Raw genomic sequence first — 141,083 nt, 5'->3', positions numbered from 1 at the left:
GGAAATGTGTAGATATGGATCCCTAAGGTGCAGACTTAGGGTGGAAGGAAGGAATATAAAGTCAGATTAGGCTACATTTATGTATTAATGTAGAAATTTCTGATTCAATGTGTTAGCTTGAGTGGTTCCAACCATTTGCTCAGTTGGCTGATTGAAATCTGGAAGCTAGAATGTCAAAACTTCTTTGGTATACAGTAGAAGAAAGTATTCAAAGGCTAAGGAAGATTGGAATGCTACAGTAGATTTATCATATAAGACCTATTTACCTACCTCCTAAAAAATGTGCTCAGGAAAGTCCAGAGGACACTCCTTTCCCCAAGCCTGTGAGAAGCACATTCGCAAGGAGAGCCCTGATATCCTTGAAGAGCTCTATGGTGGCTATTCTATGTAGGCCAAAAATAATGGTAGGAATTTACACTATTGAATCTGGCTCCCCAAATTCAATGGGGATGATGAAATCCCAGGTTAGCAGGGACCAAGTAATGGTACTTAGTCACCAAAGACAAAGTAGGTAGAGTTATTATTAATGGACTCATGAAAAATGTGGCCATGGTGGGAGGGATAAAGGTCATGCATGGGCTTAGTAACATGGATTCTCACTCACCAAGGCCAGTCTGGCTACAGCCACTGCTGAGTGCCCAACCTGCCAACAGTAGAAGCCAACACTGAGTTCCCAATTTGGAAATCAATCAGCCACATGGTGGCAGGTTGTTTACAAAGGAAGGAGCAGGGCTTTGTTCTCAATGGAATATCCAGAAACTGTGACATGGATTTGCCTTCCCTGCCCACAGTGCTTCTGCCAAAATCACCATCTGTGAACATACAGGATGCCTTATCTGTATGTCATGGCATTCCACATAGCATTGCTTTTGACCAAAGAATTTCTTTTACAGCAAATGAAGAGAAACAATGGGCTCAGGCTCATGGTCTTCACTGGTCTTACCATGTTCCCCATCACTCTAAAGTAGCTGGCCTGAGAGAACAGTAGAATGGTCTTTTGAAGACTCAGTTATGGTTCCAGTTGGGTGGCAACACCTTGAGGGCTTGGGTAATGCCCTTCAGGATGCAGGATGTGCTCTAAATGAGCAACTGACATAGGGTGCTGTTTCTCCCAAAGCAAGGATTCGTGAGTCAGGAAACAGAGTATAAATGAGATAGCACACAGTACTTCTCTAACAGAATTGTTGCTTTCTGTCTCTGAAACTTTGGGCTATGTTAATCTAGAGTATTAGTTCCCCAAAGAGAAATATTTGACAGGAAACATAGCAGTGGTTCCATTGAACTGTAAATTGAGACTGGCCCTGGCTACTTTGGGCTTCTCTTACCAGTGAATCAACAGGCAAAGAAGGTTATTGTACTGCCTGGGGTGGTTGGTCCTGACAATCAAGGGGGGAATGGGGAGTCTCTTTACCAAGTATTCTCACCTCCTGTGATTAAAATTGACAGCAAAACTACTACAGACTAATGCAGGAAGGAGTGCTATTGGCAGAAACAAGGGTCACCCCATCAGGCAGGGAATATGAAATGGGGAGTGGAAGCGTATTTTTAAATATCAGCTAACACAACACAACCAGTTGCAGGAATGAGGACGAAACTTTTCTTCTTATTTCAATGTAAATATTTTTGTGTTTTAACCAAAATTTCCCTTCGCCTTCCCATCCCCCTACTGTCTAAATAGGTTTTTAACATTATTCATCAGTAATTGTTACAGGATATCACAGGGGCAGTGTGACATAGCTAGAAGAGAGGTGAACATCACCAAACTATGAAAACTATGAACTTACAGACTTTGTATCTTCTTTTGGCAGGGGAGGGTTAGAAATGAACTTTTTCTTTTTCCACATGGATAACCAATTGCTCCGACATATTTTCATCGTACGGGGGTAGGTATATCATGTTAAGCGGAAACAGAATTTCGCTGTAGTTTGCTTTCAACTTTATTTGAAAGTTACGTCTGGTGAAAACAGGTATTTATGGATGCCAAGTTGACAAAGGGTGGACCGTGATGGCTTTGGACTGTATCACCTTAACTAAGCTGGAATCATACTTCCTAGAATTCCCTTTCCTCTATGGTTCTGGGCTAGGGTTGGCCACAGGAGAAATTTCCATGATATTTGAAAGGTAGAAGTGAAGCAGCTATGTTTATACTTGGAAGGTCGCTGTAGGGTCAGGTGTTATTGCAGTTCAAGCACAGTGTTGTGGACCTGTTGGTTCACTTTACTGGCGTGAGGCAAGAGCCAAGTCTGCAGCTCTTTCAGCTCTCATTGGATCTCCTCCTTCAGCTTCTTCAACTCCTGGGCTAGGTGCATTTTTAGCTCTGGGATGAAAGACACCAGATTCTTCTACTGATCTCCTGCATCATGGAAGTTGGAGGCTTGGAGGGAGTGAAAGAAAGAAGTGAGTTCCAGTTTCTTCTTGAGAGCTTCAGCTCTTCCTCGAAGGTTCCAGCTATCCCGATCCTCCCCACTTCATGTTCACTTTTCATTCCTCACTGCCTACCCTGCCTAGTTGAGCCCTCAGTACTAGATGCAGAAGCAATAGCTGTATGTGAACTGTTTAACTAGTTCCCATAATTATATAAGATCAAATTTCCATAATAAATGCCTTATGGCATGTCACCCCTAGTGGTTTGGATTTTCTGATTGAACCCTGTCAGCTCTGGGGGTTGTACATATATTCTCTCAGTTTGTGACTTGGCTTTTATCTTTGTTTATGGTGTCTTTTATTGTACAGAAGTGTTAAGTTTGAATGTATCAAAATTTATTGTGTTCCTTGTATTTAAGTAAGTCTTCCTTATCCTGAGGTCATAAAACTATGCCCTTTTGAAAAAAGAAATCTCCTTTTTTCTTTATACATATTCATAACCAAATAATCTGTCTACATTTTTACTATAGCTTTATAAGAAGTGTTGCTATTGGGTAAGGTAAGTTCCTTTACCTTATTCACTTTTTTCAAATTGTCTTAGATACTCTTGGTGTTTTGTTCTACAGTTTTTGAATCAGTATGTCAAGCTCTATAATTGGGATTTTTTTAAATTCTAATTGCATTTAATTTTTGGATAATTTTGGGAATAGTTGTCATCTTTTGACCTTGAGTCTTCCCGTTCATTTATTAAGGTCTTATTTTATGTCCTTCAATACTGTTTTCTACTTTTCTCTTTAAATATTTCACACATCTCCTAAGTTCATTCCTATGTACCTTATAGTTTATGTTGCAGTTATGAATGAGATATATTTTTCTATTACATTTGCTAATAATATTTACATTTACCAATTTTTATATATTGATCATACACCCAGCAACTTTACTAAATTTTCTGATTAGTTTTAATAGTTTCTCTGTGAATTTACTTGAATTTTCTCTGTAGATAGTCATATTGTCTACAAATAAGAGTAATTTTATCTATTCCTTTCCAATTCTTACATCTTTCTTTTTGTGTCTTATGGCATTGTATCTCCAGTACAATGATAAATAGACACTACAATACTGGATATACATCTTATTCCTGACTTTAATTAGGGCTACTTCTGAAGTCTCATTTTGAAATATAATTCTTCCTGTAGGTTTTTTTGTTTGTTTTTTTTGTTTTTTGGCTGCGTTGGGTCTTCGTTGCTGTGTGGGATTTCTCTAGTTGTGGTGAGTGGGGGCTACTCTTTGTCGTGGTGCGTGGGCTTATCGCAGTGGCTTCTCTACACCAAGACATGCTGTAATTAAAATGGCAAAAATTAAAACTATTTAATTATATTTAGATATAAAATAATTGGCATAAATATAAAGATATTTAAAAGCAGCAAGAGAAAAGCATTAGTTATACACAAGGGAACTCCCATAAGACACTCACAACAAAGGAAAGGAATCCAAACATAATGCTAAAGATAGTCATCAAATCAAAAGGGAAGAGAGCAAAAGGAGAAAGAAACAAAAAAGAACTACAAAACAACCATAAAACAATTAAAAAGGCAATAAGTGCACACCTATCAATAATTACTTTAGGGAATTCCCTGGTGGTCCAGTGGTTAGGACTCCACGCTTCCACTACAGGGGGCATGGGTTCAATCTCTGGTTGGGGAACTAAGATCCTGCAAGTCACACGGCATGACCAAAAAAAATTATTTTAAATATAAGTGGATTACATGCTCCAATCAAAAGACATAGAGTGGGGCTTCCCTGGTGGCGCAGTGGTTGAGAATCTGCCTGCCAATGCAGGGGACACGGGTTCGAGCCCTGGTCTGGGAAGATCCCACAGGCCACGGAGCAACTGGGCCCGTGAGCCACAATTACTGAGCCTGCGCGTCTGGAGCCTGTGCTCCACAACAAGAAAGGCCGCGATAGTGAGAGGCCCGCGCACCGCGATGAAGAGTGGCCCCCGCTTGCCACAACTAGAGAAAGCCCTCGCACAGAAACGAAGACCCAACACAGCCATAAATAAATAAATAAATAAATAAAAGAAAGGCAAGTAACTTAAAAAAAAAAAAAAAGACATAGAGTGGCTGAATGGATACAAAAACAAGACCTATATATATGCTGCCTATAAGAGACTCACTTCAGATCTAAAGACAACACACAGACTGAAAGTGAGGAAATGGAAAAAGTATTCCATCCAAATGAAAATGAAAAGAAAGCTAGGTTAGCAATACTTATATCAGACAAAATAGACTTTAAAACAAAGACTGTAACAAGAGACAAAGAAGGACATTACATAATGATCAAGGGAACAATCCAACAAGAAGATATAACAGTTGTAAGTTATATGCACCGAACATAGGAGCACCTAAATATATAAAGCAAATATTAACAAAACATAAAGGGAGAAATTAACAAAAATATAATACTAGTTTGGGACTTTTACGCCCCACTTACACCAATGGACAGATGATCTAGACAGAAAATCAATAAGGAAACAATGGCCTTAAATGACACGTTAGACCACATTGACTTAATAAATATATATAGAACATTCCATCCAAAAGCAGTAGAATATACATTCTTTTCAAGCACACATGGAACATTCTCCAGGATAGATCAAATTCTAGGCCACAGAACAAGTCTCAATAAATTTAAGAAGCTTGAAATCATATCAAGCATCTTTTCTGACTACAACAGTATGAGACTAGAAATCAACTACAGTTTTTAAAACTGCAAAAAATGCAAACACATGGATGCTAAACAAAGTACTACTAAACAACCAATGGGTCACTGAAGAGATCAAAGAGGAAATTTTTTAAATACCTGAAGACAAATGAAATTGGAAACACAATGATCCAAAATCTATGGTATACTAAAAAAGCTGTTCTAAGAGAGAAGTTTATAGTGATACAAGCCTACCTCAGAAAACAAGAAAAATCTCAAATAAACAATTTAACCTTACACCTAAAGGAACTAGAAAAAGAAGGACAAAAAAAACCCAGATGTTAATAAAAGGAAAGAAATAGTAAAGGTCAGAGTAGAAATAAATAAAAAGAAACTAAAAGAACAATGGAAAAAATCACTGAAACTAAGAGCTGATTCTTTGAAAAGCTAAATAAATAGATAAACCTTTAGCCAGATTCATCAAGAAAGAAAGAGAACAGTCCCAATAAATAAAATCAGAAATAAAAGTTACAACTGACACTACAGATATACAAAGGATCATAAGAGATTATGATGAACAATTATATGCCAATAAAATGGACAACCTAGAAGAAATGGGTAATTTCCTAGAAATGTACAACCTCACAAGACTGAATCAGGAATAAATAGAAAATATGAACAAACCAATTACCAGTAATGAAATTGAATCATCAATCAAGAAACTCCCAATGAACAAAAGTCCAGGACCAGATGGTTTCTCAGGTGAATTCTACCAAACACTTAAAGAAGAATTAACACATATTCTTCTCAAACTACTCCAAAAAATTCAAAAGGGAGGAATGTTTCCGAACTCATTCTACAAGGCCAGCATCACCCTGATACCAAAACCGGCAAAGACACCACAAAAAAATAAAATTACAGTCCAATATCTCTGATGAACATAGATGCAAAAATCCTCAATGAAATACTAGCAAATCAAATTCAATAATACATTAAAAGAATCATATACCATGATAAAGTGAAATTTATTCCACAATGCAAGGATGGTTCAATATCTGCAAATCAATCAATGTGATACACCATATTAACAATTTGAAAATAAAAATCATATGATTATCTGATGCAGAAAAACTCTTGACAAAATTCAACATCCAAAAAAAAAAAAATTCAACATCCATTTATAATAAAAATTCTCAACAAAGTGGGTATAGAGGGAGCATACCCCAACCTAATAAAGGCCATATATGATGAACCTATAGTCAATATCATATTCAATGGTCAAAAGCTGAAAGCATTTCCTCTAAGATCAGAGACAAGACAAGGATGCCCACTCTTGCCACTTTTATTCAACACAGTATTGGAAGTCCTAGCCACAGGAATCAAACAATAAAAAGAAATAAAAGTAATCTAAATTGGAAAGGAAAAAGTAAAACTGTCACTATTTGCTGATGACATGATACCACATATAGAAAATCCTAAAGACGCCACCAGAAAACTACTAGAGCTCATCAATGCATTTGGCAAAGTTTCAGGATACAAAATTAATATACAGAAATCTGTTGATTTCTGTACACTAACAAAGAAGTATCCAAAAGACAAATACAGAAAACAATCCCTTTTACAATTGCATAAAAAAGAATAAAATACCTAGGAATAAGTCTAACTAAGGAGGTTAAAGACCTGTACTCAGAAAACTGAGACATCAATGAAAAAAACTGAAAATAACACAAACGAATGGAAAGATATACTGTGTTTATGGATTGGAAGAATTAGTATTGTTAAAATGACATACTACCCAAGGCAATCTACAGATTCAGTGCAATTCCTATCAAAATGCCAACAACATTTTTCACAGACTAGAACAAATAATTCTAAAGTTTTTGTAGTAACACAAAAGACCCTGAATGGCCAAAACAATCTGAGAATGAAGAACAAAGCTAGAAGTATTATACTCCCTGATTTCAAGTTATACTACAAAACTACAGTAATCGAAACAGTATAGTACTGGCACAAAAAGAGACACATAGATCAGTGGAACAGGATAGAGAGCCTAGAAATAAGCCCATACACTTACAGTCAATTAATCTATGACAAAGGCAGCAAAAATACACAATGGAGAACGACAGCCTCTTCAATAAATCGTGCTGGGAAAACTGGACAGCTAGATGCAAAAGAATCAAACTGGACTACTTGCTCATACCATATACAAATATAAACTCAAAATGGATTAAAGAATTAAAAGTAACACCTGCAACCATAAAACTCCTAGAAGAAAACATAGGCAGTATGCTCTTTGACATAGCAATATTTGGGGGGATATGTCTCCTCATGAAAGGGAAACAAAAGTAAAAATAAACAAATGGGACTACATAAGGCTAAAAAGTTTTTGAACAGTGAAGGAAACTATCAACAAAACGAAAATGTAACCTACTGAGTGGGAGAAGATATTTGCAAATGACATATGCAAGAAAGGGTTAATATCCAAAATATACAAAGAACTCATACAACTAAATAGCAAAAAAACAAACAACCCAATTAAAAAATGATGAGAGGACCTGAATAGACATTTTCCCAAAAAGACATAACAGATGGCCAACGGACACATGGAAAGATGCTCAACATCACTAATCATCAGCAAAATTCAAATCAAAACCATAATGAAATATCATCTCACACTTAGCAGAATGGCTATTATCAAAAAGACAACAAAAACAAATGTTGGTGAGGATGTGGAGAATAGGGAACCCTCATGTGCTTTGGTAGGAATGAAATTGGTACAGGTACTATGGAAAACAGTATGGTGATTCCTCACAAAATTTAAATAGAACTACCATACAATCCAGCAATTCCACTTCTGGGTATTTTTCTGAAGTAAACAAAAACACTAATTTAAAAGCATATATGCACATCTATGTTCATTGCATCATTATTTACAACAGCAAGATATGGAAGCAACCTAAGTGTCTATCCATAGATGAATGGATAAAGAAGATGTGGTATATATACATATACAATGGAATATTACTCAGCCATAAAAAAGAATGAAGTCTTGCCATTTGCAACAACATGGATGGATTTAGAGGGTATTATGCTATGTGAAGCAAGTCAGTCAGATAAAGACAAGTACCATATGATTTCACTTATATGTAAAATCTAAAAAACAAAACAAATGAATAAACTTAAAACAGAAACAGACTCAGAGATACAGAGAATTAACTGGTGGTTTCCAGAGTGGAGGGAGGGAGATGAGTGAAAGAGATTAAGAAGTAAAAACTTCCAGGGACTTCCCTGGTGGTCCAGTGGTATAGAATCCGCCTTCCAATGCAGGGGACATGGGTTCGATCCCTGGTTGGAGAACTAAGATCCCACATGCCGCAGGGCAACTAAGACCACGCGCCACAGCTACTGAGCTCCCACACCTCAACTAGAGAGGCTGCGTGCAGCAAACTACAGAGCCCACATGCCCTGGAGCCCACACGCCACAACTAGAGGGAGAAAACCCACATGCCACAACTAGAGAGAAACCCACACGCTGCAACACAGAGCCCACGCACCACAACAAAAAGATCCCGCGTGCCACAACAAAGACCTAATACAGCCAAAAATATAAATAAATAAATAAATAAATAAATAAATAAATAAATAAATAAATAGAAGTACAAACTTCCAGTTATAAAATAGGTTAGTCACAGCCCTAAACTTTGGGGTGCCTGTGTCTTGTTGATTTTTAGTTTTCCCAATTTATATGCCCATGAGTGGAAGTGCCCTATGCTCTCTAGCTGTGTTTTTTAGATGTTTCAGGACACACCGTACACTTCTCCAGAGTGGCCGTTGGCAATTTACATCCCGCCCATCAGTGTAACAAGGCTCCCTTTTCTCCCTGGCCTGTCCTGCATTTCTGGTTTTTACACTTTTTTAGGATGGCCCTTTTGCCCGATGGGAAGTGAGACTTCTTTGTAGTGCTGATTTGCATTTCCGGCTTGCTTGGTTGGCCAAAAAGGGCGTATGCGTTTTTTCCTGAATATATTCAGGAAATATATTTATATATAGGGAATATATATATATATATATATATATATATATATATATATATATATATATATATATGGAATATAGTCAATAATATTGTAATTACTCTGTATGGTGACAGATGGTAACTAGATTTATTGTGGTGATCATTTTCAATTATACTTCAGTAAAAAAAGAAAAAAAGAAAAAAGATTCCGTTGTATGTATAAACCACGGTTTGCTTACCCATTCTTCCATCAATGGACACTTGGGTTTCTTCTATGTTTTAGCTATTGTGAATAATGCTGCTATGAACATGGGTGTATAAGTATTTCTTCGAGACCCTGCTTTCAATTCTTTTGGGTATAGACTCAGAAGTGGAATGGCTGGATCATATGGTAATTCTATTTTTAATTTTTGAGGAACTGCCATACTGTTTTCCACTGTGGCTATACCATTTTACATTCCCACCAACAGTGCATAATGGTACCAATTTCTCCACATCCTTGCCAGCACTTGTTATTTTCTGTTTTGTTTTGTTTTCTTTCGATAACAATGGGTATGAGGTGGTACTTCACTGTAGTTTTGACTTGCATTTCCCTAATGATTAGTGATGTTGAGCATTTTTTCATGTGCTTATTGTTCTTTCATATATATTCTTTGGAGAAATGTCTATTCAAGTCTTTTGCCCATTTTTGAATCAGGTTGTTTGCTATTTTGTTGTTGAGTTTAGGAATTCTCTATATATTCTGGATATTAATCCCTTATCAGATATACAATTGCAAATATCTTCTCCCATCCTGTGTGGCCTTTCTACTCTGTTTATAGAATATTTTGATGCACAAAATTTTTTAATTTTTTGTTGTTGTTAGGTAGAGTGTTCTGTATATGTCTGTTACATCTAGTTGGTTTATTGTGTTGTTTAAGTCTTCTATTTCCTTACTTATCTTCTCTCCGTTTGTTCTATCCATTATTGTAAGTAGGATATTAAAGTTTCCAACTATTATTGTTGAACTATTTCTCCCTTCAATTCTGTCAATTTTTGCTTTGTATATTTTGATGGTCTGTCATTAGGTACATAAATGTTTATAATTATTACACTTCTTCCTGTATTGAATTGAATATTTTATTAATATATAATGTCCTTCTTTGTCTCTTGTAACCTTTTTTTTTTTTTTGGTTTAAAGTCTATTTTGTCTGATATTAGTATAGCTACTCCTATTCTCTTGTGGTTACTATTTTCATGGAATATCTTTTTCCATCCTTTCACTTTCAACCAGTTTATGTCTTTGCTTGTCAAGTGAGTCTCTTGTATAGAGCATATAGTTGGTTCATGTGTTTTTATCCATTCTGCCAATCTCTGTCTTTTGACTGGAGAGTTCAATCTATTTAAAGTAACTTAAAGTAATTGATTATTACTTTATTGATAAGGAGTGGCTTACCTCTGTCATCGTGCTGTTTTCTGTATGTCTCATAGCTTTTTTTGTCCCTCATTTCTTACAGTAGTGTCTTCTTTTGTGTTTAGTCAATTTTTTGTAGTGAAATGTTTAAATTCCTTTCTCATCTTCTTTTATGTATATTCTATAGCTATTTTCTTTGTGGTTACCATGGGCATTACATTTAACTTACATCCTAAGTTATAACACTCTAATTTGAATTTATACCAGCTTAATTTTGATAACATACAAAAACTCTGCTTCTTCACAGCTCCATCCCTACCCTCTTTAAGTTGCTGATGTAACAAAATTACATCTTTATATGGTGTGTGCCCCAAAACATAAGCTAATACTTTATTTAAATGCATTAATCTCAAATTATGTAGAAAACAAGATTTGGAATTACAAATCAAAATTACAGTAATACTAGCTTTTACACTAATAATTTTTTCTTTAAATGTGTTAGTCTCAAATCATTTAGAAAACAAAGTACAGTTACAAACCATTATTATAATTAATTTTTAAATTTTTGTGTATTTGAATCAATCAATATTTTCCTTTATTGCTTCAGATTTTGACTCATCCTTCAAAAGTCTTTTTTCTAACACCTCCACAAAAATCAATTCCAGACCTAAACATAAAAGGCAAAACAACAAAGAATTTTAAAAATAACAGAAGAATATCTTCATGACTTTGGATAGGCAAAGGTTTCTTTTAAAGGACACAAAAGCAGATGATTAAGCTTTACTAAAATCAGTAACTTTGTTCACCAAAAGAAAACTTTAAAAGAACGAAAAGGCAGGCTGCAGAGTGGAAGAAGATACTTGCTTCTATATATATTGTAACAAAAGACTTGATTCCAAAATATCTATCTCTATCTATACATAAATATTCTTACAAATTAATACGAAAAAGATAGTAACCCAATGGAAAAATAAGGAAACCACTGGAACAGGCGCTTCACACAAAAGGGGATATCCAAATGGCTGATAAGCTTAAGAAGAGATGCTCAACTTGAACAGTCTTCAGGGAAATAAATGTAAATTAAAACACATTTTGCTAAAGGTCAAATAGCTAGGGGATTTGAACCTAGGCAGTCTGTTAACCTCTCTTGCTCTATTTACTTATATGTAAATTGAGGATATTAATGTCTATATCCTCAGGAGCTTACAGTTTGAGGAGAAATAAGTGAAACAACAGAATATAGATAACTATGTACTGAAATACAGTGAATTATGTATGGAAAATCCAGACCTAGAGACACAGTGACCATATTTTTTACCTAAAAATCAGCACAAACATACTTAACAAAATGTTCATACACCTTCCATCTTACAAGCTTTTTCTTGTTCTTTGTCAACTTCCCCTGATTCCAGGGTGCATGCTGTTATTGTAAATAGCCTCTCTCTTCCCCAAAATAGCTAGCATGTAGCTAAAAATTCAATCTCATTCAACTCTTGTAAGAATCCCATTAGGTATTATTTTCTCACTTAAGAGACCATTCCCATTTTATAAGAAATTGAGGCTTAGAGTGAATAGGCCACTTATCTGAAGTCACAGAAAAGTTCAGTGACAAAGTTGGGATTTGAAGCCAGGTTTGTCCAACTCCAAAATCCACATTTTCCATCATCTTGCTCCACTGTTCCCTGACTGCATAAGCTGCTGTCTTTGTGGGCCCGAAAAAGTGGGTGTGTGTATCCAGGCTCACAAGGCCTGCTTCTGGTGCCTTGGCACTGCAGTCTGGGTGGGTTCTGGGTGGGTCCTGGGTGGGGTGGGGGTGTAACACAGCCCCTCCTTCTTGGAGGAAAAGCTCCTCAAAAAGAAACACGTTGAGAAATGGAATGGTGTGGGTAAGATTTGGGAGTTATGGGGGGGGGGGCCGGGGAGCATCTAGAACTTTCCAAATCCCAGTGGGTCTGACCTCACGTAAGAGAGAGAGAGTCCTTCCCACCCATGCCCCATCCCTAGGGCTCTCATTCCTGTATCCTCATCTCTGACCCTGCGTACTCTGGTCAGAACACAGTAAGCCTAGACCTGGGATCAGACTGGACGCTTGCACATCATTTTGCCCACAATCTCACATTCCAGGCTGCCTGGGGGGTTGCTCAGAAGGCAGGGCCGGTAGTTGCTGAAGTGGGAAGTGGGGGAGGGCAGGAACCCAGCAAGGTTCCTCCAGCCCTTACTTTGCAGAGCAGACAGGGCATGTTGGTGTTCCAAACAGCTGACACCTATGGACAATGCCACTGAACTGCACCTCGACCTGGTAGAGTGGTTTCAATGTTAGGCATTGATTTGGGGAGGCAGAATGCTATGGGAGGCTGGAAGGCAGGAATCCCTCAGAACTCTGCAATCACAGCATAGTGCTCACCGGCCAATTCTAAATGATTTACATGCATTAACTCATGTAATCACACAGCAACTCCATGAGGTACCTACCATCGTTATCCATTTTACAGGTGAAGAAATTCAAACAGTCACTTGTAACTTGCCCAAGGACATGGGTAAATACTGATTATCCAACTGTAAAACGGGATACAAATGCCTGCCTTACACCTACATAATTCAGGTTTTGTAGGACGTCAACTCTCATGCATTTGCAATAAATTAGTATTTCTTAATCTGGAACCATTAATGTTTTTACCCTTCTACTTTTTTGTATACAGGAAAGATTTTTCCAGTGGGGCCTAAGTAATGTGGGTGCAGAAAGTTCCTGGAAACACCCAAAAGAAATTGGTAACTACAGCAATGTCTCCAGTCAGGGAAAGGTGGGAAATTAACACTTCACAGTGGTTAAACAAGATATTTAAATTAAATTTTTTTTAAAATTTAAGGGCTTGCGCAGTCACAGGTGAGTGTGGCCAGGGCTTCTGCTTCACAGACAGTGAGAGGATGAGCCAAAGCTTGAAGGCAAAGCTTAACATCCATCTACACTGGCAGGGTGGCTCGCCCGGGATCACCAGCAAGTCACAGCGAGCTTAGGGCCCTTTACCCGACAGCACGGGCCGGGGTTAGGGGTGGGATTTTTTTAATGCATAAGGAGGGAGGGCGCTGGGGCACACCGAACTTTGGAACTTCGCGGGGTCGGCTGCGCCCGGGAGGCGGCGCCTGGGCTGCGGGAAGAAAAGGCCCGGCCAGTCCGGCCCCGCCCTGTCCAATTTAAGAGCCCTCGCCGGCAGCTGCGGCCGTTCCTGGACAGCAAGGCTCGCTCCCTTATTTAAAGCAGGTGTCGTCACTCGCTTCTCGCGCTGCCCACACAGCCCAGAGGCCCCCGGCTCCCCTTTCTGCGCCCGTCCGGGCAAGGGCCGCGCCATGCCCAGCCCCGGGCAGCGAGGCTGCCGGCCGCCCGCTACCTCGGGCGCCCGGGTCCAGCGCCCGCGCTCCAGCTGCTCTCCCGCGCCCGCGTCCCCCGCGCCCGCGTCCCCCGCGCTGCCGCGCCGCTCGGCAGGCCCAGGCCCACCCCGTGCAACCGGACGCCTCGAGTCCTCCTTCTCCGTCGAGGCCATCCTGGCCAGACCCGACCACCGTGCGCCCGCCGTCTCCCCTCTGTCTGTCTCCGCCGGCGCCGCCGGGGGCCTCTGGACCGCGCCCTCCCGGCCTCCCGCTCCGGTTCTGCCCGGCGCGTGCCCGGCGACGTGGCTGCCCGCCTACCTGAGCGCTGGGCTCGACCAGCCGTGCCCCCAGCTCCCGGTGCTGCGGCTGCGCGCCGCCCACTTCTGCGGCCTCCAGGGCCTCGGCGTCCCAGGTACGAGGTGGCGGACGGCCGCGACGGTGGGCACAGGGTAGAGGAGAAGTCCCCGAGTTTGAGAGCCACACACGGTTAGAGTGGGTGGAAACGCTATGACCCTTGAGCCTGCCGTTGATACTGGGCGGAGAGAGGGACCGGGTGGGAGGCTGCCCGGCCCGCCGCTGAGGTGGGAGAAGGTGTGTGTGGTGAGGCGGGTGCGGAGCGGGAGGTGAGGGCGGGCCAGAGGGGGCTCGGCAGACAACCAGGGCCAGCGCAGGGCTGCAGGGGGCCCAGCCCCGCGTCCCTGGACGAGGGATTGGTAGAGGCCCTTGCTGTCTCCCACACCCGCTTTGGATAACGCTTGGTGGCGGAGGCTCTTGCCCAAAGCGGCTCTCGTCGCGAACCCAGGGCCCGGTCTTAGACGGGAGAAGCGGATGCTGCCGCTGGTACCCTACAGCGAGGAGCCGCAGGGAGTTAGCCGACCCGCTTACGGCCTCTGCTGCTCACCTCTGGGGGAGCTTAGGTTCCGCACTTCACTGCTCTGCGCCTGCTTGCTTATAGCTCCTAGAGTGGTACCTTGGGGCTCTGGGCCCTGGAGCGCAGTCACTTAAATCCCAGCGAGACTTTAACCATTGAGGTAACTTTCTCCTCTAGCATTAACATCCATCTACACGAGTTTCTGCCGTTTTTGGCTATCTGGTTCATGTATCCGCGTGGTTCCCATGAAGGAAAACAGAAGCGAAGTTAGTGCAAGCCTGATTGACCCGTACCAAGATCCTTGTAAGACAATCTTACCTGGTTCCTACTTCCTGGGTTCCCCCCATCCTGCATCTCCTCAACTCCCTTCGGCTGGCATTTCTCCTAACCATGTGGGAGAGAAACACTGGTCTCCCAACCCCATCCAGATTCGTGCCGCTGAATGAGAGCCACAGCCCTCACTCCAAGCCACCTTTTTCTAACATCCCCACACACCTGAGGTTTGAATTGCAGTTTACTACTTTGTATATGGTTGTCTCATTTTCAAGTTAGTTTTTGCATGGGTGTTACATCCACACAGTTCAAACTTCAAAATGTTAACTAAGATATTGTATGGAGGAGAGTTTCCTCTACCACTCCTGTCCCCCAGCCACCTGGTTCTCCCCACCCCACAGGCAGCCAGACACCAGTTTCTTTATCCTTCCAGTGGTATTTTATACATATTTAATACCTGCACACACGTATATATGTGTGAAAATAAATACATATATACATACATACACACACACACATTCTTCTAACCCCCATACTAGACACACTGCTCTGCACCTTACTCTTTTCACTTGACCATGTATCAGAGATTTTTCCTTGTAAGTCCATGCAGAGCTTCTTTGCCACAGAATGGTCCATTGTAAGGCTGTACCATATTTTAAATCTGGCCCCATTGATTATTTTTCATAGTTTGCTATTAATGCTTATGTTTATGGTAAGCCAGGTGAGCCCAGTGGTTTGGGTCTTGGGCAGGCAGGCCTCACTCCCTTCACTGGGGCAGTTTCGTTTGCCAGCCCTGGAGCCTCCCCAAGGCTAGTGGGAGCTGAGCAGTCTTAGCACTGCGCTTGCCAGGCCTCTGTCTGGAACACTTCCCTCCAAGCTAGCCCAAGGGCTCACTTCCTCACTCCTTTGGAGTTATGACTCAGGTACTGCCCCTTGGCAGACCAGTCTCCATCTCTGCTGGCCCACAGCTCTATGAGCTGAAAAGCACCCTTGTGTGCATTAGAAAAGGTCACCCCCTAACTTCAAGCTGGCACAACACCTTATCAGGCAGGAAGAATTGGCCTGTGGAGAGTGGGCAGAATTTCAGACTCCACTTACCCTCTCAGCTGGGTACCTGTGTGCAGGGCATAAGCTATACATAGTGGCCCTGTTCAAGTGTCAACTTAGTGAGGTGCCTACCTTTCTAAAGATACAAACTATCCCCCCTCCCCCTCCCCCACACTTAACCCTGTCCTTCCCTGCTTTATTCTTCTCACTGGCGCTAATCCCTTTCTGACATACTCAATATTTTACTTATTTGCCTTTTTTACTGTTAGGGATTTTCTGTTTTGTCCTGGAACCATGCCTGAAACATAGTAGACATTCAAAAAGTTGAGTGAACGAAAAGGATGAACCCTCACTCTTTGTTGAGAAGCAGGTCTCTTCTCTGCTCATCCCATAGGGTTTTCCTGAAGTAGCCAAGGAAAGGAAAGGAGAGATGGAGGTTTGGCATCTCCTCTTAGGGCCAAAGATTATGCCACTCACTTGAAGAATAATGGAGGCCGAAGCGGTCTCACAACACTGTCCCATCTTTCTCATTTGTTTTACTTCTGCGCAGTCTCTTCCCACCCTGCCTTCTTGCTGTGTTACCTGGCCAAGGGTGAGACAGGGCAGTGGAGCTGTGAGCTTGTCCTCTCTCCTCTAAGATGAGAAGCTAGGGGGTTACTGGCTAACCTCTCCTCCTGCTAATTGCTCTTCAGGCTTGGAGCTGGCTCACTGCCTAGGCCTCTGGGGTCCTCGAGACTGGGCCCAAACTCAGGACCTTCAGGACACTGAGAGATCCCAAAAGAGGGTTCGAACCATGTTTAACTTGGAGCAGTTGGAAGAGTTGGAGAAAGTGTTCGCAAAACAGCACAACCTAGTGGGGAAGAAGAGAGCCCAGCTGGCAGCCCAGCTCAACCTTACAGAGAACCAGGTGAGAGCAGGGACTCCTGTGGGGCCCGGGCTGCACCTAGGGACAGATACTACTCTCTCAAAGACCCTGAGTGGGGGCTGGGAGGAATTTATGGGCCTTCATCCTCTGTGCCAGGCCGATGGGGGAGACAGGCCCTAACCACTGGCACACTCCCTTCCCTGTATGATGAGAAAAATAGTCCTATTTGAAATCACATTATGGAAACAACACATGGTGTTAATCTAGAACTTTATAACGTAATGTTTCCATGCTAAATAAGGAGCTGACAGTGAAATTAGGTAGGTATTCAAGGGACTAAATATTAAAAATAATAAACATTCCCTTGACCCCATATTCCCCTCTGGCTACTGCATCATCTCTCTGCTCTTTTCAGAGGCAAACCTATCAAGAACTGGCTATGTTCTCTCTATGTCCTCACCTCCCATCTACTCCTTAACTCATTGCAATGTGAATTCTTTCCCTACCATTTCATTGAACCTTCTCATCAAGGTCTCTAATGTCCTCCATGTTGCCAAAGTCAACAGATGCTTTCCTTTCCTCATCTTACCCCACCACTCAGTACAGTCAACCACTCCTTCTCTTATGAAATACACTCTTCTCTTGGCTTCCACACCAAGACACCACACTCTCTTGGTTTTTCTTCTGGCTTTTTGGTCCTTTCTTCTTGGTTGCCTTTGTAGGCAACTCTTCTCTAAGTGACCTCAAATTTTCCTCCCTAGCTGATTTAATCTATCCCCATGGGTTTTAAATACTATCTGTAAGCCAATGACTCCCTAATTTTTATCTTCAGCCCACCTCTCTTTCCTGACTTGTACATCTAACTACCTTCTTGAGGCCTCCACTTGGATGTCTTGTGGGTAGCCATTTTAAACTTCAGTCAGAACCTCAATTCTTGATTTTATTTTTCTCCCCAAATCTCTTCCTTTTCCCACACATGGCACCACTGTCCACCCAGTTGCTCAAAATACTTAGTCATCCTAGATTCCTCTTTCTCTCCCACTTCCAATCCATCAGCCAGCTTTTTCACTTCTACCTCCAAAATACAACTGGAATCATTTCATTTCTCTCCATTGCCCCCAGTTCCACATGGGACTGTTTTTCTCATCACACAGGGAAGGGAGCGTGCAGACCCAGCTCTCGCTGGATCCCTGCAATAGTCTCCCCAGCTGTCTCCCCAAATCTGTTTATATCCATTCTTCACACAACTGCCAGATGTGCAATTTACTTGACATGTAAATAGGACTGTGTTGCATCCCACTTAAAAGCTCGAAGTTGACACTTCTAACCCTTGGCCTTCACAGTTTCCCTTCCTTTGCTTTCCCCTCTCTCAGATGTGTCTGCCATGCTCTCCTCCTTTTTGGTCCTCAGACACTCCAAGCTTGGTTCCCCTGCCCTGGCTTACTTTTTTCTCTGTCCCCATCGGGCTGGCCTCTCATCCTCTGAGCCTCAGCTTAAGTGCTGGTTCTTCAGGGAGGCTCAAACCCCTGTTCATACCCCCATTTGTGTTTATACATTTGTTTCCATGTTTGTTATTAGTCTCCCTCCACTGGACTATGAGCTCCATGAGGGCAGAGACCATGCCTCTACTGCTCACTATTATCACCATCACCTAGGGTGATGCCTAGTTCATATCAGGAGCTCAATAAATATTTGTTGAGTGAATGAGTGGTGACTGGAATTAGAGGGAAGGGTGTGCTTCCCTTAGAATGAAGAGTAAATTTTGGCCAGAGAGGAGTGGGCACTGTGGGAATGGGGGAAGCAGTGGGAACTGCTGGTCACATTCTGATCTCTTCTCACTGCCTCAATTACAGGTGAGGGTCTGGTTCCAAAACCGCAGGGTTAAGTATCAGAAGCAGCAAAGGCTGAGACTGCCAGCTGCATCTGCCATGGCTGCCTCCCCGGACGAGCCCTCCAGCAGCTCCAACACCACCATCCAGAGAGAAGACGCAGAGTCAGGAGTGGACAGCTGAGGACTGGGACGGAGGCTCAACCCAAGCTGTTTGGGCTAGTTCTTCCTGAGGGCACCAACTGGACCTCCCTGTTCCAATTCTTAATGAAGAGCTTGTCAGGTCAAAGGGCATCAGGGGAATCTGAACTGTCAAGCAGGGGCCCCCCTTTTCTATATCTACCCCTGGGAGCTGTAATAATGCAAATGATCATGGGTACAGACTTTGGCCTTCAGCTATGTCCTTGGCTAAGTTACCGAACTTCTTAAGTTTTTTTTTCCCCACCTGTATAATGGGTATGTTGATAACGTAGACCTCCCAGGGCTGAGATGATGTCTGTAAAACACTTATAGTGTGCCAGGCTCAGTACTAAGTGTGCAGTAACTATTAAGGCTTATAGGTCCCCTTCACTTGTGGGAGTAATACCTCACCCCTGGCTTCTCCAGGGATTAATCTTTGCCTGGCCTGGCTGTAGACGAGAGAGGGCCTCCTTGAATCAGTATCTGGGCCTAGAAGACTCTTCCCCATTGGAGATGGTGGAGTTGAGAGCAAAGAAGGAAGGGCAGACCATTTAGCCCACTTCCTCTCGCAGAATTTCCCGAAGTTTTCTTATTTTGTCTGAACCGTTAACACTCTCAGAAGGAGCTCAGGCCCAGCTGCCTCCTTGGAGCAGACATGCTACCCTGAACACCATCTTTTTCCGTCTAGCTACTTGACTTGACCCCCTATCCATCTTCATACAGAGTAGAGAGATTTAACTCTGCCTTTGCCAAAACTGGCATTTTGTCATAAACTCTGCTGTATTATTATTCCCCTGCTTCACAACCAGTTATCATGGCTCCCATTCCTTCCCAGGAATCTACTCAGCTTCTTTCCAAGAAGCGTTGCTGATAGCCTACTCTTGTGAAACCTGCCACCAACATTTCCAGAGCTAATTTCTCTAGCACTCCACATTCCCTGGCGGGCTTCCGTTGAGGGTATTCATTTAAAACACATAATGACTTCTGGGTGTTGAGATGAACTGGTGGAAGGAGGACTGCCCTGCCACCTAGTGGTGAGAGAGGGCATGGTCCACACTGCTCTCCAGAGTTTTCTGAGGGAAGAAGGAAAGGCAGGGAGCAGGGGTGGCCTTGGAAAAACCACCTGCCGCCAAGGCAGTTGACCATCGTCTCCAGGACCAAGCTGCAGCTGGAGGGAGGCCAGGGTCCAGCTTCAAGAACCCTCCTGTTCCTGTCTTCCGGGAATTCCTTCCTAATGCTGGACCCAGTCAGCTCTATTAAAGGAACACAGCTACATCTGCCTCTTCCAGGAACCACTGGCTCACTTTTTTTTTTTTTTTTAAATCACCAGCAGGGACCTATTCAGCAGTTACTGGGCTCTATCAAATCCCTAAATGTCACCATGAGACCGCAGCAGATGCAGACACAGGTCCCTTTTCAAGTAGCACAGAATCAATTGGAGCACGAGGGAACAAACTGAGACATGGTGGTCAGGCTTGGCTGTGGGGACAAATGTTCAGGTCAGTCCTGAACAAGAGAATATGTCCCTCTCCGGTTGTCAGGACAATGTGCATCTGCGGACTCACTTCTGCATACAATTTCACGGGTCCTTAGACCCTCCAGCACCCCCAGGCTACAAGGTCCCTACGCCCTGAAGAGTCTGAGGAAGACACACGTCCAGCTTGATCTGTCGTAGGACAGTCTGCCCCGCTGCCAGACTGCCTAAGGAAATAGGAAATCTTGCGCCGCACTTTGTAGGATGGATAGGTGGAGTAAGCTAGTTCTTCCCTTCAGGTTGAGGGTCAGAGAGGATAGCAGTAAGTCAGCCCGTTGCTGTCCCACCCCATGACTGGGTCCAGAGAGCGCTTTACTCAAGACGGACCACTGGGTGGCAGAGACAACAGACACAAACGTGAACTCGGATACAGGTACACAGATCAAAACTACACGCACACACAAGCTCTGGTACTGGCCACGAAGATAGGGACAGAGGCAAAACTGCGCAAAGGCAGGCCCAGCTACACCCAGTAAACGAACTACTTAACCTACAGATACAGAAACCAAAAAGATCCAAATTAAGACCGGCTAGCGCGCAAACCCTCGCAGCCTCGGGGACACTCACGCTGGGGTCGAGGCCGGTGAGGGGCGGGGCCTCCCGGGTCGAGGCGGGGTCAAGGGTCAGCAGGCGGAGGTACGCCCAAGATGGCGGCCTCCATGTGCGACGTGTTCTCCTTCTGCGTGGGCGTGGCGGGCCGAGCCCGGGTAGCCGTGGAGGTGCGCTTCGTGAGCAGCGCCAAGGTGAGGCCGCGGCGGACCGTGCCGGGGTCCCCCACCCCGCCCGGCGTTGGAGACAGTCCCACCGGACCCCACGCCTGGAATCTAGAGGCTCCTCTGCCGCTCGGACGCTGCGGCCCGTTCCCGGCTCGGGGCCCGGGGCCTCCCTGTCCCCGCGCGCAGGGTTCCGGGGCGGTCATGCGGTGGGCCCGAGCCCGCTGAGTTTCCGTGCGCGTCCCCTGCCTCCGTGGAACCGGGCCTTTCCGCCAGTGGGGCCGGGGAGCGCCAGGCCGGGGGACATTACTTCTGGGTCCTGGGAGCTGTGGGCGGGACGTGCTGGGCAGGGGGAGCTGCAGTACAAAAACGCGTGGGTCCTCAGGGAACTTTCTGAGTGAGATTTGGGTGGGGGTTGAGGGAAAAGGCCAGGACACTTCACGAAGGGTCTTGGAGTGTTAAGGAGTTTGGACTGAAGCCCGTAGTAGCATTGAAGGGTTTAAATCAAGAGGGTGACATTTTGTTGTTTTGTTGTCGTGTTTTAGAAGTTCATTGTAGAAAAAAAAGCGCATGTAAGGAAAGAGAAGGTAAAACACTCAGAATCTTATATTTGTGCAAATATGTGCATATTAAAACGGTATCTCTAGAAACTGCTTTTTGATGCAGCAGTAAATATTTCAATATCAATAATGCTACGTATTAATTTTTAAGAGTTGAGTAATAGTCTGTTTTATGGGAGGACCACTGTTCGCTCAACAACTGCTCATTTATGGACGCTTATGTTGTATCTTTTTTTTCAATCCTGAGGTCAAAGATATTGGAGCTCAGTGTCTGTGCACACATCCTTTTGTTCTCACCAGCACTGAGTATTTTCTTTCTTGGTTATCTTTGCTGGTTGATATGTGCAAAATGATATCGCTTTGTTCTCATTTATATTTGTTTACTAACGAGGTTGAACAGTTTGTCATGTGTAGTGGCTGTGTGTATCCTTGGTCCTTGCCCTAGATGTCAGCCTTCTAGTCATCTGTCTCCTGCTCTCAACATCATCGTACTCAGCCAGTTCCCGAACCTAACCTTCCACTGTCCTCTTTTCACTCCAGCGGTACCTGGAGCATTCCTCTCTTTCCGTGATAAATCAGCTCCCATATCCTTGGCCTCCTCAGCTGCCCACAACTCCATCTCCACCCCGAGGCCTCCAGTGCTCGTCATTGGCTCACAGTTTGATGGTGTCTCAGTTCCATCGCTCCTAGCCTGCAGAGATATTCACCTTTACTTTCACTTCACCCCTATCTCTCAGGCCCCTCCTTTTTTTACTTCTTCCCTCTTAACTTCATCACTTCAGCCACTCTCCTTGCCCAGTTGTCCTGTCCTAGCCTTCTATCAAAACCCCAGCTCTGGAAGAATGAGCTGGCTTCCCTCTCCATGCCTACAACTGATCTGCTGCTGCAGAAGAATCACATACCCAGACCTGGTGACGAGATGGCTTATCCTGGGCTTTTTGCCTCTACATTCATCAAGTGAGATTAGTTTGTGATTTTTTTTTTTTCCTTTATGGTATCTTCCTTAGGTTACCACATCAAAATTATGCTTGTTTGTTTTTTGTTTTTGTTTTTGTTTTTTTAATAGAGAAGCTTTCCATTTTTTCTCTGTTATTGAATAGTTTAAATAGCACAAGAATTACTTATTTGGTTTGAGAGAGCTGGCTCATGAAACCATATAGGGGCATCACATGGGGTAGTTTTTGACCACTTTCTCTGTTGCCTCTATGGGTATTGGCAGGAATGATTTCCAAAATTTTACCAATTGCTATGCCAGGGACATGACCAGTCAGAACAGAAACCTGACCAAATATGGTAGATGTCAACCGGGATGCTGTACTAATGCACATCAGGCAGGTATTGGCATTGCAAGTCTGTCTTGGCTTTCTTCCTTTTGAATTCACCTTTGGCACTTAATATTTTTCTAGAAAATAATTTAATAAAGAATTAATTTACTACATAGTCTTAGATTTTTTGGTACAATCTTTTTTTTTTTTTTAAACTTAAACTTTTCAAATTGGAGATAACTTTGCATAGTTTGTACCCTTTCCATTCAGGTTCTGTTCTGTCCAATCTTCTTGGTAATATGAATTAGAGTTATTTTTCTTGAAATACTTTATATGTTTGGGGGATAAGTGGTTTCATAGAGGAACAGCTCTGATTCTTTCCTTTGCTTTACTAAGTATTTCCTACATTTGGTCCTCCAGAAAGAGGGAGAAAGAGATCAATATTTATTCAATATTGAGATTTGAGATTGTCAGAAGTAATGTGGATACCTGTCTATATCTTGTTGTCCCACAGAGGAAGGCCAGGTTTTCATTTTGCTGGGTGGGTCCCAGGGGCTACTAGGCATGGAGGTGGGCTTCTAGAAAGACAACCAGGCTGCATCCACGGCTTTGCCAGTGGTTTTGATCCAGCTGTCCCACTGTACCATATTAGAGCTCCCAGAGTTATTCACAGGATTGAGATTTGTGGCTCACGCGGTGCTCAGGGCCTGTCCAGGTCTATACATCCTGCTGCTCTGATTTTGGGAGGTGCCCCTGTCTATCCAGAGTGCCAGTGCAGAAGGAAACCGGGAGCTACCCAGGAGGCCACATGACAGGACACTTCACTGCTGTGTCAGTCATTTCCTTTCTCTCTCTTTTCATGACAGTTCACTGTTGGCAGGGGCACCACTCCTCTGTATAGTGGGAGAAAGTGCCCAGCTGGGCCAGTAACTGCCTAGGTTCTGAAGCTGTCTCCTGAGTCCCTTTGCACATGTGAGAGATGGCAATTCAACAGTTGTTTTCTCATCCTTCATCCCGTACATATCTACAGTGCTTTAGACCAGTACTTCTCATTTAATGTGCATATGAATCACCTGGGCATCTGCAGCTGATTTTCACAATGCAGATTCTGATTCAGCAGGTGTGGAGTGGGGCCTGAGATTCTGCATTTCTAACATCTCCCAGGCAATACCCATGCTGCCCAGTCCATCACTTCACTTTGAGTAGTAAGGAGCTAGAGTTCATGAAATTCCTTCAGCTGTGCTATATCATTGCATCCTGGAAACTACCTGGTAGGTATTATTATAATACCCACTTTTCACATGGTAAAAAAGTGAAGCAACTGGCTCAAAGTTTCACAGCAAGTTAGCATTAGGACTGGCGCTAGGATTAGTCATTCCTTTCAGTGTAACACCTGAGAACTTGTTGGGTACCAGGTACTATGTATGCTAGGTGCTGTGAGTACCCAGCTGACCAGGGAAGAAGGGCATATTCTTCCGCATAGGCCTCTCCCTCCCGTGGTGTAGGATTTCTCTGCAACCCTGAGGAGCAGCTTCACGACCAGGATCCTGGAGGGGCACGTGGGTGACTCAGAGAAGGCCGCCCTGTACCAGTTCCTGGTACTGGAGGCTCCAGCCTGCTGTGAACCTTGGCCCTGCTCTGGCCATCCTAAAAATTCTCCTCTCATTAGTCTGACACGGCTGATGTGGTGGCTCTCTTCCCATCCCAGGCCCTCTGCTCTGGACAGGCTGGTAGAAGTGCGACTGAAACTGGGCAGAGCTGCATTTCCAGAGGAGGCAGTCACGGAGGGTGCCGACCACGCTCCATGAACCCTCCTGAGGCAGAGGCTTCTGACGGGAGGGAAGCACGTGGGGGTGAGGAGCCCCTGAAGCTATGTCCTCTGTCTCTTCTTATGGCCATCCTATTCCTTCTCTGCCCTCGTAGGGAAAGGGGTTGTTTGCCACACAGCTGATCCAGAAGGGGGAGACCGTATTCATCGAACGGCCCCTGGTGGCTGCACAGTTTCTCTGGAATGCACTTTATCGCTACCGAGGTGAGCACATCTCACCTACTCCTGAGGGCTGTTGGGCCCAGCAGCGTTTGCGCATGGAAGAGAGTACGTACATCCCTACCGGCTGACGTCTCTAGGACTCCAGGTGTTGGGAGGAAAGTGCGCCTTCCCTTGGAGAGCTGCGCCTGAGAACCATGCCTCTGTCTAATCTCAGGCCATTTGCGGCTGTAAGCCTGCTGCAGAGAGGTTCTTCCAAAGTGCTCCCTGGGGGAGGACTGTCACTCAGGTGGAACTCAGTGTGGCCTATACTGTAAGGTACTAGATGTCGTGCTGAAGGGCTCTGTGCCAAAGTGGAGCCCCCTACCAAGAGGGGACCCCATGCCCCTTGGTCAAAAAAGGCTGTGTTAGGGGTCGGAGACAAATAGGACGCTCTTAGCTTTGCCAGTCACGTGCTTTTTTCACACTTTTCTTGGGCTAGAGAGAAATCTGTGAAAGGAGGGTCACTCGGCTCCAGAATGTGGGGAAAGCCCAGTTTGGGGGCTGGGTGGGGAGCCCCGTAGACTAAGTCCCATCAAGAAGCAGAGGGAGTCTGCCGGGATGGGTGGGGACTCCGGAGAGGGAAGAAGGCATCATCTATAATGCGTGTGAAGTTCATTCATTTAACATAGTCATTCATTCACTCACTTCTCAAACTTTTATTGAACACCTTCTCTGAGCTAGGTGCTATGTTAGCCCTGGGGATATTGCTGTGAAAAGGACAAATGCGGCCCCTGCTCTCAAGACACTTAATTGTCATGTCTGGCTCTCTCCCCCAGCCTGTGACCACTGCCTTCGGGCACTGGAGAAGGCAGAGGAGAACGCCCAGAGACTGACTGGGAAACCAGGCCAGGTTTTGCCTCACCCTGAGCTGTGCACTGTGCGCAAGGACCTGCACCAGAATTGTCCCCACTGCCAGGTGAATATCCCTGGGGGCTAAGCTGAAGTCCTCTCTGGGGAGACAGGAGTGAGGACAGACTTGGTCATGGCCCTTGAGAGCCCGAATATAGGGAAAGACATTAAAAAGACATTACTGTTCCAGTTTCGTCCTCTCTGTTCCAGTCCCATTGTGTAGAAAATAGGCTTGGTGGGAGCTTGCCCTCTTCCTAGGAGCCTGGCAGGGGCCCTTCCCTGTACCTGAGAAGCAGTCTCTCCTTCCCATGGTTTTACAAGCCTGGGTCAGGTGCCCCTCTCACATGCCCCCACAACACTGTGTGCTTTTTCATCTCATAATACCACTGACTACTGCTCAGGGGGTATTTGTGGAAGGAGTGCAGTTAGAGGAGGTGAGACCACATGGGTGTCTGTGCCTCACCCCACTGCCAGATCCTAGGGTGCTGACCTCCACCTCCCCTAACAGGTGACGTACTGCAGTACAGAATGTCTACTAGCCGCAGCTGAGCAATACCATCAGGTCCTGTGCCCAGGCCCCTCCCAGGATGACCCCCTGCATCCTCTCAATAAGCTGCAGGAGGCATGGAGGTAGGTAGCATTTCCTCTCTTCTTTCCTTTATCCTTCCCTCCCTGCCTGCCTTCCCCGTGCTTAGTGGCTTAGTGGATGCAGCCATCTTTGTTAAGTTACCACCCCCTAGATTTTTCCTCCATTCTTAGGGCTGAACTATCACCCATTCCCCCTGCCTTAAATCTGAGCCGCCAGTCCCACCATTCTCAGCATTTTACGCACTTCCAGAAAGAGCCCCATTAAGCCCATAGGGGTATAAAATCCTGCCCAAGTCCTTGCCAGTGACTTTCTCTCTTTGGTTATAAATGAGATTGGTAGGAAAGATTCTCTGTAGTAATCAGACTGGGCTTCCCTGAATTCAGCTACTGGGGAGGGAATTTCTAGGCCAAACCTTTTTCTTTCTCCCCAGGAGTGTTCACTACCCCCCTGAGACTGCAAGCATCATGTTGATGGCCCGGATGGTGGCCACAGTGAAACAGGTGAGCCCACCTGATCTTCTCAGGGAAGCTGCCTCCGGCCTCATTCAACCCTTGGCCTCAGTTTTCTTCTCACCTTAACACTCTGGCTTGGATACAGAGTTCCTTCTGGGCTTCCCAAAGGAGAGCTGCTTGCTGTGTAAACCTTAGGAGTAGCTAACCATAGATCTAGCAGGGGCAGTGGGGGCTCATCTTGCCTGTGGTCTGTGACCTATGGGTGACTTCCTGTGCAGCAGCGATTCATATATAAGCACCACCTTTTCAGGATTGTGTCTCTTAGATAAAGCGAGAGAAGCCACTCTGACCCCTTTAGTATTGTTGCTCCTCAGCCTCATTCTATTTTCCCAAGTGTCGTGAACTGGCTAGGTTGGCACCAGCTGCAAAGATGGTTGGGTGTGGGCAGGGTGTGGAGGAAGGGTCTACTTAGAAGCTCATGTGTGATGGTGTTTCTCTGAGGGCAGGGGCTTTAGAATGACAGCTTACTCCTCCCACATGGGCAGGAGTGGCAGTAAAGAGGAGGGTATCCGTGAGTCCATGTGTGCACATGCATGCGTGAGCATGTGTGAACCTGACCCTGAAGTATATTTGTTCACTGCAGGCGAAGGATAAGGATCGTTGGATCAGGCTCTTCTCCCAGTTCTGTAATAAAACGGCCAATGAGGAGGAGGAAATTGTCCACAAACTCCTGGGGGACAAATTCAAGGTTGGTCTCCCCACATGACCCTCCCACCGCCCCCCAGTAGCCTGGGGATGTCCGTGGCTACCTAAGGGAAGCTCCACATTTGCTGCCTTCCCAGCCACAGGAAGAAGTTAGAGCCTGGGTCCAAAAATCTGTTCAGAGACTTGTATTCCTGCCGCTATTTAACTTCATGACCAAATGTGGACTTAAAATTGGGAAGTGGGGTGATGACAGAGGACGGAAGGGCTGGGTGCCCTGATGTGGGAAGGCAGGACCCCATGATAGGATTTGCAGTGGGCGAATCGAGTGTAATGGAAAATGGAGGGCTGGGGGTTCCACAGGGTCAGGGAGCGGTGTGAAACAATTTTAGTTGCCAGTGTACTGAGCACTTGCTTCAAATCAGAGTTACACATTCTCCCTGAGAATAGCAGACTTCCATGCAGGAGCTGCCTGAAGGTGGAGGTAGGTGTGTGAAAGGGCATCTGGGGTGGGCCTTCCTGCACTGAATCTGGGGAAAGGAGGGGGAGGGTCAAGCTGGTCTGGAGGCTGGGGCAGGGAGCCTGGAGGGTGGTGGTGAGGACAGAAATTCTAAGCCAGGCTGCCTCCGCCCTGCTGGTACAAGGGCTAGAAAATAGGGAGGAGTTTGGGGTTCGCTACCCTGGGTTGGAACAGGCCAGCAGACTGCCAAGTCTCTTGGAGATAAGGATTCTGTGGCTTTCGTTTGCCCCCAGGGAAAGCTCGGTCTACAGAGCTCGCCCTTTTCCTTCCCTTACGTGGTCTTCTGGGCCCTGCCTGGGTGCTAATGGGAAATCCCCAGGGATGCAAGTCTCTCCCTGCTTCCCCTAAACCAGGGCCAGCTGGAGCTTCTGCGGAGACTCTTCACAGAGGCCCTTTATGAGGAAGCACTCAGCCAGGTGAGTGTGGGGAAGGTGGGACCAGTGGCCTCCCAGGCACTCCAGCTCTCCAGGAGCAACCAGGTCAGCGTCTCCTACTGGGACAGCTAAGCCAGAGCAGACCTGGTCTTCTGGAGTTGGGATGGGACTGACTCACAGCAGACTTCCACAACAGGAAGAAAAGCTAGTGGCTGTAACCCGAGTGCTCTTCTCCCTTTCTCCCCACAGTGGTTCACTCCGGATGGATTCCGGTCTCTCTTTGCTCTTGTTGGGACCAATGGCCAAGGAATTGGGACCAGGTTAGGAGGGAATGTTCCAGAGCTGTTGGACTTGTCCCTCAGGGCTGGGGTGGGAGATGGACTGAGGAAGGTAGCCACATCTCTTTTCAAGACTAGGGTGGGGCAGGGTGTGACTCTGGCCAGAATGCTGGACTAAACTCAGTGGTGGGGGTCAGAAAGACTGAGTCTTGGGAGCACTTGGTCTGTTGGGGAAGGACACACCCACCCACCCCCACCCTCCCCCCGGAGAAAGAAATGGACTTAACTTGCTTGGAGTGGGAGAGCCCTGTGAGCTGGGCCTCTTCCTCTCCAACCATGGGTGCCTGGGACCCCCAGCTCCCTGAGCCAGTGGGTCCATGCCTGTGACGCTCTGGAGCTGAAGCCTCAGGACCGTGAGCAGCTGGACGCCTTCATTGACCAGCTGTACAAGGACATCGAGGCAGGTTGGTGAGATGGAGCCTTGGCCTCACCCAACTTTGGAGACATCCATCAGTTAGGCAGTGGACACAGTCTTCCCCCAGGGAGCTCTGAGTTCGTGGTTGGGGAAGGTAATCCCTGTGTGCCTATGGGAAGCTTCAGATCTGTCTGCAGGACATACACGAGAAATGGCTCCGCGATCTGTGCAGAGGCTTGATGCTGGGGGTGGGGGAGGGCCGGACAGTAAGGTGGTACCATTTATAGGAAAGCAAGGCTTGCGCCTCAGAGAAGCAATTTCAGGTAAAATAGTAGTGATTGGGTGGCAAGACAGTGGAGCCACTGCCTGTCCTTATAAGCCTAGTTCCCTTTTCCCCCCTATAACATGGATGCAATAACATCTGCATATTACTGTCTTACAGCAACTGGTGAGTTTCTTAACTGTGAAGGATCTGGCCTCTTTGTGCTGCAGAGCTGCTGTGAGTCCCGGCATTGAGAAGGGGTAGCGTCACAGCTGCAGTTCATCTCTCTTGGCCCCTTCTGGGCTGGTAGAGTTGAGTCTGGGAGTGGGGTTAGGGCTGAGCTTCCTTGGGGATTTCCCCTCAGCCTTCTCCTTCCATTATTTTTTCATTCATTTATTGGACTCTTGTGCCTTGATATAAAACCTTCCAGTGGGCTAGGCCCAGTGCTAAGGCAGGGCACAGAGCTCTGATTCTTGCAAAGGGGAGCCTGGGTTTTGCCCCACCACTGCCCTGTGAGCTTTGGTAGGAGAGTTTTGTGATAGCCCGGGAGGAGCTCAGGCTGGAAGGCAGTCTCATCAGCACCTGATGGAGGGGGCAGAGCCAGCTCAGACTGTTGTCTTTTCCAGATCCCAGCCTCCCACCCTCTGCTCTCCTCACTGCAAAACCTTCCTCCCAGGCTCTGGGGACACTACTCCTCCCAAACTAGGCTCTCAGAGGGCCTGGCTCAGCTGTTACCAGACATCCAATAACAGACAGGACTGAGTTAAGTGGCCTGGCACGGGCATCCCTTTCACAGCCCTGTTCCTCCCTTTGTGAGACACTGGGAACGCATCTGAGGATCAAGTTGACCAGTGAGGAGAGAAGGGGCAGTCATGGCAGGAGGGGAGGGGAGCTATGCGGGAGTGCATTAGTGCCTGTGCTCTTCCGGAAGGAGCACTGGACAGGGATATAGGAAACTGGGGTCCCAAGACCTGCCTAGCCCTAGCAGGGATCAGAGAACAAGGAAAGATGGGACCCAGTGCTCTGCACAGTTAAGGCTGTTATTTTTATTAGTCAACAGTCCTCATTACCTGCCTCTCATGACCCAGGCAACCACAGCTGTGTCCCCAATGCAGAGACCTCCTTCCCAGAAAACAACTTCCTTTTGCATGTCACCGCCCTGGAGGATATTAAGCCAGGAGAGGTGAGGGGGCCAGTAGCTGTCGGGGTGGGTGGGCAGTGGGCCTTGCAAGTTCTCTCCAGGAATTGGGAGCAGCAGTGGCTACAGTCCCAAGTTCAGGCTGTTGGGTTGAATCCCCACATGCTCCAGGACATGAGTCTTCCCCATGAGTATACTCTAACCCCACCCCACTTCAAAAAATAACTCCAGAAAGCCTCAGAGCAGTGTTTCAGAGACAGCTGTGTGCCTAAGTTCTTGTCCCCAGCTATCTTTTGATCAAGGAATCTGCAGCATCTAAGGAAGCAGGACACGGCCCTTTGTAGCTTGGACTGTGGGGTGCTAGTGTGGGTTTGGGGCCCTGGCTCTTAGAGCTGTGCACGGAGCCTGGCTGAAACTTCTTTCAGGGCAAGTAGCTTCACACCAAGATAACGTCTGCCCCAGCCACAGACCTTGGCCATGGCCCGAGGCCAACCATAGCCCCCTGTCTCAGACACAGATTGTGAAAGCCTCATAGTGGCCTCTGCTGTGAGCACAGGGGAGTGGATCAGGGTGGCCTGCTCCTTCGCTGAAGGGCAGCTCTGGCTCCTGGGGATGGGGCAGTGGTTGGACGTAGGGCAGAGGCTGGGGAGGCCCTAATCCCATCTGTTAGAAAGCACAGACTGTCAGAGCCCACCTCTCTTCTGCCCGTTAGGAAATCTGCATCAGCTACTTAGACTGCTGTCAGCGGGAGCGCAGCCGCCACAGCCGCCACAAGATCCTCAGGTGCCAGCTGGGGGTGTGCTGGGCTGCCGGGCTCTGGGCTTCTCCGTGCTGGTGGCTGCCTGACTTTGTACCCTCACCATCAACCCCCCCCAACCCTCTGCAGGGAGAACTATCTGTTCGTCTGTTCCTGCCCCAAATGTCTGGCAGAGGCTGATGAACCCAACATGACCTCTGAGGAGGAGGACGAGGAAGAGGACGAGGAAGGAGAGCCGGAAGATGCTGAGCTGGGGGATGAGATGACTGATGTGTGATGTCACCCTGCCTAGAAGTGGTCCTACCCCAGACCCTGCCAGAAGAGGGGGGCCTTGCCCCAGAGCAGAGGCTTGGAAGGAACTCCCACTCCTGTTGCCTGCTTTCCCCCCATGCCAGCTCTGTTTCTTCCAGCGGGTAAGACAGGCTGGACCCTAGGCCCTCCATCTCCCGCCAGACCTCATGCCCAGGACACTGCTGCTGAGCGGCTCAGGCTCTGCGTTGTCACTGAGCCTCTCAGAACTGGCCTCCCCCTGAGGTACGGGTGTAAGTGGCTGGAACCAAGGTCACGGCCTAACAGTGTTTCTTCCCCTTGGCCCCATGGCCCCGCTTACTCATCCACCTGAGGCTTCACCCTCCTCAACTCACTGTTGGTGGGGGGGCGGTTGGGTCACAAAGTGGCAACCTGAGAACAGCCTGACTCCACTGAAGAAGAGAGGGGGTTAGACACCCTTACCCTCTTCCCCACTAGCACAGCTGGGAGAGGCAGGAGGGAGGAACTGGGCCTCCAGAGTACCTTCCCTAAGGCTTTCTGCGGGAGAACACCGAACCAGGGGGATTACCTCCCTCTGCTCACCTCCCCACACCCACCATTTAGACATCTGGGGAGTAGAGAATCTCCCCAGACAACAGACTCTGTCCTTATGCCTTGCCTCTCAGGCCCTGGCACAGTGGCTGGCCTCACAGGGTATGGAAGAGGTCTCTGCCTCCCTTGGGAGGGACATCATCACCCCTTCCTCCCCCCTCCTCCCACTGAGGACTCTAGCAGCATGGCTGAGCTCTGGGGGATGAGAGGCCTGTGCTCCTTAATTTAGGATGTCATAGAGTCTTCTAGAGCATGGGTCAGTAAGGGGCTCTCCTAGTCTCAATCTCCGTCTTTAGGATCCCTACAGAGGAACATTGAAGTCTTCCAGAAACCTAGGAGAGCTAGGCTAGATACTCAGATTAGCCCTGTGTCCCTCTCCTCCCCAGATTAGCACTGCCCCTTACTCTTGGGTTGGAAGCTGTGGAAGTTATAACCCATCACCTGCAATTCCTTTCTGCCTACCTTTCCTGAGGGGCCTGCCACATGCCCCTGCTGAGGGATCCCAAGGAGGGCAGGTGCCGCCCCACAGGCCCTTTCCTGCATCATGAGCCAGGTGGAATCTGCCTGTCTGGCCTATTGGGTTCTTAATCCTTCACAGCAGCCAGCACCCCCTCCTCCCCACCTGCCCACTGTTCTCAATAAAATATGAGTGGTGACAGGCCTTTGCAGGAATGCTTTGTGGAGAATGGCTTGACAAGCTGCTCCAGGAAGGCAGCAGTCACACAGGTGGTGCAAAAGTGCATAGGATAGAGCAGGTGACGGCAGGAGATGGGAGCTCCAGCTCCCCAGTTTGGGGTCATCCCTGGTCTTGCCTATACTCTGCTGTGCAAATGTTTCTAAAGTCCAAGAGCAGGGCTCCTCTGAGGCCCAATGTGGGTCCTCAGTACCAGGCTACAAGATGGGGCTTTTGCTCAGGGACTGAACTACAGCTTCCCAAGTTTTTGAGCAGGAGGCTGTTGTGATCCAAGATTAGCAATCTGAGCACTGGTCCTAAAGGGCCTTGGGCAAGTCATGTATCCTCTCTGGGCCTCAATTTCCTCCCTTCAAAACAAGAGCATGGGACCAGATAAGTGTTTGAAGGCCCCTCCCACCCCTTTGTGCTTTTACTCTAGGACACAGTTACAACCCTGATGAGAGGCTTTATTGCTATAAAGTCAGTGAGGGTTTATTATGTAGTCCTCAAACACCAGCTCCTTATACCATTCCAGCAACTGCTGTGAAAGACCCTGGGTGGGGAGGCTGAAGCCAGGTGGGATGTGACAGGTCTCAGATGGCTCTCAGACCACCTGCTGTTGGCCCCTTTAGTTCCAGACCCTAGCCCATAAGACCTGGGGCCTGGCTCTTGCCTCTTCCCATAGCATGAGACAACTTAGGAGCCCAGGGGAGGGAAGGCCAGTGGTGTGGCTTCCTTCAACTTAGCCAAGGCCCAAGCCCTTTTCCTCTACTTGGCTCCCCCAGTCCCCAAATGCTATCCCCAAGTCCCAAACAGCAGAATTCCTGGATTTTCCCCTTCCCAGCCCAGAGTTGCTTATGGCTGGAATGTAGGACCAACTCTTCTACCAGAAGGTCCAGGGCGGTTGCAGCAGCTCAAAGGTGGGGATGCTGGTGACATTGACTGGGATGGAAATGATGGCCCATGGCAGCCCATGCTGTTCCAGGGAGCGGCGGATCATGTAGCTGGGAGAGCATGAAGAGAGGTGGTGATGGTCACTTTCCTGGCACCCCATCCTGCCCCACTGTCCCCATCACTCTGGGAGTTCCAGAGCCTGAGGACTTTTTTGGCCCTCCAACCAGGGCATCCCAAGATGAGGCTTGTGGGTAGGGACTGGTGATTGCCCTTGACCTCCCCGAGTCATGGCACCCAGCTTGGTGCTGATACAGCCAGAGACAAAGAGCCCTCACCCATCTCGGCCAAGCAGGAAGAGGGCAGGGATGTCAGCTGTGCGCTGGGTACTGTCTTGGATCATCTCCACGTAGAAGCTGTCATTGTCAACTGCGTTGTCAGAGATGATCACTGCCCGCCCACCGTGCTCCTGCACCACCCGGGTCTTGGAGAGGAAGGAGCAGCCCCTGGAAGAGGTGGTGATGAGACCAAAGGAAAGGCGGGGTCCTAGCTCTCTGTTCCCCAGACCACCACCCTGGGAAGATGAAAGGAGGGCCCTGGAGGCTTTTCTATAGAGGCTCACAAGTAAATGGCCAAAGGCTTGGATAATCTTAAGATGTTTCTTAAAGACCCTTAAAAAGATGAATTATTTAAAAGCAGCTATTTCAAAGCATCACCACCAACGTTGATCTCAGAATCTACCCTATGCCTGCCTTCCCCTTGTGCCCATGCCTGTCCGCTCCTTACCCCCTCTCCACCAGAGCGATCTGGTCCTGGATGAAGAAACCGTTGCTGAGTTCCCCGCAGGCCTCTGAAGGTTCAGCAGGGACAAGGTGAATCTGCTCATACCTTGTATGCTGAAAGACATTTAGACAGGTGAGAGTGTGGGGAGACACACCTGCTTTAGGACTGGGCTGACCATCCCATGTTATCAGCTTCTCACAAAGTGTGAGGGAAATGAGGAACGATTTCTGTGTACTGGACACTTGAGCATTTTTACTTAATTCTCACAAAGGTCTGTCTAGTCCTATCCCACCCTGCCTTTCCCAGACATAGGTAGGGAAGTTGGTATGGACCCAGAGAGGGGAAGTAACTTGCCTTGAGTCATGTTGTTCAGAGGTGGAGCTAGCAGAGCCCTTGATTTTTCACTACTTCGTGTCCCTAAGAAAACAGCTTTTCCCTCTGTGGTGCCCAGGTCTGTATTATACCCAGAGGAATAACTGGAAGCCCTTCCTGGCTCTGTAGCCCCTGGAAGACAGAGCTGGATTCTGCCCCCTTCTCTGTCCCAGCACTCAGGTATGGGTTGAAGCGATGAGGGTCACCTCAACTTAGTGTGGGGAATGTGGAGACAGGATCAGAGATGAGGGGGCCTTCCTGAACTTACAAAGATACCACCAAAGTCCTTGGCAGGTGTGGCTGTGAAGATGTATCGAATGTCCCCAGGACTCAGCACTTGAAAGTACAAATAATCATGGATGCGTAAGCCTGAAAGGTAAAATGTACAGGTGAGAAGGCTCCAGGGAAAAAAGCTGGTTCAGGTTCAGATCATGGACCCCATGCCTTCAACGGGGCTGGTTAAGGTCTGGGCCCAGAGACCCAGCTTCAGCCAGTTGGGTCTTCCAGGTGGGTAGGATAGATGGTCTCTGCCCTGGAGAGGATAGAGTTGATGCAGACAGAGTTAGTAACCCCAGAGATTTACAGCTATTGCTGCTGCTGCTTACACAGGTGAGCCAGGAAGACAGGACTCCAGTGTTAACCTCTCTGAGGGTTAATTCATTGATCTTTGCTCTGAAGCAGACTTGGGAATTTCAAGATGGAGATGTGGTAGCCTGCGTACAAACCAGCTGTCACCAAAACTTAAAAGTTGACTCTGGTTCCACTGCCATCCCCCTAGTCCAGCCACTATCATTTCTTGTCCTGGCTGTTGCAGCTTTTTAACTGGTCTATCTTAGCCTCCATTTTTGCTCCCTACGGTCCATCCACCCAATAACTGCCAGGGATTTTCTTAAAACATCTTAAAGCAAATATCATGTCACCACTTCAGTACCCTTCAATGACTTCCCTTTGCACTTAAAATCTAAACTTAACTCTGGTCTGCAAGGCCCTGCTTGATCTGGCCCTCCAACCTCATCTCTTCGTATGTTCAAGCTACACTGCCCTCCTTTCAGTTTCTTCACATCTCCAAGGCTTCTTGCAAGTTTCCTCACCCTATCCCCACCTCTACCCCTTTATATGGCTCACTTCTATTCATCCACCAGGTCATAGCTTAAATGTCACTTTCTCAGAGAAACCTGCCCTGTGACTGCTCTCCCCTTATGCCCATTCAAAATGTACTTTTTCTCCAATGACACTTCTAACATCATTTGTAATTATACAGTATTTATAATTTTTTGTTTATTGTCTATCTCCTGCACTAGGACAAGGACCTAAGTTTGTAACTTCATTCAATACTGTATCCACACTATCTAACATAGTGGCTAGGATACAGTTGGTGCTCAAAAAGGTTGTTGAATGAATGAACAACTATTTCCTGCTCCACTGCTTTGAGGAAGGGAATTGCCAGAATAACCAGATATTTCTGGGGTGTGGATCTCTTCAGCACCAAAGTGTAATGTTTTACCTGAACTTAAGTCCCTGGTTTCCTTAGCCCAGAGAGACTGAGGAATGTGAAAGGGTGGAAGTTGCTGCCACAGGTCTGTTAGTCAATCAACAAACTATCAAGTCGCTACTGTGTGCCAGAGCGTTGGGATGGATTGTGGCTTTAGCTGTCCTTTTCTACTGTCCAAAATCAGCCGCCAGGTAGAGCTCCACTGGCTTGGCACTGGGCTACATATATGGCCTTTTATCCCGGGAGTGGAGACTTCCCATCGGGTACAGATACACTCCCAAGGAAGCTTTCCTGGATTAGCACTAAACTTCCCCTCCTCCCCACACACATCTTTGCCTGGCCTTTGCATCTGCTGATCTGTATAAATCAAGTGTAGGTATACACATGTGCTCACGTACGTATATGGGTGTATGTTTATGTTCTCGTGTAGGTGCAAACAAGTTGGGTGTGTACGTATGTGCTAGTGCCTGTGAACCCACGTGTAGCAACGTGTGGCCCCGTTTATGTATGTGAGTGCTCACGTTATCTCCAGCTTGTAGTATCGCTAGTTGCTCCTTGTTGCTCGCCCCCTTCGCCACCTAAGTCAGCGCTAGTGGGGGTAGGGGGAGTCTTACTTCGACGTGGGGGGCTGAGGACTCACAGCCCAGCCTCAGGCCGCACCCAGTTCATGTCCCTGGGGAACCACTACCCACCCACTCCAGGCGCCCGTCTCTGAACCTGCCCTGCTCCGAATTCCCGGGGTCCCCAAGGTGACCCGTGGCCCCCGGCCCGAGACGGGCTTAAGCTGGACCGCCAGCCCCGCCCTGAAGCGCAGCCCCGCCCGTTGCCGCTCACCGTGGGCCGCGACGCACGCGGGGAGCCAGAGCACGAGACAACACCAGCCCGCGGCGCCGGCGACCATCTCCAGGGCCCGGCCCGGCGCCGCGCTTCCTCCAGCCGCCCTGCAGCGCGTAGCTCGCCGGACTTCGGCCTGACAGCTGCTCTGGACTACCGCCCCCAGACCCGCTCACGCCGCCGGTTGGCGCACCGGAACGAGGCCCAGGGCTGATTGGTTCTGACGCCTGCTCGTGTAGCCACATTTTCCGCCCCTGTGCCCGCCCACTTCCTATTAGTGGAGCGAAATGGGGCCGAGGAATGATTTGTTTAAACTCTTAACTGCAACTGCCGTCCCCGCCCCAGCATTTCTCAGATTGGATGCGACTCCGTAGGACCTCGCTGGCTGGCGGGGCGGGAGAACTGCAGGTGGGAGACCTGCAGGACTCGCCTCAGCCGCCGAAAGTCTTGGCCAATCAGCTCGTGCGGTCTCAGCCGGATCCTTCCTGTGGCCGCTTCGCAAGACGACGATTTACCTTCCCCTAGTTGTGCTTTCCTCCTTCCCATCCCCTCTTTGGGAAGGCATTCGTCTAGCGCCCAGGTGGTCTCCGGCGACCCCTGCCTAGTTCCACCCGCGCTTGCGCTCTCATAGTCAGTAGGCTCTGGGGACATAGACTGATGTACACGACCCTCGAGGAAGCTCTGCCCAGTGCCGAGCCAGAAAACGAGCATTGGGGCCAGGTGCCCGCGCCTGTTTACCTACCATTTACTGTACAACTGTGATTTTGGACACCTAACCTCACAGCCTCAGTTCTCTCACCTGTAAATTGGTCATGATTTCAGTACCATCGCGATAGCGTTGTGAGGGTTAAATGAGCTCACGTCAAATGCTTACTTAGCAAAAGCCTGTTTCGCAGTCAGCGTTCAATAAATACTTGCGTTTATTGCATTCCTTGGGCTGGCGTTTGAGGGGAGAAGGGAAATGGAATTAGAGTTAGTGGGTGACGCGGGCCAAGCAAGGATCCTACATGCTCAAAAAGAATGGCACCATCGAAAACCGGCGACTGTTCTTTAACCACTGCTTATCGTAAGAGCGCCAGCGGAGGCCCAGCCTCTGGCCCTTCTAGCCACGCCGACTCTGTGGTAGCGAACCATAGAGTAGCGGAAGCGGCCCATCCCCTTCCTCTCCCGGCCCAAAGACTTGGCGAAGCTTCTGGGGGTTTCTCTGGCGCGGAGCATTGTGGGGTTGCTGGGCGGCCCGGGCGCAGAGAAGAGGAGTAGCGGGCAGCTGAATAGGCTTCCAAGATGATGGTGAGTGGTGTCTTGCGCATCTGGCTCCATCCGCTGCCATCTGGTCGGTAGCTGGCGCCGCCTGGCCGGGGCCGGTACAGTAGGACCACCCCACCCCCCCCCCCCACCCGCCGCCAGCCTACTGCCTCGGTCCTTCCCCCGAGCCCTGTCTGTGGGTGATCCCGGCGCGCCGCCGCCTGTTGGGCCCGGGCACGGAGCAGGGGCCCTCGGCGAGGGTTGTGTGGGGTTCAAGAGGAGACTCTGGTCTGGCCGGCTGGGGATTACGAATCCCAGGGTGCTTCGGGGCCGCGAACCCGCGTCGGCCACCCGGTTTTCTGAGCCCCCATAATCATGACCTGGGTTAAATGACTGCGGGTTGAGCGTGCATACGCGGTCGAGGGCCAGACTTGGAAGCTCTGGCTGCCCTGGAAAATGCGGATGTGAAGCGGGTGCTTCCTAGAACCTGCAGAGGCAGCATGGGGACGTTATGTTGGGCCGATCCCAAGGTCTCAACTATGGTCGCTCACTTGCTGCGTAAATGGAAACAGACCTCTCCGCTCGTACTTTAATTAACTCACTCGTTCATAAAGTAAACACATATTTATTACGTTTAAATAATGTACCTGAATGTACCAGGCTCCGCTGGTTGTCGGATGTCCAACTCTTCAGCCAGGAGAATAGGTAGGGCAGATGGGGACACTGCATCAGAGGTGGGAAGACCCGGCCTCTGACTCCGACCCTGTCTGCGCCTCCAGATGTGACATTAGGCGGCTTTTCTAGTTGGCCACCTAACTCTGGTTCTCGTTTTCTTAAGTTAGGGAGGTTGGTGAATCCTGGAGTGTCTCTGTAGCCCTCCTCCCCTCCCCGCTTCCACGGCGTCCCTTTTTCCATCTCAGAGCTGCAGAAACCTTACGTGGGTCCCAAAGCACCTCGGTGGTGTCTCCTGAGTTGCTGTTGAACAGGGTCAGCTTTTAAGTGTTTGAAGCAAAACCCTAAGATACTGCTCCCTGTGCACTTGGCAGTTCACTCGTTCATTCTAGCCTACCAGTCCAACTCAGTTCTCTGTTCTTTTCCTGCTTCCTCAGCTTATCGCTGACCTAGTAGATGTCAAACTGACACTTATGAGGTGTTCATTATGGCCACATGCCCTGTGAATCCCACCTGTACCCAAGATAGAAGGAACCTGGCACTAATCTGTATTCCCTCTCCCTTTCATACCTCCAGTATTGCCTTTTTCAGTCCATCTTCAACGTTACTATTCCTGAAGTCATCTTCATCTTGTGTGCAGAGGCAGCATAGTAGAGCAGTGGAGAGTAAGGGCTCTGGAGCTACACTGAATGCCTAGGTTCGTAACTAGCTCTGCCACTTACCAGGTGTGTGACTTTGAGCGTGGTGTTACATTTCTGGCCCTCAGTCTGTTAAAGAGGATTAAATGAATGAATACGTATGAAGTGCCCATCAGGTAGTAACACTCAGCATGTTAGCTAGTCTGCTAGGTGGTTGCTTGCCCTTTCGTCCTTGTAATCCACCTTCCTGCCAAGGCTACCATAAGAGTTTTGGTTGGCCTTTAAAGAACTGGGGATCAGAACCAAGATTCTTCTGACTGGTGATAAAACCCTTCACCAAGAGGCTCCAGACCACCACCTTGGGTTTTTCCTGAACTGACGTCTGTTCTGTTTCTTTGCTGTATTGACTATTTATAGCTCTCCTTTTGGTGTGTGAAACTTCAGTCACCAAGAATTCTCCTTGCTGTTATTGAATTGGTACCTGATATTCTGGAAGCCTTCTGTGATTGAAAGAGAGGTAAAAGGGTTCCCCAGAAAGCTCAGTCTTTGGTACAGCCGTACAGAATGTATGCTTGCCTTTGTGGTATTGAGAACTACATGCCTTAGCATATGAACACCTGTTGTTTTATAGAGCATCAAGCTTAATAATGCTTAATAAAAGTTTTTAAGGAGGATGAAGAAGAAGACTATTAAGCTGAAATTACCAAGCCTTCCATGATACCCTTGGCAGATTACTGGATTCTGCTGTTGTTTCTTTACTTGAGTAAAAATGCGGTTGGAAAGTAACTTAGGGACAGAAGCTGGGCTTTCCATAGTAGTGCTTGCCCCCCCTGAAACGGATAGAAGAGGACCCATCCTGATTGACCTGGCTTGGCTCAATCCAGCCCTGCCACCTTTCCCTCCTTAAATGATCTCTGTACCCAGTCTGCCATTTCTGTAGGGCCTTTAAAGCGTAGGGAACTTGAGGACAACGTGGTGAGCTGCTTCCAAGCCCTCTTTGCTTTGTACTTAAGAATTTTCAGTGAATTTAGTATCACCATGCTGCCGATGCTTTTCCAAAAATAACTGACTGCTACCTTATTTCACGGCTTGTATAAAGCATTTTCAAGTGTAGTTGACCCTTGAAGAGCTCGGGGGTTAGGGGACCTGACGCCGCTCAGTTGAAAATTTGCATATGATTTAGTCAGCCCTCCATATCCGGGGTTCCTCTGTATCCGAGGATTCAACCAACCTCAGATAGTGTAACACTGTAGTATTTACTATTGAAAAAACATCCAGGTATAAATGGAGCCACACAGTTCAAACCCATGCTCTTCAAGGGTCAATTGATATGTAACAGTTGAATTTTCAGCACCAAAAGCTTCTGTATATTGCTTTGTATGTGACCAAATCTAGGCATTCTGCACATTGAGATTAGTGTACTCCTTACCTTTGGGAAGCTTGTACTTTAAGATGGATGGCAATATAAACATTATGTTCAAGAAGGAGCAGAGAGAGTGTTGGGATCCCCTGTTCCCAATGCTCATGTTAACGGCTGTTGAGAAAACTTGGAAGAATGGAGGCTCTGAGGAGTTGCTGGCCTAGTGGAAAGAAAGTGGTTTTGGTAGAACGGGGCAGTGTGGCTCTTGTTGGTGGGGGTACAATTTGGAGGTAGAGGGAGAAAAATTTATAAAAACATTGGATAAGTTAGCCTTGGAGAGGTGAAAGAATCTGTCGAAGGAAATAGGAAGGGATTAAGACTCAAGTTGGTTTTTGATTTAAAACCTAAGGCTTCATCCGGGGCAGGGTTGGACCAGAGGTGACTTGAGGTTGCCCTGAGGAATGATTTAGCAGGACTGGGAGAAGGTGGGGCCTTTTGGGGGACACAGCTTTCCTTGCGAGGAACCTGAAGGAAGGCTGAGAGTATGGAGAAGCCATTTCTTGCCACTAAACCTGGGATACTACCATGAAAAGGAAGGAATTTTCCTTCCAGTATTCTTTAAAAAAAAAGTAATGTGTGATATGTTTGTTAGAAAAAGTTGAAACAAAACAAAATATCCAAGTGTCAAAACTGTCTTTACTTACCACTCTTACTCATTAGAGTTTGTTGTACATTTTTCCAGCCTGTTTTTATGCATTTGCCCATTATATCTTGCCTCTTCTTACCCATTTTCTATAGTTGTTTTTTGGGTTTTTCCCAATGTAAATTAGACTATGCCATTCCTCTGCTAAAAGCCTTTCCAGGGCTTCCCTTCTTTGTAGGACTAAAATCTAAACTTAGGATAGTCTATAAGTGAGTAGTGACCTGGTTCCTGCCTGCTTCTTCAGCCTCATTCCAGTCTTCCACTTACTCGCTACCCTCCAGCTACACTGGCCAAAGGAGTCGAATTTTTAAAGGAACTGCTCAGTTAATGTGGAGTCAGCCTCATGGGTTGCTCGACTTTGTAGGGTGTGAATTCCTGGTTCCTTTTTGTTGGGCTGAGAAAGCCCTGTGCTTTCCTATGCCTTCCCTGCTCGGACACCTGAAGTACCCCCTAGGGGTGGACATGGGCAGTGATTTTCAAACTTTATATTGGCAATCCACAGGAAAAAATAAATTTCAAAGCATAGCGTAATAGCACACGCATAACTAACATAGCAAAAATGTTGCAACGGTATTTATCCTTAATTTGTTTTACACACATAAAATAAGTCACAAATGCAGGGAAGACTGGGCCTGGTTCATGAGCTCATCTCTGAAGGCACAGCCTTGGATGCAGAGAGAAAGCAGTCTTGTGTGCTAAGGTAAGGAATTACTGTCTGCTAATGGTCACTGGAGCAAAGGTACCTAAGCAGGCGCTTTAAAATAAGCAGATATCCCTGTCTTCCCAGAGTTTCTAAAGCAGTTCCACAGATTAAGCCTCTGCAAGAACAGTGACTGTTCTGGAGACCAATGCAAAATAGAGAAAAACTTGTTTAGGGTATCTGGTTGGAGATTAGTCACAAGGAGGCTTTATGGAACCAGCATGAGAGAGGGAAACATTGCTGTGCAAATTAGATTTGTTGTCATTTTGTGAGGCGGACAAAGGTGCCATTTGTTTCTCTGCCTAGCCATTTCTCTACACTCCAGCTAAACATCATCGGTAAAGCTGTCTGCCTGGGCATCTCCAGGACAACATCTGAAGCTGTTAGCACCTTATGTTTTGCATCAGTGCCCCATATACTTCTCTACGATTAAGCTCTAATGCAGATAAATGGATGTTTGCTGGAGGGTGAACACTGAGCGTGGCCTAATTCCTTAAAACAGGGAATAAGGTCAGCAGTTGAAAGGGCTATGCTTATGCATTTGGGCACTGGAGAACACATTCTTTGATTTGTTCTTTTTGACTAAATCAGTGCTTCTCTAACCATTTTCTGGCACACCTGCAAGTATGCTATCTCTGGAGGTAGAGGCAGTTTAAGGAATGGATATAGTGGATGGACATTGGAGGAATGTGGTTTAAAAGGGCCTCCAGGTATTTCTGTTACTGGGGAGATGAGAGCATTTTTCCTCTCCCTCCTTAAGTCTTATGTAATGAATGATTATTTTTCAAAAACAAAAAAACCAAAAAAAAAACATTCAATTGCTCTTTCTTCTCTAGCCCACACCAGTTATCCTGTTGAAAGAGGGGACTGATAGCTCCCAAGGCATCCCCCAGCTTGTAAGTAACATCAGTGCCTGCCAGGTGATTGCTGAGGCTGTAAGAACTACCCTGGGCCCCCGTGGTATGGACAAGCTCATTGTGGATGGCCGAGGTAAGTCTGCAGAGTTCCTCAGGCCAGTTGCAGAAGAGGAGGCTCCCCCAGAGTGTTTGGGGCTAGCAGAGGTTGGCATTAGAAATCTCAGTGCTCTGAAGATCTCTGAAGGATTGCTCACTGTGAAGCAGTTTCTTTTCAGACATTGTCCTGAATGCTGAGCCCCCTGGGAATATATGGGAGAATCCCGGCTCAGGAGCCTGTTGCTTTGTAGAGAGATTAAGCCTAGAAACACTATAGAACCTTCCGGAGTTGCCTGTGGTCACTTCCATTTTATCATGTTGCCAAGACAAATTCCCCCTTATGTTTTAGTGTATTAATTTACAAGTGAAATACTAGGGTATCAACTGTTAAGAATATCTAAATGATTATTTATTCTTATTTTTAAAAATGTTTTCTACATCCAGTAGAGGTGTGCTCTTTGCACATTTGCTCATTTGTTCATTTCAAGGAAAATCAGGAGTTCATGGTCTTTGGAATGTGTGATTTTAGGTGGCCCTTTTCGCACAGAGCTAACTCTGTAGAAAGATCAGTTCATTCCCACCATGAGCCCCTCTGTCCCATCCCAATAATGTGTATATGGGCTCCAAGTCCAACTAGAAGACAGAATTTAAGAAAAGGGCTTTACATTTTTACTTTGTGTTTGTTCCTTTTAAGGCAAAGCAACAATTTCTAATGATGGGGCCACAATTCTGAAACTCCTTGATGTTGTCCATCCTGCAGCAAAGACTTTAGTGGACATTGCCAAATCCCAAGATGCTGAGGTAGGAAAATCAAGCCTGTGTGTTTCAGTGAAACACATGCCTGCTTGCTCCTTTGCTGTCCTTTCTTTAAAAATTTTGATTTTATGTCTAAAATTATAATTTCACAAGTAATTGCTTGGGAAAATATTTAGGTGGAATTAATAGTCTTTCAATATTCCTGCTCTTCCACTGTGTGGCTGAGATCTTAAGATCAGGCCTGTGTGCTGTCATTCATTTGAATTGCTCGGTAAATAATTTAACCTCTCATCTGTTGGTTGCCTTATAAGATGGGGCTGGAGACTGTTTCCAGTTTACCTTTCTTTTTAAAAGAAAATTTTTTTATGATGGTAAAATATACTTAGCATAAAATTTACCATCTTAGTGTGTGCAAGTCAGTGACATTAACTCGTCTGCCTTTTTAAAGACCATTTCTGACACTGGAGTCTTGATAATAAATGTTGAGAGAGACAAGTTTGCATATCAGAGTATTACAGATATGTCCTGAAGTTATATCAAAAGGTCTGTTAGGACCCAGTAGCCTATAAAACAGTGTGGCTTATATAAAATTAAAGTGAGAAGAGTCTAGATTTGATTGGTTAATATTTTCAACAAAGGAATACCTTTCTGTCCAGGAATTTGGCAGCTTAAACCCTTTGCCACAGTAACCTTTTTTTCTCCCTGAAGTCCCTTATATTATACAGTGGACATAAGTGAGTAAAAAATAAGTATCTTCTAAATCAGAGGTTAGCCAGTTTTTTTAAAAGCTCTTATTCTTAAAAAAAAGAGAGAGAGAGAGAAAGCTCTTATTCTTTTTCTCCTTCATTAAAAATAAGGTTTAGATCCTATCATAGAAAATAGCCATGTAAGAAAGATTAGCAGACTAGTGATCTGCTAATTCCAAATAGTGTTTAAAATAAAAAGGACCTTAGCTGGTCCTTAGAGGTTTGTTTTGTAAACTCCTGTAGTATTTTGTGCTCCTTAAAGAATATTTATCTCATATCTCTTGCTACTGTGGTTATTTGTGACATGTGAGCATTGTATTATAAGCATCTCTGGAACTGTCTTACTTATCATAGTACCTTGTCCGTAATAAATAAGTTCTTGGCTAATATACATATATGATTTCATAGTCTGGGGAAATTTGTCCAAATCAGCCCTCTTTGGAGAATGGCCTGGCTGGGGAATTAATTTTGTGGCCCAGGACCATTAGATGGGATGAATACCTATCCACCAACACCTTTCTTCTACTTGTTGCAAAAAGCTGTGCTTCCCAGAAAAGGCTTAATATCCATTTAAACAGTCCCCAGTTTAAATGGGTAGATTGCTTAAAAAGTGGAGTTTTGGGGCTTTATCCCTGAACGTGAGAAAACGTGAATTTACTGTCATCCTCTTCCAGGTCGGTGATGGCACCACCTCAGTGACCCTGCTGGCTGCAGAGTTTCTGAAGCAGGTGAAACCCTATGTGGAGGAAGGTTTGCACCCACAGATCATCATCCGAGCTTTCCGCACTGCCACTCAGTTGGTATGGGAGTGCTGGTGAACTTGGGCGCTTTGTGCACCTTTGTATTTCTCTTAGGATACTATCTTTATTGGGGTGTGGAGGGACTGGGAACAAGGTTCTTTGGACATTTTCTGAATTCTACTGCCTAGGAATCTCAGTTCTACCATTCAGTAGCTTTTGACTAGGTATATTACTTAATCTCTTTAAGCCTCAGTTTTCCTGATAGACTATGATAATAAGCTCTTGGTGAGAGCTATTTTTGTTTCTATCAAGTACTTCATCATGGCACATCTTGAGACCTTGGTTTTATTGACCTTTGACTTTCATTCTGTAACCTGGGGTAAGTCAGTTCCTCTGTGCCTTACTTTGTCTCTTTACTATCTCTGTTTTGGGGTGGTGGCATTAAAATGAAATCATACATGAGAAGTAAGTATGAATGGATATCTTTTGAAAAAGATGGCTTTGAAAAGATACCATGTTTAACATACAAATATGTGTATCGTATATTATATAACATACCTAATTAATATATAAAGTGCTAGAAGTTGTCACAGGTGCTGTTTGTAAGCCAGAAAATTTGGCCTAATTTAGTGTCATAGTGTGTTTCCATTCATTTGTTTTAGTGTGTTACCTGCAGATCCAGAGCTGAATCCTGATGTACCCTGATGATTCTTCAGAACTATACCTACTCTACATTTCTAACTTTGGGCATTTTCTAAACTATAGAGATTTATATTTTTCTGGGCAGCTACAAGACTTAGAAATGTTGTTTCAGCTGTAGAGTAGAAATGCTTGAGATTTGGGAGCAAACAGATTAGGGGCTAACAGGAGCGATTGGGATCCACTTCTCCAGTTTGTTTTTAGCCTGAGATACTCACCCAGCTTCTGTTCTTGGCAGGCAGTTAACAAGATCAAAGAGATCGCAGTGACTGTGAAGAAGGAAGATAAAGTGTAAGTTTGCAGTGAGCTTTGTCAGAACCTTGACTTCCCCTGACCAAATTGAATGCAGAAGCATGTGGAATCCCTGCATGCCCTGGGACTGTTTGGCTCTTGCTAGACCTCTGGCTGTGCCCCAGCCCATGCATTACAAGAGAGGCTGTAGGCTGTAGTTTAAAAGCTATCACTCATAAGGTCTTTGACTGCAATCACCGCCTGTCACTGATAATCTGCCCTAAAGATACAGAAGGTGAAATTGTTGAGGGCTGAGTTTAGAGACTAGAACAGAAACTATCTCCACATTGCAGTAGAGTCAGGTAAGAGGGGCTTTCAAGGCCTGATGCAAGTCCCACCCTTGTGTCCCAGGGAGCAGAGGAAGCTGCTAGAGAAATGTGCCGTGACTGCTCTGAGCTCCAAGCTGATCTCCCAGCAGAAAGCCTTCTTCGCTAAGATGGTGGTGGATGCGGTGATGATGCTCGATGACTTGCTGCAGCTTAAAATGATTGGAATCAAGAAGGTTCAGGGTGGAGCCCTAGAGGTGAGCCTGCCGTGGCTTCCCTAGGAGGCTCTTGCTTTCGCATTGACCCTTCAGACAGCTTGGTGTAGGAGGAGAGCACACGGTACAGGAACAGAGAGAATGCATGTTGGGCTGGAAGGCAGACTGGAGCTGTTCCCCATACTGCTGCTACAGGCTTCTCCTGTAGGTGCATTTTGTAACCTCTGCAGACCTATATTTACTTGTCAGCAGAATGAAAGATTGAACTGGCTGATTTTAAGAATCTCATTGTTAATGTGGGAGGGGGATAGGACTAGCTCTGATAAATCATCTAAAACCCTCAATAAATATGAGAAGTACATTTCAGTCCATTCTTCTCCAAGTATACGGCCAACCTCTCCCTTCTTTTATTCATTTATTTTGAATAGATAATACATAATTCAAACTGTATAGAATTCCTAAAGGAAAAAACAAATGTTCCCTACACCACTCCTGCCCCGGATACAGCCACTGTTAAGTGTGTGTGTGTGTGTGTGTGTGTGTGTGTGTGTGTGTGTGTGTGTGTGTGTGTGTGTGTGTGTGTGTGTCCGTCCGTGTCCCCATCCTTCCAGAAGTACTCTGCATCTATAAGTGCAAATGTAAATACTGTTTTCTTAAACAAATGCTCAGTTGTAATACATAGTGTTCTGCAACTTGCTTTTGTCTACTTAACATTTTTTCACTTATTTAAATTTAAATAGAGACATGTTGGCTAGTGGCCACTATATTGCACAGCATAACTATAACTTTGTTCTTTTTTAACACACAAGTATCTGTCTGGAAACCTTCTTTGATGTTGGTGTCTCCATGTTGGACCTTTTCTAGTCTTTGGCCTGCCCTACTTCTTACTTTACTCTTCCTTGGTGACCTCAGCCTGAGGTGATTTGGACAGGACAAGACCTGCTTGAAATATTATATCCTGGCCCTTGTTCTTTGAAGTCTTTGGAGGGACTTCTACCCCTCCAAATTGCATTTTCATTCTGTCCACCTCCCTCCTCTTCCTCCTGTCATGGCACATGTCAGTGGGATGAGGTTCTTTTTATATAATAAAGCTGTGAGGAATCTGGAGGTCATCTGAGCTATTCCCCATCTTCAGCCCCCACTACCACTCATGTTTCCGCCCATTCTTTGCATCATGGCTTGCCGACTTTGTCTTTACACACTGCTTTGGTAGCAGTATTCCACTTTCTCCTGGGCCTTCCTACTTCCGTAAACCCTTGAGATTAGATTGGCATTCACTAAACTAGGGATCAGAACTAATAATCTTATCTGGTGAGAGAGCCAGGGGCTCCAAGCCACACATATGTTCTTCAGACTGTCCCACATCTCTTAAATGCATGTAAAACCCTTAACACAATACTTGACACACACAGTTCAGTAAATGGTGGTAGTAATTATTTACTTATTCTCAGGATTAACTGAAAACTTCCTGATCTATATCTTCAGCCCTTAGCTCTCTCGAGCTTCACATTCCTGGATCTCACTGCTACTGCACTCATTATGTTGTCCTCCAGACCTGTAACATTTTCTGTATTCCTTGACATAGCTGGTATCACCACCACTATTCAGTCACTCAACCCAGAAGCCTAGGGTCATCCTTAAAAATATTTCCAATTCCCCACAACCTGTTGATCACTGTTGTTTCATTTTACCTACCAATTTGTTGTTTCTTAAGTCTGTCTCTTTTACTGGACCATTGTCCTGGTAGTGGTCACTCTTCCTCCAGTCTTGCATCCCCTAAGTCCATTCTGTTTTTTGTTGCAGCATGAAGTTCCCCAATTTACACTCTGTGTGTAAAGCATATTGGGGTTCCACACTGTGTACAGGATAAGAGTCAGGCCTTAGCAGAGCCTTTAAGATTCTCCTAAACTGGTCCCTGCCCTCTTGTTTTGTATTCCAGCAACTGCAGGTAGCTTTTCATCCCCTGATTGCACCACACTGCCTCTGTCTCTTGGGAACATCTCTTTCTTTTTTCTGTTTGACTAATTTCTGCTCATCCATCTTGAGTCAGCTCAGGCATCACCCCCTTTAGGAGGCTGTGGATTTGAATGATGTAGGAATCTGTTTCACCGATAGGCTACAGTATTATAGGCTAGGATTGTAGATTAGCAGTGGCAGAGAACATATAGGTCGTTGAACTGAATACACTATTTAAAAAGATTTATTTTTTTGATGTATAGTTGATTTACAGTGTTGTGTTAATTTCTGCTGTACAACAAAGTGATTCAGTTATACATATATATGTATATATTCTTTTTCATACTCTTTTCCGTTATGGTTTACCACAGGATACTGGATATAGTTTCCTGTGCTATATAGTAGGACCTTGTTGTTTATCCATTGTATATATAATAGTTTGCATCTGCTAATCCCAAATTCCCAATCCATCGCCCCCATCCCTTGGCAGCCACAAGTCTGTTTCTGTGAGTGTTTCTGTTTCATAGATGAGTTCGTTTGTGTCATATTTTAGATTCCACATGTAAGTGATATCATATGGTATTTGTCTTTCTCTTTCTGACTTACTTCACTTACTGAATACACCCTTCTTTACGGAGTGGGAAATGACTAGGTTTTTTAGTAAGAAAGAGATCTGAGATTTGAACCTGCCTTCTGATACTGCTGAAGCCACTCCCAAGTGCAGCATGCTTTCTATTATGCCCTGCTGTTAAATCCACCCCACAGCAAGCTCTGTTAATGGAACAAGTGGTAGTAGTTCATATTTTGAGGGATCAAGATGGGAGTAGCCACAATGATAGCTTGGGAACCGCAGGAAATTTCTGACGCTTAGGACCTTTTGTTTTCATCTGGAAAGAGGAAGCACCTAGGCTACAGCACACAGGTATGTGTGTGCTCGTGTGCAGTACAGGTAGGGAGGGGTATGTGTACGTATGTGTAGAAGACTGGGAGGTGGGGAGTTGGGATCAAAGTGCATCCCTTGGCACCTGCTTTGGAAGTCTGTCTTAGAGAACAGCCCAAACAGGCCTTTACCATGCTTAGTCTCTGCAAGCAAACTGGTTTTCCTTATACTGAAGGCACAACCAAAATGTGTTCTGTATTTTTCCTAGCTTTTAGGATGATGGAAAAACTTTGTTACAACAGTGAAATAAAAACATGGTTAACTCCTTCAGGTTCACAGGAATGGACATGCATTATTAGTCCAGCACACCACTAACTTGATTTCATTTCATGCCAGTACTGAACTGTTGAACTGTTTGTTTTTTTAAACAGGAGTCCCAACTTGTAGCTGGTGTTGCATTCAAGAAGACTTTCTCTTATGCTGGGTTTGAAATGCAACCCAAAAAGTACCATAATCCAATGATTGCCCTTTTAAATGTTGAGCTCGAGCTGAAAGCTGAGAAAGATAATGCGGAAATCAGAGTCCACACGGTTGAGGTAGGCCCTACCAGCTGGCAGTGGCATGGAGATGGGCAACATTCTGGGCCACAGCCTCGGGCCTTTGTGGCCATCTTGGGTTTATCTTTGTTTCTCAGGTACCTTATGGGCTCCTTTCTCCTCCTATCCCCCTAAATATTAATGTCTAAATACTGGGCCCACTTCTTTTCTCACTCTATGCTCTCTCTCAGTGACCTGGACCTGAGGAGGTTTGGATAGGGCAAACATGCTGAAATATTATCCTCTGGCCCCAGAGAAGGGGCTTGCAGGGGCCTCTCAGCTATATAGGAGCCCAGTATTTTGATTCCGCTTATTTGGGCAGATGTGAACTCTGCCCCTTCTATACTGGGTCCCGTGTTGCAGGGACAGGTGTGCTCCCAACATTGATATCACCAAGGCTGTCTCTGGAGGTAGCAGTGTCACCCATCTGTAAGCAAGTATTCTTGGAAAATGTGTCCCCAACACAGAATGGCCTTTGGGGGAAAGGGTGTTGTCATTGGTAACTCCATGGGTGCAGTGCCTCAGAGGAGCTAGAACTTAGCCGGGCTAAAGTATGTCTCACACCGTAGCAAGTGCTAGCTCTGGAGTAGCTCCCAGTCCTGGGGTTACTTTCTGCCTTTGTGTTTGAAAGTTTTAGGTGATTCCTAAGTTACCTTATAGGGTCCTTGTATATTTGGACTGAGAGGAGGCTATTCTGTTTACCCCTGTTAATTCCCAAATAAATCAGTATATTTTATTTGGCGGGGGTGTGTTATGTTTTAACACACCATATAGGCTAACCTCCACCCCAAAGCATCCTCATCCTTTTCTGGGTCTCTTCAGGATTATCAGGCAATTGTTGATGCTGAATGGAACATTCTTTATGACAAGTTAGAGAGGATCCATCACTCTGGAGCCAAAGTCGTCTTGTCCAAACTCCCCATTGGGGACGTGGCCACCCAGTACTTTGCTGACAGGGACATGTTCTGTGCTGGCCGAGTGCCGGAGGAGGACCTGAAGAGGACAATGATGGTAACCAAACTTTCACAGGCTGCTTCTTGGTCTTTGTGGCCCCAGGGGGGTTTTCACTTACCCCTGGTGTACCGGAGTGGTTGGTATGTGAATCTAGACCTGTCTTCTTAACTCTTTTTGCCATGAAACACTCCAGTTCCAGTGTGTATATGCCCAGTATACAAGAGTTAATCTAACCAAACAAGTCAGGAAAGCTGATTTGTAAGGAAACCTAGCAGTAGGGCTATGATTAGCTGGCTAAACTCCAGTCTGGATGCTTCCGGCCAGGTTTCCTCCCTTTCTTCTTGAGCATCTCACCAAAGATGCTTCAGGTCTAAAGCACTGATCCTGACTTCAGTCGCTGGGCCCAAAGCACCCTAGTTTAGGGGAGGGGGTATTGGGTGAAACAAAGGGTCACCATCTCCTTTTAACCAGGCTTGTTTGCCCTTCGTGTGTCTTAGTTCTGTTTTGTTTTCTCCTCTTCCAGAGGGAGCCTGGAGGTCAAGGGTGAGAGTGGGTCATCCAGTGAGGAGAGCTCCGGGGCACCATGGCAGTCTAACATGGGAATTGGCTTTAAGACTAAGGGTCAGGAAGCTCACTTCTGGCCTCGTGTGAGCCTTCACTGCTAGATGATGTTGTCTTGTGTTCCTCAGGCTTGCGGAGGCTCCATCCAGACCAGTGTGAACGCTCTGTCATCAGATGTTCTGGGCCGCTGCCAGGTCTTTGAAGAGACCCAGATTGGAGGCGAGAGGTGAGCAGTAGGCCTGGGCTCCCTGTGTGCCTAGCTCACGAGACTTGCCTGATGGCCTTTTGCCATCTTTGGGGTGTGGTGTATGTATAGCACATGCTCTTCTCTTCTGAGGTCTTATATCTCTTGGGGCATAAAGAGCTCAGATATATAGAGTGATTTGGGAGGGAAGAAGATCAAGTTGGGTCTGAAGTCTGATTCCACAATCTTTTATGCCCCTGTGGTACAGCCCTAGACCTTCCCAAGAACATGTCTTTAAGGGTGGGCTTGGAGAACCTTAGTGAGGAACAGAAGAGCAACTGCTGAGTGTTGGGAGGACTTGGTGAGGTTAGAACACAGTGGGTTGGCAGCAGAAAGGAGTTCACAAGTATGATTTGACCCTGGGTGTAGGTACAATTTCTTCAAAGGCTGCCCCAAGGCCAAGACTTGTACTATCATCCTCCGTGGTGGCGCTGAGCAGTTTATGGAGGAGACAGAGCGGTCCCTGCACGACGCCATCATGATTGTCAGAAGGGCCATCAAGGTACTAGGCTGGGAGCTTCCAGCCTGCACAGCTCACTCTGCCTCTTGAGCTGATGAGACCCTGGATTTGTGTGGTGATTCCTTCCCTGTATAACCTGTCCTTCCATGTGGGGCATGTGGGCCCTGATTTGTCTCACAGATGATAAAGAAACAGCCTCAGTCTCTCAAAATAAGTCATGCTGCCTTAAAAGCTAAGACTTGTTCTTGTGAGCAGCTGTGGCGCTGATGGAGTCAGCCATCCCAGGGATTGTGCCAGTGCCCTCAAGCTACAGGTGACCTTGAAGATGGTCAGAAACCACAGGTTCACCAGATTGAAGTTGGGATGTGCTAGACACGGTCCATGTCTGGGCTTCCTGGGGCTTGGGCTGAGGGAGGGAATGTGGAACCAGCCCTCTTTCTGGGCTAGAGGGCCTATTGACTGAACGGCCCAATTTGGCCATGGCTGGAGCTTAGACCGGAGGACCCCTTGCATTTAGTGGTGGGTCTGGTCTCTGCAGAATGATTCAGTGGTGGCTGGTGGCGGTGCCATTGAGATGGAGCTCTCCAAGTACCTGCGAGATTACTCAAGGACCATTCCAGGAAAACAGCAGCTATTGATTGGGGCCTATGCCAAGGCGTTGGAAATTATCCCACGCCAGCTGTGTGACAACGCTGGCTTTGATGCCACAAACATCCTCAACAAGCTGCGGGCTCGGCATGCCCAGGTGGGTTATTCCTCTCCTCCGTGTCCAGGGACTGGGTGGACGGGGCTAGACTCTGAGTGTGTGTTGTGCTTACTCAAGCTCTGTGTGGTCAGCCCAGGTGATAGTGCTGGAACCAAACCCAGTACCAACTGCCTGCCTCCTCTGAGGTCAGAAGGAAAGACCAGTGCTGGGACTGGTGGTTCCAGGGTTTGTTCAGTGCTTCTTCCAAGAGTCTGATCACTCCTCACGGTGCAGTGAGAGGAACCAAAGGAACCCTGTGGCCTCCTGCCTGGAAGCACATACCATGTGTACTGGGTTCCTTGGTGGTGAGGCACTCCAGGGCCCTGCTGACAGCAGTCCGGCCATGGCTCTACCACCTCCAAGTTGTGATCTCTCTGAGAATTTAATTTGTTCATCTGCTGTTTAGCAAATACTCATTTAGAGATGTTTCTTAAATGCTGTCTGTTAAATGCTCAGTGTGGTGACAGCAGCATTTAGTGAGTGACTAGTTTCTGACTTGTGTTAGAACTTTAAGTAAGTCACTTTGTCTATTTCCTTGTCTGTAAAATCGGGACTAATGGAAGCAGTGAGATGATGAAATGAGATAAGGGATTGGAAAGTGTTCCTCTTGAGAAGCCTGGTTTGACATATGCAGTCCTCAGGTGACATGAGGATGGGGCCTCCCTAAAAGCCAGCAGCTTGCCTGGGAGAGGGCCCGGAGGTCTTCTGTGGTCAGCACTTCTCAGGTTGGGGGTGGGGGAGGGGCGGGAAGAGGCTTCCAGGCTCCTGTGGTGATGCCACCTTCCTCAGGGAGATGCCAGCGGGTTCAGAGAGCCTGAAGATTCCTAACAATCCGAGTCGTTCAGAGGGTGTGCAAGAAGAAATTTGAGAGCAGTTCCACGTCACTTTCCCTCTTTTTCTGCTCTTTCAGGGGGGCATGTGGTACGGTGTGGACATCAACAATGAGGACATAGCTGACAACTTTGAGGCCTTCGTGTGGGAGCCAGCTATGGTGCGGATCAATGCCCTGACTGCAGCCTCTGAGGCTGCGTGCCTTATCGTGTCCGTAGATGAAACCATCAAGAACCCTCGCTCAACGGTGGATGTCCCCCCAGCTGCTGGCCGGGGCCGAGGTCGTGGCCACCCCCATTGAGAGGCACCCCAGCTCTCACAGGAGTGGCTGGCAGGCTGTGCTTACTCTGTCTTGGTGAAATGGTATTACGAGGAAGGGGTAGTATTTGGCCCACTCTCTTCTCACTGGAGGTTATTTAAATAAAACTTAAAAGACTTAGAATTCATTTTGCAAATTATTTGGGCACAGGAGTTTTACTCATAAATGTCTTGACTGCAGCTCAGAATTGTAGCTTTATATGTACTCACCCAACAGGTAGAAAAGAGAAAATCATCATCCTTCTTGGGCTGAGTGCTTCACAGCCTCTAGTCATTGTTAGGCAGAGTGTAGGTCCACTCTGCCAGGGGAGGAGCTCCACCTGAGTGGCCCCTGTCTGGAAGTTTAGCTTTGGTTGCGTTCTCAGTCCTAGCAGTGGCTGGGAGGTGTGGAGTTGCTTCCTTTCTTCTGACATCACCTTATTTAGCCCTGGCCTCGCCTGGCTCTGCTCCCAGGGTTCCTCTGGGTTTGAGTTAAATGCATTACGTTACCTTGTCTACCCCTTCTACTTCCGTATTCTTTTGGCTCAGTCTTTTCATCCCTCTTTTTCAAGATCTTGAGGTGGAGGGCTTTCGGAGGAATCTTTCAGAGAGGACAGATCCTTTCTAAACTCTTGTGACTTCTTAGAAGTAAGTCCATTGAGGAGGAGGCTGAAGGAGCCACCCTGGTCTTCTCAGTTCAGCCACCAGTGGTCCTTTCTGCTTTCTTCTGACCAGTGGAAGTTTAGAACGACCAGCACAGATAAAATCAGCAGTCTAACTGCCTCCTTGTTTATTGCTAGTTCTGAGAGTTGGCCTGCAGCTACCTGTAATTAATAGGAAGCTTCTGCTCCCTAAATCTGGGAAGTGATTTTTTAAAAAATCTGAGTTCTAGCCAAGTCAGATGAACTCAAAAGCAGAATGGGGGTGGTGGCAGGTCCAGACTTCGGAGTTTGGCATCCCTCCTAACTTGATGGTCTGTAAGTAAATTCTTTTCAGCTGTTCTACCTGTAAAACGGTAATAGCTGACTCAAGCGTTGTGGGGATAAGTGCTCGTCTACTTGTTTGCTGCTAGAGCCACACACAGTTTAAGCCTAAACACCTGTTCTTTTTTGTGATTTTAAATATTTCAAGACCTGAGTAATCAAATCTGTGGGGCAACCCCATTTTGTAAAATGGGAAAGTTGAGCCAGACCGTGATGGGGAACTGGTCTCCATCAGGCCAAAGTTGGATTGGCTGTCCAGAGCATCCTAAGGTTACCAAGCCAGTGAGGGGATGGGCAAGTGTGTGCTGTTCCTGCTATATTTGTGCCGGGGTTGCCCTTAAAGATGGCTTCTCCTGGCTGAGAGTCAGAAAGGACACCCTGAGGCTCTCTATCTGCCTGCACACATTGAAAGCTATGGCACAGTTGGTAACCTGCATGGCCTTCCTCCAGCAATGATGTCTACTGTCCTGAGACAGGTCTTCCTAATGCTTCAGTTCACCTCACTGATGCCATTCAGATCATCCACCTCCTTCCTACCTCAGTGCATTTCAGCTGAAGGAATGTTTGGTGACTGGCAGATGTGGCCACCTGCCATTTACTTCCCTGAGGCAGATATGATTCCAGTTTCACCATCTTTTATTGGATACAGAGCCACAAATTCTGATGCCCATTTGAGTCCTTTTAAATACATACGCTCGGGTACATTAAGCAAAGGGCATCTATGGGTGATGTGGAGCAAAGTGCTGGGATGGTGATGCCTGGGTGGGGCAGAAAAGTGGGGCCAGGGAAGGCCCCCTGGGGGCTGGAGGTACTGGCGCCACTTCAGAAACAAAACCAAAAAATGCTCTCCACCCCTCTGCCTGATGTGCTTGGGGTGAGGGAAGCTCCCTTCTCACAGCTCAGGCCCACTGCAGCCTGGCTGTGCAGGGAAGGCAGGGCCTGGGGCCAGTTGTGGAGGTCCCCGCCAGCAGGGCTCGCTAGAGCCAGGCCTACTGGCACCAGCCATGAGGCGAGTCTGCCCCTGCATGCAAGACCCCTGCCAGGGCAAAGCTGAGGCCTGGGGCCCTGCCAGCAGTGGCAGACAAGGCTCGGACTTGTGGCGGGGAAGCCTGCCTGATTGTCGGGGCAGTCTTGGGACTGGCCAGGGTCCCAAGGGGTTGGGGTCAGACTAGGAGCTGGTTGCCTTAGTTGGCCCTGGTATTCTGATCTTCACCCAATCCTAAACCTTATCCTCAGGCAAGGCTGTAGATGAACACACCTGTCCGGGAATAAATACACACACGATACACAGCAATATATACAGAAATGGGGCCTGGGACAAGGCTGGGTGAGAAAGCACAGCCACCAGGGGTAAAAAGAGAAGTGCCAGGCCCCTGGGGGAGGGAAGTTACACTTATCAGGGACTGATGGGCTGGGACACATCCCATTGGTATGAGTTAACTCCTCTGGGCACTTGGGCCCTGCACCCAGTCACCGTCTCTCCCGTTTCCACCCCAAGTCCACCAGGAACTGGGTCTTTGGCACCAATAGTCCCTCTGGAAAGATCTTCAACTTAGCGCCCAAGAGGGACTGGGGCATGGGCAGCTCCCCACCGGCAGCCCAGAGGACTAGAGACCAGGACCAGGCGGACAGGTGGGACCCAAAGGCAAAGGACAGAGTCAAACCTTGGAGCAGCACGCCTTGGGAAGGAGGTGGCGCTTTTTTTTTTTCCAGCAATTGCTGAGGGACTGGCTCAAACTCCACTCTCATGGGACTAGGAAAACATGAGCTGCCTTGGTCCTTAGGTGGTCTCCTGGCCAGTGAAAAGCCATGGTTCTGGGCAGCCCACTTTCTGTCCCTCAGGGATGCAGATACAGCATCTCCTTTGTTCTCTGCCAGTGCTGTGGGGAAGCAGCCTGAATAAAGCATGATATACTCAAGCCAAGTACCCCAAGCCTCCCAGGTGCTGGGCTGGCAAGGAGAGGTGGTAAGGACACCAAGTGGCCATCACCCATGGGGCCTCTACACATGCTGGGACCCCTGGAGCAGGGCCTGTGTTGGTTTGCTCTCACAGATACTCCTCTTTTGCATCTCATCAGGTGTGAGATGTGGAAGAGGGCTCTCCTGTGGGTGAGTGAAGGATAAGGTGCTCCTAGGGATGGCCAGGCCCTCCATCCCTGTTCGCCGTCCTCAGCCCTAGCTGTGTGCTTGCCAGAGAAGTGACCAAGTAAACAAAAGCTCTCCACTCAGCAGCAGGGCTCATCCCCCTGGGGAGAGGCAAAAATAGCATCAAGCTGGTGGGGAGCCCGCAAACCCGCCAGTTCTCAGGGCAGATATGAAGGCCAGGGCACACAAGTCTGTCAGCCCCAGGTGTGCAGCGGTACAGGCTGTGACCCATCGTTCCCATGGGCAGAGGCTTGGACCTGTGCAATATGCACCCCACACATCCCTCACACACTCAGCTGGAAAATACAGGGCGGGGGGCTTGGCGGGTTTCCTGGAAACAGCCAAACTTGTTGAGAGGCAAACTTCCCACCAGCAGGAGAAGGGAGTCTTGTTCACTCTGCTGCCCCAGTGCTGGCGGTGCTCGGCGCTACTGCACAGAAGAAACCTACGACAACCGTCAGGCCTTTCAGCACCACCTTTCTCCCACTCAAGCCTGCTGCCTGTGCACCCTGACCTCTCCCAGAACTGATGCCAGGCATTCCAGCGGGCATCTTCCCAGGGAGAAATTGCCCAAAGCCTTGTACTCAGGGATGGAGGCTACCTAGGGCAGAAAAAGCCCCTCAGTAGGACAGGCTCAGGTCAAGCAGGGCATCCCTTTGTGCTTTGTCCAGGAGACAGAGGGTCACAGGGAGCAGGGGCTATGGAGGGAGGATGCAGTTGGCAAAGCAGAACAGACACACCCAGGGCAACCAGGCCGAGTGGACCTCCACCTCCCTTCCAGGCCCCAGACAGAGGAAAGTTGTGCTTCTCCTTCGTGACTCCTGGGGACAGGGCTGGAGAGGTAAGAGCCAATGGAACCAGCTGCTCTGGGGTGGGGATGCCACACAGCCAAGGCTTCGTGCAGGACTGGACAGGGAGTTGCCAACGTGCCACCCTTGGTATTTGGGGTCTTCAAAGGGCAGGGCCAGAACAAGCCACGGGAGGAAAATCAACAATGAAAACAGCCAGGACACAGCTGAGTGGGGAGCCAGGAGAGCTGGGTACACTTCTGATCCTGTGGGGGTCCCAGCTCTGGAGGCCTCCTTGCAGGGTAACCCAGAGCGGGGCTGATGTCCGTGCCAGGTTGCGGCAGAAAGTTGGGTTCCTGGAAAGGATTGAGAAACTAGAGGAGCCCAGCCCCAGCCAGAACCAGGGGCCTAATGATTAGGACTGAGAGCCCACCCTGTAACAGGAGAGAAGGAAACCCTAAGATGGACCTAGATCAATGTTTGAAAGAACTTTCCAAATGAAAGTTGGCAGGACCCACGGCCTTTGCGCCACTGTGGGAGTCCTGAGAGGCGGAACTGGGGAGACCTGAGTCTTTAGAGCCATAGTGCCAGGAGCTAGCCCTCTGGGAACCGTACAAGGGTCGGTGAAAGCCCCCATTTGCATTTTAAGCCAGTGGTTCTGGCTCAGGTCCCAGCACTGCCCCCGGCAGAAGACCCCCAACACAGCCCTCAGCCTGTGGGGCCAGTGGAGATTGAGGAGGGGGAAAAGTCCAATGAGGGGGGGGGGCTCTTCCTCATTCTTGGCCCCATGGGTCTGGCTCCCTACCAAAGCCACATCTTCAAGCAAGCTAGCCAGACAAGGAAGCAAACTAAACCACCCTCCTTCCGGACTCCTCCAGGCCCTAGCACAGAGGGCAGCCTAGTGATTCCCTCTCACGTAGCCTTGGGGACCCAAAGACCATCAGATTCCTGCCCAAGCACCCGGATTAGAAGTACATTCCTTGAGGACAGGAACTGCTTCTCACTGCTGACACCGTTTCCCAGAGGCTCGGGATTGGTGGAAGTTATAGAAACATGCACCTTTTAGCTCTGAATTTAGTTCTGGTGTGTCGTGGGTATGTGGTGGCTGGGAGGGATCTTGTCTTTTCTACAGCAATAAAAACTCGAAGTTTTCTCTACCTTGGGAGGGGTGGTCTCGATGTCCTGGGGAGAAGTTCTGGACGAACGCCTTGCCCTTCCACGCCCACCCCACTACCTCGCTGCACCCCTACCTCTCACTTTCGGCTGGCCACATCCCCAGACCGCTAGGGTTATCCCTGGAAAATACGGACCCAGAGCCCCGGCGGGCTGCCTGGAGGGGGTGCCGCACAGAAGGCTGGGACAGGGCAGGGGGAAGAGAAGAGCCCTCCTTGCCAAGTCTGAGCTGCCTTGTGGAGCAACCCACTGGCATGGAGTTTAACAGAGGCTCCCGACCAGGAGGCTGGGCCTCACAAAGGGGAGACCTGCCCCAGCAGCCCGAGCGGCCGAGGCGCCACTGGTGGTTATTGCAGATCCTCAGGGCGATGACACCAAGTGCTGGTGGGACTCAGCTCTTCGCTGACTGGGCCCAGAAGGCTGCTCCAGCTGGGGTTGGGGTGGGAGTCGGGGGACAGCTGTCCAAAGCCCCTGCCCTGGAGAGGCAGTGCTCAGGGTCAGGCCTGTTGCTCCACTGTCCCAGCAGGACAGGAGACTGACAACCCCTCCCCAGAAGCCAGGGATAACACTAGGCCACCAAAGGTCTAGTACAAATCAGGGTCCCTCTGGAGGTCCAAAGAGAGTGCCCTGGTGTGGGGCTGGCAGGGGCCCTGCCGCCCCCCACCCGGGTTAGCAGCCGCCTTCCACCTTGATGTGCAGGATCTTAGAGAAGCCGGGCCTCCGCCGTAGGGCCTGCAGACCAAACCTGCGTTAGTTCCCCTCAGGGCAGACAGGTGGAGCCCTCCCTTCAAACACCCAGGTCACCAACCCCAACCTAGGGATGCCACTGGGGGTCTTGGGCAGCCTCAGAGACAGCTGCTCACCTGGAGTTTTGTCACCATGTCCTCAAACAGCTTCTGGGCCTCAGGGCTGCTGGGCTCTTTGAAATAATCAGCAATCCCAACCTGGACCACAATGGACTTGAGGTTCCGGCAGATGCCTGGGAAAAGGTAAGGTGGGGGCCCATGTCTGATCTGGGCAATGGGGCTGTCTTCCCTCCTCTTACTAACTAACAGAATCAGAACCCTCTGAGAGACAGTCGTGTGCCAGGCACTGGGAGCAGATCCACGCTGCCCCGGGCTCAACTGGGCAAGGGGAGAAGGTGGAGGGTGAGGTCAAAGAGCAGTGGCTGTGGGGGACTCTGGGAGGACGAGTGGACGACAGCCAGCTGCGCAGGGGCTCTAGCACCTTCCCTGGCAGAGGGGACCGCTGTGCTCTGGTCTGGGCATGTGGAAATGAGTTACAAGGACGGAGTGGCTGAGGTTAGGCTGACGGATCTCGGCTGGAGCACTGGAGGCGGGGGAGGCCGGGAACAAATAAGCGGGGAGCAGAGGGCTTAAGGGACTGGACGTTGCCATGAGGTCAGGGGAGGAGGAGCAAGAAGGTCAGGAGGCAGAGAGGATTCTAAAGGTTATGATTTTGGAGGCCAAGCAGTTAGTTCTGGTGGTCAGTCCAGGGTGGGGCCCTGAGGCTGAAGTGGGGGAAGAAGAGGATCCTGGAGATGACAAGAAGGTCGAGGAACCTTCAGTGCTCAGGACGTGAGGTCCTGCCAGGGGCCAAATGGTCCCGGATGATGGTCTACCCTTGCGCGTGTGCAGCCCCAGCTGGGCACCTGTGTCCTTAATGAAGGTGGAGGAATGACTGGGAGGGGAGCGGGGGCTGGAGGGAGGCAGGGGCCAGCGGAGGCGTGTGTGTGAGCCCCCTGAGAAGTGTTCTAGGGGGCTCACACACATTATCTCATTAATCTTCCCACTCATTCGGTTTAGAAGTCAGCTTAAAAGATGGGGATACAGAACCCAAGAGAAGTACAGTAATTTGCCCAAAGTCACACAGCTAATAATCAGTGGAGCCAGAACTGAGACCTAGGTCAGCCAGTTCCAGAACCCATCTGTTCTGCCTTTGCCCTTGGCTGGAGGCTCGTGTGGGGGTAGATGGTAGATGGTGCTGAACAGCTCCTGCCTCCAACGTGGACAGAGCACAAGGCAATACATATCCACTGAACTGAACCATTTGGGTCAGATGCTGGCAGGCCTTAAATGCCACACTCGCCTCAGAAGGCACTGGTGGCAAAGCCAGGACCAGAACGCTGGTCAATCTGACCCCAGTGCTGGTGTTTGCTGACTAGGAGCGAGAGGGAGTCGGTTATGCTACTTGCTGACAAGACATGGTAAGAGGCAACAGTGGGACCCCACCCCACGCTCCCCATCACTCACTGTTGAAATGCAGCAGGGCCTTGGGGGTGACAGGGGTGGCCGTGAGCACCAACATCTCCAGTCCCTTCAGGCCTTCCCGGCAGACCTCAGCCGCCACCTCTTGGGTGATCTCCGACACGTGGTCCAGCTCCAGGACCTGCAGTCGCATGCAGTTTCTCACTAGGAAGAGGGCAGAAGAGGCAAGGTCCTGCTGACAAACACCCCAGGTCACCTCCTGCCACCACCCAGGCTGCAGCCCCGAGTCCCTCTGGGATTTCAGTGTTGCATCCACGCCTGCTTCCCATCACCCCCTACCCCAGTCCCAAGGAAAGACTCACCGAGTGATGCCAGGCCCTGCACCCCACAGCCGGCACCCCCGACGCCCAGGGCCCGGAGGTGGGGCCAACAGCGACCGATCATCTGTAGGCAGCGGTTACTGAAGCGCGTGGGCTGCTGGCTGGAGAACAGGGTGGAGGGAGGGCTGTCAGGGAAGCCCCTGGCTGCATGATACCCTAAGCCTGCTTCTCTGTCAGGACCTGCCTCTCAAAGGCGAGGCCCCACCAACCACCCAGCTGTTCAAGTCAGAAACCTGGGATCTTCCCTGACTCCTCCTCCCTCACCTCCTGCCAAGACCTGCAGATTCTGATTCCTGAATAATTTTCAACCCACAGTTCAGACCACCATCCATATTCATCTGATTATACAACTAGTCTCCCTGCCCGTTCATCCAGCGGCTGCTGACAGCCAGCCCCTCACTCCCATATCCTTTCACTCAGTCATTCAACAAAAGCTTCTCAAGTGCCTGTCATGACCAAGAACAATTGAGCTGGGCCCTGGGGACACAGTGGTGACATAGAGACATGGTTCCTGCCTCCAAGAGATGGGCAGTGGGGGGGATGACACAGAACATTCCTAGTCTGATGTAATTCCGTTTTTTAAGATCTAAAATCCCCCAGTGGCTTCCCAGTGCTTTCTAGACAAAATGCAAACATCTAAAACCCCTTAGGCAAGGCCTTCTGACCTTGGCCCAAACCTTCCTTTCCACACTCATTGCTCGCTGGGCCCTGCCCACCACTCACACCACACTTTCTCCTTCCCTGAACACTTCATCACTTAATAATCGCCCAGCATCTGCCACGTGCTCAGTACCAGGGATACAGAAATGGACATTCACAGCCTCTGCCCTGAGAAACATGAGTCTGGTGTAGACTGAAATATAGAGAAATTTTTGCAAAATGGACTACAGCAGGGACCAGGACAAGGTGCAAGAGGAATGGAGACAGGGGAGCAGTGACAAATTCTACCAGGGTGTTAGTGACAGGACACTGGGGGACCCGGAAGGAGGTGTCATGTGGAGAGGGGCTTGCAGGGCAGGCGCAGGGAGTGAAAAAGCCTGGTATGTTTGAGGAATTCCAAGTAAAGCGATGAATGATCTCACACCCTGGATTCTTGGAAAACCAGCTCTTTTGTACATTATACAATGACCTCCCTGAACTGCCTTTCATGTGCCAAACAAACCTGGCTATTTCCAGCTAGTGTGGTAAATAGCCCACTGTGGCCTCTGCAGCCTTTATGCACACATCTCATTTGAGCCAGCTATAGTCCTAATAAGATCGACAGATCTAATACCCCCTTCACTTTACAGTTGAGAAACTAAGGTACGACTGGGTTGCCCAAAGTCACACTGCTATCCGGCCAGGACATGATCCCAAGTCTGATTCTGAAGCCCTGCTCCTGTTGCCTGAAGACACAGACTGATGAATGTGAATCTGTCACCCCAAACTGCATATGGAATGGGCCCAGATCTGCTCAGTCCTCAGCCCCACACCCAGCCCCAACCCTGCCCTTCCGCACCCCTGCCTGGGCTCACCAGGGGTGAAGTGGCGCCACCTGGAGGGAGACAATCTCTCTGCAGCCTGCGCCCAGGGCCCAAATGACCTCATGGCCCACCGGGTCTGTGGCGCTTCTGTTGAAAAGACAAAGCTGGGGCCACCAACTCTGGTGGCCTCTGCTCCTTTCCCTTGGGCCACAGAGCTCTTGGGTCCCTTTGCCTGAGAGCCCTGGGGGAAGGATATGCAGAGCCCAGGGATCCCTGGGGCCCGAGGCCTTGCTTCTTGCAGTGTGGACCCACCTGTAGGTGACAGCCTGCAGGGCGCGGCAGTAGCAGCTGGCCAGCCAGAGCGAACGGTCAGTGAGGATGTTGGGACAGTGGGAGATGCGCAGGATCAGCAGATTCCCCCCAGCCGCCTTCAGCAGAGACTCTAGCCCTGCTTCCAGACAGCCCCTGGGGATAGCCAAGAGGTCAGGGCACTGTTTGTGGCCAGCTCCTCCTCTGGGAAGCTTCCCGACATCACTCTGGGTCTGCAGCTCTGAAGCAACCCCCACCCACCCACCGTGGCCTCACCGGGTACTCCGGGCATACTCTTCTTTGCTCTCCTTCTTGCCCCGCTGCCGGGGCTTCAGGTTCTGCAGTGTCAGCGAGTGGGCCTGGGTGCACCACTGAGCCAGCATTGCCAAGAACTGCAGGGAGAGAGGGGTTACCTGGGGATGAGGGGATCTGGGTTTGGTTGGCTGGAAGTGGACCAGCCCCAGGATAGGAGGCCTCACGAGAGCATTTCGGGGAGTCAGGTTGGAGCTGGGGTGCTGTAAAAGGCTGCAAGGACCAGACCTTGTGGGGCCAGACTCTGCCAGGGAAAAGGAGGGTTCACAGCATGGGTGATTGGGAGGGCAGGGCGGCAGGCAGGGACAGGCACCTTGGAACAGACGCGGGCGTTCTCAAGCAGCACCCGTGTCCAGACGGCAGGGTGGCGGGCCACAAAGCGCCAGTCCCGGCAGACCTCGGCGGCATGTAGCAGTGTGCGCGTGTCCAGGTAGGTGAAGATGCAGAACAGGGCGGCTCGCATCTTGAGGATCTCCGGGCTGATGACCTCATTGGAGCGTGAGGGGCTGCCCCTCTCGGCTCGCCGACCCCGCCCACTGCCTCCCTCAGGGCGGGCTGCACAATATCACGGGGTCAAAGGTCAGTGTGGGGTATGGGTGGGGAGCTGGGGTAGGGTAGGAGCTGCAGGAGGAATGGGCGTGACAGAACCATGCCAGGGGACCAGCAACTTGGGAGGAGGGACAAAGGGCCTCTGCTTCCCCCTCCTCTGCATCACCCTCATTCCTAGTTTTGCAAATTAGAAAAAGGTGGCCCTTCCTCAAGGGAACTTTCTTTTTAAGGTCGTATATCATCACATAGTCCAAAGTCATCCCCCAGATGAGGTGACTGAGTCAAGGCTGGAGAAGGAAGGGGCTTGGATAGAAACTCTGCATCTGTGAACAGAATGCAGGTGAGAGGTTGCCCAGAGCAGTCACCGGGGCACAGCCATGCACCCTGACCCGAACTCTCCAGCCTCCTGACCCCGACCCACTCACATATGCACATGGCTTTGTGTGGATACAGGAGAGGGTTCGCCCTGCTGTCCCCAGGCTTCAGTTTGAACACTCAACTCCTCTCCTGTGAATGTCATGTGAAGGGACCCCCTGAGCCGTGGCATCCTTGTGCAATACCCAACCTGAGTGTCCCCGTGCTACAGAAGCGCCCTGTCCCAGCAGCTCCTGCTCCAAACTTGCTGGGCCCTGCGTGGGAGGGAGTTTGTCATTCTCATTGTGGGAAGTCTGGGGCCAGGCGAAAGGCGGTGCAGGAGCCCAGGAGACTTACTGCCTCTGCCCTGTGTCCCCTGAGAGCGCCTGGCACCATGGAAAGACTGGCCTCTCAGTCCCCCTCCCAAGACTCACCAGAGAGCCGGCAGCTGCTCAACGGCCCAGCCATAGCAGGCCCAGGGCGGGGGGCATCCGAGGGGCCCTCAGCCTCTGACTCGGTGGTTCGGGAGCCCACATCCGAGACGTCACCTTCCTCCCCCTCCGTGCTGTGTCGGCGAGGTCTGCGCTGCCAGTTCTGGATGGCCTGGCGCCGCAGGCCTGAGCTGCGAGGGGGCTGGGCCCGCTCCAAGCCGCCGTTGGCAGCCTGGACCCGTGTGCCCAAGCCCCCGGGGACACTGTCCTCAGGGGCCCCCTCTTCTGGCCGGGGCAGCTCCAGACTGTCACTGTCATAGCAGCCTGAGCTCTGGGATGCAGCTGGGATGCGACTGCAGGCCCTGGGGTAGGGTGGACCAGATGGTGAGGAGCAAGGGGTCCTAGGCCTGCCTGAACTCCCCATGCCACCCCACCACTGGCCAAGGGCAACCCACCCACCTTACTTTCCAAGAGTCCCCTCTGAGTGTGGAAAGCCAGACAGGGGTGACCCGAGGAGGACGGGGGGAGGAGGAGAAGCCACGGCCCAGATGGGCCAGCCAGCCAGGGGGCCAGTGGATCTTTCCAGGGGGAGGGTGGGCTGTGTGGGGCGGGCCAGGCCCGCGGCTTACCCTGTGCTGGGAGAGGAGCCATGCCGTGACACCGCGTATGTGCTAGGCATGGCCAGGCCCGCGTGGTGTTCTCGCTGTGGGCCCCCAGAGAGGGAGGGAAGGGCAGGGGGGCAGAGGAGGCCAGAGGATGAGAAGGAACAGGAGAAACAGGGTACAAGATGGAGAGAAGGGGGGGTGGAGAAGAGAGAAGAAGGAGAACAGTTGGGAAAGATGGACAAGTAGACAGATAGACAGCCCAGAGAGGCAGGCTCACCAGCCCCCTCCCCACGCCCACCAAGCGCCCCAGACCCCGGCTTGTGGCTCCTGGGCTCTCATTTGCAGGGATGGGCAGAGGCAAACCCCTGCCTGAGGACTGGGGTTGCTGGATGGTATCTCACTACAGCCTCAGGGCTGGCACTTCTGCTGTCAGAGGGGCTCCCCTATTCCTGGACCCCAACTTCAGGCCTGGAATCTGCTCATGGGGAAGAGCCAAAGAAGGAAGCACGGAACATCGTGGGGCGGGGGGTTGTCAGGCCATGTATGAGGCATGGTTGTAGGGGGTCAGGTGTGCAGGTGGAGGAGGGAAGGCAGGTGGGCACTCACCGTCCTGCCTGGGCCCCGGGTACTGGGCCCAGCACCACTTCCCCCACCTCCGCGGCCCAGGCTGGCACTGGGAGTGCTGCCACAGCTGCTGCTGATGACCTGCAGCTGCCGCTCGGCGCGGTCGGCCCGCTCGAGGAGCTCCTCGATGAACTGCTGCAGCCGCAGCTTGGCGCTGGCCTCCCGCGCCGCCGTCTCCTTCAGGAACTGGTCAATCTGCACCACCTCCCTGGGCCCGGAGCAGTCTCTTTACCCCAGTGCCTTGGCCTGGCTGCCCACCCACCCTCCGGAGGAGACCCTGAGCGGCAGGGAGACACGGGCACAGCTGACCGCAGTGTCCGCTCGTGGTCACGTGGGCACACACAGAACACACCCAGGAACACTGCCCCACACAACACAACGGCACACACAGAAACGCAAGCGCACGCTCCGAGTCATACACGCACACCCCACCAACCCAGCCCTAAACACACAACCAGACACCCTGCTCCCCACAGAGATACTCACAGGCGTGCTCAGTCACACACAGCCATCTCCTCCCTCCAGAAACACTCACGGGCACACACTTAGAGTCCACATAGCCCAGCAGACAGCCCCCCACGCTCATGTACACGTACTCATATCCCATTCATTCACAGGCACACAGTCTGAGGCACAGTCCTACTAACACATTCAAACACACACACTTTCAGAAACATTCTCAGATTCAGAAAAGCACACTTACAGTTGCACCAACCTCCAGGAGTTGCACGGACACACAGTACACTTAAGAGTCATGTGAGTATTTACTCTCGAGTGCATTCACAGTTGTTCATGCATCCATTCACCATTTACAGGCACCCTCTAGGCGCCAGGCACCATTCTAGGTGTTGGGGTGTCCAGCAGTGAACAAAGCAGAGAAAACTTCCTGCCCCCCATGGAGCTTATATCACAATGGGGACGAATAAATAACATCTGTGTACTTCATAATTCTACACTGAAAGACCAGAGGAATGAGGAGAAGCCAGCAAAGAAGACTGAAAAGAAGCCAATAGAAAGAGAGACGGTAATTCCAAGGAGAGTGTCTTAGAAGCCAAGTTAAAGAGGTGTTTCAAGGATCAGCTGTGTCAAATGCTGCCAATGGGCCAAGTAAGATGATGACTTGGCCTCGGTAACATGAAGGTCATTTATGACATGGAGGATAGTGATGGAGGTGGACAACTGATCAGAGTGGGTTCAAGAGAGAAAGTGGGGAAAGAAATTGAAGACGAGGAGTAGAAACAATATTTTCAAGGAGTTTTTCTGTAAGGAGGAGAGAAGGGGCGGTAGCTTAAGGGGGAGATAGGGTTAGGCAGAGTGGAGAAAGGACCGTATGTCTGTATGTTTTTAGTAATGATACAGTAGATAGGGAAAACCTGACGGCGGCAAAGGGAGAGGGGAGAATTGAGCCATGTCTTTGAGTAGGCAAAAGGGAAGACGATCTCGTGTCACAATCAGGAACTGGCCTTGGTAGGAGGATAGAAAAGGAAGAGAAACCGTCTTTACACACGCGGTCACACTGCCATGGACTCAGAGTCCTAAACACACACCTTCATGACACTCTTGGCCACACGCGCACCACCTTTACATGCTAGTGGCCACCGATCCCATATAATTTGGCCACATACATAGCCACACCCACGGTGGTGGCAGCGGCACAGTGACACGCGTGGTCACCTACTCAGGAACATTCGCGGACACACCCACCCACAAGGCCCTTCGGGCCACTCACTGCTGCTTGCGGCTCAGCTCCTGTTCCTTGTGCACCAGGTCCTGCTTGAGCGAGGCCAGCAGCTCCACACTCACGTCCACCTGGCGCGAGAGCTCGGAAGCGCGCTCCTCCAGCTCCTCCTTCTCGCGCCCCAGCCGCGCGCTCTCCTGCCGCGCAGTCTCCAGCTCCGCCGCCTTGCGCTCCAGCTCGGCCTGAAGCCGGCCCACCTGGCCCGCGATTTTCTGCTCCACCTCCTCGCTCAGCCGCTCCAGCCGTCGGTCCACCTCCAGCTTCTCCAGCGCGCGGATCTTGAGGCGAGCCAGGCCCTCTTCGTAAGCCACATCGGCGGGCGAGGGAGACGCGGGCGAGGCAGAGGCGGGCCCGGGGCCAGGCCCGGGCGGCGGCGTCGAGCACGCCGAGGAGGCCACGGACTTGCGGGCGAATAGCTCCCCCAGCGGGATCTCGATCTCGCGGAGCGCGTAGCGCGCGGCGGCGGCGGGCACGAGGCCCGGCTCAGCCAGCTCCTCGCAGGGCAGGCTGGCGGGCACCAGGTCGCCAGGGAAGTGGGCGAGGGGTGCGTGGTGGTGATGGTGGTGCAGCAGGTGTGGCGCCGCGGGGGACGGCCCGGCCGCCTGCTCCTTGCCCTGGAAGGACGTGCTCTCGAAGACCTCGCGCCGGGCGCCTGGCACGGCCAGCAGGGCGGCAGGCTCAGGCGCCAGAGGGAAACCGGAGGCGGCGGCGGCGGCAGCCGCGGCCGCCGCGGCGCCGTCGCAAATGCTGTTGGTCTTGGAGAGGATGTAGAGCGTCTCGTACGTGTGGCTGTACTCCAGGTGCGCGCGCAGCGACGACAGGCTCCGGAAGCGCTTGTGCTCCCCGCAGCGGGGGCAGCGGTAGGGCAGGTCCAGCGAGGCCATGGTCCCGCCGTACCCGCTGCGCCCGGGCTCCACCGCGGCCGCCCTGCGGGTCAGCCGGGCGCGCTCATGGGGGGCCGCGGGCGAGCCCCCCTGAGGGGTCAGGCAGACTCAGGGCGCTGGCGGCCAGGGGCAAGGAGGCTAGAAGAGAGGGAGCAAGCCTTAGGAGGGTGGTATCCGTCCCCACCTCCAACCCATATCCCCCACCCATGACAAAATTGGCTTCCCCAGAAAACACGTGCCCAGAAGAGAGAGGCCAGGGGAGACCAATGGCCAGACCTCCCAGAGGGGACTGGCCTGCTCCAGTACCTGTGTGAGGGCTGTGCATGTATGAGAGTGAGAAAGAATGAGAATTCTCTAAGAAAGAAAAAAAAAAAAAAGCATTAGTTTTATTTATAATAGTTACAACCTGGACATAACCGAAGTGCCCATCACCAGTAGAATGGATAAATTGTGTTATATTCATAATGGGATGTTACCCAGCAATAAGAAAAGGAACCACTGGTACATGCAACAACATGGGTGAATCCATTTAATATTATGCTGCATGAAAGAAGCCAGACTAGATTGCATACTGCTGGATTCCACACATATGGAGTTCAAGAACAGACTAAATTGATGATGACAGAAGTCAGAATAGAGTTTACCCCTGGGGCCTATACAGACTGGGAAGGGGCAGGAGGGAACTTCATGTAATGCTGAAAATGTTCTCTATCTTGATATGAGTGGTGGTTATACACGTGTATATGTAAGGTTATACAGTTTATACATATGTACACTTACGATTAGTGTACTATATGTACTAGCTTGTTACATCTCAAAAAAAAAATGCTTATTTCGTGTCTTGCAAACCACACTCATTAGACCAGCTGGACTATTGGTACCATGTTGCAGTGACCAAGATGTCACCTCACCTGATGATACCTATGTATGTCACTGTTCCCGTTCCTGCTTCTGTCCCACTCCCTCCCATCCCTGCTCTGCCCTTTGCTTCAAGGGCCATGATACCTGTCTTCTCCAGGTTCCTTCTGGCACAAGTCACCACCCTTCCTGGCATCCCACTCCTGGTCACCCTGAATGCCTGCTGCCCATCCCCCCTCATCTCTGGCTTCCGGTCACCCTTCCCCTGCCTTGTGGGATCCCTACCCTATTCTTCACTGCCCTCCTCTTCCTAACTGGCCATGACCAGGCTTCAACCACCTCTGCTATCACTGTGCTCTTCCAAGTCACAGACCACCAGCTAATCAGACAATGTAGTTGTCATCAAAGGTCCTCACCTACTTCGTCCCTTGGATAATACTACTGACTGCTCCATGTTCATAGGCTGCCATGAAGCTGCCCCGTTTGGGTTCTCTGACCTTTTCTTCTTGCTGTCTTCCTAATCTTCCTATCTCCTGATTGGAGGTCTGCCTTCAAGCCCCCTTTGCCTCTATCTGGTTCACTCCCACAGTCTGGTTTACTCACATCTTTAAGCCTTGACTCTCAGCTCTACCTCTCCATCCTGACCTACTCTTGAGTTCCGTTTGCCTTCTGGCTTTCCACATGGATGTATGGGTGGATACCTGTTCCCTTTGCCAGCCCAGCACCCAGTCGTCCCCCTGGCAACAGCACCCTGCTTTGACCTTGGGGAACCATCCTTCCTTCCCCACTTTCTCAGTCCATGTGGTCTGGGTGGCGGTTGATGGTTCACCCTTGCTCCATGGGTAAGAATGTGATATAGGCCTGGCCAATCAGAATCCTGAGATGGGCACAGATCACCCAACTTGAGTCAATGAGTCATTTCTCCGGGACTTCTCTGGCATTACTGGGGAAAGCATCCTCTTTGGGCTCAGGTTTCAAAGCTGATGGGGAGGGCCAGAGCTGTGAGGGCCATCTTTGCCTCCTTTGGGAGGAACCACCTGGGAATGAAGGCAACACAGACAGGTAGAAGTAAGATGGAGAAAGATTCCTCACACTGTTTGAGGTCCTGGTCTGTTCAATTGTGTGAGCCAATCAATTCCTTTTGCTTTAGCCAGCTGGAGTTGGGTCTGTGTTATCTGCACCAGAAAAAATTCCAAACTCAGAAATTAGAATCAGAAGTCAAATTTTTTGGGAAAAAATTTTAGAAGGAATTAGCTGAACTAAGAGGGACAGTACCGCTTCCCCTGCTCAGAAGTTGGTGAAGCCTGCTACACAGCAGCAAAGCAGCTGATTAAACTCTCCCACGGCCTCTAGAGCTCAGATGTTCCTACCAAGGCTGGAACTTTAGCGGACTTGTAGAAAAATGTCCAACAAGAAAGAGACACACTCTGGCTAAAAGGGGCCCATCTGAAAGCAGAGAGGAAGAAAATGCTCCTTTGCCCAGAGAGGCCCTTTCTGCCTGAGGCCAGTAATTCAATATGGCTGAGAGTCAGATAATTAAGAGCCAGTTCTCCGCTTCTAGCTAAAGTCAGCTCAAGCAAAGACAGGCAGACTGGAAACACAGAGGGAGACAAACCTGGGGCCTGATAGGCTCTTGACTCCTCAGGCCCTCTTGAACCCCTTCCTGCTGTGCCCTCCCAGCTCAACAGAGGCAACCGTTACTTCCAATACAAGCAGCCTTCCAGTGGGATGCAGCTTCAGGGAGAAGGGGCAAACGAACTCTGCCTCTCATCATAGACTAGGAGTTTGCATTGCCCTGCGGCAGAGGCCTAGCTAGAGCCACAGAACCACGGGCTCCTGGGACAGGCAGAGCACCAAGCCCTGTTGCTAAGAGACAACTGCTCCTCCTCCCCCAGCACCATCACCAGGGACTTGATTCAAGAATTATAACTTTCAATGGGTCTCTAGTTTGGTTAATACCTCTGGGGATGGCTGAATACGAACTGACTGAGAGCTTTCTAATCATTAAAGGGATTGTATTGCCAGGAAAACCCCACAAACCTGGAAAACAAAGGCCAGGGATTACTCAGCCCCTAAAGTTTCCCACCCCCAAACCTGCACCAATGGGAGGTGACCCCTCAAAGCCCCTTTTGCACATGGCCACAGAGCATGAAGGATAAGGGATGCTCTCCGAGACAGCAGAACCAGAGCAGCCGATAGGTGGGCCAGGGAACCTCATCCACGCCGACTGGTCAAGCATGTGGACTGGGCTATGGACTTGTGACCCCTGAGTGTTCTCCCTCACCTCCCCTCTTCAACTGGGAGGGTTTTGTTCTTTCAGTTATCCAATTTTTCTTCCATCATTGTAGTTTGGCCATAAATTGAAAGACGATGAGGGGCTAGCTCAGTACCACGACAGATAAGATCTTGAATTGGGGCTGGGCATGGTAAGTGGTGAGAACTTGGAACGTCTCCTTCCGGAGGTGGGACAAGTGTGTTTTAAGTTTTGTGAGGGACAGTTGCATTATGATAAACAGAGAAAATTTTTAAATTATACGAGAAGGGGGATCTGTCTAGATCTTGGACAGAGGTGGAAGGTAGTGGACATTTATTGGTTTTGCTGTTCAACTCCAGTCCCCCTTTGTAGGTAGACACCCCAGTTTTCCCTTGGAGAACCGTTCCCCCACCACCACTCTGAGTTGATGTTGTTTGGGTAGGGCTGACCCCACCCCCAGGCTCCAGGGGAGCTCATGTGACCTTGGCCTGTTCATCAGTCACAGTTATCACTGTGTACTGGGCGAGTTTCCTAGGCCAGGCCAATACAGCCACTCTAGACCTGTGCTCAGCCGGCAGAGTGTGAGGCTGGAGCTGCTGGTGGCCCTTTCTGTCCTCTCTCTGGGTAAGAAGAAGAAAAAGACTCCTCATGACATCCCTTGAGCACCCAGATCCAGATGTGCCAAAAACTTTAACCCAGGACTTGTCAGTTGTGTGAGGCGGCAAATTTTTTTGGAGATTAAATCATTTGAATTGGTTGCCAGTAATGAGGCTCTAAACTACCACAATGACCCACAGCGTCAAAAAACAAACCTTGGACTTCCCTGACTGTCCTCCCAGGCACCCCACAGCCCTGGCCATCTTGATTTTGCTGTCTGCTAGCCATCAAGACCAGCTGATTTTTCCTTTGAATTCTCTCAACGCAACTGTTCTCGTCTCAGGCTTTGTGGTTCCCCCCACCCCTGGACTGCTAGTGCAGCCTTTGGTCTTACAGCTCTCTACCATCCTATATAAGGCACCAGATGCCTCTGACTGGAGATAACTCCTGCTCGTGATCCTTCAATGATGCCGATCACCTGTCAGCTGCAGCCAAACTCCAGAGCTTCCTGCTTTGGCCTTGATGTACTCTTGCCAATTTGAAAAATGTCCTGGCTGTTTCACTTGCATTTTTTTGATGACTAATGGCTGGACATTTTTTCACAATTTATCAGTCATTTATATCTCTTTGGTGCCTTGACTATGTACTACTTTGCTCATTTTTATACTGAACATACATCTTTTCTGGTTGATTTTTGAAGTCTTATTTATAATATTGATCTTTTGTCATTTATACACTACAAATATTTTTCTCGAGTGTGTTGATTAGTTTCTACTTTTGTTTACAGTCTTTATTGATATACTAAAGCTTTAAAGTTTCCTTCAGTAAAATCTTTAGGATTTCTCATTTTGTTGTCATGCTTAGGAAGTCCATCCCTATCCAAGGATTATATAAACTTTTAGTACTTTGTGAGCTCTCTTTTTTAAAAAGTCCAGAACGTTTTTTAAATTAAGGGCTTCAAACAAATAACCATAATATTATAACTGACAATGACTGGTAGCATGCAAATATTTCAGGCTGTGTGGTTTCCTTTATACACTGGACTTTTCATCCATCTAGAAATTTTTGGTATGCATGGTGAGACAAGGATTTTAAAAAACCCAGCTTTTTTGTTATGGAGATTTTCACACATATTCCAAAATAGAGAGAATATGATGATGAACTCCTATGTACCCATCATCTAGCTTCAGAAATTATCAACTCGTGGCCAGGTTTTTTCATCTGTACACTGTCCTCTGGCTTCACACCTCCTCCACCTCCACCACTGGATAATTTTGAGCAAATCCAAGTTATTGTATCATTTCATCTAAAAGTATATTAGTATGTATAAGATAGGGACTTAAATTTCTTTTTAAAAACTAAATATTAGTCACTGTTCTAACATCACCATCTTTTAGGTATATTAACACTCAAGAATCTGAAAAAGTTGGTATAGACGATCTTATTTACAAAGCAGAAATAGAGACATAGACATACACAACAAACGTATGGATACCAATGGGGAAAGGGGAGGGTGGGATGAATTGGGAGATTGGAACTGACATATATACACTATTGATACTATGTATAAAATAGATAACTAATGAGAACCTACTGTATAGCTCAGGGAACTCTACTCAATGTTCTGTGGTGAGCTAAATGGGAAGGAAATCCAAAAAAAGAGGGGATACATGTATACATATAGTCGATATACTTTGCTGTACAGTAGAAACACAGTATCGGGGACTTCCCTGGTGGCGCAGTGGTTAAGAATCCGCCTGCCAAGGCAGGGGACACGGGTTCGAGCCCTGGTCCGGGAAGATCCCACATGCCACGGAGCAACTAAGCCCGTGCGCCACAACTACTGAGCCTGCGCTCTAGAGCTCGCGAGCCACAACTACTGAGCCTGTGTGCCACAACTACTGAAGCCCGCGCGCCTAGAGCCTGTGCTCCGCAACAAGAGAAGCCACCTCAATGAGAAGTCCATGCACCACAACAAAGAGCAGCCCCTGCTCGCCACAACTAGAGAAAGCCTGCGCGCAGCAACAGACCCAATGCAGCCAAAAATAAATTTATTTTAAAAAAACGTTAAAAAAAAAAGAAACACAATATCGTAACGCAACTATACGCCAATAAAAATTAAAAAAAAAAAAAAGCGAGAGGAAAAAAAACCCCTCAAACAGTAGCCTTGAGGGGTAAATCCAAAAGATGGTTCTCTGAAAAGACCAACAAAATAAATAGCCCTCTGGCAAATCTATTCAAAGAGAAAAAGAAAGAAAACAAATACATAACACTATAATGAAAAGAGGGATATAACCACTGACACAGAGATTTCTTTTAAATTACTGAAATGCTACCAGTTACACCCCTGGCCCAAATTTTTGAAAATCTGGATGAACTGAATGCTTTTCTAGGAAAATATGAATTATCAAAATTGACTCAAGAAGAAATAAAAAACCTGAATAGACTAATGGCTATAGATAAAACTGAGGAAGTTGGCAAAGTGACCAGGTGTATATTATAAGGAGAACTTGGTTCACACACACACAACTGTTCAGGAACAGGGTTATTCTTCATGCGTGTTCAGCCGGCTTTCTGAGCGCCTGTGTGTGCCTGTCCATCTCAGCTAAGCGCTGGTCCTTCCTGTGGGGGAATCTTGCCTACACAGCACCTTGCTAGCCAGGCTTCTAGAAGAGCAGGGGAAGGGGGAGGCGTGGGGGTATAGGCCTGAGTGTGGATGTGCAAGCTAGAGGAAGGAAGGGGCTTCTGGGATCCAGGTGGCTCTTCACCTGAGGCCAGCCCACCCCACAGTTTCCCTCCATCTGCTGGAGCTGAGGAATGGCTATGAATCATTCTTAGGAATATTTCTGCCTAGATCTACCCACCTCCTCAGCATGAGCATGAAGCTTTGCCTGAATGCAAGCAAGAAGGTGATGGAGGGAGGAGGGGAGAGAAGGAATGGGCAAAATAGAAGTGTTGTTTATTCAAATTCCATCACAATCCTGTACTGTGATCACCTTGACAGAACAGTCAGAGATTTTCCTTTGCATTCTAGTCTCCCCAAATCAGCAACCTCTGCAGACCTAAGACCTGCCTCCTTTTTCAGCCTGGCCCTGCCTCCTTGCCATCCTCAGAACTTGTTATCTCCTTCCCCCATCTCAGACGTCTATCTCAAGTCTACTTTCTTTTTTTTTTTTAAATCTAGGGGGATTCCAGGGACTCCAGTCCCCAGTCAATACTATTAATACCTAATTTTTTTTAAATTTATTAATTTATTTGTTTTTGGCTGCGTTGGGTCTTTGTCGCTATGCGCGGGCTTTCTCTAGTTGCGGCGAGTGGGAGCCACTCTTCGTTGGGGTGCACGGGCTTCTCATTGTGGTGGCTTCTCTTGTTGCAGAGCATGGGCTCTAGGCACACGGGCTTCAGTAGTTGTGGCATGCGGGCTCAGTAGTTGTGGTTCGCGGCTCTAGAGTGCAGGCTCAGTAGTTGTGGCACACGGGCTTAGCTGCTCCATGGCATGTGGGATCTTCCCGGACTAGGGCTGGAACCTGTGTCCGCTGCATTGGCAGGGGGATTCTTAACCACTGAGCCACTAGCGAAGTCCAAGTCTGCTTTTTTTTAAGTCCAGCCCAAGGTTGTTTTCTTTGGGTAGAAGACTCAATCAGAAGCATTAGCTTTTTTTTTTTTTTTTTTTAAGGCTTTCCAGTGTGTGAGTTTCATCTCCTCAAATAAGACCAACCATGTCAAGATGTGTGTCTTCTCTGGCTCCAGTCTACTGTCACATTTTCACATGTTGACTCTGCCAGAAACACAGATAGTCTTGCATTTTCATGGCCTCCACTAACATGTAGTCACTGGGAGTTCCTGCAGTGAACATTATTATTTTTATCTGCTCAGCAAGTCTTCTTCACCTTCTGGTAATAGCAACATCTCATCTTCTCTTTGGTGAGCTGCCCCTCCCCACTCCATGTGGTTCTGACAGGGCTGCCAATCCCAGTAGGGTGGACCCAGACCTGACCAATCACTGTACCCCCATCTTCTTGGCCGTCATGATTCCTCAGGCTGAGCCAACTGAATCCTTCACTGAGAATTTATATGAAAGACTGAGGAGTCCTCTTGACTCTCTGGGATCACATGCTAGGGATGATGAAGCTGTCTATGGCCTTTTGCAACCTCCACCCATCACATGGAGAAAACCCATGACTGGTGGGGAGAAAATGTGGCAACACTCAGAATGAAGCTGAGTCAAGAGTTAGAGAGTCTTCACCCACTTTTTTTTTAAAAATATTTTTCTTATTTATTTATTTATTTATTTGGCTACATTGGGTCTTCGTTGCGGCACATGGGCTTTCTCTAGTTGCAGTGAGCAGGGGCTACTCTTTGTTGCAGTGCATGGGCTTCTCATTGCGGTGGCTTCTCTTGTTGTGGAGCACGGGCTCTAGGCATGCAGGTTTTCAGTAGTTGTGGCACGCGGGCTCAGTAGTTGTGGCCCGCGGGCTCTAGAGCGCAGGCTCAGTAGTTGTGGCGCATGGGCTTAGCTGCTTCGTGGCACGTGGGATCTTCCCAGACCAGGGCTTGAACCTGCATTGGCAGGTGGACTCTTAACCACTGCACCACCAGGGAAGTCCTTCACCCACTTTTGAGAACCTGCGTACAGTTATGCCCAAGATCCACTCATCCCTCTTTTTTCCAGTTATATGAATTGGTACATATCCTTTTTTTGCTTAAAATAATTTGGGTTGGGTTGGATTTCTGTCATTTGCAATCAAAAGTCTTAACTAATACCCTTATAAATCTGTATTTCAAACCTAGAATTCTCTCCTAAACACTATTCCAACATGAATTCATTCAACGTACATTTACTGAGTACCTGCTCTGTGCCATGAACTATACCAGGTGCTGTACTAGGGATGTTGAGGACACACAGACCTACAAGATCCAATCCTTGCCTTCAAGCAGCCTGTGATCTGGGGCAGACTAAGGGATTGGATGGTGTAGTCATGAGATAAATGTTATGCCAGAGACTGGCACAGAATTCTACACTTAGCTTGAGGAACTGGGGGGGTTGGGGAACCCCTAGATGTAGTAGCATCTAGGCTGACTCTTTCTTTATTATTAATTTTTATTGGAGTATGGTTGCTTTACGATGTTGTGTTAGCCTCCACTGCAGGCTGACTCTTGAAGAGCAAAATAGAGTTGTCAGGTGAGGAAGGGCAATTATAAGGTTGGGGAGGGGAAGAAACAATCCTGAGCAGCAGAAAGAGCACATACAAAGGCAAGGAACTGAGAAAGAGTATACCTCTCACAGGGAAGGAAAATGTAAACTCCATGAGGGTAGAGACATTGTCTTTCTCGATCACTGCTATTTCCCCAGCACTTAACAACAGTGCCCGCTAAGTGCTCAGTAAATGTTTGTGGAATGAAGGGATGGCAAGGACTTAATCAGATGTAGTTTAGAGAATGGACTACAGAGGGCCAATGTCAGGAAGAAGGCTACAGGAACACAACACGGAAATTGTTAGCCAAGGTAGCAGGAGTGCAAATTGGGAGAAGGATGGATCTGGGAACAATTAAGAAAGGAGAGGGGAGAAGGCTTGGTGACAGAATGACTGTGGTGGGTACGAAAGGGAGGAGTCAAGGCTCAGGCTCAGGTTTGGAGTTTGAGCTTCTATGTAGATGGGGATGAGGCTCAGTAAGGAGGGAAAATGAATGAGGGCAGGTTTGTGGGAGAGAGAGTGAGTTTGGTTGTAGATTCCATGAGTTTGAGGTTCCAGTGGGCCTTGGAAATAGAGATATTTGGTACATAGTTTGCAATATGCAATATGGAGCTGAAAATACATTTTTGGCAATTTAAGCATAAAAACAAAAGTGGATGAACAGGACCACGGAGAGGGTGCAGAGAGAGGAGAGCAGGGGGGGAAAGGTGGACCCTCAGAGAGACAGAGGAGGGAGAAGAACCAAGAAGTTCCTAAGAACCAGCAGCAGAAATGGTTATTCTGGCAGGAAACCTTAGGGAAGAGAGGATGTCATGGATGGAAGGAGTGGGAAGGAGTATAGAAAACAGTGTAAACAACAGGAGTTGACAACTCAGGTCAGAGCAGAGGTGGAAAAGGTCCACTAGTGACTTTAGAGAGGGCCACTTTGATGAGCCTGGCTGCTGTGGGTTGAGAAGAGAGTGAGGTGAGGATGTGAGTAGATGCAGGAAGCTCAGCTGTGAAGGGAAGGAGGCTGCATGGGAGAATCAGAGACAGTATTGAAAATGAAAGACACCTGAACATATTTAAATGCTTCTTAGAGAAAACCTAATTTTAATCTATACCATCACTTCCGCTAGCCTGAGGCATGGATAACTCAATGCCTCAGACCTGTAATTTATAGCAATTCTTTTTTTAAAAGTGTTTCTTAGAAGCAGCAAGTAGGGAAGACGAAATGGATGATATTTCAATGTAGGCGGCTGAGAGCTTAATATGACCAATAGTGAACTCATGATACCACAATGCTCACCCTGAAACCTGCTTCTTCCTCCTGTTTCCCATCTTGACCAACATGCTCATTGTCTACTTGGCACCCTGCGTGCAACCCCCAACGCATCTCTGAATTCTCAAAGTCCCCCTCAGATCTCATCAGTTGCTGATTTTTGTCAACACTATCTTCTAAATATTTGACTCTATTTGTTGCTTTTCCTATAGCCCTTTTCCTATTATCCTCTTCTATCTGGACATTGATACTGTTTCTAACTGGAGTCTCTAACTCCTCCAGCTTTGAATTCTCATGGTTTCCTTAAAAAGAGATCCAGTCATGTCACTCTTCTTCTTATAAAACATCTCTGAAGGCAGGCCATCTTCTAAGAATTCAAGTCCACCCTGCCTTGCCTGCCCTCAAGGCTGACTGGAATCTGACCACCACTCAGCCTTGTCGGCCCTAGCTTACGCTTCCCACGTGCATCCTTAGTGAGCCCTATGGGGCTTAGCTTCACTGAGAAGTGCCATGTGATGTCATATCCTTGAGTCTTGGCTCATGCTGGTCCCTCTTCCTGGGACTACCTCCTCTAATCGGTGAATTCTGCAGGCCCAGCTCAGATGCTACCCTTTCCATGAAGCCTTCTACCCCCTCCTCCAGCTCAAGTCACATCACAACATGAATCACTCCTCACCATAGCTCTTCACACATGGTAACAAGTATCACATACTAGATGGTCATGGACCTGTTTGCACATCAGATCCTACCCTTCACATACACTGGAGGGCAGGGGCAATGCAACTGACTCATCCTCACACCTTCCACACACACAGTAGACCTCAGTATATTCTTAGAGGAATCACAATGAATAATGGAGGATGAATTGATTGATTTATGTAACCAAACTGATTTCCACCCCTCATCGTCATGGAACTGGGTGAATTTGGTTACAATTAAATCAATCCGAGAATCACCTTGAATAACATTTGCTTCCCCAGCTCTGCGAGTCACCCACTGGAAGGTAAGAACTTGCTGTGTCTTCTCAACACTGTCGCTCTAGCAGAGCTCCAAGGCTTAGGACTTGTCTGCTTCATTCTATTTTATCCACCCAACAAAAAGATGTCAAACACAAAGGCCCATGCCAGGCACTGAGGACACAACGATGACTAAGACAGTAATGCTCTCAAGGTGCTTGCAGTCTAATAATCAAAGCAGTGAACACTGACCTACTAGTTATTCTGGTGAGACAACATGGTTTTCACTTAGCTCTCACGACAGTGCTGCCAAGTACGTAGTATCACCTCCAGTTTAGGATGAGGAAATTGAGGCTCAGAGTGGCCAAATCACTGGTCCAAGGCCAGTAAGTGACTTAACAAACTGTTGCTTTGGTGGCACCCAATGAGCCATGCCTCCCAGTATTCTTGCCCTTATGCGGTCCTCTCCCACACTGACTCAGAACTTGGCCATGTGACTTTGGGCAATGGGACATTAAAGCCTGATGCAGGCAGAGGTTTGATAAGCAGATCCATAGAGCTTATCCTCTTTGAATACTTCCTCTTGGGATCCGGCTGCCATGTAGAATACTTGAGCTAGACTACTGAGTGATTAGATGCCACGTGTGGAAAGGCCCTGGAGGATGAAAGGCCATCTTGATGTTCCTTTCCAGCCAGTCTCTCTCAACTGTATGCACCTGAGAAGGGGCAAGCGAGCCCACAGTCACAGCCAACCCACAGACCATAATAAATAATAAATCAGTGTAGTTTTAAGCCCCTGTATGCTGGAGAGGTTTGTTATACACCAGTGAATAACTGAAACAGTGACAAGCTGGGATTTGAACCCAGTACTATTTGACTGACTTCAAAAACCATGCTCTTAGTTTCAGTACTATGTTCCTTCTGGTTGGGAGTGGAATGTCATACCAATACTATAATATTCATAGGTTGGCCCATAGTAGCTCTCAATAAGCATTTGTTGAATGAATGAATAAAGGGTGTGGTGGGCTACCAGAGAGGTAGGAAAGTCCAGGGAATTCAAAGGCAGGTTGGCAATTACCTTTCCACAACCATGACCCCCTTTCCCACTACAAATATTCCAAAAACAAATATTCCCTAAATCTAGAAACAAGTATGTGGATATCACCAAACTCCCTCTCTCGGTCTCTTTCTCTGTTAAATTCAGATCAGGCAAAATTGAGAATTTCACAGAGTTTGGTTTTCGATGTTCATTCCCCTTGCCCCCAACTCTCTACCATGCCCCTGGCATCTTCTCTCCCTCCCACCTGGCCTTCTGGGCCCAGCAGCTCTTTCTCCCTCATTCCATATAAAATCCACACGCAGGAAAGCAGAGAAGGTGGAAATTACAGAATTGGGGGAGGAAGATTTGGATATTAGTAGATGGCATTACAGGCCAAAGAAATGAAACTCTAAGCTCAGTGCTTCCAGGAGACATCTGCCAGCAGGTGGAGGAGGTATTTTAAGGATGGGGAGCCAGCTGGAGGTGTCCCTGTGGTTGGGGAATAAAGGAATGCCCCCTGAATCCCCCAAGAAGGCAGAGGCTCTGGCTCTCCACACCTGGGGCTGTGGCCCAACATCTGTAGCTCCCAGAGTAGTCACTATAGCCTGGTGAAGACCCACAGGGGTCACTGTGTCCAGTCCGCTGCTTCTTGGCAGCTCTGACACTGCCTTTTCTAAGCTCCCCCTCATTCTTAGGCTCCTGCAAGCATGCACACACCCCCCAAGGTCACACACACATGGCTCCAGCACCTGGATCCCACACCCTGAAAACCATCTGGGCCCTTCACTGCAGACTCAACCTAAGGAGAGAGCAGGCCCCACTCCTGCTCACAAGGCAGACTGTGGCAAGTGCACATAGGCACCGTGGCACACACTCACATGCAAAGCAATGCAGTGGGGAGCACACATCCAGACCACTGTGGGCACGGTCACCGGTGGAGGCACTGGGATATGAGGAGACATAAACATGCGTGCACACACATGCACACCTCCAGACCATCCAGACTTAGCACACGTGCACAGGGGCACCCAAACCCTCCCACCCTCAGACACCCGCACAGGTGCCCAGCCAGGCCGCAACACCAAGCCCCTCCCCCACCCCTTTTCAGAAGCAGGTGGAGAGGGCTGGGGTTTGAGGGCGCTCTTCCTCCTCCCTCCCTCTGGCCCCGGCTCTCCAAGGTCCAGAGTCCCAGTGGGATCTGGAGCCCGCCCCGCCCCCCAGCCTGGCTCGAGGAGCGACTGGCGAGAGGGGGGATGGGAAGCCTGGTCTCAAATCTTTCTGATTTTAAGTCCTTAAATTAACCCCTTCCTTGCCTCTGCCCTGGCCTGGCCTGCCCAAATCCCCTCCCCCGCCCCGGTCCGGGAGCCTCTCCGGCCTCCAGAGGGCTGTGGGAGAGAAGCAAGAGAAGGCGGCAGCGGCTGGGGTCCTCCCTGCCTTCTCTCCAGGAGCGGTCCCGCAGCACGCCCGCGACTCGCCCTTACCTACTCCACCCCGCGACGAGGCCAGGCCCCGCGGCCCTCGGCTGGGGGTGCAGAGGCAGCCCCCGCGTGCCCGGGCCAGATGCAGGGCCGCCTCGGGGCCTCGGATCTCGTTCCCCTCTGCAGCCTCGGGTGGCCGCCGCGGCTTGCGCCCCCGCCTCCCTCCCGGGGCGGGGGCGGCCAAGCCTCCCAGCCAGTCGCAGCGGGAGGGGCACACAAACAGGGTGGGAGAAGGATGGAGGAGGGAGGAGGGGGCGCGCGGCCCGAGGAAAGGAAGGGAAGGGGGAGGGAGGCGGCAAGGAGGTGGGGCGGAGCCGGCCCCTCCTCCGGGGCGGGCTCTCCTGCGAGCTGGGGAGCCGCAGATACCGCCAGAAGCGGCTGCGCCGGGACCCCACGTTTTCCGCTGAAGGTGGCTTCGGTGGGGGAGGGGTCCGCGGCGCCGCCCTGGGGGTGCAGGGGCCTCTCCAGCCGCGCTCCTCCTGAGTCCCTGTCTTCCGGGGTCGCGGCACCGCCCAGTGCACTCTGCCTACCCCGAGGACCTCCGGTTGTGACCTCTGCTGCCCACCTTTAATCCGAACCTCTCCGCCCTAACCCTACCACTCTGGCTTGGGCCTGCTTCCACTCGGGGCACATTCTGAGGTGGGCGATTCTGTGGGTCGGGAAGAGGGCCGGCGCGCTGCATTACTCCTGGGATCTGCACCACGGGCTCTATGCAGCCTCCTGGGACGCGCGCCTGGCTGTGCACTCAGCGACCCCGGGTCCGAGACACAGTCTCCGGGGAGACTGCCTGTGTCAGTCCCCTCTGGGCATCCCTAGGGAACCACGGGAACTAGGAGTGTCTTCGGTCAGACTCCGTCATGTCCCGGACCCAATCTTGCCCTTGAGGGTGCCGTCTAGGAGCACGTGTCCCCGTCACAAATCCTATCCGGGACCTGGTGGAGGAAGAAAGGGACAGTGGACTCCGGCCCTGGTTCCTTCCCACCCACTCCCACCTCAAACTTGGTTAGGGGAGAAGCCTGGCTCCCTGGGACTGGAGCACCTAGAGGGCCCGCCCTTGGCTTAAGGCCCATCCAGCTATTGAAGCAGGAGCAATCTGACTGTCCTGGGCTTGGAGGAAGTTTACAGGGCTGCAGTGGGTAAATCAGATAGGGTGTTGGGGCTACTAAGCCCAGGGCTGAGATGAACTGAGCTTTGGATGAGGAAAAGAAGAAATGGCATTTCAGGCTAGGGGTAGTGCTTGGACAACGGCAAAGAAACTGGCTTGGGCAGGGCTGAGGTCCAAGACCACCAGGGGTAGTACAGCTGCAGCAGAACAGAAATCCAGCATAGCCCCAGGATTCTCCAATAAACGAGGCTGATGGGGACTTTTCTTGACCCCATTCTATTCCTGCTAAGGCAGGGGCATTGGGCATTTAGTATCTGGAGGGATAATTTGTAGAGTTGTCAGGTGGCTTTTGAAGAAAGGCAAATTTAATAAGGACCCAAGCCAGTCAGTTCAAACTTCCCTCCTCCCCCACATCTTCTCTTCCTACCCCCAGCTCCTGAATTTCCTTTCTCCCCAAGAAAGTCTTAGATTGAGCAAATAAGAAATCACTTCTCCTAAGACCTAAGTTATACCAGCTCCTATTAACCAAATGCTGGGCATTACACTAATCATTTTTATGCATATCATTCAATTGTCAAACCTATTGAGTAGGTGTTATTATTATCCCCACTTTACAGATTGGGAAACTAAAGTTCAGAGCTCAAAAAAGGGTACAGTCAGGATTTGAACTCAAGTCACCAAATTCCAAAGTCTGTGCTTGAATACAGTGCCCTCCTGCCACCCCTTTGCTGTATTAAGCCCACTGAGCCTTCCACTGCCAAAATGAAGATTCCCTAAATCCACCTGCTTTTGCAGACTGCCAAAAATATCCATATATTGTTTTTTCTTCTAGTGATGTTTGTTCTCACTCTGTGCTTCCTATGAATGTGCAAAACCAATTTGAGGGACTTCCCTGGTGGCGCAGTGGTTAAGAATCCGCCTGCCAATGCAGGGGACACGGGTTCGAGCCCTGGTCCTGGAAGATCCCACATGCCGCGGAGCAACTAAGCCCGTGTGCCACAACTACTGAGCCTGTGCTCTAGCCCATGAGCCACAACTACTGAGCCCGCATGCCACAACTACTGAAGCCCACGTGTCTAGAGCCCATGCTCTGCAACAAGAGAAGCCACCTCAGTGAGAAGCCCACACACCGCAACGAAGAGTAGCCCCCACTCGCCCGCGCGCAGCAACGAAGACCCAACACAGCCAAAAATAAATAAATTTTAAAAAGAACAAAACAATTTGAGGCATGCTTGTGTATGAACACGTGTTTTCGTGAATGTGTACATACATGCATGTGCATACAGGTGTATATCTGTGCATATGCACATGTGTGCATTGTTTGTGAGTGTATGCATGTGTGAATGTATGCATGTGTGTACATGTGGGTGTGCTTGTGCATATGTGTGTATATACGAGCGAATGCACACGTGTATGTAAGTGGGCATGCATGTACTTTATGTGTGTATTCGGGTATGCATGTGCACACGTGCACACATGTGCATATGTGTGTGTGCATGTGTGCCCAGGCTACATTTTATGGACAACAGTTCCTGCTTGGTTGTTATGGGAACCACAGTTCTAAAAATGTTAAACTGAATCCCACTCCATGTGGGCCAGAAAAGCCAAAAGGGAGAGAGAAAGCTGAATGACAGACACATCTGGGGACCCAGACCTGAAGCAGAGAATCATGGGCTCAGGAAGAATTAGACAGGCACAGACCATCCAGAAGTGTGGTCCTACTCATGGGACCCCGTGGATTGCATCGGTGCCTCAATCTTGCTTCTTCCCATCTCCCTCCTGATCCTTTCCCAGTTTCATGCTCTCCAACCACCTTCCTTCCTTCCTCTTTCCCCTTCTCTTTTTCTCTTCTCCTTTTAGCCAACCAATCAACCCAATAATTAAGCACTTAAGGTGTGCTGGGCAGAAGGCCTAGTGATATGGTGGCCACACATGTGGATGATCAGACAAGGTCTCTGCCCTTGAAGGAGCTCAACGGTGGGAGGATTTGGACAATACGTAGTGGGGAGGAACTAGCACAGAGCAAAGGGAGAGACTACAGAGGAGGGTGGACGATAAGTTTGTATCAGATATGGAGGGCTTTAACTGTGATGTATTTTTTGTAGGAAGGTGGAAATTGTGGTCAGTTTGGGATAAAACACTATGAATAATGGTTTAGGGAAATTACATCAGTAGCGCTGTGCAGTGTGAAACGGAAGGAGAGAGAATGGAGGCAGAGGGACCACAGGAAGCAGTTTGGTGTAGTGCAGGCTTGTTTCAAACAGGGCACAGAGGTTGGGGTGAAGAGGGAGGAAGTAGCGCTCTGGGTTGCTTTGTCAAACTCTGCCTCATCAAGATTCTTATTGCTCTTCCCTGTCTCTCCAGGGTGAGAGTCAGGATTTGAGTGAGGCTTTGTTACTAATGTGCATGTATCGAACTCCTCAGTTGCACTAGAAAGGAAAAAAGTTGGGAACCACGGGCCCAACATATGGTAGGCACTCAGTAATACTTGTGAAACAAGTGGATATATGGATATGCACTGGTCTTGGAACTGGAAAGCCCGAGTTCAAGGCCCACTTCAGTCTCTCATCATCTGTGTCCCCTTAAGAAAATCCCAAACTTCTTGGGCCTCAGTTTCCTACTCTGTACAATGAGGGGTCAGACAGGATGTTCTTGTAAGCTCCTTCCAACTATTATGTGATGTCATAGCCAAAGTGTTTGTGTATGTGGAAGGGGTGGAATGGACTGAGGTGCTGGCAATAGGAACAGAGAGGATAAATGGGGGAAATATTTTAAAAGAGGAATCAATATCTTCTGGCTTTAGTCTTCATCAATACTGTGGCATAAACCAAAGTCCCGCCTGCTAAAGAATGCATGGACTGATTCACAAAACATAACGGACATCTGAAATGCTTAGCTGAGCTTGCAAGAAAGGGAAAATCTACTTGGACTGAAACAAGGGAACTGAGACCAACAAATGTAAGCTCAAGATGTGCTGTGACTAACCCCAGAAAGTATAGGGAAGGAATACCTTCCCATGTTGCTTGTCCTGACCTGGGCCCTGGGTGGAGAAGGGGGAGTTGCCTCTGAGAATTTATAACTACTTGAGTTAGAGTTTAAACTCACAACACCTGCATAGTACAAGAACCCCAAGCCAAGAAATTAACATAAAGATTGGTCTTCATCAGTTGATATTCCTGGAATGCCTGGCAGAAGCAAGCACAAAACTGCTCAGGAGAAACATACCCTCAACCCAGGCTACAGAATATTACTGACCAGGTAAATCCCCACTTAAGATGAGCTCACAAACTGAAAATTACAGTATGTAAAAGGAAACAATGTACCATGAATTAGAGTAGTTAAGACCCTTTAGAACTTCAACAAGATCCAGTAAGTCTGAGTGACAGCCTGGATGTGGGGGAAAGAGGGGTTAAAAATGAATCCCACAGAAGAACTGTAGTTATTTAGGTGATTTTGGGGAACCAAACAAATGATAGTCACCATTAGCATAAACTGGGTATATGGAAGGATGATTTGATTTTAGACAGATAGTATTTGAAATTGTGGTGAACATCCCCATATGGAGGTGTTCATTAGTCAGAACCATGGGCTTCAGCTGGAGTAGAGATGAGGGCTGGCTGGCTTAGAAGTCATCTATGCATCAGTGATAGCTGAAAGCCTAGGAATTAATGTGCTCTCCAAGAAGAGTGTGGAAATGGGGAAGGAGGGGGCTCAGAACTAAGTCTGGGAAAACAACATTTTGAGGACCGGATAAAAAATAAGAGCAAGTAAAGAAAATGAGCTGTTAGTCCCCTATTATGTTTGGGTCCTGGGTTTGGGACGATTTTCTGATTGTTTTATTTAATTCTTTCCATCTCTGGGCTAACATTCTTTTCCCTCAAAGTCCCTAGGGGAAGTTCCAGTAAATGGAGCAGTTTTCCTTGGGAGTAATAGGAGGGACTTCTCAGCTGGGATTTGTAGAACCAGGCTGGGCCCTGGTACCAGCACCACTACTAAGTCACTTCTTTGGGGTGCAATTTTCTCATCAGTGATTTTAGGCCTAGGTGGGTATGAGGACAAGGTGGGGCACAACAGAGCTGATAGTACTTGATGGAATGCTGCTCAAGGGGGCAAGGGTGGACTGGTTAGACACCACCCACCTACAGCCTGTCTGCCCTTCTTCCTTTGTTCAGGTTGTGTGGTTTGGGACCAGTTGCTTGAAATCTGGGCCTTTATGCTCTTTCTTACCCTACTCTGCATGGAAAGTGAAGTCAGGTGGTCCATGCCTATAAGTGAAAGGTGTGGTCACTTAAATAGTAAGATAATGAGAGTCATCATCGTCTTATGTCTCCATGAATCTACCACTTCCCTGTTACGGTGCCTGATGGTCCATCATTTGAGCCTCACTACGGGGTTAAACATTGCCCTCTATAGGCTACTCTATTAAAATGTTAACTCTCCTAGAAGAGGTAGTATTGAATCCTTTACCACAAATTGGTTTATTAGATGCAAGGTACTCAACCACATGAAAGCACTTACCACTCAGGGAGAAAAATGGGTGGAATTCACTGATAATTGAATTGATCATTTTGTCTCTGGTCAACTGGACTGTGGGGGTGGAGGGTGAGCACATCTGAGAGTGAAGGGATGAAGTAGCCAAAGGATTATAAGCTGGGTTGTTCTGGCATCCTAGGGCTGTAGGACTCTCTTAATTCAAGAATAGCTCAGCTCAGAAAAGAAAGAAGCCCCCAGACAGGCTCTATCCTTTCCTTAGCAGAGAGGAGTTGTTGGGGAGGAGAGATGGGAGCACAGCAGGCTTTTAATGCTCCAGCGTCTACCCAAGATCGCCAGAAAGAGTAAGAGCTTTTGGGTTGGGAGTTTAGGGAGTAAAGGGAGGGGGGGAAGTTTCACCCATTCCCCACTTTCCCCATCACAGGATCATACTTTCCTCACCACCCTCCTAGCTCCACCGCCTGCCCCCCGCCCCGAAAAGCCATGGAAGTTTCATCTGGAAGGAGAGTTAGGGAAAAGGGGCTGTGGCCAGTGCTTGACTAGATGGTAAATGGGCTGCTGTGGGAAGAGCAGCCTCTGGCAAGCACCCTCTCCTTACTGGGCTTGGCTCTGCCCATCAACGGTCTAGCTGAATGCTGAGTCCCTTTTGGGCCTGACAGCATGTGATTCTCATACAGATGCATAGGCACTGGCTGGAGCCTCTGTGATACCCAAAGCTCTGGGTGTTCACAAGCAGCACTGAAATACTGCAGTCTTTTGCTGATGTTGCTACTGCCTGGAGCTCCCTCTAGTTGCCAAATCTATTTCACCTCTTGGTAGGATGCCTTTCCAAACAGTGCTGATAAGCTGAGGTGCCGCCATTCTGGGGTTGGGAAAAAAAGCACTGGCTTTGGAGCCAGACAGATCTGAGTTTGACCCTGTCTGTTCCTAGCTGGGTTACCCAGCAAGTTATGTACTTTGCTTCCTCATGCTGCACTCAGGATTGTGAGGACTAAGGAGGATAATACATGCACAATGTTTAATACCTAAGCCTCTCAAGCACTCTCAAGTTCCAGAAACACCTTGAACCCTTAGGTCAGCTATGATTAAATTCATTCGTTAATTCAGTACATATTTATTGAATGCCCACCATGTGCCAAAGTGCCTGACGGTAGGTGTGTAATGATGCCATGAGCATGAGGATCCCCTTTCTCTTCTGGCACATATACTCCTGGGGGAGTGGGTGCGGGAATGGTCAGGAGCTTGGATGGCAGATTCAGTAAGCTTTTAGCACAATAATTTTAATTGCAAAAATAAACAGTTTTGTCAACTGCTTGAGAGTAGCGTCTGCTTTACAAAAATGAACGACAACAAAAAAGGAAATAACCCCAAAGCAAAACGTTACAACCAACGGCTGCTGAAAACGACATTGCTGTACAAAACCCCGCGCGAGACCAGCTCGGCTCTGCCCCTGCCCGTCTCTGGGGGTCTAGGAGAGGGCGTGGGGCGTGCGCCATTACAAAAGAGAGTCTTAAGTCCCAGGGAAGTGCCTACTCAGTGGGTGGCCTGAGAGAACTTCCCTCCAAAGCGTGGCTGACTCGGAAGACAGCGCCCGGACCGCGGGAGCTGTCCAAGGAGCTAGTGCTGTACGGGGAGTGTGCGGCGGGCGCTTCAAGGGAACTAGAAGCCGGACCAGAGGCCCGCCCTAGGGCGTGCCGGAAAAAAGTGGGCAGAGGAGCGGGGAGGGGTGGGCAGGTTTTCTCGTGCACGCCGGACTGCGGCGCCCCAATGTGCAAACCCATTTCACCCTCACAGCGCAGCGAAGGAGAGGCCCAACGAGTAAAAGCCAAGGCCCTTGAGCCGCTCCTCGGCGCGCGCCTTCTGCTTGAGGTGCACCTTGCTGTGCCGTTTCTTCTCATCGCTGCGCGCGAAGCGGCGGCCGCACACGTCGCAGGCAAAGGGCTTCTCGCCTGTGTGGGTGCGCACGTGTGTGGTAAGGTGGTCGCTGCGGCTGAAGTTGCGGAGGCAGATGCGGCACTGGAACGGCTTGTGGCCCGTGTGGATGCGCAGGTGGCGGTTGAGCTCGTCAGAGCGCGCAAAGCTGCGCACACAGCTCTCCACCGGGCAAGCAAATGCCTTGGCGTGCGGCCGAGGGCAGAAGCAGCGTGCGCTGCACTTGCCGCCCCGGCGCCCCTTGCGCCGCGCCTTGGCTGGGGGGAATGGGACCGGCGGCGGTCCTGGAGGCTCAGGCACGCCACTGCTCCCGGGGAGGTCCGCCACCAGAGGTTTCGGGAAGTCCGCCCCGGCGCTGCGGAGGCCCAGCGGGGAAAGCTCAGGCTGCGTACCATCTAGAAACTCTCCGCCTTCGCCGCTACTCCCTCCCTCCCCACTAGTAGGGGTCAGGAGCCCCGGGAGGCTCTCGGTTCCCTCCCCTAAGTCACCCGGGGCCAGCGGGAAAGCATCGTAGGCCCCCGCGGTGTACAGTCTGCTGGAGGGGCCAGCCGGCAGCTCCGCGGGGCAGCTGATGGACAACAGGTCTTCAATCTTGGTCCCCATCGGGGGGAAACGGGCCTCCGGGGCGCCCTGGTAGCCTCCCTGTGACCCACAGCTCCCTGGAGCCCCAGCTGAGAGCAGCTCCCATGGAGCGTAGGGACCTTTGAAGGCCGAGGCAGTGTCCAGCGCAGGAGAAGCCGGAGGAGCCCGGAGGCCGGGCTTAACGTCGGGTGGGGAGAGATGAGGCTCATACAGGCACTGTGGGGGGGCGCCCGCCGAGGGTGAGGCCTCCCAGAACGCCTCTGGGAAGACGGTAGCGCCCAGATCCGGGGAGAAAAGGTCTGGCGGACCCGGCAGCAAGGCGTCGGAGCCTGCGGGAAAAGAGGCGTCCGGAGGAGACCGGGATGCTGCCGCCTCAGCTCCCGGGAAAGGTGCCAGGCCTAGGATGCCCGACATGAGGTTGAAGAGTGCCTCCGGATCGTGCGGGTGTTCGGGTACTGCCTGGATGAAGAAGCTACCACTGTAGCTGAGGCCGGGAGGAGGCGTGGGCGCAGGCCCCTCCAGGAAGCAGGAGTCGGCTAAGTCCCCCCCGGCGCCGCAGCTGCTCAAGGCCCAGCTCAAGAAGTCACCTGCTGAGGAGGGAGCAGGAATCAGCTCCGCGCACATTAAAGGCTGTGCCTCGGAGCCCGCAGCCCCTACCCAAGAAGCCCTTGGTGCGCACTGGCACACACAAAGTGCCTTTTGCACATTCTGATCCAGCCGGAGCCAGCATACGCCCCAAGACGCACATACAAACATGCACACGCAAAACACACGTGCAAAGGCAAAAGGACGCCTTGATACACGCACAGGTTCCTGCGGAGGCGCTGGAGGCCGGGTGGGGGTGGGATTGGGGGTGCGCACACACAGGACCCCGAATCTCCTTCCGCCCCTAGCCCCACAGCTCCAGCGTCCCAGTCCCTGCCTGTTCTCAGGCACCTTGCGTCCCCGCGCTGCGCCGCCGTCTGAGCACCCCCGGCCGCGCTCCTTACCTCCGGGATAGCCGGCGGCTGCGGGTGGGTCCCTGGCGGGCAGCCGGGTCAGTTCCGTACTGGGTTCAGAGCAACAGCCCTCGGTGGACTTTACCAGGAGCGCGTCGGGGCCAGAAAACTCGCTAAGGTGGAGCATGGCTCGGCTGCGGCTGCGGGGCTCCGGGGGCCTCGCCCGCTGGGCTTGGGGGCGCGCGGATGGCCGGGAGGCCGACAGTCGGGGCGCCCCGCGCCTCGCAGACCTAGGCTCTCGGGCTCCTGGCTGCGGGCTCTCACCTCTGGGAAAGGGTTGGGGGGGGGGGGTGGTGGCCGAGGCGCCCTTGCTCGCTGGGACCCGCCTCAGGTGGCGGTTCCTCGCCGGTCCAAAGCGCAGCCGGGCTCCCCCAACCCGCGGCCCCCCCACTTATATAGCAGCGGCGGCGCTGGCTCAGGGCTTCCGACTCCCAGGGCCACTGCCATTTCGGGAGGCCCCGGCCCAGCCGCCGTGACGTAAATGCCCAAACATGGACACAGGATGTGTACCGGGGACTCCCGAAAAGGAAAACTCGGGCTGTGACGTCTTCGCCACAGCCGCCGACGGGCCCGCGCCGCTGCGTGCGCGCGCACTCCCTGAGCGTGGAGCCCCGTGCGCGCCGGGACCGCGGGTGCGCCTGGCTGGGGCGCTGCGTCGCGTGGGTCTGGACGTCAAGTAAGTGCACGTCTCTCCTGGAGGCAGAGGCCGAAGGACGGTTAGGAAAGACAGTGGGCTTAGGGATTCCACAGTTTGGGTTCGAATCCTCTCTCTGCCACCTTCTAGCTCTGTCATTTCATCTCCCCAAACGTCAGTTTCCTCATCTGTGAAATGGAGATACGTACGTCTACTTCATAAATTTGCTATAAAGATTAATTGGGTTAGAGCATATGAAATTCTAGGCACGGGGCACTCAATGAACCGTAGAGATTATTGCCATTATTCATTATTTCCTCACATCTGTGTGTTTTTCATATTCTTAATAGTTTTTTGTTGTTTAGTTCTAGGAAAAATAACTTATTTAAATTAAAAAGGATCATATCGTGAGAGAAAACGTCAGTTAGCACAGAAGGGTATATTATAAATTGAAAAGTAAAAGTCTCTCTTTTCTCTACTCACCTCCCTCCTGAGGTAGCCACGTCTAAATTTCCTGTGTATTCTTTAAGAAAAAAAATTATGCGTATTGCAAGCATACACACTGTCCTGCCATAGAATTTTCCCCCACTAACAATAGCTGAGAGATTGCTCCATGTGCAAACATAGAGAGGTTGGTCATTCTTTTGTAAGGCTGTATAGTACTCCACTGTAAGGGCGGTCAGTTTGTCCCCTATCCATTAGCGTATAGGAAGTTTCCAACCTTTTGCTTGTCATTGTTGTTGTAGTCCTTGAGTAAATAAATGTGAATGTATCTGTGGGATAAATTCCAATGAGTGTAACTCTGGATCAAAGAGTATGTAAAATTTTGATACAACTGGCAGTTGTCCTCCAGAGAAGTAGGGCCAATTCCTGCTCCCTCTTCTCTCACCCACAGGGTTTGAGATGCTTGTGTAGTAAACTTTTTTTTCTACCTGTGTATAAATGACTTTACTCTAGGGGGGTTGTTCCCACGAGCACACAGAGAATCTACAGGCTATAATTCCCTGGAATCAGTTTCTGGAATAATTGGGCTGCTTCTGAAAAACCTAAAAAAAATATTTCATAGCCTTATGGAAGCCGTGGCTATTAGCTGCAGAAGGCTAGTCAACTCCTGCAAAGAAGCCTGCCTACTCTCCTGATCTCATCTCTCTTCTGCTGTGGTTTTCCCTTTGTTTTATCTTCTCATCTTTTTAAATTTTTCATTTTATTTTGTGTTATAGTTCACTTAACTCCTTTCTGGACCAATTAGGGGATTAGGTATATACATGGGATAGTATGTTTTTCTTTATGAAGAGCATCAATTCTTGGGACTCTGGGTGCCAGAAGGTAGGAGGGGCAGGGCTGGGATTCCCTCTTACTTCTCTACTTTCTTAGGAATGGGCACAAAGCCATTCAGGGGTGATGGGCTACAGCATGACTGGCAGTGTATCTCCCAGGCCCCCTTGCCCAGCCTCCTTTTTCAAGGGAGAGTGCCAAGAATGCCCAAACTCCACCAAATTCTCAGGTCTTTCACCCTGTGTTCATTATGCAAACATTCATTCATTCAGCTTCTCAATGTTTGTTCATTCATTATTCATTCCTTAAGTGCTTACTATGGACCAGAAGGTGGATTTTGGTTTTTATTCTACAAGGACTGTGAGACCTATCTCCATCGCTAGCTGCACTGTGACTTCCATCTCCATCCCTAGCTGCCCTACCCACCACCCCACAACAATGTTACAAGTGTGTTCACAGAATATGTCATCACATAATCACCTGCAAAATACATGCTGACACACTTGCATTTATTCTCTTGTGTCTGGAAATCATGCACGTGCAGCATGACCTAACAAATGCCACAGACATAGTTCTATGTTAGCAGCACATGTGTTTCCATTTAGGAAATGCAGAAACCCAGCACTTGTCTGTAAGGATTAGACACACCGGGCAGCATGTCCTTTATACTCTATTTCAGACTCTGGGTTTGATTCTAATCCAAATGCATTGCTAAGGCCAGGTGATCCCACACCAGACATACAGGGCACACATGTCTCAAATCCATGCTGGCATCTTGCTGCCTGGGAGGGAGGGGGAGTGGAGGAGTTTGGCTAGGCCGGTGTCCAGGGCTCGCCAGGTTGCCCCGTCAGGCCAGATTGGCCAGCCCCAGGTTCTCCATCCCTCTGCTGTTCTTCCCTCTGCCGCGGCATTCCTCCTCCTTCTTAGTCATGGATAATTCTCCTACTCCTTTGGCAAGTTCCCAGGCCATTGCTGCTCTTTGCCAAGGGCAGTTGGGCTAGGTCTGTGTTAAGACAAAGGTCCAGCTTCCTCTTGTTAGAGGCCAGGCCTGGAGGCAGAGCTGGGGAGGAAAGAGTGAATAGGAGAGGAGATGGCGGACACAGCTTGTGCTCCAGGTGTGGGCTGGCCCACATTCCTACCCCTGTGCCCCTCACCTTCAGCGGACACACATACACATACTCTCGCACATGGGATGGTTACCTCTGGAGGGCAGTTGCATCTACATTTGGCTCCTTGAGGGGGGAGGAGGGAATATAAAGAGGATGGACATTTTGTAGCCCTTCCCAGCTCAGTCCATCTTACTCCCAAATTTTAACAGCTTAAAAATAGATTCCTGGTGGTCTAGTGGTTAGGATTTGACGTTTTCACTGCTGTGGCCCGGGGTTCAGTCCCTGGTCGGGGAACTAAGATCCTGCAAGCTGCATGGTGTGGCCAAGATAAGAAAAAAAAGAAAAGAAAACAAGATTCTGGGCCCAGATAGAATAAAGGTCTTTGGGTGGGCATGGAAGAGAGAGGAGTTTAGATCTATGAGCTCTACTTTAATTCACACTTCAAATATAAAAACACGAATTTACACACAAGAGGGAAATCTCATACACTGAACACTCTACAAACATATCATTTAATCATTACAAAAGCTCTGTGGAATAAGGAATTGAAGACCCATTTCACAGATGAGGAAACAGACTTGAAAAGGTTAAGCAACTCACTCAAGGCTATACTTCTATTCAGTGGTGGAACTGAGAGTCAAGCCCAGGCTAGCCTACTCCACAAGATAATTTAGGAAAAGATCATTCATTTTACAAAAAGTTTAACTTTAAGATGGCTTTAGGTGGAGAATCTTCCTCTAGCTTTTCAAATGTGCAAACTCCATCTGGCTGGTTTCCATCCCTGCAAGAATTCTCCGGAGTGACTGCCATTAGGAACACTGTGGGTCACATCAGACACATGCTGAGGAGGAGAGCATGCCAGGTTCTTAGGAGCCATTGTGAAAGGTGGTGGTGGCGATGGTGTGTATGTGACTCTGGGGAGGCTGAGAGGAAATTTTGGATTTCCATGGGAAAAGGTGATGGAAGGAGAGTTTACTTTCTAGAGAAGCACTGAATAGACAATTACTGAATGAATTAATGAATGAACAAATTCATTCATCAGATGTTCATTGAATACAGCCCTGTACCAGGGGCGCTGCATGGGCCCTTTGGATGCTGACGGTCATGTCGCAGTGGATGAGACTGGAAGCTCTGGATCCAGGGAGGGCGGAGGGAGAGGGATCAGAGAAGTAAGCCTCCCTTTTCTGTCTCCTGGGAAGGGCCCAGCCCCTGTCATCATTCTGGTAATGCAACTGTCTCCTCCCCCACTCCCCACTTTGATCTTTCTGCTCTAAATATCATTGTGTTCAAATAATAGTGTATATTTTAAAAGACTCCAAGAAGACAGCTGCCTCAGAGTATTAATCATGAAGAGGCCAGCGCTCAGTCTCCATGGCGACTCCTGGCACAGAATGCTGAGGAGCAGCTCCACGTCCCACTTCCTGGGGCCATGGAGATGCAAGTACATAGCATTTCTCTTTCCTCTCTTCCTCTCCTCTCTCCTCTGGCCCCTCTTCCTCTCCTTTCTTCTTCTCTCCCATACCCGCTTCCACTGCCTCTCATTTTCTCTCCCTAAAGGATCTATTTAAAAGCATGGGCAGAGGCAAGATCCAGACATCCGACTAACACGGAATAAGGCCATTGAGGCTGTAGCAGAGATGAAGTTTGCCTCCAGCTGCAACTTCTGCAGTACACAGCTCCTGCCCCCAAGGCCCTGCGGTGCCCCTAGGCTTCACTGACCACTAGGCCAGAAGGAGTCCAATATCTGTCCCTGAGGCAAGGTACCCATCATCAGGGTCCTTCTCTGTCCCCTCCCTCTTCCCTGACCATGTTCAGTTGTTGGTTTGTGGTTTGGGTTCTCACTATTATTATTTTTCTTAATGATCACACAGGTAACATAGGCTCGCTGGAAAAAGACAAACATGTTAAAATTTATAATGCAAAAAGTGGAAATATCTTTCCCTTCTCTACCCAGATATATAAAGCTTAAAAGTTTTAGGTTGATTCCTATAGATTTTTCTTCATGTGTATTCATTCAACATTCATCTATTCAGCTGTAGCATAGCTGTAGTTATCATTGTTGATACCGATGGTATCATACTATACATACTCTTGTAACTAACTTGACACTGTACCTTGAACAGTTTCTTTTTTCCCCCAATCATGGTACAGACTATAGTATTAATAACTGTTGCTTCAGAGTATTCCATCAAGTAGATGTACCTAATTTTTTAACTCGATAGTTCCTTTTTTTCACTGTTATGAAGAATCTGGCTGTGCATAGCCCTTTATGTATACTTGGTGTACTGATAGGGGTAATAATAATACAGTATGCTAGCTAACATTTGTATACCACTTACTGTGGGCACTATTAACTGGGTATTGAGAGCTTTACATATACTCACAATTTAATCCTCACAACAACTTGCTAAGTACTATTACTATCTCTACTTCATGGAGATAGTGATGGGGAAATCGAGGCATGAGGAGGTTAAGAAACTTGCCCGAGTGCACAAGGTTAAGATTAATGAGAGTGCCAGGATTTGTATAACCATAATATACAAACCATAACCATAGAATAGATTAACCATAGAATAGATTCCAAAAAGGAGAATTCCTAGGTCAAGGTAGAAGTATTTAAAATTACAATATATGTTGTCAAACCTTCCTCTAAAAAGATTGTTCCAGTTTGCAGACCAGAGAGCAGCATATGAGAGCCAACTGGTAAGCAGAAAAAGGTATCCCTGTGATATTTTCATTTGCATTCTAAAAATTATCAGTAAAGACAAGGTACTTTTCACAGGGCCTTGCTCTTTATTTCCTTTTCTGTGATCTAGGGGCCTAATGCCTCACCCAAAGACATCTGCGTGGGAGCCTTCCTCATGCTCCTTACAACCCCGCACTGGGCACTAGAGTTGAGGCTGTTCTCACATGGACTGGCGTGGGGACGTGGGGTATAGGGGCTTCTGCACCCTCCTTAGTTTTGTTTTTTCTAGTTTGGGTCATGGGGGAGGTGGAGAGGAGAACAAGGCAGCTGCAAACCGTTCAGGAAAAGCTCCTTAGATTCTTCCAAAGCAGCTTCTAAGCTTTTCTCCCACAGGAGAGAGGGAGGTTATTCTTTCTCTTATCTTCCATTCTACAGTCCTCCTTGGGCAAAATCAACATTGGACAGAGCTGATCACAGACGAGGTGTGACTAGAATGGGTTCTAGGAGGGCCAGAGGCAGGGGGATGGACAGAATGACGTCTCCATGCTGCTACCCACCCTGGAATTTGGAATCAGCCTCCCACCACCCCTTTGTCTCTAAGCCTGGTTCTCCCTTTGTGGGCAGTAATGGACTTGGATCTTGATATGTGTTTTTATCTGATTAGGTAATGGTGTTCAGAACGTTGGTTTTCAATTCATGAGCTGAGAAGGTGAAAAAGAGGCTGAGAGTAGACTGAGAGGCCTATAGCTCTAAAACAGAAGCGGAATCAGAAAGAAGCCCGTTAAACCAACCTGGTGTGCTTCTCTTCCCCCTGGCCTCCTCCTGCTTCCTCTCACCTGCGCTCATCTCCTGTTTTTTATCATCTCTCCTCCCCCATCTTGTAATAGTTTTCCTTAAACTGCTTTGAAGTAGATTAGTCAGTGTACTGGGATCTGACAACATAACTCCAAAACACTCAGGCAGTTAGTCTACAGCTGGGCCACTGAGCCATAGCCTGAGTCCTCTGTGTGTCCCTGAACACTGTCCACCACTAAGCTAGGCTTCTGGTTGCAAGTGATAGAAATGCAACCTGAATTAGTTTAGACAAAAAAAAGAAAAGAAAAGAAAAGAATTTATCAGCTCACAGAATCCAAGGGAGTGTCAAACAACCAACCTGCAAGGGAGTACGGACACAGCTGGTGTCAGGAGCTAGTGGAACCAGAGGCAAAGAGTTTTTCAAATACTTTCAGCTCTTCCTCTTTTCTCCCACTGATGACTGAAAACCTGGCCACTAGCAGATTGTGTATTCTCCATGCCCACCTCCTGTGATGAATGGGCTCTCATTCTCAATTCCAGGTAGGAGATCCCAGGAAAGATCTCTGCTGTCCTTCCTAGGACAGTGATCTGGCTAGGGGTCAGAGTAATATACCTGACAAGACCAATAGGGGCTTACACTTGGGTTTTGAGAGCAATTCCTGGAGAAGGGGAAACCAGTGGGAGCCAGGAAGCCTCCCAAGAGGCCTCCACCTCAGGTCTTGAGGGCAGGAGCTGGGCAGCACTGGGCTCTGCAGGTTCTCATAATGGGGGCAGAAGTGGATATTTCCCTCTGCTTAACAATGCCCCTGGAGCAAGTTGCGAACTCCATCTGTCTGCGAGCTCCAAGGAGCACTGCCCAAAATAAAAAGCCCTAATTAGCAATTCCTGCAATCCAAAGCAAAACAATGTATTTGTTTCCTAGAATAATCTGGAGCCATATTTGGCTTGGCAACCAGTGTGTCCCACACATGCATGTGGTGTGCCATGTGAAGACTCCAGCAGGGACCTTTTCTCAGTCAGGGCATGAGGGGGAAGGCCCCAGGGGCCGCTGCCCAGATAGCAGCAAGCTGGGGCCCAGAACAGAACCGGCTTTATCAATCATGTACAGCAGGTTTCTGAAACAGGGAGGTAAGGAATGGAAGGAACGTCAACAGGACTTCTAAATCCAGTCCCCATAAAGGCCAGACTAGGCACACACGGCCTGCAGGGTCATAGAGAATCCCATAATAGAGTAGTGACCTCAAGCCTGGAGTCAGGGGAACAGATTCCAAGTCAGCTCTGCTGTTAGCTTGTTCTGTGACCTTGAACAAATTCCCAATCTTTCTGTGCTTGCATTTCCTCACCTGTGAAAATGGGAGTATGTTATTTGCTCTACCTACAGTCTGAGGACTGAGAGCTAGAATTAAAAAATTAGGCAGCTGAAGCACAAGCACTTTCTGTAGCAATGAGAGGTGATGTGAGAAGCAGTATATCCAGTTAAGAAATAGTGGATAAGGAAAACATAGGCAGAACACTCTATGACATAAATCACAGCAAGATCCTTTTTGACCCACCTCCTAGAGAAATGGAAATAAAAACAAAAATAAACAAATGGGACCTAATGAAACTTAAAAGCTTTTGCACAGCAAAGGAAACCATAAACAAGACCAAGAGACAACCCTCAGAATGGGAGAAAATATTTGCAAATGAAGCAACTGACAGAGGATTAATCTCCAAAATTTACAAGCAGCTCATACAGCTCAGTATCAAAAAAACAAACAACCCAATCCAAAAATGGGCAGAAGACCTAAATAGACATTTCTCCAAAAAAACATATACAGATTGCCAACAAACACATGGAAGAATGCTCAACATCATTAATCATTAGAGGAATGCAAATCAAAACTACAATGAGATATCACCTCACACCGGTCAGAATGGCCATCATCAAAAAATCTACAAATAATAAATGGTGGAGAGGGTGTGGAGAAAAGGGAACCCTCTTGCACTGTTGGTGGGAATGTAAATTGATACAGCCACTATGGAGAACAGTATGCGGATTCCTTACAACACTAAAAATAGAACTACCATACGACCCAGCAATCCCACTACTGGGCATATACCCTGAGAAAACCATAATTCAAAAAGAGTCATGTACCAAAATGTTCATTGCAGCTCTATTTACAATAGACAGGACATGGAAGCAACCTAAGTGTCCATCAACAGATGATTGGATAAAGAAGATGTGGCACATATGTACAATGGAATATTACTCAGCCATAAAAAGAAACGAAATTGAGTTATTTGTAGTGAGGTGGATGGACCTAGAGTGTGTCATACAGAGTGAAGTAAGTCAGAAAGAGAAAAACAAATACCGTATGCTAACACATATATATGGAATCTTAAAAAAAAAAAAAAAGGTTATGACGAATCTAGGGGCAGGACGGGAATAAAGACACAGACCTACTAGAGAATGGACTTGAGGACACTGGGAGGGGGAAGGGTAAACTGGGACAAAGTGAGAGAGTGGCATGGACATATATACACTACCAAATGTAAAATCGATAGCTAGTGGGAAGCAGCCGCATAGCACAGGGAGATCAGCTCAGTGCTTTGTGACCACCTAGAGGGGTGGGATAGGGAGAATGGGAGGGAGGGAGACACAAGAGGGAAGAGATATGGGGATATATGTGTATGTATAGCTGATTCACTTTGTTACAAAGCAGCAACTAACACACCATTGTAAAACAATTCTACTCCAATAAAGATGTTAAAAAAAAAAAAAAAGGAAATAGTGGATAACCCTGACAACCCCAGATGTGCTCCCTATGTTTTCTGGGCACCGCCTTATATGGGGGTGGGATTGGTCACCATGACCTGAATTTTTTTTTTCAGTATAAAACAACATCCATTTTATTATATCTCATTATTTTTGTGGGTAAAGAATTTGAGTAGGGCTTGCTTAGCCAGCCCATTTTTCTGCTCCACATGGCTTTTTAAAAAAACCATTAAAAAAATTGAAGTATAGTTAATTTACAACATTGTGTTGGCTTCAGGTGTACAGCAAGGTAGTTCACACACACACACACACACACACATATACATGTGTATATATATGTATATACATATATATATTCTTTTTCAGATTCTTTTCCACTAGAGGTTATTACAAGATACTGAATATAATTCCCTGTGCTGTACAGTAGATCCTTATTGTTTATCTATTTTATATATAATAGTGTGTAGATGTTAATCCCAAACTCCTAATTTATCTCCGCCTCATCCCCTTTGGTAACCGTTAGTTTGTTTTTTATGCCTGTGAGTCTTTTTCTGTTTTGTAAATAAGTTCATTTGTATCATTTTTTTAGATTCCAAATATAAGTGATATCATATGATATTTGTCTTTCTCTGTCTGACTTACTTCACTTAGTTTGATAATCTCTAGGTCCATCCATGTTGCTACAAATGGCATTATTTCATTCTTTTTTGTGGCTGAGTAATATTCCACTGTATATATGTACCACCTCTTCTTTATGCATTTATCTCTCAGTGGACACATAGGTTGCTTCCATGTCTTGGCTATTGTAAATAATGCTGCTATAAACATTGGGGTGCGTGTATCTTTTCAAATTAGAGTTTTCTCCACATAAATGCCCAGGAGCACTATTGCAGGATCAAATGGCAACTCTATTTTTAGTTTTCTAAGGAACCTCCATACTGTTCTCCATAGTGGCTGCACCAATTTACATTCCTATCAACATTGTAGGAGGGTTCCTTTTCCTCCACACTCTCTCCAGCATTTATTATTTGTAGACTTTTTAATGATGGCTATTCTGACTGGTGTGAGGTGATACTTCATTGTAGTTTCGATTTGCATTTCTCTAATAATTGGTGATATTGAGCATCTTTTCATGTGCCTGTTGGCCATCTGTATGTCTTCTTTGGAGAAATATCTTTTTAGGTCTTCTGCCCATTTTTTTTTTTTTTTTTTGACCATGCCACACAGCATATGGGATTTTAGTTCCCCAACCAGGGATCGAACCCATGCCCCCTTCAGTGGAAGCATGGAGTCTTAACCTCTGGACCGCCAGGCAAGTCCCTCTTCTGCCCATTTTTTTTTATTGTTTTTTTTTTATATTAAGCTGTATGAGCTGTTTGTATATTTTGGAAATTAATCCCTTATCAGTAGCATTATTTGCAAATATTTTCTCCCATTCCATAAATTGTCTTTTTGTTTCGTTTATGGTTTCCTTTGCTGTGCAAAAGTTTTTAAGTTTAATTAAGTCCCACCCCCCCCTTTTTTTTTAAATTTCCATTACTGTAGGAGATGGATCCAAAAAAATATCACTGTGATTTATGTCAAAGAGTGTTCTGCCTATGTTTTCCTCTGGGAGTTTTATAGTATCTGATCTTACATTTAGGTCTTTGATCCATCTCAAGTTTATTTTTGTATATGGTGTTACAGAATGTTCTAACTTCATTATTTTACATGTAGCTGTTCAGTTTTCCCAGCAGCACTTACTGAAAAGACTGTCTTTTCTCCACTGTATCTTCTTGCCTCCTTTGTCATAGATAAGTGCATGGATTTATTTCTAAGCTTTCTATCCTGTTTCATTGATCTATATGTCTGTTTTTGTGCCATTACCATACTGTTTTGATGACCGTAGCTTCGTAGTATACTCTGAAGACCATGACCTAAATATTTTTTAACATCTTTATTGGAGTATAATTGCTTTACATTGTTGTGTTAGTTTCTTCTGTATAACAAACTGAATCAGCTATACGTATACATATATCCCCATATCCCCTTCTTCTTGCGTCTCCCTCCCACTGTCCCTATCCCACCCATGACCTAAATTTTATGACTAGCTATTTTCTTCTAATCCTTGCTCTCCTTCACTCATTTATTCATTCATCTAAATATTTATGGAGGACTTAGCTTATCAGTACTTCAGTAGATTATTACAGAAATGTGTGATGCATGTGAAACTAGGGGAAGGACAGGGTGGTTTGGGATCATAGAATGAGGCAGAAGGTAGTTATCTAGCCAAGAAATTTGGGGGAAGCTTCCTCAAGGAAGTGACATTCTAATTGAGACCAGAAAGTTGAGTAAAAAGTTAGCCAAGAAAAAAGGAAAAGTTGAGTGGGGAGAATGTTCTAGGCAAAGGGATAGCATGTGAAAAGGCCAGAAGGTAAGAGAAAGAGGGGTGGAAGAGAGAGAAGGATTCAGGGAACTGACAGAAGGCCATGATGGCTGGAGCATAAGGTGTAAAAGAGACTAGGAAGTGGGGAAGTGGGGTCAGGCTGGAGAGATGGGCAGACTCAGGATCACAGAGGACCTTTTTTTTTGAATTTTTGAATTTTATTTTATTTATGTTTTTATACAGCAGGTTCTTATTAGTTATCCATTTTATACATATTATGGTATATATGTCAATCCCAATCTCCCAATTCATCACAGCACCACCCCACCCCACCCCCGCCACTTTCCCTCCTTGGTGTCCATATGTTTGTTCTCTACATCTGTGTCTCAATTTCTGCCCTGCAAACTGGTTCATCTGTACCATTTTTCTAGGTTCCACATTTATGTGTTAATATACGATATTTGTTTTTCTCTTTCTGACTTACTTCACTCTGTATGACAGTGTCTAGGTCCATCCACCTCACTGCAAATAACTCAATTTCGTTTCCTTTTATGGCTGAGTAATATTCCATTGTATATATGTGCCACTTCTTCTTTATCCATTCATCTGTTGATGGACACATAGGTTGCTTCCATGTCCTGGCTATTGTAAATAGTGCTGCAGTGAACATTGGGGTGCATGTGCCTTTTTGGATTATGGTTTTCTCAGGGTATATGCCCAGTAGTGGGATTGCTGGGTCATATGGTAATTCTATTTTTAGTTTTTTAAGGAACCTCTATACTGTTCTCCATAGTGGCTGTATCAATTTACATTCCCACCAACAGTGCAAGAGGGGTCCCTTTCTTCCACACCCTCTCCAGCATTTGTTGTTTGTAGATTTTCTGATGATGCCCATTCTAACTGGTGTGAGGTGATACCTCATTGTAGTTTTGATTTGCATTTCTCTAATAATTAATGATGTTGAGCAGCTTTTCATGTGCTTCTTGGCCATATGTATGTCTTCTTTGGAGAAATGTCTATTTAGGTCTTCTGCCCATTTTTGGATTGGGTTGTTTGTTTTTTTAATATTAAGCTGCATGATCTGTTTATATATTTTGGAGATTAATCCTTTGTCCATTGATTCATTTGCAAATATTTTCTCCCATTCTGAGAGCTGTCTTTTTGTCTTGTTTGTAGTTTCCTTTGCTTTGCAAAAGCTTTTAAGTTTCATTAGGTCCCATTTGTTTATTTTTGTTTTTATTTCCATTACTCTAGGAGGTGGATCAAAAAAGATCTTGCTGTGATTTATGTCAAAGAGTGTTCTTCCTATGTTTTCCTCTAAGAGTTTTATAGTGTCCGGTCTTACATTTAGGTCTTTAATCCATTTTGAGTTTATTTTTGTGTATGGTGTTAGGGAGGGTTCTAATTTCATTCTTTTACATATAGCTGTCCAGTTTTCCCAGCACCACTTATTGAAGAGACTGTCTTTTCTCCATTGTATATCCTTGCCTCCTTTGTCATAGATTAGTTGACCATAGGTGCGTGGGTTTATCTCTGGGCTTTCTATCCTGTTCCATTGATCTGTATTTCTGTTTTTGTGCCAGTACCATATTGTTTTGATTACTGTAGCTTTGTAGTATAGTCTGAAGTCAGGGAGTCTGATTCCTCCAGCTCCGTTTTTTTGCCTCAAGACTGCTTTGGCTATTCGGGGTCTTTTGTGTCTCCATACAAATTTTAGGATTTTTTGTTCTAGTTCTGTAAAAAATACCATTGGTAATTTGATAGGGATTGCATTGAATCTGTAGATTGCTTTGGGTGATATAGTCATTTTCACAATATTGATTCTTCCAATCCAAGAACATGGTATATCTGTCCATCTATTTGTATCATCTTTAATTTCTTTCAGCAATGTCTTATAGTTTTCTGCATACAGGTCTTTTGTCTCCCTGGTAGGTTTATTCCTAGGTATTTTATACTTTTTGTTGCAATGGTAAATGGGAGTGTTTCCTTAATTTCACTTTCAGATTTTTCATTATTAGTGTATAGGAATGCAAGAGATTTCTGTGCATTAATTTTGTATCCTGCAACTTTACCAAATTCGTTGATCACCTCTAGTAGTTTTCTGGTGGCATCTTTAGGATTCTCTATGTATAGTATCATGTCATCTGCAAACAGTGACAGTTTTACTTCTTCTTTTCCAGTTTGTATTCCTCTTATTTCTTTTTCTTCTCTGATTGCCATGGCTAGGACTTCCAAAACTATGTTGAATAATAGTGGTGAGAGTGGACATCCTTGTCTTGTTCCTGATCTTAGAGGAAATGGTTTCAGTTTTTCACCATTGCGAATGATGTTTGTTGTGGATTTTTCATATATGGCCTTTATTATGTTGAGGTAGGTTCCCTCTATGCCCACTTTCTGGAGAGTTTTTATCATAAATAGGTGTTGAGTTTTTTCAAAAGCTTTTTCTGCATCTATTGAGAGGATCATATGGTTTTTATTCTTCAATTTGTTAATATGGTGTATCACATTGATTGATTTGCATATATTGAAGAATCCTTGCATCCCTGGGATAGACCCCACTTGATCGTGGTGTATGATCCTTTTAATGTGTTGTTGGATTCTGTTGGCTAGTATTTTGTTGAGGATTTTTGCATCTATATTCATCAGTGATATTGGTCTGTAATTTTCTTTTTTTGTAGTATCTTTGTCTGGTTTTGGTATCACGGTGATGGTGGCCTCATAGAATGAGTTTGGAAGCGTTCCTTCCTCGGCAATTTTTTGGAAGAGTTTGAGAAGGATGGGTGTTAACTCTTCTCTAAATGTTTGATAGAATTCACCTGTGAAGCCATCTGGTCCTGGACTTTTGTTTGTTGGAAGATTTTTAATCACAGTTTCAATTTCATTACTTGTGATTGGTCTGTTCATATTTTCTATTTCTTCCTGGTTCAGTCTTGGAAGGTTATACCTTTCTAAGAATTTGTCCATTTCTCCCAGGTTGTCCATTTTATTGGCATAGAGTTGCTTGTAGTAGTCTCTTAGGATGCTTTGTATTTCTGCGGTGTCTGTTGTAACTTCTCCTTTTTCATTTCTGATTTTATTGATTTGAGTCCTCTCCCTCTTTTTCTTGATGAGTCTGGCTAATGGTTTATCAATTTTGTGTATCTTCTCAAAGAACCAGCTTTTAGTTTTATTGATCTTTGCTACTGTTTTCTTTGTTTCTATTTCATTTATTTCTGCTCTGATCTTTCTGATTTCTTTCCTTCTGCTAACTTTGGGTTTTGTTTGTTCTTCTTTCTCTAGTTCCCTTAGGTGTAAGGTTAGATTGTTTATTTGAGATTTTTCTTGTTTCTTGAGGTAGGATTGTATTGCTATAAACTTCTGTCTTAGAACTGCTTTTGCTGCATCCCATAGGTTTTGGATCGTCGTGTTTTCATTGTCATTTGTCTCTAGGTATTTTTTTATTTCCTCTTTGATTTCTTCAGTGATCTCTTGGTTATTTGGTAACGTACTGTTTAGCTTCCATGTGTTTGTGTTTTTTATGTTTTTTCCCCTGTAATTCATTTCTAATCTCATAGCGTTGTGGTCAGAAAAGATGCTTGATATGATTTCAATTTTCTTAAATTTACTGAGGCTTGATTTGTGACCCAAGATGTGACCTATCCTGGAGAATGTTCTGTGCGCACTTGAGAAGAAAGTGAAATCTGCTGTTTTTGGATGGAATGTGGTATAAATATCAATTAAATCTCTCTGGTCTATTGTGTCATTTAAAGGTTGTGTTTCCTTATTAAATTTCTTCTTAAATTAATGATGATCTGTCGATTGGTGTAAGTGAGGTGTTAAAGTCCCCCACTGTTATTGTGTTACTGTTGATTTCCTCTTTTATAGCTGTTAGCAGCTGCCTTATGTATTGAGGTGCTTCTATGTTGGGTGCATATATATTTATAATTGTTATATCTTCTTCTTGGATTGATCCCTTGATCATTATGTAGTGTCCTTCCTTGTTTCTTGTACATTCTTTATTTTAAAGTCTATTTTATCTGGTATGAGTATTGCTACTCCAACTCTCTTTTGATTTCCATTTGCATGGAATGTCAGTTTCCATCCCCTCACTTTCAGTCTGTATGTGTCCCTAGGTCTGAAGTGGGTCTCTTGTAGACAGCATATATATGGGTCTTGTTTTTGTGTCCATTCAGTGAGCCTGTGTCTTTTGGTTGGAGCATTTAATCCATTCATGTTTAAGGTAATTGATATTGATATGTATGTTCCTATTACCATTTTCTTTATTGTTTGGGGTTTGTTTTTGTAGGTCCTTTTCTTCTGTTTTGTTTCCCACTTAGAGAAGTTCCTTTAGCACTTGTTGTAGAGCTGGTTTGGTAGTGCTGAATTCACTTAGCTTTTGCTTGTCTGTAAAGCTTTTGATTTCTCCATCAAATCTGAATGAGATCCTTGCCGGGTAGAGTAATCTTGTTTGTACGTTCTTCCCTTTCATCACTTTAAATATGTCATTTAAATATGTCATTTACTCCCTTCTGGCTTGTAGAGTTTCTGCTGAGAAATCACCTGTTAACCTTATGGCAGTTCCCTTGTATGTTATTTGTCATTTTTCCCTTGTTGCTTTCAATACTTTTTCTTTGTCTTTAATTTTTGCCAAATTGATTACTGTGTGTCTCAGTGTGTTTCTCCTTGGGTTTATGCTGTATGGGACTCTCTGCGCTTCCTGGATTGGGTGGCTATTTCCTTTCCCATGTTAGGGAAGTTTTTGACTATAATCTCTTCAACTATTTTCTCGGGTCCTTTCTCTCTCTCTTCTCCTTCTGAGACCCCTATAATGCAAATGTTGTCACGTTTAATGTTGTCCCAGAGGTCTCTTAGGATGTCTTCATTTCTTTTCATTCTTTTTTCTTTATTCTTTTCCGCAGCAGTGAATTCCACCATTCTGTCTTCCAGGTCACTTATCCGTTCTTCTGCCTCAGTTATTCTGCTCTTGATTCCTTCTAGTGTATTTTTCATTTCAGTTATTGTATTGTTCACTCTGTTTGTTTGTTCTTTAATTCTTCTAGGTCTTTGTTAAACATTTCTTACATCTTCTTGATCTTTGCCTCCATTCTTTTTCCGATGTCCTGGATCATCTTCACTATCATTATTCTGAATTCTTTTTCTGGAAGGTTGCCTATCTCCACTTCATTTAGTTGTTTTATCTTGTTCCTTCATCTGGTACATAGCCCTCTGCCTTTTCATCTTGTCTATCTTTCTGTGAACGTGGTTTTTGTTCCACAGGCTGCAGGATTGTAGTTCTAAGAGGCTTGTGCAAGTTTCCTGATGGAAGGGACTGGTGGTGGGTAGAGCTGGCTGTTGCTCTGGTGGGCAGAGCTCAGTAAAACTTTAATCTGCTTGTCTGCTGATGGGTGGGGCTGGGTTCCCTCCCTGTTGGTTGTTTGGCCTGAGGCAACCCAACACTGGAGCCTACCTGGGCTCTTTGGTGGGGCTAATGGTGGACTCTGGGAGGGCTCACACCAAGGAGTACTTCCCATAACTTCTGCTGCCAGTGTCCTTGTCCTCACGGTGAGACACAGCCACCCCCCGCCTCTGCAGGAGACCCTCCAACACTAGCAGGTAGGTCTGGTTCAGTCTCCTATGGGGTCACTGCTCCTTCCCCTGGGTCCCAGTGTGCACACTACTTTGTGTGTGCCCTCCAAGGGTGGAGTCTGTGTTTCCCCCAGTCCTGTCGAAGTCCTGCAATCAAATCCCGCTAGCCTTCAAAGTCTGATTCTCTAGGAATTCCTCCTCCTGTTGCCGGACCCCCAGGTTGGGAAGCCTGATGTGGGGCTCAGAACCTTCACTCCAGTGGGTGGACTTCTGTGGTATAAGTGTTCTCCAGTTTGTGAGTCACCCACCCAGCTGTTACTGGATTTGAGTTTATTGTGACTGCGTGCCTCCTACCATCTCATTGTGGCTTCTCCTTTGTCTTTGGATGTGGGGTATCTTTTTTGGTGAGTTCCAGTGTCTTCCTGTCAATGATTGTTCAGCAGTTAGTTGTGACTCCAGTGCTCTTGCAAGAGGGAGTGAGAGCACGTCCTTCTACTCCGCCATCTTGAACCAATCTCTCTCTAGAGGACCTTTTAAAGCATGTTTAGCATCTGGACTCTATCCCTAGGGCCATAAGATGCCTTTGAAGAGGTTTAAGCTGCGTAGGAGATGCAGGTTTTATTTTAGAAAAATCAATCTGCCTCCTGTATGGAAGGTGACCTGGAGAGGAGGTCAGTTAGGAAGGAGGCTGCTGTAGTAATTCAGGTGAGAGAAGTGCATGAGGCCTGAACCCTGGTAGCAACAGGAAAGGAGAAGCTTTCAGAATCAACAGCCATTTAGGAGCTAGTCTATAATGGACATATGTGGGTGCTTAGCTACACATGGGGCAGAAGGGAGAGGAAGGAATCAGGGTTGACTCTTGGGTTCTGGGTTTGACAATGAGGTAGTCATTTATTTAGGTGGAAAATCAGCAAGAAAAGCAGAGTCCTCCAACCAAACAAAAGTGTTTTATTTATGGAGCTATAATTCGCATACAGTAAAAGGAGCAACTCTTAAGTGTACAGTTTAATGACTCTATACCCACATCAAGATATAGAACATTTATATCCCCCAGAAAGTTCCCTTGTGCCCCTTTCCAATCAGGGTAACCACTTTTCTCAATTCTATCCCAATAGATTAGTTTTGCCTGCTCTTGAACTTCGTATACATGGAATAATTCAATAAATACTGTTTTGTGTCTGACTTCTTTTTCTCAACACAATGTCTGTTAGAGTTATCCACTCCATGTTTTGCATGTATCAATAGTTTATTCAGTTTTTTGGTAATCACTGACTAATATGCCATTGTTTGAACATACCACAGTTTGTTTATCCATTCTCCTACTGATGGAAGTAGGTTTTTGTTGTTGTTATTGTTTGCTTTTATGTTTGTTTGTTTTGAGGAATCCAAAAGGAAAATGATTTAGAAATGAATGACAATGAAAAGATGTAACAGGGGCTTCCCTGGTGACACAGTGGTTAAGAATCCGCCTACCAACACAGGGGACACGGGTTCAAGCCCTGATCCAGGAAGATCCCACATGCCTTGGAGCAACTAAGCCATGCGCCACAACTACTGAGCCCGTGTGCCACACCTACTGAAGCCCGCACACCTAGAGGCCATGATCTGCAACAAGGGAAGCCACCGCAATGAGAAGCCCGTGCACCACAATGAAGAGTAGCCCCCACTCACTGCAACTAGAGAAAGCCCGACCACAGCAACAAAGACCCAGTGCACTCAAAAATAAATTAAAAAATATATATATAACAGTTATAAACTCTTATGCCCTACTATATAGCATCAAAATATATAAATAAAACTATGAATAAAAGATCTCATTTACTTCAGAAAAAAAAAAAAGAAATTTTGTAAAAATTTAGTAATAAACTCAAGAATGTGTAAGATGAATATGAAGAAAACTATAAAAATTTCCTAAAGGACATTAAAAAATACAATAAGTGGGGAGATATGTTTTTTTGGATGGAAAGACTCAATATTATAAATATGTCAATGTGTCAGTGTCAGTGGGTTCTCTGTGAAGCAGACATTGAGATGGAGTTAGGAGTACACAGGGTTTATTTGGGAGTAACATATGTGACAGATAAAAGAGAGGCAGGAGAGCCTCAACCTGCAATGCATATCTGACAGGGTTTCAGTCAACCCAGTGATGAGTTCCAGAGCGAAAAAATGCGCATTACAAGAGTCTTGCCCTGGGAGGACGTGGCCAGTTCCCTGATACCCCCTCTGTACTCAGTCACTGGTGGGAGCCTTCCTGGAAAAGGCATGGCCTTGGCTTGAAAGCTGAGGTGAACCTTAAAGGTGCTAACGGCTGGAGGCTCAGCTATATCTGCACTCCATGCAGCTGTACAGCACGTTCTTTCCTGAAGCAAAATTTAAGGGGCACACCTCCATAGCTGCCACAGTTAGTTCTCCCCAAATTAATCTGTAAATTTAATGCAGTTCCAATAAAAAATGCAAAGATGACATGATTATGTACAGGAAAAAATCCAAAGGAATAAACAGATGAATTATGAGAAATGATGAGACTTTATAAAAGTTTCTTGTTACAAAGTCAACATATAAATATCTATTTTTCTATATATCAGCAAGAATGAGTTAGAAAATGAAATGTAACAGGATAAGAAAACAAAGCAGAATTTTAAAAATTGAATCATTTTCCAAAAACAAAAATATGAAGTACTGAAGTATAAATATAACAAAAAAGTAAAATATAAAGAAATTGTTAACATTTTATTGAGAGACATTATACAAAGCTTAAATTAAGCGGGGCAATCTATCATTTTCATGTATTGAAAATTAAGAAATTTTAAGATAACAGAGTTCCCCAAATTCATTGATAGTGAAAGCAAACAAAATAATGTTTTTTTGAGTTCTTGATAAGTTGATCATGAGGTATTTATGAAAATGCAAAGAACCAAGAGCAGTTAAGATGCTTTTTGAAAAGAATAAGGATGGGTGGGTCATGCTGCTTAATATCAGAACATATTATAAATCTAGAGTAAATGGTGTAGTATTGTCATAAGTAGTACGGGAATGTATCCATGAATACACACACACAAAAAAAATGCCAATAAGGTGTGGGGTTTTTTAGGAATTGGGGTGCAATTTAACAAATTAATTCTGAAGTATGTTTGGAAGAATATGAGAGAATAATCAAGAGAATTTTAAAAATTATGACTAATGCTCTATTAAATATCAAAACCTATTAAAATAATGTAGTGTTTGAACAAGGGATACCCAAATAAATCAGTGGAATAGTTAAGAAACCAACCCACATATATATGGAATTTAGAATATGATAAAAGACAAATTGTCACAGTAATGACAGAAATTTGATTATTGACTAAATGGCATTGAGAGAACAGGGTAGACCTGTAGAGGAAAATACATAGAGGAATACATATTTTATAAGATATTCAAAGTAAATTATAGACGTATTAAAAAATATAAGAAACCTAAAAGTATAAAATGGCAAAAGAAAATTGTATGGGAGAATATTTTTATAATCTTAGCATGAGGAAGGTCTTTGCAAGCATGAAATAAAACTTGGAAGAAAAAAATTGGCAAGTTTGTCTATGTGAAAATTTTAAATGTTTGACAAAAGCCTTCATAAAATTTAAAACAAAGGACAGTCTTGGAGAAAAAAAATCTCTCTATATATTTAATAGACATGGCTTAATACCTACAAATAAATTTAAAAAGACAACCCAGTAGAAAGATAGCCAGAGGATATGACAGGCAACTTAAAGAAGGAACAATACAAATGATAAAGAGATAAAAGATGTTCAACCTCATTGTTAATAAGATAAATGAAAATCAAACAGAGATATAAGAGATGAAGATTTTTACCCTTCAGACAAGCAAAAGCTTAAGAGGTTAATAATATTCACATTGGCATTAAAAAAGAATGAAGTGTATCTAAACAGAGAGAGTTATTTGTGATAATGCTTATTATTATACATTTAAGTTTTTAAAATATTGTTAAGTTTAAAAGCAACACAGAACAATATATACATAAAATGATCCCATTTTTGAAAAACAATTTATGTGTATGTGTTTCTGGTGTGTGTGTTTGCATATTCGTACAGGAAGGCCTTGAAGGACACACATCAAACTGTTAAGAGTATTTAACTCTGGGGAAGTGTTGTGGAGGGATTTCTACATTTTACTTTATATAACTCCTTGTTTGAATTTTTAAACATTAAAAATGGCTTCAAAAATCAAGAAAAACAGTAAGAATTTCCTTTGATTCAACAGCTACACTTCTACATCTCCATGCACCACAACTAGAGATCCTGCTCACCACAGTGAAAGATCCTGTGTGCCACAATGAAGATCCTGCATGCTGCAACTAAGACCCGACGCAGCCAAATAAATAAATAAATAAATTTTAAAAAATTGTTAAAGCAGCAACAATCATTTATTTTGCTCACAAATCTGTGATTTGGGCAGGACTTGGCAAGGAAAGCTCATTGGAGGGGCTCTACTGAAGGCTAACTATGCACTTTCAAAAGGGCTCACTCATATAGAGGGCAAATTGGTGCTGGCTGTCAGCTGAGTTGCCTCTTCCTATACCCGTGGGCCTCTCCTCACAGCACAGTGGTTGGGTTCCAAGGATGAGTGTGTGTGTGTGTGTGTGTGTGTGTGTGTGTGTGTGTGTGTGTGTGTGAGATCATCTTTATTACTTACCTTCAGAAGTCTGTAGCATCACTTCTGCCATACTGTGGTAGTCAAGACAGTCACAAAGATCCACCCAGGTTCAACCCTCTCAGGTTCAAGGGGAGGAGACTTAGATACAACCTCTTGATGGAAGAGTGGCAAAGTTCTAGAAGAGCATGTGGGATGGAAATATTGTGGCCATTTTTAGGAAGTACAATCTGCCACATTCCTGCTCTGAAACATAACTGATACAGTTAATAACAAAGTTGCTTTTCTTTTTAATCCTTAAGAATAAAAGGTTAAGCTAAAATTAAATTCAACAGAAAGTATTAAGTCTGAAAATATCTAAACAAGTAACATTTTAAAGGAATATACAAGAAAAGAAAAGAAAGGGTAGATTTTTACAAGATTAATTTTTTTAAATAGAAAGCCTAAAATATAGAAGCAAATAGTTTTCTAAAGAATAAAGTTTAATGCATAGGATGTGAGGGTAAAGGAAAATAACAAAGAGAAGGTAGAATTAGAACAGGAGTCCCCAACCCCCAGGCCATGGACCGGTACTGGTCCGTGGCCTGTTAGGAACCAGGCCACACAGAAGGAGGTGAGCAGTGGGCAAGCGAGTGAAGCTTCGTCTATATTTACAGCTGCTCCCCATTTCTCGCATTACTGCCTGAGCTCCGCCTCCTGTCAGATCAGCGACGGCATTAGATTCTCATAGGAGCACAAACCCTACTGTGAACTGCGCATGAGAGGGATCTAGGTTGCGCACTGCTTATGAGAATCTAATGCCTGATGATCTGAGGTGGAGCTGAGGCAGTGATGCTAGCATGGGGAGCGGCTGCAAATACAGATTATCATTAGCAGAGAGGTTTGACTGCACAGAGACCATAAAAAATCAATTACTTCATTGGGAAGAAGAAAATATTGAAAATGTGATTGGAAATACTTAGACTGTCTCCTTCTTTTAGAAAATTAAAGAATGGTGGGTGTGGTGGTGGGGTTCAATGGGGGATGAGACCCCTGCCCACAGCTGCTTTCCTATAGGGCCCCCCCCAAGACCAAGGGAACCTGTTTTCCAGTGGCTGTCTGCTCCCCACCAGGGTGGGGTCTGTGCTGGAGGTGTGCTTCATCTCTGACGTAGAACCAAGAAGTGTTAGTGGACCCATAGAGAGACAGAGCCCCAACCCACTGCCTCAGTAGTACACGTTTTGACCAATTGAATGAATTGTCCCTGGATTAAATGGAATGTGGGGATAGAGAGATGACAGGCAGGTGTGGGGCACTGAGGCTGAATGCCTAGAGGCTAATCCTAGCTAACACTGATGAGGGCTAACTGTATGCTAGTATTTGTCAACTCATTTCCTGCTCATCTCAGCTCTAAGAGGTAGGTGATATTATTGTCCACATTTTACAGAAAAGAAATCTGAGGAACAGAGTTTAAATTTTAATCCAAGATTAAGGAGCTAGGAAGTGGAAGATATGAGACATAAATGCAGAAGTTGGATTCCAGACCATGTCCCTGGCCACTACAGTCTGATGACTATACTTCTCACATCCCAAGCAGCACCTTCCTACCAGTATCTTGACCCAGACCCCGATTTGCCTCTCCAACCAGGGAGCCTCCTACCCTGCACCAGAGCTGCCCCTTCACAGACAGCCTCCCAGGTGGTGGGTCCCAGGACATTTGCAGCCTTTCGTCTTTCCCAGCATCTATGCCCGACCCTTCTATCATTTTGGCCATGTTAGCTTCATTCTTAGGGACCCTTGGGCCTTCTGGAAAGCCCAGAGTGTGATTCAGATTTAGAGGCTGCCCTTCCTCATGCCCCTTGTTTTCGTTGCTTCTCATCCACCCTTTCTAAGCCTTCGAGCATATGGTATCCCTGTCTCTCTTCTCCAAGCCCCTCACTCATGGACTTCTCCGATGAGGCTCTCCCTGGCTTTTCCTCTGGGCCCCAGCATAAAGTGACTCAAATTTCCAAACTAGTCCTTCCCCTTCTCACTGTGCATTCATTGTCCTCCCCCCTCTCCCCACCCCCCCACCCCCCGGTTTTTAATTCCTGGTCAAATTCTGTGTTTTTGTATAAAACAGCTATCCGTGTAGACACCTATCTCCCCAGTGAGACTCCAAACTCCTTGAGGGCAGGCACCGCTCCTTATTCATGTTTGCAACCTTTTCAGCACCCAGCCTGGGCCTGGCACACCTTAGACGCAATGCATGTTTGTCCAGGTGACTTGCCAGAGGGGTGCAGGTTATTCTTGGCCCCACAGTTTACTTGTCACTCATCAAATGCCCTTTACTTTTTTCTTGCTTGAATGGAGTGAAAGCACCCTTCTTTACATTCATGTCGTCATTTAATAACTGGTGTTCCAGTCTTTCCTAATCATTCCTAAATAGCAAGCTCATGAGAGTTCTAGGATCTGGGTCCATTCACCTCACTTTGCTCATTACTGAGACTCACATCATGGCAACTATTTGTGTGGAAACACTTTTGAAGATATTTAAAGGGATATTTTAACCAAATGGATTGAGGGAGCTGATGAAGCAGAAGATCTGCCTACTATATTGCCATTTTCTAAGTTAGGAAATGCCCACCCCAACCCCACTGTGGTCCCCTTCAGGATTTGGAGGGGTGGTGGGAGAAATGTTTATAATTTTCACATCCAACACAAAATAGGATTATAGAGATGTTTACTCTTTTATCAATCTAGTATTTTCTAAACATTAAAAAAAATCCCATTTAAGAGATAGGAACATGGAGTTGCTAAAGGCTGACTCTTCCGCCCTACCCCTCATCCTCCTTTATAACTTACTTTTATTTAGTTAATTTTAATAATGTAATAAGCACCCATAAACTCACTACTCAAAACAAAACCTGTCCCTTGGCAGTACTCCACATCTGACTGTGTGGTCCCCCATCCCATGCCTTCACCTCCCCTCACCCAAGGTGACTTTCCATGCTACACTCAGATCAGGTTTGGAGTCAGGGACCTGCCTTGCCATATTACTTTCTCATCTGTTCCCATTGTCACCAATAGGGCAAATCTACTTTAGCAGGCTTAACATTTTAAAATATCCTTAAATGGCCTCACTTGGCAGAGAATAAAGCTCAGATTAAATGCTACTTCTTGTAGGATAATTTTCTATGTTTAACAGGAGCTCAAATATAGCTGAGATATTATTCATCTTGAAGCCATCACCCACTAATTTGGATATAACTTCTTTTGTCATATTCCAGAAATTCTTCTCTCTAGGATAGGACCAGGGCCGCTGACTAAGAGATCCCCACCCCACACTCCCTGCCCACCTCCTCTCCAATACCGATTAGTGTTTTTCCCTCAGCCTCTGCCATGGGGCATAATGGCTCCTGAGTGACAGTCTCCATCTAGGCTCATAATTTAGAGAATTTAGAGGCTGCTGCATGGAGTGACACATACTGCCATTAGTCACTCCTCCCAGCACTGAGTTAGTATCATGTTTCACAGGTACAGACACCAAGTAGGAGTCATAAGACGCACACCCAGACTTGAAGAGGGGATAAAAAGAATGATACATGTTGTGGAACCCTTCTTGGGGAGAGGGTCTCTTAGAATAAAAATGAATTCTCGGGTATAGAAAACAAACTAATGGTTACCAGTAGGGAGAGGTAATGGGGGAGGGACAAGATGGGCGCAGGAGATTAAGAGGTACAAACTACTATGTGTAAAATAAATAAGCTACAAGGATATATTGTACAGCACAGGGAATATAGTCAATATTTTATAATAACTGTAAATGGAGTATAACATTTAAAAATTGTGAATCACTATGTTGTACACCTGAAACTAATATAATATTGTCAATCAACTATACCTCAATTAAAAAAATGAATTCTGGGAGATGATTTGAATTAGCAGGATAAAGCCCTGTTTGTCTTATAGATGTTTTACTCTGAAGAATCTGCAAGACCTAAAGTTATCTAGACTTGAAGTGCTATAAGGAGGCTCCATCTGCCACCAAGAGAATGCAGTCTCTAAGACATTGACCACAAGGGGCTCTGTCAGAGTGGAACCGGAGCCTGAAGCCTGTGGGTAGGGTGAGGGTGGGGGTGGGGTGGGATAGGTGGGAACAGAGGAGCAGAAAGAGAAGAGGGAGGGAGCCAGGGAAAGAAGGGCCTTGGGACTTCCCACCTAAGGCTGATTCAGTCTGCACTGAAGGGCTGTATTAAGGAAAAAGTAAGGACATGTTTATCATTCTCTGGGTTCTTGGTGTCATCATGGCTGGCCACAAGAAAGATTGTTTCTTTCTGGTCAAGACATTGAAGGACATAAGAACAGGGTGACATAAGGAAGATCATAAGCATGGGCAAAGGTTTGGGTTGGTTCCTGCAAGCCAGAGCTCTTCTAAGATGTTGTGCTAGTGGATATGGCTTACGATGGGCCCTGTGGTAGGGAGCTCTGTAGGTGGTACCCAGCCCACAATTGCTCCTTGTCTGAGAGCTGCCCCCAAATCATAGCAGCATGGCCCAGCAACCAGATCTGTGTTCTTTAAATCTTCCCCGACGTAGGTGATTGGCCCAGAGGAGAACAGGTCCAGGTTGGGCCAATTGTATCTTATCTTCTGATAGGATCTGTAACGTGAAACAGAGAGACACATGGAATGGGAGTCCCTAGAGCCAAGTCACATCAGTGGTGATGTTCTTGAGGGAAATGGATCCTTCAGCCTCAGTCAGGCTTTCAGGCCAACATTTTTTTATTTATTTATTTAGCTGTGCCAGGTCTTAGTTGCCGCATGCGGGATCTTTGTTGCCCCATGCACGTTCTTCATTGCGGCATGTGGGATCTTTTTTACTTGCGGTGTGCGGGGTCCTTTTTAGTTGCGGCATGTGAACTCTTAGTTGCAGCATGTGGGATCCACTTCCCTGACCAGGGATCGAACCCGGGCCCCCTGCATTGGGAGCGCAGAGTCTTTTAGCCACTGGACCACCAGGGAAGTCCCCAGGCCAACATCTTAACTTTAACCGCCCGAGACTTTCACCAGAGCCAGAACCACCTACTTAAGCTACCCCTGAATTCCTGAGCCATAGAAACTGTGTGAGATAATGTTTTTTGTTGTTTCCAGCTGCTAAGTTTTGGGGTGATTTGTTATACACCTAAGTACATATGTATATACATTTACGATGTATCAACTAGGAACATTTTTGGCAGCAATTAACAGAATGCCTGACCACAGTAAATCGTGAGGACATTTAGAGGTATGAGTTTCCTAGAGCTGCTTTAATAATGTCCCACAACCCGGGTGGCTCAGAACAACATAAAGTTGTTGTCTCACCAGTCTGGAGGCCAGAAGTCTAAAATCAAAGTGTCAGTGGGGCTATCCTCCCTCTGAAGGAGCTAAGTAAGGATTTGATCAGGTTTTCTCCCGGCTTCTGATAGCCTCAGGCATCCCTTGGCTTGTAGTTGGCTGTTTTCTCCTTGTGTCTCTTCACATTGTATTCCCTCTGTGCGTGTCTGTCTTTGTGTTCAAATTTTCCCTTTTTATAAGGACAATTGTCATGTTGGATTAGGGCTCACCCAGATGACCTCATTTTAACTTGATTACCTCTGTAAAGACCCAAAGAAGGTCACAATCTGAGGTATTGGGAGTTAGGACTCCAACATATCTTTTTCTGGAATATAAAATTTGACCCAAACAAACGTTTACATATCAAGAAGTCTGGAGGCAGCTCTCAGGACTTGTGTGGATTCATTAGGGTAATTCCTAACCTTTGACCAAGGAAAATGAAATGACTTCTCTGATCAATAAAGCTGGGTAGAATAATCTGAGTACCTGTTTTGCTCCAGCTTTTTCCCCTCATGGCAGTCAGCTGCCAGCAGAAAGGTCATGTGTTCTTCAATGCTATTTCTCATGACAAAAGTTATATGGGAATGGGCCTTGCCCCTGGATGAGCCTTCAGTTTTGGAATGTGCAATCTCAGAAACTTGGGCATCTGATACATTGGCCAGAAACATTTAGAAACAACATAAGAGTGGATGTGGAGGAACAAAATATTCATATGGAAAAGGTTTGGGTGGGCCAAGATGTGTGGTTTTTCTTGTACTCTAGTTATGGAGGTTTGTTAAAGGAGGAAGGACTTTTTCTGCAGCTCGTTTTTTAATTTTATGACCCAGGTGACAGGCTTTTAGCTGCCTATATGGTATTTAGTTCTTAAAGTGACTGTAACTGATGGAGGTTTTGTCTGTAGCTGAGTGACTGTTTCAATGGAGCAGTGGTTCTCAACCTTGAACGTGGATAGAATCGCCCAAAGGGCTTGTTAAAACACACTTCATTGTTCTCTTTCCCACAAAGGAATACTCTGAGGCAGGATTTTTCCACATGGCCTACCTGGAAGATATCCTGTATGGCTGAGCAACCAGCCATGTTTCCTGTGAAGCTGTGGCCAGCTTGCTAGTGCAGCAGCTTGGGTTTGCTCCCCTCCTTACCTGCCTTGCTTCCCATTTTCCCTCACTCTTGGTGCCCTGGGCTTGTCTCTCTCAGTAAAGCACTAGCACATAAGCTTTGCCTCTGGGTTGTTTTCTAGGCAACTGGGGCTAAGAAAGGGCTGAAAGGGAAATGGAAATTAAGGGATTATATGTAGGTGGATTCTCCCCACAGAAATGACTTAACACAAAAGTCATAGCTTTTAGCAAAACAACCCCTATCAAGTCTGAGCACCCTGTAAGCCTGGGCTCAGCTGAGGATGTGGGGACTAGAGTTTGGATTTCCCATTTGTGTCCCAGTGGGAACCAAGAGCAAGAGATCAGACTCCTTCTGGTCTACAGCTACCAAGTTATGTAACCCTGGGAAATTCACGTAGTTTCTTTGAGTCACAATTTTATCAAATCACAGGTGCTGAGAATTGAAGGCTCATTTTACAAAAAGGTGTGTGTAGTGTGAAGAGCACTGGACTGAGAACCAGGAGAGGTTGCTAGACTTTCTGAGCCTTAATTTCTACCTCTATAAAGCAAGGTGGTACAACAATGTAACCAGCAACCAGAGGAAGAAATAAAATATTAACCTGCACATAAAATAAAAACAAAAACAAAAATGAGGTGGCAGGAATAAATAAACTTCAAGACTTCTCACTCTAAATTGTGAAATTAAAGATTTTGAGACTTACTTGGGGTCATAGCATGAAGAAATCGGGAACTAAACCTGCCTTTCCCTGCCCCCAATCTGGGATTCCAGCTTTATTGCTTGAGACTTGAATGTGCTCACTGTCTTTGACTCTTTAACTCTGCTCTCCTCTTGACTCTTTGGGGTTGGGCTATGTAGGTTTGGGACTATGTGGGATTTGAGGTTGGACTAAGTGTTTCAAGACCTTCCCAAACCTGTGGGGACATTGTTTATAACACTGTATACTTTGTGTTTTGTTTTGTTTTTGATGTGGACCATTTCTACAGTCTTTATTGGATTTGTTACAATATTGCTTCTGTTTTATGTTTTGGTTTTTTGTCCACAAGGCATGTGGGATCTTAGCTCTCTGACCAGGAATCGAATCTGCGCCCCCAGCATTGGAAGGCAAAGTCTTAACCACTGGAGGACCAGGGAAGTCCCTAGCACTGTGTACTTTGGAAAGAGCTTTTAAATATATTATCTGGCCAGGACCCGACAGTCTGCTAAGAACTACGTATTTATATCTACTTTCCAGATGAGAAATTGGCTCTTGGAAGAGTTAAGGACTCAAAGTCCCAAGGCTGGTGAGTTAGGGGCAGAACTGGGTGAGAATCCAGGTCACCTGACTTCCAGCCACAGGCTGTTTACTCACAAATGTAGAGGGTTCTGGGGAGAAATAGAGTGGCTCAATGAGGGGAAGCAAAATGTAGTAGGAAGGAGTTGAAGTATGGCTCAAAGGAGAAGAAAAGAGGAGGGGTTTCCCTGCCTGGCTCCTCTTCCCTGCTGTCGAGCCAGGTTAATGCCTCTGTTTTCTTTCAATCACCTCTTTATTACTATAGAAGCCATATGGTCTCATCATAAGTGATTCCATTAGAACAGAAGGATAGGAAGTAATATGTCAAACTCTTCTGCTCTCACCCATCTCAAGAGTCCTCTCAGAATGTCTCAAGAGTGTCTGGATTAGTGTTGCCACCTTTCCATGGTCCCTGGCATGGGTCATGGACTCTTGAAATGTTTGTGAAAATATTGAGGTTCGTCCCACATGTCCCCTACTTCAATTTGGGGTGGGATTTTAGAGTCTGGATCATAGCACATGTCCCTTATCCATCCTGGGATTCCCTCAGCTACACGTGGACGTGGGAAACACAGCATCACATGAGTAATAGTGCACAAGTAGATGTCACCTGTAAGAAACAGGGCTTAGTTCTGAAAATCTAGGAGGGGCTTCTTATGCCCTCTCTTCTAAACTGAGAAAAATTGAGCCTGCAGAGCCTACACACTCCCCTCCCTCCCACAGATCCAGGCAGACAAGACAGAACAGGATGGTTGACCAGAAGGACAGCCAAACCTGCTCTCTCACTGCATGAAGGCAGGGAGTGGAAGAAAGAGTAGAGCCCAAACTCGCACCTGTTACAAAATGCAGTCACTCTGCCCACCGGTAAAACATGGCTCAGGAATGCCCTGGGCTTTGGGCAACTCCTCCTCCCTCAGAAATGACTAATAATGTGGTATTCCCTCCCTTAAGGGCAAAAATGGACATAGGAGTAAAATGGTAGAAATATCCTTGTTTTACATATAACTGAAGTTTCCCCTTTTGGGAAACAAAAGTGACACTTCATTTAGGGCACAATCCTTACAACAGCCCCATTTAAATGTACAAATTACCCTTTGAGCAGAATATATTAACACCTACTGTGTTAGGGATTGGGAATCAGAGATGACAAAGATGTAGTCCCTGCTCTCAAGGAGCTTACAATCCAGAATGGGAGACAGACACCCACCTAAATGAAATAAAGTTCTATAATAATAACAATGACAATAGCTAAATGTCCATGGAACAATTACTCTGTATAGGTATTATGCTGACCACATTACATGTTTTATCTTGTTTAGTCTTCACAACAATCACACTAATTTTAGTATTTAGTAATTTTAGTAATTTAGTAATTTTAGTATTCCCAGTTTTCAGATGAGGGAGCTGAGGCTTAAAGAGATTAAGAGCTTGCCCAAGTCCACACAAACAGCATGAGGCAGAGCCTGGAGTCACACCGAGTTCTGATTAAAGTCTCTGTGTGCAATCACTACATGATGTTCCTACAATAGAGGACAACACGGGTGCTACAAGAGCCCAGGGAAAGGCAGTCACTCTGATTGCTGGGGTCAGGGGAGGATCACAGAGAAGCTCACACATCACTCTGTGAATGCTTGAGCACCTATTAGGGACCAGCCAGTTAAATTGCAGAAAGAGGGAGCATTAGTAGGTCAGGTGTGCACAGGATATCTCAGTGGGAGAGGGAGGGGAGGAGGATGCTGAAAGGGGCAAGAGGAGTGGAAAGGGGTGATATGAAGGCTGAACTTCACAAGTATATATCATTAAGCTCATTCACCTCAAGGTTAATCCAGAAATGTTCAATAATGACCACTATTGAGGCTGGTTGATATAAAAATATTTATCTTTGAGGAGAACACAAATGAAAATATCTAAGAGAGGAGGGAGGGGGAGACATCAGGGCATCAGGAGCCGGAATCTCAACCATCTGGAATCCTACTGAGATTTGGCGGCCCATTCCAGAGTCTCAGGTATCTTGCCAAAATATTTTTGAAAGGAGAAAAAAAAAATAATGTTGCCTGCTATAATAATGCACTGGAAACTCCTCACATTGACATTTACAGATTTCCTGCCAATGACCCAGAGAGCATATAATGGATGGATAGCAAAGGCAGCAAGGGGGAAAAAAGCAACTGAGTGATTGAGTTGTGCCTCCTTGGGTTTTTATTATCATTGCTGCCTTTAGCCATATGCTTTTCAAAGGCACTGACAAGCCTGGAACAATTTCAAAGGAATTCCTAAACCCAGATTTCAAAATCATCATTGCATCTCCGGATTGTCAGTGCTCTGTACAGGAAACATAAATTTATGTAAGTTCTTAAATGTTTCCCCTAAATGTTGATCAGCCTCTCCTGTCAATACATGAGATGCCTCAGATGTTGAAATAGATGCTAATAAATTGCCAATCCAGCTTATTGCCAAGTAATGAAAAGCATTTCTCTTCCTTGGAATAGGATGTCTTACCACTTGAGTGGCTTCCAGAAGCTGCATAAAAAAAGGAATAAGATGGTTTCTTTTTTAGCCTGGTTGTTCCTTACCACCCCCACCCCCACTGCCACTCTTTAAAATGGAATGAAAACAGATTCATTCTGGTGGGAACACCGGTTTTTAAGTACAGGATGGACTCTGTTTGTGCTGCAGCTGTCATCCAAGACTTTTGTCATTCTTTGCCACCACTGGATACCCTAGATGGTATGATTCTCCACTCATTCCAGGTCTTTCCCTATCCATTTTCTTGTCCCCCTTCTCCATACCAATTTTGCTCAATCTTACGAACAGAAAAATTAAACCAGAGGCTGATGAGTTAGGTGGCTGATGAGTCAGGAACAGAGTCTGGGAGAACCCACAACCAAGTGGGACTCTGGAACACTGCAGTGTCCCTGACTCCATCTCCATCCCAAAGGACAGCATGCTGCTTTGCAAGAATGATGGTGTCATACTAAAGGCTCTGGAGAACTAGAAGCCACAAGTACACTGGGTATTTTGGTAAGATTTGTGTGAAGAGAGCAAAGCAAAGGGATAAATCCTGTGAAAATACAGAAGTCTTTTACTTTAGAGAAATTCTTGGTTGGATGGAATGTGCAGAAATCTGGGTTATTTTGGGGTATTCCGTCCAAAATGAAAGACAAGTTGCTTCACCTTGTGCCTCATCACTGAGAAGAAGCCCAATGTTTCAAAGACAGCCTTGAATTTTGGAGGCAACATAATAATATTTTAACTCTCTGCTCCACACTACTAATTGGATAACACAAAATACACCCCAGGAACCAATACAAAATCACATTCAACACCTTGAGATGAAAGCATGGGACTATTAAATTATTTTCCCGAACACATATTGTGTGTCAGGCATTTTTCTAAGTATTTTATTCATGTAGTCCTCACAGGGCACACATGTAGTGTGGCAGAGCGAGTATTTGAACCCAAGCATGTGGCTCCCAAGTCCATTGTTCTTAACTACCATGTTCTATTGTTTTCATTTTCAGAGCTGCTAGTTAATCTTGGAGATTGCAATTTCCAGGTGATGCCCATTCCTCATCTAGTCTATCATAATTCCAGGATTCTTTGACCTATGAAATGAATGATAAATTTAACTACTGCCTACGCACCCACTTAGAATAGTGAGAGGTAGGAATGAGTAAGAGGAAGAAATTTGCCATAAATAATATTTTAAAGGAAAGGAAAAGGAGAAAGTAATTATTCAATCTTCAAATACTCAAGAAGTAGTACATAAGTATGCAATTAATTAAGAATATGGTATCTACACATATTTGTCCCTTTTTCTTCACTACCACAATTGGGGAAGTATATAGCCTCCAGGATTTAAGGATGAATCCAAAAGCCTATAACTTCTAAAACAATATTTTTTCAGCATTTTCCTTCAGAATTCTAACGTCAGATAAAGCAGTGCTTCTTGTCCATGTCTCACACAGCCCTGAGTACTTTAAAGCTCTGGTGTGATTCTTCCTTTGGCTGCACTTAACATTCTACCCATGTGAGAACATACTCTGCTCCCAGCCCTGAGCTACCTCCTCAACTTCTTCTTTCACTCCTCAGTAAATGGAGGGTCCCCAAAGTCAAATTTTCAAGGCTTATTTTGTAGAACTCTCAAATGTGGTAGAACAAAATTTTCCTATTATTTTTTAATCCCCCACTGCCCTCTAAAGATGATGGGGTCTTTTGTTTGCTAGGTTCAAATGAAGTCATCATCCTTAGTATAATAAGAATATACATATATACTTCTACATTCTTGAGGATAGAATGTAAATGCTGGGAGGGGTATAGGTATGCAATTTTATTTCTTTTTCTGTTTTTTTTTTGGCCACACCACGTGGCATGCAGAACTTCCCCGACCAGGAATTGAACCGGTGTCTCCTTCATTGGAAGCACAGAGTCTTAACCACTGGACCACCAGGGAAGTCCTCGATATGCAGTTTTAGATACAGAGGCTAGAAGAGAAAAAAATTACTGTGTTTACAGAATAAGGAACTATAAAATAGAAATAATAATTTCAAGACATAGGATTGTTTTGAGGGCTAAATGAGATAATATAAAGTGTTTGGGTAATAATATCGCTTATATGTGGAATCTAGAAAAATGGTAGAGATGAACTTATTTGCAAAGCAGAAATAGAGTCACAGATGTAGAGAACAAACATGGTTACCAAGGGTGGGGGGATGAATTGGGAGATTGGGACTGACATATATACACTACTATGTATAAAATAGATAACTAAGAAAACCTACTGTATAGCACAGGGAACTCTACTCAATGCTCTGTGGTGACCTAAATGGGAAGGAAATCTAAAAAAGAGTGGATAGGGACTTCCCTGGTGGTCCAGTTGTTAAGAATCCGCCTCCAATGCAGGGGATGCAGGTTTGATCCCTAGTTGGGGAAATAACATCCCACATGCAGCGGGGCAACTAAGCCCACGCACTCTAGGGCCCACGCACCACAACTAGAGAGAAGCCCACGCACTGCAACTAGAGAAGCCCACGCACCACAAGGAAGAGCCTGCATGCCACAACGAAGATCCCACTTGCCTCAACTAAGACCCGATGCAGCCAAATAAGTAAATAAATATTAAAAATTAATAAATAATAAAAAGAGCGAATATATGTGTATGTATGACTGATTTACTTTGCTGTACAGCAAGAAACTAACACAGCATTGTAAAGCAACTATACTCCAATTAAAAAAGAAAGTGTCTGGGTACAGTTCTCAGCACAAAGCGAGGGCTGAACCAATGTTAAAATGTTTTGCACTGCTATCATTGTTGTTGTTGTTGCTTTTATATACTGCTGTTGAAAAAATATGCTAATGATAGAAATAGAATCAAGAAGAGAATCAAAATAAGAACTAGAGAAATGTTTGGAAGTGTTATTTGTAGTACTAATTTAAACATAGAGATAGAAATAAACACAAAAAACTAAGGTTATCAAATGAAATGTATACGTTATAAACCTTGACAATGGAAAATAAAATAACATGTACTAAAAGTCAGGGAATGGGAAGAAGTATAAAAATACTAATTTGTTTTAGGTGTGTCTCTAGAATATAGCATACAGTTGGCTTTTGCTTGGTAAGCCAACCTGAAAGTCTTTTTGTCTTAATACCTAAATTTTGCTCATTTACGTTAATTAATATGTTGTGTTTTGCTTTGTTTCTGTAATATTTTAGTCTTCAGTGCTTTTTAGCTTTAAAAATATTTTGCTCTGTTTGCTTTGTTTTCTTTTTCATTGCAATTTTAACTGAGATAATTGTAGATTCACATGCACTTGAAATAATACAGAGAAATCTCATGTACCCCTTATCCAGTTTCCCTCAATGGCAATGTTCTCCAAACTCTAGTACAATATCACAACCAGGATATTGTCACTGATACAACCACCAATCTTATTCAGCTTTCCTCAGTTGTTTGAGTATGTGTTCCTTCTAATAATTTGGAAATTAAACATTTTTATTCTAGTTTTTAGCTTTGTAATTTTAAGTAACTATCTTTTAAAAATTGATATTAATTGACATGTAATGTTGTCTGAGTTTTAGGTGTACAGCATAATGGTTTGATATATGTATATATTGCAAAATGATTATTAGAATAAATTTAGTTAACATCCATCACCCCACACAGTTACAAAACTTTTTTCTTGAGATGAGAACTTTTAAGACCTATTCTCTTAGCAATTTTCAAATATACATACAATACAGTGTTGTTAACTGTGGTCACCATGCTCTACATTACATCCCCATGACTTGTAACTGGAAGTTTATACCTTTTGACCACCTTCACCCATCCCACAGCCCTACACCTGCCTCTGGCAACCATCAATTTTTTCTCTGTAAATATGAATTCAGTTTTTAAAAATTTGCTTTATTTTTATTTTTTAAAATTAATTATTTTATTTTATTTTTAAAGGGCTCTTTTTTTAAAATATAAATTTATTTATTTATTTATTTATTTATGGCTGCCTTGAGTCTTCGTCGCTGTGCAAGGGCTTCCCCCAGCTGCGGTCATTCCTCGTTGCAGTGCACAGGTCTCTCATTGCGGTGGCTTCTCTTGTTACGGAACATGGGCTCTAGGCGCACAGGCCTCAGTAGTTGTGGCCTGCGGGCTCAGTAGTTGTGGCTCGCAGGCTCTAGAGTGCAGGCTCAGTAGTTGTGGCACATGGCCCAGTTGCTCTGTGGCATGTGGGATCTTCCCGGACCAGAGCTCAAACCCGCATTGGCAGGCAGACTCCCAACCACTGCGCCACCAGGGAAGTCCCAATTAATTTATTTTTTTGGCTGCACCGCACAGCTTTCAGGATCTCATTTCTCTGACCAGGGATTGAACCTGGGCCACAGCAGTGAAAGCCTGGAATCCTAACCACTAGGCCACCAGGAAACTACCAAATTCAGTTTTTTTAGATTCCACATATAAGTGAGATCATACATTATTTGCCCTTCTCTCTGTCTGATTTCATTTCACATAAAGACCTCAAGGTCCATTCATGTTGCAGCAAGTGGCAGGATTTCTTCTTTCCATTGTGTGTATCTTTATCCATTCATCTGTTGATGGACACTTAGGTTGTTTGCATGTCTTGGCTATTGTAAATAATGGTGCAATGAACATGGAGATGCAGATATCTTTTCGATAGTGATTTCATTTCCTTCAAATCAGATCAAATCTAGTGAAGGGAAGTCCATATTGTTGAGTTCATACATAGTATCCATCCCGGCCACTAGGACTACTTTGTTCAGGTGCCCATGCTCTGGACTGCATTCTAGGCACCTACTACCCATAGAAATTTTCTGTTTCTCCACTGAATTCCATGAGCTACTACTTTCCTTTCCCCCAATATTAATTGAAATCTCACTGCCTTTTGGGTCACCCATATAGGGTCACCCTATATGAGGGTGACCTCATATAGGGACTCTATATGAGGGGTTCCCATATAGGGTTGCTGTAATCTTCCATTGACTTTTATTACAGCATATGTCATTGTTAGGAAGTGTTCCAGAGAATCACTTGTGTTCCAGACATATTCTTCTCTCACTCAATGTTGTGGCAGTGTTCCTATTTCTCTTTGATAATACTATTTCCCTTTGGTAATCCCCAGCCAAACAGTAACCTCCTTTTTGTCCTGTTAATCCAGGTGCATAAGGCGCACAAAATGGTCAGGTGACAGTTTCGACTTTCAGTTCAGTGGAACCCTTGTTTTGTCCAGTGGTGGAAACACTAATTCCTTGGGTACAAAGACCTCTTAACCAATAGGACCAAAAATTGAAGGAACAAGAAGCAAACATTTAGATTTAATATTGAAAAGTAACACTGCCACTTTCATCCCTTTGGCTCTCAGACCCATGTATTCTGACTGTATGGGAAAGCACTGTATATTAGTTACTAGTTCAGAGCATGTATTGCACCCACCCCTTTCCCCTGACTGCCCCAGTTTTTTGCCAGCCAGTTCACTAACTGAGTTTTAATTGGACAGTTAACCATTCTATACGTTCAGTTGTTTCTGGATGATGAGGTACATGACAAGACCACCAATTTCTGTATGTATTAGCCCATTGCCTTCTCTGCTAGCTAGAAACAATGTTGTGCACAATACCATGACCAGGAATAAGGCATCCAGTAATTTCAAGGATGGTGTTTGTAGCAGAAGCATGATAAGTAAGAAAGGCAAATCCATGTTTAGAATAAATGACTATTCTAGTATAAATAGCCTGGCAGAGATCCAATAAAATCAATCTGCCACCACATGGCTGGCTGGTCTGATCAGGTTATATTACCATACTAGGTGCTCACCATTGGTTGGTTTTGTTGGTTGGTTTGGTTCTTTTTTCCCCCCAGCTTTATTGAAATATGACTGACATATAACACTGTGTAAGTTTAAGGTGTACGACATGATGATTTGATACACGTATATACTGCAAAAATGATTACCACAATAAAGTTAGTTAACATATTTACCACCTCACATAATTATCATTTTTTGTATGCATGTATATAACATTTCTTTATCCATTCATTCATCAATGACACTTAGGCTGTTTCCATGTCTTGGCTATTGTGAATAATGCTGCAGTAGAACATGGGGGTGCAGATAACTCTTCAAGATAGTGATTTCATTTCCTTCAGATATATACCCAGAAGTGCAGTTGCTGGATCATACAGCAGTTCTATTTTTAATTTTTTGAGGAAGCTCCAGCTCCATACAGTTTTCCATAGTGGCTGCACCAGTTTACATTCCCATCAACGGTGCCCAAGGATTCCGTTTACTGCACGTTCTTGCCAACATTTATTTCTTGTGTTTTTTGTATTTATATTACTATCTTAATTTTCTATTTTTCTAAATAGTCTATTAATTCCTCACTATGAACAATGGTGAAATTAGTATATTTCTACTTCCTTCTCATTTCCTCTACTCTCCTCCCCCCCTCCTAATTTTAATTGATAGTTTTATTTTCATAGAGTTAAATTTTGTATTGTTAAATATAATTCTCTCACTTGACTTGGCAGCTCTGTAGCCCAAGCTATTAAAGATGAATAAACACATTTATGCTGCAATGTATTTATACTTTATCCTACCTTTGTGTCCCCTTTTCATCTGAACTTCTGTCAGTTAGATCATTTCCAGATCATTTCTAATCTGCTCTTCAGCCATATTCACTGCATGTGTTTTGTCTTGGTCTATAGCAATATACATCCAATGCTCTCTGCCAGTTCTTTTGTTGCAGCTTTTCCATCATCCCTTGGTAGGCCCAAGTTTATACTCCAATAGAATCCTCCATTTGAACTCATAGGAATTCTCAGAATTCTTTTATGTTCGAAGCTGTTTATCTGTTACCTATGTACTTGAATGACAGTTCGGCTTGGAGTAAAATGTCATGTTTATTTTCCTTGAGGTTTTCCTGATTCTTCACTGTCTTGCAGCATTTAAAAAGTTGTGGTGAAGTCACATGAAAATCAAGTTATTATTCTTCAGGAGAGAGAGAGAAGAAATGAGGAAAGAGGACTGAAAAATACAAGAGGTTGTTTTTAAATTTTTATTTATTTTCTTTTTGACTGCATTGGGTCTTCGTTGCTGCCCGCGGGCTTTCTCTAGTTGCGGTGAGCAAGGGCTACTCTTCCTTGAGGTGCGCGGGCTTCTCACTGCAGTGGCTTCTTTTGCTGCGGAGCACAGACTCTAGGCGTGTGGGCTTCAGTAGTTGTGGCACGCGGGCTCAGTAGTTGTGGCTCGTGGGCTCTAGAGTGCAGGCTCAGTAGTTGTGGTGCACAGGCTTAGTTGCTCCATGGCATGTGGGAACTTCCCGGAGCACGGATTGAACCCGTGTCCCCTGCATTAGCAGGCGGATTCTTAACCACTGTGCCACCAGGGAAGCCCCCAAAAGAGGTTATTTAATAATATCAATAAAGAAATAGACGTCATTAAAAGGAATAAACAAAAAGAAAGTTGGGTAGCAATCTTTGTGTCTCATGAAATATCAGTAGATTCCTAGACAAATATAATAATAACAGACAAAGAGTATCATCGTATGCTGGGAAAAGGAACCACAGGACAAGGACATATAGCCATCATGAACATGTATGCAGCAACATAGCCTCAAAATATATAAAATAACAACTGACAGAACACTGAGAGAAATAGATTACCAATTATCATCAGAGATTTTAACTACAAGTTGATAGATCAGCAAGCAAAAAATTAGAGATATGGAAAATCTGAATATCATTAATATCTAGCTGATAAATTTATGTCAAACTCTACACTAAACAGAGAATGTATTCTTTTTTAGTATATGTGTAATATTTATAAAAATTTACCATATACTAGACAACAAAGTAAATCTTTAAACATTCCATAGAATCAATATCACACAGACTATTTTCTGTAAAGGACCAGATAGTACTAAATATTTTTGTCTTTGCAGGCCAGACGGTATCGGTCTTAACTACTCAACTCTGCAGTTGTAGCACAAAAGTAGCCATAGATAAGTGGGTCGGTGTGTTCCAGTAACTTTTTTTTTTTACAAAAAAAATGGTGTTGGGAAAAAATTTAAAAAATGGTGCTGGACAAATATGAAGCATGGACTTTAGTTTGCTGACCCCTGGTGTAGGCTAATAAGGACATTCTAGAGGGTAATAATATAATCTGTGGCTTAGTAATCCTACTCTGCATATATATCACAAAAGAATTCTCACACAAACTCATAAGGTGGGGGGGCAGATCTGGAGATTTCAATGCTCTTTGCAGGGATTTGGAGGCAATCGAATGTTGATTTCTGGGGAGTTGGATAAGTAAAATGCACTGGACATACCCATCCAGTGTAGTGTGTAGAAGCAAGAGACTGGATGTGCCCAAGCAACACGAATATAATATTAATAACGGAGTGCTGAGTCAAAAACATGAGAAACAGAATGAGGTCTAAAACAAAATAATAATTAAAAAAACTCTTAATAAATTAGGAATATGGGATTAACAGATACAGACTACTCTACATAAAATAGATAAGAAACAAAGATTTCTGTATAGCACAGGGAACTATATTTTCTGTATAGCTCAGGGAACTATCAATAGCTTATAATAACCTATAATGAAAAACAATCTGAAAAAATATATATAACTGAATCACTGCCAAAACCTGAAACTAACACAATATTGTAAATCAACTATTCTTCAATAAAAAAATACACAAAACATAAATACATGTTTTGCGAGACATGTATGCAAAATGTATGTTATACATGTGTATATGTTAAACACATTTGAATGTGTTATACACACATTATACATGTATGTTATGTATAATGTATGTTTATATATCTCTCCCTGTGCATAAAGGATACATTATAAATTCATTTAAATACTTGCCTGTGTGTGTATGGGGGTAGATAGATTTTGAGGAATGAGCATAAAAAGAGAACAAACTAGAAAGTGCTTTGCCCAGAACAAGCATAATAATGGTCATAGATTATCTCCGCATCTGAGGTCCAAGATGTTACAGATCAGTTGTAGAGTGTTTTCAACTACTTATACTCATTTCTCTCTCAGTGCATTGTTGTTTCACTGTCTTCCCATTTAGCAATTATAGTTTGATAATTACAGTTTAAACAGTGTTATAATGTTGTAATTTATCTTTTGATAATGTTTCGGTATAGCTAGTTTTGCAAAAGCATTACTTGTTTATGACTTGTATCTAGTTAGAACCACATAATCAATTGCTCTAATTGATTTGGCTCCTAATGTTACACTGCAATCAACAAAATATTGCCCAAGTATGCATAGCCCCATGAACAGTATGAAACAAAAATGTTCAAATTTTAAAACTTGGATGTACACTTTAAGTATCTTACACTTTTTATTTGTCAATTATACCTCAATAAAGCTGAAAAAAGCTTGATTAAAATCTTATCATCAATCAGGACTTCCCTGGTGACGCAGTGGTTGAGAATCCGCCTGCCAATGCAGGAGACACGGGTTCGATCCCTGGTCTGGGAAGATCCCACATGATGCGGAGCAACTAAGCCCGTGCGCCACAACTACTGAGCCTGCGCTCTAGAGCCCACGAGCCACAACTACTGAAGGCCGCATACCACAACTACTGAAGCCCGCATGCCTAGAGCCCGTGCTCCACAACAAGAGAAGCCACAGCAATGAGAAGCCCGCACATCGCAACGAAGAGTAGCCCCCGCTCGCCACAACTAGAGAAAGCCCGAGCGCAGCAATGAAGACCTAACACAGCCAAAAATAAATTAATTAATTAATTTAAAAAAACCTTATCAATCAAAATGTACTTAATTTTAAAATTTATTGTACATATTTGTCTTTGTTGTACTCAATGACTAAAACATACAAGCTACTATTAAAGACTTTGAAATAGATATTACTATCCATAGCAAATGAAATTGTTCCTGAGAATTCTTTCAAAAACAGATTTGGCTTGAGGGTTGAACTTATTTACTATCCCAGTCTAGGGGAAAGGATCTCACATTTATAGAGCAACTACCATAAGCCAAGCACTATACATATGTTATTTCAAATAATACTCACAACAAGTCTCTAAAGTAGGCAGTATAATCCCATTTTATAGATGGAGAAACTCAGGTTCATATAAATCAAGTAATTTTCCCAAGGTCTCGTAGCCGGTAAGCAGTGATGTTAGAATCTAGACTGAAAAAACACAAGTTTTATATCAATATTCAAAGTTTAAAACATGATGACAAGGTTTGAATTCTACCATGGTGGTATGCACAGCCCATCTCTCCTGCTGATTGCGACTAAGATCACTAGACAAAACACAAAAAACCACTACCTGAGGACTCTGAAAATTGAAAAAAAAATTTTTAATTAAAAATGCAAGCAGATTGTGGAGGAAAGTAAAAAATTGGAGAGGCAACCACCATGGGCTGAGCTGCCCTTTGTTTCCCCTCTTTTCCCTTTTGACCTTGCTCTGTGGCTGAGCCCTGGTTGTGGAGAAGTATAGAGGCACCTACAGCTAAAATGTGATCAGAAACCCAGTGTTTAGTGCCAAAGAAACCAGGAAAAGAGTCCCTGCATGCCCGATACTATGGAGTAGAATCTTGTATGGAGAGACCCAAAGAAGGAAATCCATTAATTCTATATATGAACCCACATAAGTCTTAGCACAAGCCCTGAGCTATGAATGCACGGACAGATGCCAAGGTTTGAACCACATGATCAAATATTTGTGTCTAACCACTGAAGAGCACATATGCAGAACAGATGCAAACAAAGGTGGCGAAGGCTTGGAGAACTAAAGCAGAATTTGAACCACCCGAACAACTTTCAGAATAATCTCTGTTTTGCACCTGAACAGGTCAGAGCCAAAGCAACATTGCAGAGGCTTAGAGAACTGAACTGCGATTTGAACTACCAGAGAAGGTGAGGCAAAAAGGTTGATTGCTAAAACAAAAACATAAACATTCTCCAGAGGACTTTAATAGAATCCAGAGTCTATCCAACATGACATTCACAACTTCAAGATACAATACAAAATTCCTCAAGATAATAAAGAACCAGGGGGACTTCCCTGGTGGCACAGTGGCTGGGAATCCACCTGCCAATGCAAGGGACACAGGTTCGAGCCCTGGTCTGGGAAGATCCCACATGTTGTGGAGCAACTAAGCCTGTGTGCCACAACTACTGAGCCTGCTCTCTAGAGCTCACAAGCCACAACTACTGAAGCCCGCATGCCTAGAGCCCATGCTCCGCAGCAAGAAAAGCCACTGCAATGAGAAGCCCGTGCACCGCAACAAAGAGTAGCCCCCACTCGCTGCAACTAGAGAAAACCCGTGCACAGCAACAACAACAACAAAAAAACCACCAACACAGCCAAAAATAAATAAATAAATAAAATTAAAAAAAAAAAAAAAAGAACCAGGAAATGTAAATAATTCTTGAGGGAAAATACAGTTGCCAAACCCAAGATAACCCAGATGGTAGAATTATCAGACAGAAATTCAAAAGAAGCTATTATAACAAATATGTAAGTATATAAAATAAGATTATAATAATCTGTATACATGCATATATAAAAACAATTAATTATATAACTATTATAACAATGAGGTAAAGAAAAATATGCTTATGTGAAAGAAAAGAGAGTTATTCTCAGCAAAGAAATAGAAACTATAAAAACGAACCAAATGAAAAGTGCACGGCTGAAAAATACAATCTCTGAATGAGAAACTCCCTGGAAGTGCTCAGTATCAGAATAGAGATGACAGAGGAAAGAATAAGTGAAATTAAAGATAGATCAACAGAAATTATCCAATCAGAAGAACAGAGATTGTTCTTGGAACATAGGTTGAAAAAAAATGAATAGAACTTCAGGGAATCTGTGAAAAAGTATCAAAAGATCTAATATATGTGTGATTGCAGTTCTAAAAGGAGAAGAAAAAAAGGTTGGTACAGTAGAGAATATTTGAAGAAATAATGATTCCAAATGTCCTAAATTTGGTGACAGGCGTAAATTTACAAATTCAAGAAGCTTAGCAAACCCTAAGCAGGATAGACTTAAAGAAAACCAAACTTAGAATCTTCATAATCAAAGTGCTTAGAACCAAAAATTAAGGAAAATCTTTGAAACTAGCTAAAGAAAACAAAACCTTACACACAGGGAACAATGATATGTTTACAGGTTTTTCATCAGAAATTACAGAGGCAAGAACACAATGAAGTCACTAACCCAGAATTATAGAGCCAGCAAAAATGTTCTATAGGAATGAAAGTGAAATAAAGGCATTTTCAGGCAAAGGGAAACTAAGATAATTCATTGCCTGATCTACAAGAAATGCTAAAGAAATTCTTCAGGTTGAAAGGAATGTTACCAGAGGGAAATTTGGATCTTCAGAAATGAAGAACCACATAAATGATAAATAGGTATGTGAAAATAAACAACTACCCTTTTTCCTCTATGGTGGAGTTTTCAATGGATGTAGATGTTATACATATGATAACTATATCATATAGATTAGTGGTGAGGGGGTTCTAAGTGGACCTATATAGCTGCAAGTTTTCTATATTTTATATGAAGTGGTACAAGGTTAACTCTGAACTGTACCCTTAAAATGATTAAGATGGTACATTTTATGTATATTTACCACAATTAAAAAAATTAAACATAGAGTTATCATATGACCCAGCAATTCCACTTGTAGCTTCTACCCGAGAAAAATGAAAACATGTTTCCACATAAAACCTATAAATGAATATTTATAGCAGCACTATGCATGATAGCTAAAAAGTGGAAACAGCCCAAATGTCCATCAACTGACAAATGGGTAAACAAAATGCGGTATATTATACATTGGAATTATTGTTTGGCAACAAAAAGGAATGAAGTATTTCTATAACAGGGGTGAACTTTGAAAACATTATGCTAAGTGAAAGGAAGCCAGTCACAAAATATCACATATTGTATGATTCCATTTATATGATATGTCCACAATAGTATTAGCTAATCCATGCACAGCCCAACTGAAAGACATTAATTCATGGGTTCACATACCTCATTTTATTTTATTTTATTTTTTAAAAACCGAACAGTACTCACCCCAGTTATGCCTTTCATTCCATTAGCACTTAGCAAGGGTGTTTCTTTCTTTCTTTTTAAAAAATATTTATTTATTTATTTGGCTGCATCAGGTCTTAGTTCCAGAGTGTGGCCTCTTCATTGCAGCACATGGGTTTCTCTCTAGTTGTGGTGTTTGGGCTCAGTAGTTGTGGCACGCAGGCTTAGTTGCCCTGCAGCATGTGGGATCTTAGTTCCCTGACCAGTGATTGAACCCACGTCCCCTGCATTAGAAGGTGGATTCTTAACCACTGGACCACCAGGGAAGTCCCACATCTCTCATTTAAAAAAGACCCCTCCCTGAATGCACTTTGACCCCTGTTTCTAGCACCTGGCTTCACCTAAGCCAAGCATCACCAAGCTAAGACAAGAAGATGACAACAGTAGCAGACAGCTGACCCAAGAGTCTAGAACAGGCTCGTAAGACCCATCTTATCAGCTCAATAGTACTGTTTACCAAATGTCTGTCTCTCTATCAAAATTAAAGGTTATTGTTGGGCTTCCCTGGTGGTGCAGTGGTTGAGAATCTGCCTGCCAATGCAGGGGACATGGGTTCGAGCCCTGGTCTGGGAAGATCCCACATGCCTTGGAGCAACTGGGCCCGTGAGTCACAACTACTGAGCCTGCGTGTCTGGAGCCTGTGCTCCGCAACAAGAGAGGCCGTGACAATGAGAGGCCCGCGCACCATGATGAAGAGTGGCCCCCACTCGCCGCAACTAGAGAAAGCCCTCATACAGAAACGAAGACCCAACACAGCCAAAAATAAATAAATAAATAAATAAGTTTAAAACGCATCTCAAAAAAAAGAAGTTATTGTTTTATTTTTAGCTATGTTTTTGTCCCAATGTTTAGGATGGAAAGAAAATTGTTTAGTAACACTATCACAAATTGTAGCTACTGGAGGCAATTTAACTGATTGTTGGATTTGTCATCAAATTCCTTGGTCAATACAAGGCCAATATAAGCCCCTCATAATTCTTGTCACCGACTTTTCAAATGTTCCTATAATCTATAAAATGTTTCCCCATCAGCATATACCTCCATGTTCATTTACTACATTCAATTGGTCTATTCAGTTCTGAAGTTTCTATGATGAGAAAGTGATGTTGCAAAACCAAATGGTTCTTGATTTTTAAAACTGCTTTGCAGGGGGAAAAGTATGCTATAATCCAGACAATGTTGTCCTTTTATATCAGATTAGTCCTCTAATATAACCATCTAATGACTCACATATAAAACCAAATTTCTGTATTGAAGGATCCCCTTTCTAGTTTAAATGACATCTTGGGTGAGTGGTTCAGTTCTGGGGATTCATGACTTCTGACTTTGTTATTGTTGTGGGCTATTTTGATTGTGTTCTATATCATTTATAGAATAATAATCTATTGTGCCTCGATGTATATTCAACTAAAATAATGATGTCTAAATGACCTGAAACTATTGATCATATCTATAGTTCTATATAAAATAATGAACATGTGCAAAGCACATATAGGATAAAATTGGCATAAGTCCTATTTGACAACCTAGAATTACTATCCTTCCTTGCCAAGCATTCTACTAGACTAACCCCCTAAAAGGAAAGAAAGAACCAGGCTGTTAAGACCCGGCATCAAGGGACATGATGGATCCAGGGCAGGTAAGCAACCACCCTGGCATCAGGGGGATGAAATATTTGATTTGCTTTCTATTGAAAAATTAATTGATCAAAAGGGGGGAAATGACGAAATAAAATTTATATTTTAAGGCAGGAACAAGAAAAAAAAACATAAAATTCTCTCCGTGTATTTGTTTGGGCCTCCTCCTTCCCAAATGTGCAGGGTACATCTGCATTACACATTAACCAGAGCTCCTCAAAGATGGAAGTGCCTGCTTAACTATAAAGATCAATTTTTTCTTTCTTCTGACACTAGCAATGTAACTTCTTAAAAGAATAGTGTTCTTTCCAGCTCTGTAGGGGGTCATGTGACTTGCTGCTTACTTTGTATGTGCTTACCTGGACCATGTATCCTTGATGAACTTTATGTAAAGTATCAGTATCTCATTTTGATGTATGATCCTGCCTCAAAAATGTATATGACTATGCGTTTGACTTCTAACAGGTGGAACAGTTCTCAGAGCTTTCTGAGAATCTGCTTCCCAGGTTATAATCCTCCATTTGGCTTGAATAAAATTCCCTTTTTTCTTCTTAACTTGGTAGTTAATTGAATTTTCATCAACAATAGGCAAATCCATAGAGACAGAAAGTAGATTAATGTTTGTCAGAGGCTAGGGACAGGGGAAAATGGGAAGTAACTGCTAATGAGTATTGGGTTTTGGGGTGATAAAAATGCTCTAAAATTAGATAGTGGTGATGATTGCAAAATTCTGTGAAAATACTAATATTGAGTGGATTTGTGCACTTTGAAAAAATGAATATTATGGCCTGTGAATTATATCTCCATAAAACTGTTATTTAAAACCTGCTCACATTCACTGAAATGTACCTAGAATGATATTCGCCAAATGTGTGCAATTTTAGGTGATTTATTGTTTTTATATATTACTTATATTTAAAAATGAGGAACATCATTACATTTTTATAAAAATAAGTCGGGACTTCCCTGGTGGTCCAGTGGTTAAGATTCCACTCTTCCACTGCAGGGGGTTCAGGTTCAAGCCCTGGTCAGGGAACTAAGATTCTGCATGCTGCACAGCCCCCCACCCCCCAAAAATAATAATAAGTCATTGTTTTCAAAGAAGTAATGGGGCAAGTCAATCCAGACTATAGAGGTCTCAGAACTAAAGGAAGGGGAATGATTGTTCCGTGGTAAGAGGGGTAGATTTTGGAGAGAAAAATCTTTTGTTCCAGTGGTTGTTGCCTGCTGTGCCTATGCCTGCTGAAGAAATGCAAAATTCATTAGCATGATTACAATTAGTAACATAAGTTTATTTTTATGTTCTCTTAAGCTGAGTAATTTTCAAATAAAAAACTCCTCATGATGCAGTTTTACCAAACTCAAAGAGGATCTGTTGGGACAGATAATTTGCTGACAGAAAAGCAATTTTCAAAGAGCAAGAACAGAAATATCTCCTTTCCATGGTGTGCCACTGATTTAATCATGAAAAGTGTGCTGGCAAACATTATCTCAGCAGGTGAATCCATAATTAGAGCTCTAATTTTCCTCCTGGCTTTCTTCTCAATTGTCCAAGGGATCCAATGAAGGGTATCTATAAAACCATGATAATGGTTCTAAATATTTTCAGTGCCAGCACTACTACAGAGCTGATGTGCGGGAAGTGGAAAGTTTCATGGTGCTATGGGAGAAAAGCAACTACATGACCATAAGGCTTGCATCCAAATTCCTCCGTCTCTGACAGGTTTGCTGATCTCCCATAAACACTTTCTCTGAAGATGCTTTCCTTAGGAGCATCCATCCCAGGTAAAGTTTGCCTTGGTCACCAGAGAATCCAGAACATGATGAAG

The 141,083-nt window shown here is 46.1% G+C and overlaps 6 protein-coding genes and 1 long non-coding RNA gene across 18 annotated transcripts; 4 read left to right on the top strand and 3 right to left on the bottom strand.

Annotated features, from left to right (window-relative positions):
- The first annotated feature begins 13,651 nt into the window (after window positions 1-13,651).
- NOTO (notochord homeobox) lies at window positions 13,652-20,991 on the top strand. The gene is made up of 3 exons (XM_082426093.1): window positions 13,652-14,256; window positions 16,728-16,942; window positions 18,754-20,991. Exons 1-3 carry the CDS (start codon window positions 13,824-13,826, stop codon window positions 18,910-18,912), a joined length of 807 nt encoding a protein of 268 aa, XP_082282219.1. The 5' UTR covers window positions 13,652-13,823; the 3' UTR covers window positions 18,913-20,991.
- Window positions 20,992-21,032: 41 nt separating this feature from the next.
- Window positions 21,033-32,867, top strand: SMYD5 (SMYD family member 5). Of its 3 annotated transcripts, XM_082426057.1 has the most exons (13): window positions 21,034-21,185; window positions 24,904-25,012; window positions 25,786-25,925; window positions 26,367-26,488; window positions 26,878-26,947; window positions 27,543-27,647; window positions 28,475-28,537; window positions 28,745-28,815; window positions 29,131-29,237; window positions 29,631-29,687; window positions 30,539-30,633; window positions 31,301-31,371; window positions 31,475-32,867. In XM_082426057.1, the coding sequence occupies exons 1-13, from the start codon at window positions 21,090-21,092 to the stop codon at window positions 31,620-31,622; spliced, it is 1,254 nt and encodes a 417-aa protein (XP_082282183.1). In that variant the 5' UTR covers window positions 21,034-21,089; the 3' UTR covers window positions 31,623-32,867. The 3 variants fall into 3 exon arrangements, 2 of the variants coding, with proteins under 2 accessions (XP_082282183.1, XP_082282184.1); XR_014253687.1 differs by lacking the exons at window positions 31,301-31,371; window positions 31,475-32,867 and adding an exon at window positions 30,077-30,212 and having other exon boundaries at window positions 21,033-21,185; XM_082426058.1 differs by lacking the exon at window positions 29,631-29,687.
- Window positions 32,868-33,345: 478 nt separating this feature from the next.
- Window positions 33,346-37,433, bottom strand: PRADC1 (protease associated domain containing 1). Of its 2 annotated transcripts, XM_082426112.1 has the most exons (5): window positions 37,252-37,425; window positions 35,194-35,294; window positions 34,557-34,666; window positions 34,109-34,276; window positions 33,346-33,883 (listed from the first exon to the last, which is right to left on the bottom strand). In XM_082426112.1, exons 1-5 carry the CDS (start codon window positions 37,316-37,318, stop codon window positions 33,763-33,765), a joined length of 567 nt encoding a protein of 188 aa, XP_082282238.1. In that variant the 5' UTR covers window positions 37,319-37,425; the 3' UTR covers window positions 33,346-33,762. The 2 variants fall into 2 exon arrangements, with proteins under 2 accessions (XP_082282238.1, XP_082282239.1); XM_082426113.1 differs by lacking the exon at window positions 34,109-34,276 and having other exon boundaries at window positions 37,252-37,433.
- A 950-nt stretch (window positions 37,434-38,383) lies between these two features.
- Window positions 38,384-54,904, top strand: CCT7 (chaperonin containing TCP1 subunit 7). Of its 2 annotated transcripts, none has more exons than XM_082426039.1 (12): window positions 38,384-38,541; window positions 43,406-43,559; window positions 44,217-44,323; window positions 45,699-45,824; window positions 46,702-46,754; window positions 47,106-47,277; window positions 50,503-50,667; window positions 51,490-51,678; window positions 52,311-52,408; window positions 52,796-52,928; window positions 53,425-53,631; window positions 54,542-54,904. In XM_082426039.1, the coding sequence occupies exons 1-12, from the start codon at window positions 38,536-38,538 to the stop codon at window positions 54,761-54,763; spliced, it is 1,632 nt and encodes a 543-aa protein (XP_082282165.1). In that variant the 5' UTR covers window positions 38,384-38,535; the 3' UTR covers window positions 54,764-54,904. The 2 variants fall into 2 exon arrangements, with proteins under 2 accessions (XP_082282165.1, XP_082282166.1); XM_082426040.1 differs by lacking the exon at window positions 38,384-38,541 and adding an exon at window positions 42,508-42,569.
- A 1,456-nt stretch (window positions 54,905-56,360) lies between these two features.
- Window positions 56,361-83,625, bottom strand: FBXO41 (F-box protein 41). Of its 7 annotated transcripts, XM_082426002.1 has the most exons (14): window positions 83,346-83,625; window positions 70,011-70,058; window positions 68,812-69,842; window positions 67,065-67,290; window positions 66,483-66,556; window positions 65,857-66,215; window positions 64,833-65,074; window positions 64,484-64,599; window positions 64,211-64,363; window positions 63,950-64,045; window positions 62,418-62,536; window positions 62,101-62,259; window positions 60,712-60,827; window positions 56,361-59,031 (listed from the first exon to the last, which is right to left on the bottom strand). In XM_082426002.1, exons 3-14 carry the CDS (start codon window positions 69,702-69,704, stop codon window positions 58,876-58,878), a joined length of 2,709 nt encoding a protein of 902 aa, XP_082282128.1. In that variant the 5' UTR covers window positions 69,705-69,842; window positions 70,011-70,058; window positions 83,346-83,625; the 3' UTR covers window positions 56,361-58,875. The 7 variants fall into 7 exon arrangements, with proteins under 7 accessions (XP_082282128.1, XP_082282124.1, XP_082282125.1 ...); XM_082425998.1 differs by having other exon boundaries at window positions 68,812-71,737; XM_082425999.1 differs by having other exon boundaries at window positions 68,812-70,058.
- A 6,577-nt stretch (window positions 83,626-90,202) lies between these two features.
- Window positions 90,203-92,865, bottom strand: EGR4 (early growth response 4). 2 transcript variants are annotated; one of them, XM_082426054.1, is made up of 2 exons: window positions 92,442-92,865; window positions 90,203-92,042 (listed from the first exon to the last, which is right to left on the bottom strand). In XM_082426054.1, the coding sequence occupies exons 1-2, from the start codon at window positions 92,575-92,577 to the stop codon at window positions 90,727-90,729; spliced, it is 1,452 nt and encodes a 483-aa protein (XP_082282180.1). In that variant the 5' UTR covers window positions 92,578-92,865; the 3' UTR covers window positions 90,203-90,726. The 2 variants fall into 2 exon arrangements, with proteins under 2 accessions (XP_082282180.1, XP_082282181.1); XM_082426055.1 differs by having other exon boundaries at window positions 90,203-92,039.
- A 38,311-nt stretch (window positions 92,866-131,176) lies between these two features.
- On the top strand, window positions 131,177-138,399 carry LOC309643417. Its single transcript, XR_014253730.1, has 2 exons — window positions 131,177-135,983; window positions 136,015-138,399. It is a non-coding gene; the product is annotated as an uncharacterized lncRNA (long non-coding RNA).
- The last annotated feature ends 2,684 nt before the right edge of the window (window positions 138,400-141,083 follow it).

Source organism: Balaenoptera physalus (assembly GCF_965194825.1).
Source record: "Balaenoptera physalus genome assembly, chromosome: 15".
NCBI classification, from domain to species: Eukaryota; Metazoa; Chordata; class Mammalia; order Artiodactyla; family Balaenopteridae; genus Balaenoptera; species Balaenoptera physalus.
The sequence above is the reverse complement of the archived record's forward strand: the minus strand, read 5'-3'. Positions and strand labels throughout refer to the sequence as shown.

Bases quoted from the DNA above. Each gene is read 5' to 3' on its own strand.
- NOTO (XM_082426093.1), top strand. From the start codon at position 13,824: ATGCCCAGCCCCGGGCAGCGAGGCTGCCGGCCGCCCGCTACCTCGGGC. The intron at 14,257-16,727 runs GTACGAGGTGGC...ATTGCTCTTCAG, and splicing joins CCAGGGCCTCGGCGTCCCAG to GCTTGGAGCTGGCTCACTGC. The intron at 16,943-18,753 runs GTGAGAGCAGGG...CCTCAATTACAG, and splicing joins TCAACCTTACAGAGAACCAG to GTGAGGGTCTGGTTCCAAAA.
- SMYD5 (XM_082426057.1), top strand. From the start codon at position 21,090: ATGGCGGCCTCCATGTGCGACGTGTTCTCCTTCTGCGTGGGCGTGGCG. The intron at 25,013-25,785 runs GTGAGCACATCT...TCTCTCCCCCAG, and splicing joins TGCACTTTATCGCTACCGAG to CCTGTGACCACTGCCTTCGG. The intron at 29,688-30,538 runs GTGAGTCCCGGC...CTCATGACCCAG, and splicing joins CTTTGTGCTGCAGAGCTGCT to GCAACCACAGCTGTGTCCCC.
- PRADC1 (XM_082426112.1), bottom strand. From the start codon at position 37,318: ATGGTCGCCGGCGCCGCGGGCTGGTGTTGTCTCGTGCTCTGGCTCCCC. The intron at 34,667-35,193 runs GTAAGTTCAGGA...AATGTCTTTCAG, and splicing joins AGGACTTTGGTGGTATCTTT to CATACAAGGTATGAGCAGAT. The intron at 33,884-34,108 runs GTGAGGGCTCTT...ATGCTCTCCCAG, and splicing joins TTCCTGCTTGGCCGAGATGG to CTACATGATCCGCCGCTCCC.
- CCT7 (XM_082426039.1), top strand. The intron at 43,560-44,216 runs GTAAGTCTGCAG...GTTCCTTTTAAG, and splicing joins GCTCATTGTGGATGGCCGAG to GCAAAGCAACAATTTCTAAT. The intron at 44,324-45,698 runs GTAGGAAAATCA...ATCCTCTTCCAG, and splicing joins CCAAATCCCAAGATGCTGAG to GTCGGTGATGGCACCACCTC.
- FBXO41 (XM_082425998.1), bottom strand. From the start codon at position 69,704: ATGGCCTCGCTGGACCTGCCCTACCGCTGCCCCCGCTGCGGGGAGCAC. The intron at 66,216-66,482 runs GTAAGCCGCGGG...ACCCTACCCCAG, and splicing joins GGCTCCTCTCCCAGCACAGG to GGCCTGCAGTCGCATCCCAG. The intron at 64,600-64,832 runs GTGCCTGTCCCT...CTCTCCCTGCAG, and splicing joins ACGCCCGCGTCTGTTCCAAG to TTCTTGGCAATGCTGGCTCA.
- EGR4 (XM_082426054.1), bottom strand. From the start codon at position 92,577: ATGCTCCACCTTAGCGAGTTTTCTGGCCCCGACGCGCTCCTGGTAAAG. The intron at 92,043-92,441 runs GTAAGGAGCGCG...CTCCCTCCTCAG, and splicing joins AGCCGCCGGCTATCCCGGAG to CAGGTGACTTCTTGAGCTGG.